The sequence below is a fragment of the Budorcas taxicolor genome, chromosome 20 (assembly GCF_023091745.1).
Source record: "Budorcas taxicolor isolate Tak-1 chromosome 20, Takin1.1, whole genome shotgun sequence".
NCBI classification, from domain to species: Eukaryota; Metazoa; Chordata; class Mammalia; order Artiodactyla; family Bovidae; genus Budorcas; species Budorcas taxicolor.
The window spans coordinates 9210661-9354839 of NC_068929.1; the positions used below are offsets into that span (position 1 = coordinate 9210661).

A 144179-nucleotide genomic window follows, 5' to 3' on the forward strand; every position below is an offset into this window, starting at 1 on the left:
TGAACACAGCGCCTGCCAGCTTTGGGCTCCCATTCTAGAGGGGCAGATGGACGAGGGTGGACAAAGGGATTTCAGACTGTGCTAGGTGCCTCACAGCCTACAAAGCGCTGCTGCGTGAGGGGTTGGTGTGGGGAAGTGGCAGAGGCCACTTTAGGGAAGGTGACGAGGGTCTCTTTGATTGTGACATTTGAGCCTGCAGCCAGCCCTGGGGAGGTCTGGGTTTGAGCGTGCGTGTGAAGTCCAGGAGAGGACCCCAGCTGGCCTTGTTCTAGGATCAGGGACGGGCTCCATGGGCTGAGGCCCAGGAGCGAGCTGGAAGGAGGCTGCAGGAGAGGAGGTTGAAGGGTATGTGGGGGCCGCCACAAGGTCCCCTGACCTGTCTGCCAGGCTGTTCATTCCCTGCACAACCACACCACAGCTCAGTCCTGCTCACTGGATCAGATTTACACCCAGCAGTATTTTTAGCCTTTTCTCTCCAGCTCGGCGAATGTGCCCCGCATGAAAGAGAAGACGCATTTATCTTTGTGGTTGAGAAATGCTCACATGGGAGAGGCAACGTGACAGCAGGAAAGAGCATGGGCTTTGGAGCACAGGAAAGCTGGTCTGAGCCTCAGCTCTGCCACTGAACTGGGTGTGGTCGTTAAGCCAGACTCCCTCACAGGTCTCCACCTTGGTGTCCCATCTGCAGGATGGAGTTAGTAACAACCAGCATTGGTACAGTGCTTGGGTGGAGCCAGGCACAGTTTTAGGTCCTTTATAAACATTATCTCAATTTGTTTTCCTAAGAACCTTCTTATGGCATTATTTCAGGCATACCTTGCTTCATTGAGCTTTGCCGATATAGTATTTTGTTTTCTTTTTACAAATTGAAGGGTTGTGGTAACCCTGAGTCAAGCAAGCTATTGGTGCCATTTTCCCAACAGCATCTCCTCACTTGTGTCTCTGTGCCACATTTTGGTAATTCTCACAAAATTTCAAAGTTTTTTTCATTATTATCATATCTGTTAGGGGGATTGACCATCAGTGATGCTACTACTATAATTGGCTGAAGTCTCAGTTGATGCTTAGCATTTTTTAGCAATAAAGTATTTTTAAAGTATGTAAATTGCTATTTTAGACAGAGAGCTATTGCATGCTTAACAGAGTATAGCATAAACAGAACTTTTATATGCTCTGAAAAAAAACAAAAAAAATTCATCTTGTTGTTCAGTAACTTAATCATGTCTGACTCTTTGAGACCCCATGGACTGCAGCATGCCAGGCTCCTCAGTCTTCCACTATCTCCTGGAATTTGCTCGAATTCATGTCCATTGAGTCAGTGCTGCTATCTAACCACACCACCCTCTGCCGACCCCTTTTCTTTTGCCTTCAATTGTTCCCAGGATCAAGGTCTTCTTCAGTGAGTCAGACCTTCACATCAAGAGGCCAAAGTATTGGAGCTTCAGTTTCAGCATGAGTCCTTCCAACGAATATTCAGTGTGGATTTCCTTTAGAATTGACTGTGCGACTTACTTATTGCAATATTTGTCTTATCATGGTAGTCTGGAAGCGAACCTTCAGTATCTCTGAGGTTTGTCTGTATTGTCAAGCCCATTTTATACTGATGAGGGAACTGAGACTCAGAGCATGGGATCTGGCATCCAAATCCCAGCAGTCCTGCATCTTCCACGTGACGTTGGTTTCAGGAGGCTTAAAAGAACTAAGTTCCCAGCCTGGGTCCTCACAGTACTTAGTCAATTGTCTTCTTCTCCCAAGGAAGCAGATGGATGGTGTTGGACTCAGATGCTCCGTGGCTGCAAATGTGAGTCAGTGGAGACGAGCAACGCAGGTTGGCTGTGTTGCTCTCTGGGACCCCTAGCCCAGCAGCTAGACGCCCAGCACATTCCTCCTGTTTTTCTGTCATGGAAAAATAAGCAGGTTCAAGTTCTTCCCACTATACTTACCAGAGGTCCTCGGGCTGTGACTTTTTCTTCTGAAATTCTACGTTACTCAAGGACCCTGTGAAGCAGACAGAGCGCCGTCCTCCTCTGGGCTTCCACTGCACTGCAGACATCCCGCATCAGCCTTTACAAAGTTTTGTGGTAATTACCTTACTTGCCCAGGGTGAGAGCACAGATAGAGACACACATATCATAGGTCTAAATATTGGAAGTTATAAATCAAGCTAACAAACTGTTAAATAAAATATGGCCCATCCACACACCTTACAACTATATCTGCCTAACAATCTGGAAGGCTAAGATGGAATTGAGAAATCTCAGATGCCTCAGAATTCTGTGACATAGGAGAGCTAGTCCCCAGCCCCAGGCCTGGTCCCTGCCCTCCTCCTGGGCCCTGTCCTGTTCTGAGATAGACCTCATACTGCACGAGGGCACCCCAGCCTCATATCTAAGCCCCACCATCTACTCCCTCTCCCCTCCAATAGCTGAACTTTGGCTTCCACTGGGCCTTCAGGTTTGCACAAGGGCAGCTCACTCAGCCTTTGGGAGGACAAACGGGAAAGTCTATGCAGGTTCTAGAATTGGGCTCTTAGCCCCTTGGGAAAGGTTTCCATGGTCCCTAGTATGTGTGCTTAGAGTGTGATCTAGAAAGGTGCTATCTAATAGAAATATAACAGGAGCTACAGGCGCCAGCCACGTGTGGAATTTAAAATTTACTCCTAGATCACATAAGGGAAAAAAAGGTTTAAAGAATCAGGTCAAATTAATTTTGGTAATCCATTTTATTTAACCCAACATATGCAAAATACTATCATTTTATCTTGTAAGCAATGTAAAAAAAATTCCTAAGAAATTGTGCATCCTTTTTTTCATACTGTCTTTGAATTCCAGACAACCCATCTCAGTTAAGTCCAGCTTCCCTTTCAGATGCCTGACAGCCCCTCAACAGCTAGTGGCTGGCTTGTTTGGCAGTGCAGGCCTAGAACTGCTACTCCAAGTGTGGTCTGGGGGCCAGCGAATTTACACCTGCAGAATCTCAGGCCCCAACCTAGACAGAATCAGCCTTTTAGCAAGATCACCAGGCAGTGGACATGTACATTGAAGTTTGAGAAGCTGGCTGCTGTGGGAGGCTCCTAGACCAACTGACTCCACTGAGAGAGGGACAGAGCCGGACGGGGAGCCAGGTGGTGGAGCCTTTTCAGAAAGATTCTGCTGTGCTATTTCTACGGATCCACACTGTGTCCCTGTGAGCCCTTTCAGCTGGGCAGGAAAGATCAGCACAGCCTGAAAAGGGAAAATGTAGAAGGCTTGGGGAATAAGAAAAGGATTCTTAGGAAGTAGGACTAGAGATGTCACTGAAAAGGAAAAAAGAAGAAAAAGCCTGGGGAGAGCAAACCAAGAGTGCCTGAGAAAGTTATGGGGAAGCTTTGAAGGGACTCCACTCTGATGGGAGATAATGGTAGATATTTACACCAGTTTCTGGGCATCATTAAGTGGGTGTCTAGTAAGTAAGCTCTGGAGAAGGCAATGGCAGCCCACTCCAGGACTCTTGCCTGGAAAATCCCGTGGATGGAGGAGCCTGGGAGGCTGCAGTCCATGGGGTCGCTAGGAGTCGGACATGACTGAGCGACTTCGCTTTCACTTTCACTTTCCTGCATTGGAGAAGGAAATGGCAACCCACTCCAGTATTCTTGCCTGGAGAATCCCAGGGATGGGGGAGCCTGGTGGGCTGCCGTCTATGGGGTTGCACAGAGTCGGACACAACTGAAGCGACTTAGCAGCAGCAGCAGCAGTAAGTCAGTTAAAGTCCCCACGTGGGAGATTGTACAGGGAAATTCTTGATCACAAGCCCTTCCACTGCAAAACCAGAGCTGTGTCTCAATCGATTACATTTGTCAAAGATTTGAGCTGACGTTTTGTACAGAAGCTATCCCATACTTCATGTTTTGAGGAGGTTCCTCAAACACGCTGGAGCTGAGGAGTAACTTCTATGGGAAGTTAAATGGTGGCAATTTCACTGTCCTTTCTGTTTGCTTAATGAATATTGTTTTGAGAACAGCACTCCAGGTATACTTTAGACTTTTAGTTCAGGCAGGACCCGTGTCAGGTTGGGCTGGCTGGACAACAGTGCCTTTTCAAATGTCTTCAGATGAAAATAAAGACAGAATGAAAGGAGCTAAGGTCTGCTTGAACACTTTGGCTCTGCTTGATACGTAAGATATCTCCGTGAAAGGGCATTGTCCTCTCTCTAATAAGTGCAGTAAGCTCACTGCTGCCCCTCCAATGCCCGACCAAAATTATTTCTTATTAGAAAGAACCAATCAGAGTGTTGGGGTAGGGAGTGACTGCTTGCAGGCAACCGACAGCCTGCAGTGCAAACGGTTATTGCACCCATCTTCCAGGTGGGAAAAATAAAGCTCAGTAAAGACCACGTACCTAGAAAACTGTGAAGCTGAGATTCAAACCCATTTATTTCTGACACCCTAAATCTTTCTGCTACGTCATTCCACCTGTGGCTTTATCGATAAACCAGACCTGGAAAGTCCCTGCTATGGCAAACATTCAGATATGGATCTTAATTTGGACACATGCTAGTAGAAAAGAGACCACCTTGCCTGTGCTTTGTTTGGCAAGAGATGTTTTAAAATTTTATCAATTCATGTTTGGTATTAAATATTGGGAGAGAGTCACATTAAAGTTCTTATTTCTGGGTATAACTGAAGAAACAAGAGAAGGTCTGGCCTCCCTGGCCTGACATTCTCTCGTGGCAAAAAAATCAGTGGGACCTGGGAAGCAGCAAATGAACCGAGATGGAGCAGGGCACCCTGATCTGCCTCATCCCCCACCTTTCTGTACCAACATACCCTTGGCCAGTTCACCTGTTTTTGTCACTGGCCTTGTCCCAGTCGGCAGTTTGCAGCCTCCCCCAGGGATCTGCTGCTTGCAGTGCTGACAGTGGGGTCCCATGGCATCTGTTCACCACTCCAGCCGCCTAAATCTGCAGCCAAGTGTCCTTGAGGAAGGGCAGGGATGGGACACTGGGAGCATTTGGAGAGAATCTGAGTTTTCCCATGGGACCAGCAGTACTGGTGCTCTAGGACTTCTCTCCAGGCCCTGCTCTGCCCCCAACACAGCCCTAGGAGAGAGGCTGGGGGCATCACCCCAGGGTGTAAGGCGGGGGTGGGGAGCCCCAGCCTGCCAGCAGTTTGAGCAAAAGGTCTGGGATCGAAGAGGTGGGGATAAGCCAGGCTGCTATAGCTCCCAGAAGCTGGTTTCTGCTGAAGCTCTCCAATTCTGTGCAATTTCACACTCCTTAGACTCTCCATCTGTCCCCTGGGACTTGTTTGAGTTGTAGAACACTACTCGGGGACTCATTGTCCTCTCGCTGAAACCACTACCACGGGAAGCTGTGTATAAACTTTGGGCCCCTTTCTTCAGTTTTTCAGCTCGGAAATGCTGTTTGTTGTTTTCTTTTAAGTACATTTATGATTTCATTTGGACAGTGTTGCCCTAAAAGGATTCCCTTACAAAAGCAGAAGCAAGAACAATAATAAAAATGCTGACGATTATAGTATAGTTAAGAAATGAGGTAATGCAGGGGAAAAGCCCTCACTCAGCTCTGCGCCAACTCTGAGGATGCAAATACTCAGGGAATTCTCAGTTCAGAGGGAGAGCCAGATGCATAAACAGGCCATTACAATGGAATCTGAGCAGGCCGGCTCCAGAAGTAAACAGAGGGTATTCTCGGATCTTGGAGGATTGACGCCTACTCTCAGATGGGAAAGCTGCTAGAGGAGGTGATGACTGGACCTTGACAAAAGATTCAGCAGAACAAAGAAGACAAGAAGGAAGATCCAGGTAAAAGGAACCGTGGGAGCAAAGGTCTGGAAACAGACAAGAGCGTGGTGCATGGTGGAACCCACATGTTCCTGGAACTTGCAGAGAAAGGTTTTGGAGGAGGCTGGAAGAGTAAGGAGCAAGTCATGGAGGACTGTGGATTCACCTTTAAAACATGGAGATGCCGTGAAAGGTCTTAAGTAGCAATATGTCATGATCAGATGTGCTTATTGGAATGATCACCCAGACTTCACATCTCCTAAGGTTGGAGGATAAATTAGAGGCTGGATTTGAAGCCAGCAACTGCTCAGCATTATCACACACTAAGGAAAGAAGGAAGCTAATATTTGCCCTTCTGTCTCCAGGGTTCTTGATCTCTGTAATCGGAACTTCCATCCATCCAGTTGATCAAGTCAGAAACTTGGGACATCTTCCTTACCCTTACCTCTGTATCACCAAGACGTGTAAAGCTACATCTTCAGTATCTTCCTTATGCACTTATTTCCTCCCTGCCACCGCCAAGTTGACATCACCATCATCCTTGGTGGCCTCCTAACTGGGCTCCCTGCCTCCCCGTGTTCTCCTTCTCCCAGATGTTCTCCAAGTTACAGCCAAAGAGATCTTTGTAAAATTCAGACATCCTGACATTGCTTAGCAAAAATGCCTTCAGTGACTCTCATCAGAAGTCCTGCCTATTTACACAGATGATAAATGTATAAAAAGGGTATAGAGCATCATATGAGATCACCAGAAATTTGTTTGTAAGCTGTCATATGGCAAAGGACATGACTTAGGTATCTCGGTCTATCCGTTGCTGTGTACCAAACCATCCCAAAACTCAGTGGCTTAAAACAACCACAACCAGAGATAATTTCTCATGACTCAGAGGGTTGACTGGGCTCTGCTGAGCAGTTCTTCTACCCCACGTGGTGTCAGCAGAGGCTGCTTTCATCTAGAAGCTCAGTTCGGCTGAGATGACTTGCTCTCGTAGTGGGTGGTCGTTGGTCCTGGCTGTCAGCTAGGAGTTCAGTTGGGGCTGTCAACCTGACTATTCTGTTCTCTATGTGGTATGTCCATGTGGCGTGGACAGCTGGACTCCAACAGGGAGCATTTCCAAGGTGGGAGCCTGGAAGCTGCAAATCTAAAGCCAAGTCTCATGAGTTTCATGGCATCACTTTTGCTGAATTCTCTTAGTCAAAGCAAGTCACAAGTCAATCCAGATTTGAAATAGACTCCCCATGAGAGAGGGCTTCCCTCGTAGTTCAATCAGTAAAGAGTCGGCATGCAATGCAGGAGGCCGGGGTTTGGTTCCTAGGTCAGAAAGATCCCCTGGAGCAGGAAATGGCAACCCACTCCAGTGTTCTTGCCTGGAGAATCACATGGACAGAGGAACCTGGCAGGCTACAGTCTATCAGGTCAAAAGAGTTGGACACGACTTACTGAGTAAACCACCACTACCTCTTCATGGGAGAAGGGGCAAAAAAAATGTGCAGCCATCTTTGAATGCACCTTACCTGAATAACCTCCTAAATCATCTATCTATACAGAGTAGGATTGGAAACTGATTGATCAGTTGATTCCATCATTTACTTTTGTATTAATCATGGAATCACTGACCTTGAAACAGATTTACAGTCTTCTTGGAATATGTGAGAAGGCAGCTCCATGTACTGAAGAGAGCTTGCCAAACCTGTGATCAGACCTTATTTCTCCTATGACCTTAGGTAAGTCACTTAGTGTTTTTGGATCTCAGTTTGCTCATCAGTCAAATGGGGACAACTATGCCGACCAGTGAGAGTAACAACACCCATATCACAAGGTATCTCCAGGTTTCATTGGTCATGTCCTAGCCTTGTTGGTTAACCTTGAGATGGTCTGACCAATTACAAGAAAACTTAGTCAGTTCTCCAAAGAAACAAGTTTATTTGGGGGGAAAAGGGGAAAATTAAAAAAACCTCTTGTGTTACTTTAAAGCAATTCCATTTGGAACAGTCAGAACACTATCAGCAAAGAAGACATTGCCTTTTTATTTTATAAAGATTGTTCATTGAAGAAAGTCCAAAATAGAGGTTGCCTCTAGGAGGACCAGGAATTAGAGGTAGGTGGAAAAATCTATGCTTTACTGTTTACTCATTGTCTAAATATTTTTTCCTGATGTACATGTGGTGTTTATCATTAAAAAAAAACTGAGAGTTTAAACGTGGGAAATTCAAATGTTGCAAGAGTTTCTTCTTGGTCGCAATTATTTTGCTGAGCACATAACTGGTCATTGATACAGCTCATAGTTAAACACAAAGAGGATCAATTTCATTTTTCTTATAACAAGAAGTCTTGAAACGAGCACACAGAGTGGGACTCCCAAGGTCCTTTTCTCTTAACCTGACTCAGCTTCCTCCCAGATCCTCTAATTCTGCAGGGCAGTGGCTCCTCTCAGTCAGAGTTCCTACTGCAATCAGAATATCAGCCTATTTATAATTCTAAAATCTAATCTATTGGCAGAAAGCATCTGAAGATATGTATATACTGAGCCAAGGATTCTGATGGTCAAACAAAAATGGCATTGAAATGACAACCACATTATCTTACTGATGACTTGGTAAGATAAGCGTTTTCAGGGATTTAACAACTTTCTATTTCAGTTCTAATATTTTGGTTAAAATTACTCAGAACCATTATTTTATGGCAATATCTTCAATGACGATCCCACTATGAATCAGTTACCCGTAAATTGCTTGATTAAAGGAAACAAGTAAATGTGATACTCCATTTGTATACATTACATGTGTAAAACCAACTATACCAAATATGAAAAATATTCACACTTAAAAAAAGAACTCCAGCCTATTTAAACAGAAAATAAAGTTATAAAAAGGGAATAACTCTTTTATAATGCCCTTGGGGAGCTTCTGCATTGTTCATTAAATGCCTGTTCAGACTCCAGACAGCTCAGGGCGTGTCCTGTCATTGCTGGAGACGCTGCATCTATACACCCACAGCTTCCTTGCCATGCAGCCTCTTCAGGAGCCCCTACTTCTGCCTGGCTAGATCCTTTAATCTGGGACTTTTGGGGGGCCTAATGCCCGACCTTATTTTTTAAAGCAAGATCATGATGTGGGATACGTGCCCTGTGCTCAGTTGTGTCCGACTCTTGTAGCCCACCAGGCTCCTCTGTCCCTGGGAATTTCCAGGCAAGAATACTGGAGTGGGTTGCCATTGCCTCCTCCAGGGGATCTTCCTGACCCAGGGATCAAACCCATGTCTCCTGCATTGCAGGCAGACTCCTTACCACTGAGCCATTGGGAAAGATGTGATGTGGGATATATTGAAAGTCAATTGAGGAGGGGAGAGGAGGCCTGGAAGAATTATGGATGGAAGAGAAGAAAGGAGGCTGGGAGAGAGGGGAAAAGGGGGCTGATGCTAGCATTTTTGCAGACTCTTCTCCAAAGCCTCTCTTCCTCCAGACCCTTGCTCCTTGCCCCAGGTTTCTCTTGCCCCTTCTCTCCTTGCAGCCCCCTGCTCTTGCACATTATACAGACTGGTGCAGATCAATACACGTTTCTCTGAAGCACAAGAAAAGGGGATGTTTTAAAAGCCTACCATCATCCCCCCACCCCACCACACATGCACACACTGGGTCTGCAGGTCCTGTTAGTTCTATGGAAATGATCTGTCTGATCACCCAGCTCTGAGAGTCTCCACCACCGCCGTCCTCGTCTTTCCAAATGGAAATTGAAATGGATGTGAGCCAAAGTATGCAAATACTGCCTACAGTCCTTTAAGAAAAAAAAAAAGTCTGCCCTTAAAAGTTTATCCTGGGGGCTTCCCTGGTGGCTCAGTGGTAAAGATATCTCCCTGCCAATGAAGGAGACATGGGTTCAATCCCTGGACTGAGAGGATCCCACCTGCCACAGAGCAACTAAGCCTGTGTGCCATAGCTATTGAGCCTGTGCTCTAGAGTCTGAGAGCCCGGGCAGCTATGGAGCCCATGGGCCACAGCCCTGAAGCTCGAGTGCCCTGGAGTCTGTGCTCTGCAACAAGAAACCCACTGCACCGCAACTAGAGAGTAGCCCCCGCAGCTAGTATTTCTCTGGTATTCTCTGCAACTAGAGAAAAAGCCTGTGCAGAAATGAAGACCCAGCATGGCCAATAAATAAAATTATTAAACAATTAAAGTTAATTGTGGCTTCTGGTCTTTTTCTGTTCTTAAACCTTTCTTTCTAAAACCACCTCCAAGTGGCAGTCAGACCCCCACGAAGTTGACCCTCAGTCTTCCATGATAGCTCTGTTATCAGTTAAACGGTGTCACTCAAAAGGATACGTTGGAAGCCAGGCTCACCCTCTCCCCCGCACAGACTTCAGAAAGTGACCGTATTTGGAAATAAGGCTGTTGAAGATGTAATTAGGTAAGATGAGGTCAATCTGGAGTCGGTTTGGGGGGGGGGGGGGCTAATCCCATAAAACTGGTGCCTTGGAAGAAGAGGAGACACAGAGACACGTGGGAGAAGGTAGAGGCTGAGTGACACAGCTGCGATCCAGGGAACACCAAAGACTGCCGAGTACCCCCAGAAGCTGGAGAGAGACCAGGACGGGTGCCCCCAGGGTCTCAGAGGGAGCACGGCCTGCTGGCACTGTGACTCAGGTCTCCCGTGCTCTGGATCTGAGAGAGAACAAATTCCTGTTGTTCTAAGCCCCCAGTGTGTGTGCTATGTTATTATGGGAAACTGGGGAATTCAACACAGCTCCCCAAAGTCACCTTTGATTCTACCTCTGAAGAGTCAAAAGGAACCAGGTGATAGATGTCAATTGGCTCAATTTGAATAGAGTTTTGGAAGCAAAACACATGGCCTTTCACCAGATTCTGAAAAGGCCTGCCTTCCTCTAAATGTCCTGCCAAAAATACAGACATTAGAAGATGTAACAGGTCTCTCTTTTTCTTATCCTCAAAAAAGAAGTTCTCAGGATAACAGGTTGGAGGGCAGAACAGTACAGAGGGTGGGCAGAGGGAGAACATGGGGTCTCAGAGTCACCCTTCATCTGTCAGCTGCATGGTCTTGGGTGGGTGGGACCAGCCAGAGCCCTGGAGGAAAGGTCATTCACAGCAAGGGGTTAGAGGACAACCCGGGATGGGGAAGCCGCAGAGGGAAGCTAGGAGCAGCCCCAGGGCTGGGGGACAAAGGGAGGAAGTCGAATTATTACAGGTTATGGAAAATTAAGTCATGGAAGGACACAGATCCTGGCGGGGCTCCCTCTTCATCCTGAACTTAGATTTTTCTCTGCCAATTGGGAGGTAAGACTACTGACCTGATAGACTTGTGAGTAGTTAGCCTGGTAATGAATTATAAGGGATGTAGTATGATGCTTGGCACAGAACTGTGTCCTGCATAAACATATCACAGATACACAGTGATGGCAGAATGAATATTTTTATAAGGCACACACATAATAATTGTCTTTTTGCAGAAAAAGGTCTCAAATGATCGACTCGGATAAATTATGCCTCCACTCTGTGTCATAAAATGCACAGAGGGAATTGTACAGCATATTAGAGATAATTAACTCCAAGTAGAATCAGGGCTGCCAGAATTCAGGAAGGATTCCTCTAGTCAATCTTGCCCTAAAAAGCACCGAGGCACATGTACGGGGAAGGAAAATAGAAGCCAATTAATTCAAAACATTTGGTACCTTGTAGCCTCAAGAGGTTTAGACGGGAGTGCTTAGTGACTGTGACTGAAATAGCAAGTGTGCTGGTGGCACGTGGTGGGCTGGACAGAGCATGTTCAGCTGCCATCCAGAGGAATCCATGGTGATGTCCATTTCCAGGCACTGTGGACTCTAGATGCAACACTAGGACCAGTGTGTTTGGAAGAGGGGGTGAGAGCAAAGGCTTTTTCTGTCTCTGGGGAATTATACCTGAATCTTTACCCAGTTGCAAGACAGAAAGGAAGCGGACTTTCTTGGGTACCTGCAAATATGTTGGGTAATGGGCTAGGAGGCTCCTAGAATCCTCATTGCACGTGGGGAGGCAGAAGAGGAAGTATGCCCAGAGAGGACAAGGGTCTTGTCCAAGGTCCTGTCACAGCTGAGTGGCCCAAGAACAATCAGACTTAGGTTGTTTCACTCCCCGCCATGTATGTTTCCTACCCCATCAGGAATCAAACATGTCAGCCCTAGATGTAAGGCCTGGCCTTAATAGTCACCCCCACAGGAACTATACCACCACAGTGGGAAACAGAATCAGATATCAGACCCTCACATAGCAGGAGAAACAGGGGACCTGGATTTAGATTCCAGTTCTACCTCTGGCCCAGAAGTTGCCACCATGATATTTCAGTGACTTGAATTTCACATATTTCTATTTCACATTTTAAGACCTGAGAAACCAGAGCATAATTTACAATTAACAGCATGTCATAGGGTGATGGTGGTGATTCTTTCTTAGTGGTTCATAAAATAATGGCATGCTTTATAATTGCCGGTGCCTTTATTTGTGAAATATATGATTATCACCTTCATTTCTCATGGGTGAGTAATGGCCTGGCTCACACATGAATCAGGGGTCTCCTGTCCATCTTCCTGACCGCCCCTCTTCCTAGGACACCTCCCTCTTGTACCATTTGCCTTCTTTTCCCGCCTCTCAATCCTAGCTCATGCCGGTTTGTATTGGGTATTCTTGGTTGTTTTGTTAATACTCCTCACCCCCCTCCAACAGAATTCTGATTTGGATAGATGTGTCCACTTGCAGGGGTGGGCGGAGGGGTTATCCAGTATCCCATTGTATTTAGATACCCAGTCTAACCATTCAGTTTAGTTCAGTTGCTCAGTCATATCCAAGTCTTTGCAGCCCCACGGACTGCAGCACGCTAGGCCTCCCTGTCCATCATCAACTCCCAGAGTTTACTCAAACTCATGTCCATTGAGTTGGTGATACCATCCACCTGTCTCATCCTCTGTCATCCCCTTCTCCTCCTGCCTTCAGTCTTTCCCAGCATCAGGGTCTTTTCACATGAGTCATTTCTTCACATCAGGTGGCCAAAGTATTGGAGTTTCAGCTTCAGCACTGGTCCTTCTAATGAATATTCAGAACTGATTTCCTTCAGAATGGACTGGTTGGATCTCCTTGAAGTCCAAGGGACTCTCAAGAGTCTTCTCCAACACCACAGTTCAAAAGCATCAATTCTTTGGTGCTCAGCTTTCTTTATGGTTCACCTCTCACATCCATACATAATTACTGGAAAAACCATAGCCTTGACTAGACAGACCTTTGTTGGCAAAGTAATGTCTCTGCTTTTTAATATGCTGTTTAGGTTGGTCATAACTTTTCGTTCCAGGAGTAAGCGTCTTTTAATTTCATGGCTGCAGTCACCATCTGCAGTGATTTTGGAGCCCCCCAAAATAAAGTCTCTCATTGTTTCCCCATCTATTTGCCATGAAGTGATGGGACCAGATGCCATGATCTTAGTTTTCTGAATGTTGAGTTTTAAGCCAACTTTTTCACTCTCCTCTTTCACTTTCATCAAGAGGCTCTTTAGTTCTTCTTCGTTTTCTGCCATAAGGGTGGTGTCATCTGCGTATCTGAGGGTATTGCTATTTCTCCCGGCAATCTTGATTCCAGCTTGTGTTTCTTCCAGCTCAGTGTTTCTCATGATGTGCTCTGCATATAAGTTAAATAAGCAGGGCAGGGTGACAATATACAGCCTTGACGTACCTCTTTCCTGATTTGGAACCAGTCTGTTGTTCCATGTCCAGTTCTAACTGTTACCTCCTGACCTGCATACAGCTTTCTCAAGAGGCAGGTTAGGTGGTCTGGTATTCCCATCTCTTGAATAATTTTCCACAGTTTATTGTGACCCACACAGTCAAAGGCTTTGGCATAGTCAATAAAGCAGAAACAGATTTATTTTTGAGCTCCCTTGCTTTTTCGATGATCCAGCGGATATTGGCAATTTGATCTCTGGTTCCTCTGCCCTTTCTAAAACCAGCTTGAACATTTGGAAGTTCATGGTTCATGTATTGCTGAAGCTTTGCTTGGAGAATTTTGATCATCACTTTACTAGCATGTAAGATGAGTGCAATTGTGTGGTAGTTTGACCATTCTTTGGCATTGCCTTTCTTTGGGATTGGAATGAAAACTAACCTTTTCCAGTCCTGTGGCCACTGCTGAGTTTTCCAAATTTGCTGGTATATTGAGTACAGCACTTTCACAGCATCATCTTTTAGGATTTGAAACAGCTCAATGGAATTCCATCACGTTCACTAGCTTTGTTCATAGTGATACTTCCTAAGGCCCACTTGACTTCGCATTCCAGGATGTCTGGCCCTAGGTGAGCAATCATACTATTGTGATTATCTGGGTCATGAAGATCTTTTTTGTATAGTTCTTCTGTGTATTCCTGCCACTTCTTCTTAATATCTTTTGCTTGTGTTAGGTCCATACCATTTCTGTCCTTTATTGTGCCCATCTATGCATGAAATATTCCCTTGGTATCTCTGATTTTCTTGAAGAGATCTCTAGTCTAACCATGGGTAGTGCCACCTCTTTCACTTGTGATTGGTTTGGGATTGGGCTTGTGAGCCAGTTCTGGTTTAAGAAGAGTGTTCTGTAGTGGTGAAGGTGTCCCAGGGAAATTGTCTTCCCTTTTCAAGATGACATATGAGAAGTTTTCTTCATTCCATCTCCTAGACACAGGTCCAGATACACCTGGAACTACTGACAGCCATCCTACAACCATAAAAGGGACCCAGCCTTGGGATGCTGGGGCTGGCAGAGAGTCACATGGAAAATCGCACATTCTAAAGACATGGTTGAGCACTGTTGTGTCCCCCACTCTTCGCCTTTGTACTTGAGAACTCCCCGTCAGCTAAGTCAGAAACTTCCTTATTATTTAAGCCACACTGAGTCAGGTTTTCTGTTATTTTCAGCTGAAAATGTGCGCACAGTCTCAAATTATTTCCTCTTGCTTGACCCTCTGCCTTGGGCTGGCTCCAGCCTATCCTTCAAGTCCACCTCTGAAGTCACTCCTTGTCACCTCCCTGTAGCAAGAGCACTTTGCTGGACGTACCTCCTGCCAATCACCCCATCTCACCCTGTCCTGTCTCCTGCAGAACCCTTGGGATTCATGAAACCTCTGGTTTAGGCACCACAATCTTTCCCCCCAAACTGGAATGCAAGTCCCATGAGGGCTATTCACCATCTCACTTTCCAGGACTTAGCCCAGTGCCTGGCATGCAGCAGGCATTCAAGAAATAATTTCTGGGTGAATGAGAAGTGGAGAGCTGGCATTCCAAACCGAGGCATCTCTCACTTGTTAGCCACCACCTTTTAGAACTCTTCCCCTCCCTCTGTTCAAATTCAGGTTCCTTCTTTCCCCAGCAGTGTGGGCCCACCAGCTCTAGGAAGGAGGCAAGCTTCAGTTGATTAATCTCATTGACATTTCGCCCTAATCATCAGCATTCTGTCATTGCACTCAAACCCTTAAAAAACAGACAACCAACACATAAGCAGCTTCCTGGTTTGCAGCTGGTTTCTCTGCCCATGATGTCCGTAATCCCTAGGCTGAGATTCCAGGCCCAGGACTGGAATGGCTTTCTCATCCTTTGGTGTATCTCCCTGCCCTCTCTAGAAGCCCCCACCTGATCTGCTGCGGAGGGACAAACACTGCGTAGGCAACGAGTCCCAGGAAGTCCATCAGAAGATGGAAATTGTAACTCCAGCTAGGAAAGTACTCTTGCTACAGGCAGTGATTGGAAGAGAACCTTGGTTTCCTTTCTGTTTGGATTCCAAGATCTTTTCAATAACCTGTTACTTCTCTTAGATGGAGACAGAGAAAACTGGGATCAGACCCCACCAAGTTGCCATTACCTCCTGGATAACCGAGAACATGTCATTTAAATTCTGTGAGCCTCTATTCATCCATCTGCCTATTGGTATGCTCAGCAGGCCTCATGGTCTCATGTGTGTATGTGTTTCTTAGAAGATCATGCAAGGACTGATATAATGTTTATATAAACACAAAAGCAGCTTCTTCTTTAAGGCCAGGTTCAATGTCCATCTACATCAGGCATTGAAAAATTTTGTGTCATATAAACATGCATTGCTGTCCTTAAAAGATGCTTAACCTGAAGCATCCGTTGTCAGCTTGCCGCATCTGATGGACCATTTCTCCCAGCTCCAGGACATCTGGTGCCAGTGCTGACCTATTAGCTTCCTTGCCTGTCCCCAGAGCAGAGGTCTGTCCTCCAGCTTGATCCAGGCCACCATGAAATATTTAAACAGCTCTGACAGCTGATAACTTATTTTGACTGGATTCTGCTAGCATTGTGGATTGGATTACAGATGAGAGGTCTGACCAGTCAAGAGAAGTCAGAGGTCTGAAGCAGGGCTGCCTGCAACCTGAAGTGTGTGCACGCATGCTCAATCGCTCAGTCATGTCTGACTCTTTGCAACACTGAGCTGTAGCCCACCAGACTCCTCTGTTCATGGGATTTTCCAGGAAATTCAGGATTTCCCAGAGTATTGTAGTGCGTTGCCATTTTCTTCTCCAGGGGAATTTTCCCCACCCAGGGATTGATCCTGCGTCTCTTGTGTCACTTGCTTTGGCAGGCAGATTCTTTACCACTGCACCACCTGGGAAGCGCATACAATATGGAGAATGAACACTAAAAAACGAATTGCAACTTAGGAAGTTACTTTTTCAAAAAATGTAGACCTTGTAAGCTCAAACTTGTTGCAGCCCCCAAAGCAGTGGCGGGGACCTGAGAGCTGATTCTGGAGAGCAGAGAACTGCAGTTCTAAGAGTCATAAAAATCTGGGTTCAAATCCAGCCTGGCCATTTTCTATCTCCATTCCCCTGGTGAGTTATTGAGTCGTACTGAGACCCAGTTTCTCTGTCTGTAAGTCGGGGAAAATAAGGCTTACCTTCCAATGTTGCCATGAGGCCTCAAAATGATAAGGTTATTTGGAGCTACCTGGTACTTCTTACTTTATGTAAATTTCCTTCTCCCATCTAATTTGGGGCTTCTTATCTAGGTCAGCTTTAGAGACAGACAGGCATTACCTGATGGATATAGGATCCCCAGGAAATGGAACCAAATTCACTCTATCCAGACACTTGGAACTTACCCCATACCCCTAGGATTTCTTTACCATTCATCTTATCCCCCACAAAGGATCTGAGACTGTTGACTACGAACTGTGTTTATATATACTCTGTTAATAAAACAGGAGTAGGAATAAGAGTAATCCGTTTACAGAGCGCTTACTATATACCAGATCCTGAGTTAAGTGCCTTACACTCATTAATGTTTTTCCAAAGATGAAAAAAAAGAAAAAAAAAAAAAAAACACTCCAGCAAGCAAGTGAACACAGATCGCTAAGCAATGGTGGCCCGTTTCTGGCTTTAATGCCAACGAAATCCTGAGTTCAGGGTCATAGTTATAAAATAAATTGTTTCGATAGCAGAAAAAAATAAGGGGGGTTAGACTAGAGAGCTTTAGAGTCACAATAACAAAAATTATTTTTCCTCCCGGAGTCCCAGCAGTAAAAGTGTTTCTGTAGCTGGGAGTTCACAGCCATAAAATCTAAATGTCAGCAGCTGCCGCAGTGCTGGGTCACATGCTACTTCTTTGACGGCCGGCCATCAGCTCTGGCATTAGGGTAAAGCATCCAAGGTATTTTTTTATCCTCTTTATCATCTATCTCAGCCAACGTTATGATGAAGTCTCTCAAGGCAAAGGTTACAACTTCAAAGCCATTCACCTATCACCCTTGTGGTTCCCTCAGGGGGCCATGTGAGACCGACTGTATACTCTAAATTAACCATCTGGTTATAGCCAGTTTGCATAATGGACACTTATGCTGTAGGAGCAAAGTCTGCGGTTGAGGGCCCAAGGTCTCTCTGAGCTCCCTAGCAGCTCATTCCCAAAGGGAAACTTGGTCAAGTCCGGAGAGTGTGGGTGCTTTGTCTTGGCTCTTTTGAAGTGGGCGCCATCTGCCAGGCTTTGGGATGGTTGGTTGCTTTTGATTTGACAGACCCTAGACTCACCTCCTATCACCCCCAGAATGTGTCAGTCTCTGTCTACCAGCCCAGATTCCACACCCACCACTTCAAGGAATCTTGACAAGTCCCCCATGAGGCAGACAGTGCCAACCCCTTGGACAGATGAAGAAAAGGAGGCTCAAAGAGATAAGGTGAGCAGTCCGATCTCACCAAGCCAGTCAATGGCAGAGCCCAGGCCAGACCTCAGGTCTCCTGACTCCGCTGCAGCTTCAGAGGGTCCAATGCAGGGCTTCACTGCACACAGGGAGCTGAGACTCAAACCCAGGGCTCTAGTCGAGTTCAGCACTCACCCCGTAACACTACATGACATCCTAGCCTCCGTGCATTCATGTGATAAATATTTGCTGCCCACTTTTCAAACATCAGGGTCTACTGGAAGTCCTGAGAATGCAGCTGTGAGCAAGATAAACAGGGTCTGTGTTTCTTAGGCTCACCTTCTAGCAGGGGAGGGAGACTCTAAATATAAAGAAGCTGATAAACTGACAATCACTGTGGTTGGGATGAGTCTCACGGTGGAAGTATGCAGGGGCTGTGGAGAGAAGAAGGGATGAGGGTGTGGAATCACTGCTTTAGACAGGAGGTCAGGGAGGGCTTCTCTAAGGAGGTGACATTATCTGAGAACTGCATGATAAGTAGGAGCAGATATGGGAGAGAGAACAGGATGGGGGAGGGACTGAAGGTGAGAAGGCTCTGTGACAGGGCGTGATAGAAGGTCGTGTGTCTAGAAGGTCATGAGTGAAGACAAGCAGGGCTTGGGGTGAAAGTTGGGCTTGAGGACACACGGAAGGGCTGGATATTGTCCTGTGAGCAGCACAGAGACACTGAAGGTTTTAGGCATGGAGGTGACATGAGCGGATTTACATTTTAGAAAGATTACTCTTAGCTGCTGCTGCTGCTGTGTGTGTGTGTGTGTGTGTGTGCGCGCGCGCGCACGCGCACGCACGTGCATGCACGTGTGTGCTGGGGGTGCAGTAGGATTGCAGGTGAGGATCAGAGAAGGCAGAGAGATGCTACTGTGGGGGCCCCAGCATGTCTGGACTAGGGTGGTGGTAATGAGACTGGAAGAAAGGGGCAGATCTGGGTCACACTTAAAATTATCAGGACTTAGGGATGGTCTGAAAGTGAGCAGTGAGGGAACAGAAGGTGTTCAGAATGACTTCCAGGCTCTGGGCTCAAGCATACTGGATACAGAATAGACCTTCTATTTTGGGGCTGTCAGGATGGGACTGTGAGGGCAGGGCCAGGGGAAGATCAAGGGCCCTGCTGGGAGGCTTGAGTTTTGAGTCCCACCCCGCCCTGGGAGCCCTTCCAGTAGCAACCAGACCCGTCCGCCCACAGAGCAGGCAGATAACCATCCCCACGGTGCCCAGAGCCTTCTGGGAGCCCCAGCCAGGCAGGCTCTGCAGCAGCCAGGGCACTGCACTCTCTAGATTGGGTTCCTGGAAAAACTGTTCAATTATTGATAAGGAGTCCTCCTGCCATCAGTGAAAGATGACGAAGCTCTCTCCTCGCTTAAGTAGTGCCTCTCTGCCCCGCAGATCTGGGTCCTCCAGCTCTGCAGTTGGAAGGTGGGGGTAGAGGGGGAAGGGTCAGTGAAACGGCCACAAGGAAACCCTCGGCACAGAATAATAACAGTGACAATACTGGAATAACTAACAGTTTCTGAACACTTGCTGTGCGCTAGGCAGGGTTCCCAGGGACACATATTTGTTAAGAACTCTAAGAAGGAAGTCCTATAATCATTCCCACTCTACAGGTGAAAAAATTGAGGCAAAGCGCGGTTAAGTAAGTTGTTCCAGGTCACTTGGCTTGTAAATGGCGAAGCCAGATTTAAATCCTGACAGTCTGGCTCCAGAGTCCCTGAAAGCCCCACTGCCCTCAGTTGTCTCCATGTGATAACCCAGGTGGGCAGCTGGAACTCACAGCAATGGGGACTATTTTATCTCTCCTCATTTAAAAGGAATTCATTAGATAGAGCAATGTGGGAAATATTTAATTAGGCTCCTGTTAGGGGCTTATATTCACTATTTAATTTGATTTACTAGCCCTCTGTGAAATGAAGAATCTTGCCACGCCTATTTTATAGATGAGAAAACGGAGGTCAAGAGACAAAAGAGGTTTTATCAAAGATTGGGCAGCTAGGAAAGAACAGATCTAGAATTTGGGCCTTGGTTATTTAGCTCCAAGGGCAGAAACCCCTAACTTCTATAGTAGATGCATATCACATCTATAAATTGGTCAGGCTCATTGAAAAGAATCTTACTGCTTGGACACAGCTAGGATATGCATTCTGACGCTGCGAGGTGGACCATAGGAGCGTGTCCATCCCCAGAGAGAGTCCACGGAAAGATCCACTCAGAAGCTCAAATTCCAGCTGCTTCGTTGTTTTTGTTTTTCTGATTTTAGGGGTTTGTCCGTCTTTTCCTGGCCTTAGAAGAAAGGAAGTTAGACCCCAGACCCATTTCTCTAACCTTCCATCAATTTACTGCTTTGAAATAGTTTGTTGTCTCTCTTTATTTTGCTCTCTTCAACTGTTTTCAATACCTTCCTTCTCCTCCTCCCTTGCCTTCTTCCTCATTCAACCAAAGACACTGATGAAGCATTTTCTCGGCGGCAGCTTCAGTGTTGAGCAAAGATCACTCACAGTGGGGTTACACGGCCAGTGCTCAACTCCCAGCTCTGCCTGTGACCTTGGGCTAGTTCTTTCCTGCTCTGTGGCCTTGTGAAAATTCTCCCCCTCCCTACCACCCTGCTCCCAGCCTCAGTAGCTTCATCTGTAAGATGGGTTCATTGTACCATTGTCTCCACATGGATTGCTGCAAACAGGAAAGCTGGTTGTGACTGTGAAAGTGTCAGATATGGAACGTGGTGTGCGACCAGTTCTCGGTGCGTGCTGATGAACGCTGAGACTGGGTGTGAGAGGAGACACAAGGGTCAGACACAGACACCATCCTGGAAGAGCTCCCTGCCTGAAGGGGAGACAGGGCAGAAATCAACAAGGCGGAGTGTGACAAGAGCCCCGGGAAGAGGCACTTAAAGTGTCCCAAGGACTAGCAGGCGTTCTCGTGGAAATGCCTCAGTTTCTAAACAGCCTAGAAACACATTTCTTCTCTCTCTCTGTGTGTGTGTCTCTCTCCCTCTCTGAGGGGTCAGGAAGATGTTTTTCTAGGCCAGATTCAAATCTGCCCTGAATCCTCTGTAAAATAGGGCAGAAGGTAATGAGCAGGAATCGAGGTGATCCTACCTGTGATTTGGGCCAGCAGGTTTAGAAGCAGCAGAAAGCTCCCTCGGGCTGGTGTCGTCCATGGGCGAGAGCCAGAAGTCCAGATCTACTCTGAGTCCCCACTCTGCTGTGTGATGTTGGACCAACAGCCCAGCCCCCGGAAGCCCCCGGCATATCACCTGTAAAGCACAGTGAACAATAGCAGCTCTGCCTACAGGGTTGGCTATGAGGATTGTGAGAGCTATATGCAAGTTCAGCACATATGGAATATGCGTAACAAGGACCACCTTTCATTCTGGTTTTGATGAGTGGGGGTGTGCCTGGGCCTCTTCTGAGACGGGTGGATATTATCGGCCGATTAGAATTTTGGCAGCTCCGTTGCAGGACAACTAAAGGGTAGACACTTGACAATTTCATATTTTTAGTATTCAACAGAGGAAACGGTCAGCAAGAGGTGTGCTCTGAATCAGTGGGAGCAAGCCAATTATGCGACAGCCAGGCTCCTGTATCCAATTTAGAGCCAAGTTCAGGGGCAGAATCCAGCATCCATCTGACCTGATCTCATGATCAGATTGCAGGGTGGGCTTGGGGAGTCTAAATAGGAGGATCCCCATGAGTGATGTAGTTGGCAGCAGCCATCCAGCTGGGATGAGCACCATGAACAGGCCAGCAGCATCAGTAATGTTCAGAGTTTAACAAAGCTCACACACACACACACACACACACACGCTCCACTGAGCTCATTCAAGCAGTCAGCTCATGCATAGGCATGAAGTTACTGTTCAGTGCCCAATCAAAGGATATCTTCTGAGCAGGAAAGGAAAGAGCATAGGCCAGGGAAGTGGAAGTCTGTTCGAATCCAGGCTCTACCTGTTTCATCTCCCTAAGCCTCAGTTTCCTCATTTGTAAAAATGGAGATAATAATGGGGGCTGTAGAGAATATTGAATTAGAGAACTGATGTGAAAATGACCTAACGCTGAGCTTGGAAAGTGGTAGAGATTTAATAAATGCCGGTTAAATTGGAACGCACTGAGGACTAGAAGGAAGACCTACAGATTTAACGAATATTTTTGAGATCCAACTGTATGCCAGTTTCGTGTCGGGTACCAGGCATATGCAGATGAATAGAACATGCCATCGTGGGGTCTATATTTTCAACAGTGGGACACACGCATACAAACATCAGGAGAGACATCACAGAAGTGAGATTTATGCCAGGTTTGAAGGACACAAATGGGTTTGTAGTCAGAGACACTCCTACGCTTTGGGCTACTTCTAGCTTTTAAGAGCTCATAGCTGTAGAGAAAAAAAAACTGAGGTTCAATAGTTGATTCAGTTTGAAGTGGTTAAGTGCTGAGGGACAGAAGGTGAGGTCAGGCCCCAGGTTTGGCCAGTGGGAGTCTAGTGATGTACCAGCCATCCACCTCCACAATCCCAGGAACAGACCGGTAAGGTCCTAAACTATTCTTTGCCTTTCAATCTCCAGTCCTGGCGTAAGGGGCAACAGCCTCTATGTAGTTCCAGTTGAGAAGTAGTGTTCCTGAAATCTTCCCTCTGCCCATCCAGACCACACTCCACGCTCTTTCACCTTGCTCTATGCCTGCTCCAGGTGGCTGACCTGGTGGATCTGAATCAATGAAGCACCTTATCATCTGGTTAGGCTCCAAAAATGGGGAGCCTGAAGAGGGGATGGGGAGGCAGGAGGAAATTGAGGTTGGGGATATTTATTCCCCTGCCTCTGCCTTGCCAGCCTGTGTGGGTTGGGGGAGTCCCTCTATCCAAGGCCACAGCTCCTCCAGGTGGGACTCTCCATGCAGTGCTCTGTCTCAGGGTTCAGGTCACCACTTTGTCCCCTCTCCCTTCAGGCTTAGGGCAGGTGACAGCACTCAGCTATTCCCAGCCTCCGGGGAGGTGACTATCTTTGTGGTTCCCCCACACCTTGGTAAATGGCTCCTTTATTAAACTCTTCTCGAGTCGCCTAATTTGAGCATGCCATCTGCTTCCTGCCAGCCCCTGACTGGCACCTCCAGGTTCTCAGCCTGGAGATCAGTTTGCTCTGCGCATATATTTTTCCAGCCCAGTGGAAAATAAGGTTGGAAATTTGGCCACGATGAAGCTGCCCTTCAAAATCTTCGCACATCCTGTTTGCTCTTTGGTTTGGACCAGCCACAGTCTCTTTTCTTCCCAGCTCTAAGGAAAAGTGGTTTTCAAGCCTCATCTGAGATTAGGAACCTCAAATGCATGTGTGGACAGAATTCACATGAACCACTGGGGCCTATTCAACTACCAGGCATGGAGGTTCTCAGAATTAATTTGCAGTTATACATTCCAAGCCCTCAGGAGAACACCCGGTAAACAGTAGGCATTCTTAACCTGATTTGGTCATATCACTGGCTTGACTTTATTCCCTAACGACTCACAGATTCACACAGATACTGTCTCAAACATCCACTGTGCTCTGTCGCCTTGTCATTTTACATCTGCAACGTGGAGAAATCACTCACTTTTATCTGAACTCCTGTGGTAGAGTGGGATTGACAGCGACCAGACAGGCTTACTCTGCCCACTCCCTGCCTCATTTACCAACTTGTGACCTGGAGCCAATTGCTTAAGGCCCCTGTTAAAGCCTGTGTCCTCATGTGTAAAGTGCATACAGTAAGGGTCCCAACCTTAGATTAGTTGTGAGGATTCAGTGAGTCAGTGTGTAGAAGAACTTACATAGGCTTATGACGATTACTCAATCCTCACAGACATGCCAGAGGTATATGCGATTGTCAGAGCTCTGCAGATCCCTCTGACTCCAAAGCCTGGTGACAGCACACTGTTTATAAGACTGTGGGGATTATCTTTGGGAACAGAGTTCTAGGAGGGATGTAATGAATATATTAACAATGGCTGCCCTACCATGCTTGCCAGGAATTATGCTAAGGACCTTACTATATATGATCCTGATTTCACCTTCCAATGATGTAACCAGGAAACCATTATTAACCTCATTTTCAGTGAGGAAACTGGGGCACCGAGGGTTAAATTACACATGTAGGGTCATGCATATTAAGCAGCTCTGGCAGGAGGATATCATGATCTCCCTTGACTTAGACATTCACGTTCTTAACCAAGAAACGACAGTGCCATTCTTCTCAACTGACACAACTCAGGGATCCTCTAGAAACCTGTCTGGGGGGATTCTGCCCTGCGAACTCTATCCTAATATAAACAAGGTTGGCATCAGCCTCTGCTGCAGCACTGAGGTGCATAGCTTAGCACTGAGGCTGGCAAACACAGCATCTGTTGTAATCTATTCCATTCCTGAATGCGCAGAAGCTCACGTTAAAAAAAAAGAAAAGAAAGGCTGTAGAAATGGTAGGAAGGCAGGAGGCCCAGAACCCAGCCAATTGTAGAGCAGCAGCTGGCATTATCCAAGCTGAGCACGATGGCCATCAAACAGGAAGCAGGGGAGGACCCTAACTGCCGAGCTCATCGCCATCCCTGCCTGCAGGACAATGAAGGATGAAGACACTTTGACAAGGCCCGGTTCAGCGGGGAGCCCGTAGGCAGGCCCAGCTGCACAGAGCGGCGCCACTGCCTCAGTGGGGACCATCTGAGAGGACAAGAGCCCCAGCAGACAGTCTGTCCTCTGCGTGTCCTGTCATCACTCCACTCTGCCTGCCTGGACCGGCTGCCTGCACCGGGGAAGGGGGAGATGACCCTGGATCCCCCTTAAAAGCCTTCACTCACAGAGGACAGATGGACAAAAAGCAACAGGAAAAAGAGATCTGGCTTCATCCAACACAAAAGAGGGACAGTGTGTGTCAATCCCAGCATGAAAGAGACCTGGGACAAGGCTGATAAGGGAAGGGCCCTCCTGAAAAGGAATGCCAATAGGACCCAGCAGCAGGCAGCTGCCACTATGGAGGGCTGGAGTTTTGCTGGAACCAGCTCCAAAGGGGATGGACATGTTGGCTTCAGGAACCGGAAGCTCTGGATTCCACAGCTACCTCGGCTTTCTGGCTGGGCTTCCAGCTATTGAGGTAGTATTCTGTGACCCTGCACCTGGGCATGTCTGGTTGGTCTAGTCGGGGAGAGTTCAGCTGACCAAGATAGACCAATCAGAATCTGACTGGAAGGCACACCCCTCCCCCAACATACACAAGGGCAGCGCCTGTTTTGGTTCTTTCCCCCCTATTTTGTGCCTTGCTAAATCCCAAGTGCCTAAGATTATGCCAGGCACAGATACTTAGTATATATTGAACTGAATCTTTCTCTGCACTTGGAATCAGGCAGCCATGATCTGCAAAAGGATTGAGGACTGTGCAGTGCAAAAAGGAGAAGCAAGAAGCAGAAAGCAGGGATGCAGGCAGAGAGCGGCGGAACAGGCTTCCAGAACACATCCCTGTATCCTTATGACAATGTTTGCCTCCCTTCGTTCTCCTTAAGCTAGCTTGAGTGGGTCTTGATATTTAAAACCAAGTCATTCTAACCCAAACAGCACATCCCCTTGAAGTCCTTCCCCAAAGGGATTGGTAAAAATTCCTGTGAACTCTTGAAGTATTTTTAGCTGCAGATACCTGGACAACTTTCGCCTTTGTCTGATCTGCCTCCTGAGACAGGGAGGTGGGAAGGCGTGATGGCACTCTAGAGCCTGACTGCCTGGCTCCCAGCCCTGGCTCCTCCCCATCCATCCTGCGACCTGCATCACATTATCTAACTTTCCTGAACCTGTTTCTTCCCCTGCAAATTGGACATTATAATCAGACCTACTTCATTGTGGGTTAGTTTGAAAACATTAAGTGTTTTGCACAGTCCTTAGCCCATGGTTAGTGCTAGCTAAGTAAAAACAACGTGTCTAATACATTGAACAAGCAGGATTCTTATAAAAGTAACTTGATTTTTGTCTCCAATTTCCCTTTAAACATATTCACGGCATGCAATCTGTTCCACACTCTAGAATCAGATTATGAGCAGTCTGATGAGTTTTCTAATCACTGTTAGGTATCAAAAAGCTCCTGTGGTCACTTCAAGTCAGGGCAACTGCCTTAATTCATTACTTCTCTCCTTTTTCCACCAGGGCCTGCTGCCAGGAGGATCTTCTGGGTTAGGTCTATCTGCTCCTCCCCTAGCTGACTAACCTGATTTCTGGTCCCTCCAAGGATCACATGGGGACAGAGAAGGAAAGTGAAGGGGATAGGAAAATTCTCAATGGTCTGGTGCTGTCGAAGACTGGTGTTCCCCTCTCTGAGTCTGACAGATGTTTGAGGTTGACAGTTTCACACCCAGGTTTTCTGGAAAGGCTTCTGCTAGACCATCTATGATGATAAGTCCAAGCTTTCCATGTGGCCAGTACCTATCTTGGTCTCAGCCTTCAAAGACTTCCTTCAGGACAAGATCTCTTTCACAAAGTCCCCAGGCTGACATTCCTACTACTGTTCTGAATGTAACAACTCCCCAGGCCCCAATACCTGGCCCCCACTTTTCTTATCTCTGACCTGCCATGGGCCATGTCCCTCCTTGCCCTTCTCTGCTGCCCCTGGAGCTTCCATGAGCACAGGTCAGGACCATGGGTGCTGCCTGATGCCTCTTCATTGCAGCACACAGCTTCCTGGGGAAGAAGGCTTGTGAGGGCTCTGTGCCTTGCCTTATGCTGCCTGGCACTTGGGCTGTGGACCTTCCATGGCCCAGGGACACTCCTGACTCAAGGGATGTTCTAAAGGCCTGCCTGGAGAGGCAGCAGCCTCCTCAATACAGAGCTAAAGCACAGACGGGAGACTTCCTTGAAGCGGCTCAAGGCAGCCAGCTCTGTGACTGGCAGCTGGGTTCAGAGAAGCAGCCAAAGAAAAGCCTTGCTTCCTTTGCACATAAAGCCTCCATTCTCAGCCACACACACTGGCACAGATACTCACGGACCAGTGCCTCAAAGGGCTGGACAATGAAACAGACACAGGCAGGAGCAAGAGACTTTTTCTCCCTTCCAAATGCAAAACTCAGAGAATACAAAACACATACACAATTTGCATGTGAGCTGACATTTTTATAGGAAAGGCAGAGATTTCTTGTGCCAGAGTTTTGGGGCAGATGGCTGGGGGAGGTGTCTATAAAGACAGCTTTATAGCCTGTGGCCACTTCCTCATAGTGATCAGCACAGGGACCAAAAATACACACCACAGCAGCTCCCTTTCTCCCCAGGTTTCTGACCTTCTATCCATCTCCCTCTCTCTTCTCCCTCTCTCTCCATTACTGGTATTTTCTAGTGGCCAGCCCTAAGCTAGCTTTAGAGATGCATGACTTTCAAACTTGCCCTGCAGGGGCTCACAGGAGGGGAGATAGGAGAGGAAGAATTGGTGATGACAATGCAAGATGATGAAGTAAGATGGAGATGCATCCAGAGTTCTGTGGGAGCTCAGAGCAGGGTAAGGAAAGGAGGGATGGGGTGGGGCAGGCTGGGGGGAGGGTTTTCATGGTATTATGAGGGCTTGGTCATTAGACAAACATACTTCATGAGTGGGGATGGAGAGAGATTGAGGAGAACTATTGAGATCTCTTTATCTCTGGTCCCTTAGAGGCCCAGAGTGGTCAGGAGACATTTGTTGAATGAATGAGTGGAGGCAGTGGGAAGGGGAGTCATAGATGACACTGAAGAGCATCACTAAGACAATAAGAATCCTAGAGTAGGTAGCCATTCCCTTTTCCAGGGGATCTTCCCAACCCAGGGATTGAACCCAGGTCTCCTGCATTGCAGGCCTATTCCATCTGAGCCACCAGGGAAGCCCAAGACAATAATGGAACTGCCGTTTATTGCCGTCTACTGTGTTCCGTCTTGCCTGTCAGAGGGTGATGAATTGCCAAGATTAGAGGAGCAAAGATACATATGAAACACCTAAAACAGTCCCTGGCACATAGTAAGTGTTATATCGGTGTTAGTTATTGTTATTCCAAAGTTACAGATACACGTGTGGAAACAGAGAAGTATGATGACCGTCTGGACAGCTGGGCCTGTCTGACGTCAGATCCCATTCTCTTAGCTCATACCCTGCAGTAGGGCTGTTTCACTTGTGTGGATTGTACTATACAAATTAAAACAACAGCAACAATGACACTTTAATTTTCCATGGCCTGCTCCCTGGAGTATCTGACTCATCTCTGTTCCTACAGGCCTCTCATGGCCAAAGCAGTTCAGTGTGATTTCCACACAACAAGCTCCTAAATGAAAACCTATATTCCATTTGGGGCTCAATCAAAGAAACCATGACTTGGCCCCCAAATGGAAGCTAAGTCATCTTACCATACCACACACAAGTGAAGGTGTTTGCTAGCGTGGTTTTTACAACCTATATTGCAGTATCAGCTGTCATGTATTGTTGAGGTGCAGTTGTGCTGTGTACAGCCTCCTGGGTTAGGAATGATCAGCTGGTATTGGGTTAAAGGCCCTTGGCTTGATGATCATCCTTACCTGTCTTGGAGTATCTGGAATCTTCTGATTCCAAGTGGCCAAAACACTTAGATTTTGTCTGAAACCCATATTGGTTTTCCCAGCTTGGAAATACAATGAAAACCTAATGAATCCCACCTGGACGCTACCTCGGGCTCTCCACTGCCAGTCTTTTTGTTATTAACCTTTGGACCTCAGAAATGAAGTCTCCTTAATAGAATTGGAAGATTCTCTCCAGGACAAGAAGGTACTTCTGGGCTGACACTCTTTCTCTTGACAATCTGAACATGAAAATTCAATCCAGGATTAAAAGCCATCACCTGGACTCATATTTCCAAAGTGACTCAGACTGACAGGCACCAAATAACATCCAAATTTTACCCTACATGGTGAGAAAGAAATAAAAATAAAATTAGGCTACTTCAACATTAGTCTCTCATGAATGTATCTTATGAATATTTTTCTTTAAAGGACTACTGTGCGGAGGACCCAGGAAGCCGTATTAGTGTGTGCATTCATTAAGTCCCCTACTCTGAAACACATTCTGGGACTAATTATTTTTTAACTAACTAATCAGCATGTTTCATTCATAAATTGGGATTTATCAGTATAGCACATGAAAGCAGACAACATATTATTCTTTTAATTTGGTTAATATGCAAAAAACACCCTGTGTTTACAATGACCTGCTTTCAGTGAATAGAGGCAGGCTGGAAATAGTAGCAGCTTCCTCTAATGAGGGTGCTGGTTCCAGGTCCCAGCTGTTCATCACCAGACTGCTCCACGTGCTCCCTGACCTATGCACGCACGTGTTCCTCTGATGAGGATGCTGGAGCCATTTCCGTGCCAGGGGAAGAACTGGACGCCTATGTTTGCTCTGCTGATGGAACCAGTTATACCTGCTTTGTTAGTGGGGGGAAAAGGCCTAGGGCATGGGGGTGGAGGGTGGTGGGAAGGAGTGTTCACACACACAGACACACACACACAGTGGGAAACAGTGTACACACACACACCGCCCTGTTCACACAGACACACACACACACAGTGGGAAGCAGTGTACACACACACACACACACACACACAGACACACACACACACACACACAACTCGCCCCTGAACCGTAACCTGTCAAGAGTTAGGTTCCAAATCTATTAATAAGAGATTCTATTGTGATCTAGTAATTCTCGTCGTCCTCGTGTGCAGCTTGTCTGCCACGCAAATAAATCCTCCGTTCTGAAGTCCCCTGATAAAGGGATTTATTTATCAACCCGACCCGAGTGTCCCATTTGTTCCTGCAAATTTGCTCCTCCTGCTCCTGCGCACTCCGATTTAGAACCCGGGATGCAGGTTCCCGCCTGTTAACGGGATAATCGTCCCACCCACTCCGGGTCTGGCTTTGAACCCGAATCTTCTTGCCTCTCTGGCCTGCGGAACTGCTCCGGCCTCACCCAGAAGAGGTGGGGAGGGCGGGGCGGGCCCGCGTCGCGCTGGCCTTCCCGTGACACCCTGGAGCAGGGTCCAGCCGCATTCTTTCTGTCCAGCCCTGGTGCCAGGCTGCCGGAGGACTCCGCCCCGGGACATCCTGAAGTGGCCCGTTCTCGAGCCAGGCACTGCTTTTGTGTTTTAAAGGAGGACACTTCCTCCTCTGTTTTTTCGTGTTTTTGTTTTTTCTCCTGTTCGTGTTTAAAATTTTAACTCTAGGAGCTTTATTATTATTATTATTAAAGTTAGTTAATTTACAATGCTGTGTTAGTTTCAAAATGTACAGCAAGATGATTCAGTTATACATATGCTTTTCATTATAGGTTATGACAAGATGTTGAGTATAGTTCCCTGGGCTGTACAGCAGGTCCTTGTTTACCTATTTTATACATGGCATATACAACATATACATATTAACATGTATATGTTAATCCCAAACTCCTAATTTACCATGCTCATTGTAGAAAATTTAGGAAAAACAGAAAATGCTGCATTAAAAAATAATCTAAATTGCACTGCCAAGAGCTTCTACACTCCCATTTAGGGGTATTTCCTTCTGATCTTTTGTGCCTGTGGCAGAACAGGTCCCTTCAGCCAGTGAGAATAGTCCGGGCTTCCTCTATTTGTGAAGCAAATGCTAAGGCAGGATGGAAAAACACTGTGCTGTATTTTAAATATTTACATGCAACAATCAGAGTCACATGATATTAGCAAGGGTATATCTGTGACTGTGTGACTATGAGAGTATCCCTGTGTTTATTTATAGAACTGTATTTAGAGATCCTGTCAAAAATCTAAGTTTGAGACCTTCAGTGAATGTGAGGCCAAGTCAAATCGCTCTCCTGGGTCCCTTACCCCAGCCCCATGGGTCTTACCTGTGTGTATTTGTGCTTATATCGTATTTAAGATCATTCTACCTTCACTTTTTATATTACTATTACTTTGGTCACATTTTTATAAATCAATAAAATTCCTCTTCAGTAAGTTTTGATGGCTACTCAGTATTCCATTATGAAAACTTACCATTTAAGCTTTTACCCATTATTGCACATTTCAGATAATTCCTTTTTTTTTTTACTATGTAAATAATACTGCATTGAACATCTCTCTATCAAAATCTTTGCAACCCTCTGGGATTATTTCCTTTGGATGGACTCCTGAAACGAAAATTACTGGGTCATAGGGTAGGAACATTTTAGTGTCTTGTTTCATGTTGCCCAATTCGATTGTAAATAAGTGGTACTGATTTATTCTGAAAGAACATTTTCATCATTTCAATTAACCTTTAATTGCAGAAGTCATTCACAGAATACAAGCTCCTTGCAAAAGGTTTTAAAAGGTAAGTCCTATATCTCTTATCACCACTTCTTCGAGTCCCTGAACTCCTCACAGGCAGCCATGGTTTTCAGTTAAAAAGCCCTCAATCAATGCATTTATATATGCATTTATAATGCATGTGCTTATATAAAATGTGTGTCTACAAACTAATACAAATTTGCATATCTCTGTAACTATGCAAAACATTGTGGTTTTGTGTGTGGATTTTTTTTATGTGAATAACATTGTGTGTATAGTATGTGACTCCTTTTCCTCAGCTTTCTCCATAGCCTTTGCTGTATATATGTTATATAAATCAACCTTATTCTTTCAAACTTTCCATACATTTCTGTGGGATAGATTCAGCCTCGTTTTGACAGTCATTCACCTATGCATAAATATTTGGGTTGATCCAATAGTTATTCATTTTGACACAAAATACTGCAATGTACACCTTTTTATACAAGAAGTGATTTGAATAGGATTTTCCTCTACTGTAGAAGTGAAGGAAGAGAATTTCTGGGTCATGTGCACACTTTTTATTTTTAATAGATATTCCCAAATTGTAGAGGACATTTTAAATTATTTTTATTAAGGATCTTCCAGAATGCCTTGGATTGGGGCTTAATTATCAGGATGTGGTTCTGAAGTGTCTCATCAGGTAGGATGTCACTGAAAGGGCTGCTGATGTATTCATTCACTAGCCTACCCATCACTATCTTCTGAGGATCCAGCGTGGCCCCTGATACATAGTGCAGAGTCCATAAGCACCAGTTAGGTCCTCTCCTCTGCATCACCACACCCTCAAGGGGCCTCAACCCAACACTCGATTCCTTTCCGCAGCTGCCAATGCCCAGCTCATCTTTCCAGACAGTGCTCAAATATCCCCTTCTTGGAAACCCTCCCTGGAGCCCAGACTGAATATGGCAGCTTCTCTCTCATGTCCCCATGGCACCCTTATTTATTGACTTGTCATGCTTATTGCAATATGGAATTTAGTCACCTCATCCCTGTTACACTAGGTAGTCTCAGGATTTCAGTGGTGCATGACATTCAGGCATCACCTGATCAGTGTTTGTGGACTGTTGACAGAACAAGCCTGTATGCCTGGTAGTCTGTTGGCTTTGAAAGAGAGGGGGCCAAGTGTATGCAGCATTTTTCATATCAAGCTTAACAGCAAAATGTTGTAAAAAATTAGATGGTGAAATTGACCCTTACCAGTGAATATGTTGATAAAAATGATGAATGGTAGGTAAGTAGGGTAAATCACAAACTCTTACACACACACAAATGTAGAACCGTGTCATTCACCTCTTGGGAAAATGTTTATAAGTCTCCTCACATCAGTATTTCTCCATGAAATCTGGAAGTTTTCTTATGCAATTTATCTTTTAAAGTACATCACAGGGAGTGACAAACAGCAGCCAGAAAGCTGTTCAAATAGTTGGAGTATGGCAGCTTATTGTCATAAATCTCTGGGTAAGATCTCTACATTGAAAAGAAACATACGAAAGAAGACTGAAATAAATACATCAACATGTTAATAATGGCTGCACCAGTAAAGTTAGGGTGATGATGTGTAATGTTATTTTCTTCATCTTTTTACTCTTTTTTAAAAGCCTTTCAGATTATGTTATCATGTACGCACATTCATTTTATGTCAGAAACACAGAAACAACCAAAACCACTTCTAGCAATTAATGAAGTTTGTAAGAAGATAATTTTAAATAATTTGTGATGTGTGGACATCTATGACAGAAGAAGATAGTTCCAAGAGGACTCACCTGAACTAACCTCTCAGGTTAGACAGTCACTCATTCAGTATGAATCGGGTACCAGAGCCGAGCACCATGCTAGGGATGAGGGGATAAGGTGCAAGTTCAGGTACACTCCCCACCCTCACGAAGCTCACAGTTCTAGTGGGAACTGTAAACTCAGGCAGGAATGGGGCCAGGCAGCAAGGAGAAAGAAGTGAAGCCCACCAGCAGACCCACTTCTAATATTTGCTAATATTTACAGGCCCTGGGGAAAAGTTTAAATGGAAGTCCATTTACCAGATAACTCAATACTTAAGTTAGAAATCAAGGTAACAAATTGAAGTAACTTCTAGCCTCCTCCTTTGACAAATGTACCTTTATAATGACCTGGAAGGCCAAGTTCAAATGTAGAATTCTCAGACTCCTCAGAGTTCCTTACCTGAAAATGATGGAGAACGCTGGTACCCATGCCAAAGGCCTCCCCAAGCCCGCTCAACACAGCGCGTCTGCTCTTCTCTTCTCAGGCCTGACTTCATGCGCCGCAGCTAGGAACTGTGTACAGGTGGATGGACCCGGGGACCTGTGCATTCACGCTTCGGTCCCTTGCCTCTACCCAACTTAGTCTTGGCCACCTCTTGCGAGAAATAACTGAGGAAGAGATCTCTGCAGGCTCTGGAAGCAGGCTTGGGTCATGTGGGCAGGGAATCCCAGGTCTAGAAGGGGTAGTGCAGGGATCCCTTGGCTACATGGGGCCAAGGGCAGGGGCCCCGTGTGTGCGAGCCTTAGGGCAGCACCACTGCCTTAGGAAGGTTGGGATTGTGTTGTGCTATAGAGCAAATGTCCCAACAGCAGCAGCTGTTCAATGCCAGCCCTAAAGTGCCATATGTGGTGAATGGATTCAGATGGCTGCCTCTTCCACTTTTTTAAAAGACAGAACACCAATCTGGGCTTTCTTATGAAACTGCCTAATTTTTACATTACCAAGTAATGATGATAATTTTAAAAAAAAACACGAAAAATCATTCTGCCGGTCAAATTAAAAATATCTGTGAGCCACTGTGACCTCCGTGAAAGGAAAGAAAATTAAAATTCCATTCACAAGTTGCTTGACCACCATTTGGTTTTGAAAATGATATTCACCAATTCATTAATGTCACTTTAGCCCATAAGTAAATGATATGCTTCCATCACCATATATATGCTTGAACTTCATGCACTTTCTGTTCCCCAGTAGAAATCTAATTTACCTGGTACCTCCTAGTACTGATGAATGTATGTCCCTTTAAGCTATCAGTAAAGGCCAGATTTTTGGATCTGTACATTGTTTTTTCCCTGACGCTGACTTTTATCATGTTATCCTCTGGCTTGCCATAATAGCCTGGGCATATACCTCTCACTGCACTTCCCTATACCACTGTCTATACACGTCTGTCACTTCAAGAGTTACCTCCATGTCCCTAGGGCCTATCACAGAGCCTGTCATATGGGACACACCTCGCACATTTGTTGGTTCTGGACTGAATTCATTGGTGGTTGGTTCTTTGTGATGACCCACATCTCCCCAATCACAAATGAATAATCATCACAGGTGACATTTCTTGGTTCCTTGCTATAGGTAGGCACCATGCTAAGAGCTTTACACGTATTATCTCATATAATCCTCTCAACTAATTAATTTTTCATCTCCTTTTTCCAGATACAGAAACTGTGGCTCAGAGAGATGAAAAAATAAACAGATTAAAAATTGAGTCCATTTACAAATGATGTTGGGTGAATAACAAATAAGATGGACATTCAGCTGACAAATGTCAGAAGTCGACTTGAACCAATCTTGCCTGATTTGAAACGAACTTTGTGCAGATGGATTGACCCTGGGACCTGCGCATTCAAGCTTTAGCCCCTACCCTTCTCCCAGCTTTGTCTTGGCCACCCCTTGGGCACAGGGTATCCTCCTTAGCAGTACTATTACTCAACCAGTAAGCCAGGCTTCCTTAAAAGTGCCACTGACCGTTCTCAAGATGTTTTTAGACAGCACAGAGGAACTCTTATTTCAATTACTAGGCATTTTTTGACTCAAATATGTATTTAGTGTGTGTTAGGAAAAAAAATAAATGACAGCATCTGTTTATGGCATGGTGTATTGATTTTTCTATTTACGTTAGTGATATAGGATTTTCCTTTTAAATTTATTAAGTTCTAAAAAAATTGAGTCCATTTACAAATGATGTTGGGTGAATAATAAGATGGATCATATAACAATAAAGCAGAAATTATATGTCTGAGTTTATATAAAGACTAAAATTTGAAAAACACTGCCTCATAAACTGGCATAAATGGATGAAACACACACACACAATGAAACTTTTAAGCTCACACCATGCACTTACAAGTTTGTAGAATGTTGCTTAAAAAACACATCCCAGAGCCTACCTAAGAGGACTCCAACTAGCCTCTAAAGTTCTAAATTTGAAGCGTGTTTATTTCTTTTTCCTCCTTCTATTTTTGGAACTTAAATAGCCAAATGGATGAAAAAAACTGCCTCTAAATAAAAAATGAGCTAGGGGCCTGGAGCTCTCCTCTGCCTCATTTCAACTCTGAGCAAATGGTGAATTACAACACCCCTGGACATAGTGGTTTCTAACTACCAAGCTGCCAGGCTTTTAAATAACAGCAGCACAGAAGCGCAGCCATAATGCTACCTATTTCCCTTGCTAAATTATTTATGCATTTATTATATTTCACATGGGCTGTTGAACCTGAAGGTACTTCTGTGGGGGCCAGGTCATTTCAAGAAACCCATTACTGAGAATCAACTCAGCTACATTAGAAACGGGCACATTCAGTTGTATGAGATATTGCTCGTTAATATTACATAATTACTGCCTCTGCTGTTGTTTTCAGGTGATAACTTTGTATATGTGTACATGTGTGTGTGTGTGCACTGTTCAATGGCTTCTAGGCAATTTGCTTCATTAAGAAGCGGTTTAACACTAAGGTATGTCAATAAAGACTAGCTTAATGCAATCACGGAACGGCACCTAAGATGACTCGGCCAAATGAAGCTGTTACCCTGTACACTGTGCTTTACATGAGACTGAAATGGTTTACTAAGTTTATGAAAACCACCTGCCAGGATTTACAGTGATGGATTTTCTGTAAGATGAGCAGCATTTTAGAAGTTTTATGTCAATAGAAACTTGATGTACATTATTAGGAAATTTCCCAAATTTTCCAAGGCTTGTTGTTAAAGTCGACCTAACATTCATTACATTGAACTTTGTTATGACTCATATCAAGAAGAAAGAAAATCGATTAATTAAACCTTAATTCAACAAGCACTCATTAAAGGCCTACTGTGTGCTGAGCATAATGCCAGGATCAGGGGATACAAAAGAGAAGTTCCTGACTTGGAAGAGCAACTCCAGTCGGTGTGATCTAGTCAATTACATAATATTCAGTTATGTGACCAAGTGTCTGTGCCAACCTAGGAGAAGATGCCCACCTCTGCTGGGGCAGGGAGGCGGGCTCAGGGAAGGAAGTGAGGCTGCTCAAGTCCAAGCTTCCCTGGTAGGTGTCTGCCTAAGGAAGTTGTGTGGTGAGCATAGGATACATTTGTTGATTCCTCCAGAAACTTTTCTACTCTTTTGCTAGGAGAATTCTGATTTTGTTTATTTCACATTGGGGTCCTTGGGTCTCAGGGAAGGTGAGCCCAGGTCTGGTCTAGATCAAAGCATGTGACCCCATCTTGAGCATAAATATATAACAGGAAGTATGCTTAGAGGGTCCTTGAGAAAGACTTTTCCTCCCTGATCAGAGGACAGCTCTTGACCAGAAATGCTCAGCTCTTCGAAGCCCTCTGTGTCTTGCTTCTGAATGCCATGGTGTGATGACTGGGGCTGTGGAAGACATCTTAAGACCCTGAAGGCAAGGGCAAGAACATCCAGAGATTCCAGCCTATAGCCTTGTCACACTTGACCAGCCAGCATCAGCAACTGCTCACCTCTAGACTTCTTCATGTGCAATGAAAATCACCTCTTCTTGCCAGTCTTACTCATACATTCTGTTACTTTCAGCAAATAGTATTCCTGACATTGTAAGTTCATGGAACCTCAGACTTTTCAGAATGGCTGGAACAGTGCTCTCAGAGTTGCAGGTGATGATGCTGAAATGTCCTGCAGGTACTAGTTCATCAGGTGCATGGGGTACCACCTTCAGGAATCTCGCAGTGCTTTTCAGACAATGGCTCCCTTCCCACCGGCGCACATGAGACGGTCGTAAACGGTACACAGACAAGACAGTATATAGTCTTGAATCACACAATGAGAAATTTAGTTCCTTTTACATTCTTTTTCAGTCCTTCACAAGTAAAGAAGACCTTTCCAGGTTGGGCTGGCGAGTCTTTAGGACCTTTTGCTAACCTTAGTAATCTTCCCTTTTAACAAAGAGAAAGTCTCAGACTTATGGCCTTTGATATATATACAGGATCTAGGAGCAATTCAATACCATTATTTTGTTTTCATTGTTTTAAATGTGATAATTTCCTTTTGATTATAGCATTTTGGGTGGCAAATCAAGTTGCCTAGACTGTATATTTCTTTGCTCTTTAAAGCCAGTTTATAAAAATGTTAAAGGAATGACAATGTAGGAACTACATCCATATGGCAACAACTGGAAGGCTGGGATGAAAAACACTGAAGTTTGAAGAACAGAATTGAATGCATCAGGAAGCTACTGAAAGTATTTAAGCAATAGAGTAAGGTCAGTAGACTATTTAGAAAAATCCAGTGAGCAAGGCCAGGTATTAAACTGGCTTCTGCAAAAAGAAAAAAGAAAAATCCTGGTGAGAAATAATCAGGTTTAAACCAAAGCAGAAGGTGGGGAGCAAAGGGAGATGTTGACGTAGCAAAATGAAGAAAACATGGGACCAATTATTAGCTGATGGAGAAGTAGAAGGAGGAGCTTAGAATGACTCCTAAGTTTGGCTGAGGCAACCCAGAGAATGAATCATGGCACCACTGAGTGAGCTAGAGAAAATAGAAGAGCACCAGGGCTGGGGCAGTGGGGTGGGGTGGGGGAATGAAGTGAAGGGTTCAGTTGGTCACATTCATGGAAGGAGCTTGTTAAATTCAAATGGAGATGGCCTGTGGACCAGTGGCTCTCAAAGTGATTTTAAGACACCAACAGCATCAGCATCACCTGAAAACTCATTAGAAAGGCAGATTTGTGGCTTTACCCCAGAAAGAATAGGTATTTTACCCCATACCTATTCAATCAGAAATTCTGATTTAACTTGTTTTCCAAGTGATTCTGATGCTTATTAAAATCTGAGGACCACTGAATAGAGGGTGGAGTTTTGAGTCAAAATACCTGGGCAAAATAACCTAGTTATTTTAGACAAGGCCCTCCCCTGGACCTGTTTCCTCAACTGCAGAATGAGGTCATTGACTTGGCTCTAAGACCAAAAGCAAGTCATGAAACCTCTCTGGGACTACATACCCAACCCCTGATATCTGCCTCCCTTGCTTCCTTGGTAATAAAATATCACTTTTTAACTTAACGCATACAGCATGAAATAAAAGACTATATTTCCCAACCTCTTTTGCCATTAGCTGTGGCCATATGCCAAATTCTGCCCAGTGAGAAGAGAACGAAAGTGATGTGTATGTCTTTTGAAAAGTTTCCTCAAAGAGAAGCATTGTGTCGTTCTTCCTTTTTCCTTTGGTCTGGAATACACATGTGATGGCGGAAGCTTATCAACTATCTTATATCCCAGGCAGAAGTTAAATTCCGAGGAGGGAAGAGCAATGAAATAAAAGGAATGCTGGTTCTGATGATTTCTTAAAACTACCTCACCAGCCCTATTATTGACTCTTGCAAACTTCTTTTATGTGAGAAAGGCACTTTTTGTGTTAATTATTCTTCATTTGGATTTTCTGTGCTCTTACATTATTATGAGAAAATCTTTTGTACTTTATAACTTTATGAGAAAATATTATGAAAAACTTAATCAGAACATTGTTGGGGCAGGACCTGAGAATCTGCATTTGATGGGCTCCTATGGGGACTGATTATACTTTAAGGTTGGATGATTACGAATCTGGCTTCCCTTCCCAGGTGGTGCAGTGGTAAAGAATCCACTTGCCAATGCAGGAGACACAAGAGATGTGGGTTCAATCCTGGAGTCAGGAAGATCCCCTGGAGAGGAAATGGCAACCTACTCCAGTGTTCTTGCCTGGAAAATTCCATGGACAGAGGAGCCTGGTGGGCTGCAGACCACAGGGTTGCAAAGAGTTGGACATGATTAAGCAGGCACAACATAGAAATATACATACATATATATACACTCCAAGAATAGAGAATCAAGAAATTTGGACATAAAAGGGCCATCTTTAGTGTTTTTTTAAAATATATATTAATAGATGACTTTCTTTGAAACTTTATTGCTTACCAGTTCCAATATGAAATTCCTCTGGTAGTAAATATTCTGGCTGAAAGGAAATCGTCAAACTGGACCACTGCCTGTGGGGTCAAGGCTATACCGGGACTAGAATTTTGGTCTCTAACTCCTAGATTTCTGACTTCTGGACTCTGCAGATTCTCTGCAAGCTCCAAAAAGCTTTTTCCAGCATTGCAGGTGAAAATCCCCTAGTCTAGCCACAGCATGTGAGATGGCAGCAGTTCGGCTGCCTGGCTGTGGTTTTAATACAGGGAAGTGAAGTGTGTCCAATCAAAACGGCCAGGGGTAATCTAGGTCAACTGCCCATCCACATAGGTGACTGGAGCCACAAAAGAATCCAAGTCATTCCACGTGATACAAGTCACAGTTTGGAAGGTCAACCTCACCTAAATCTTTGCCAGGATTTGGTGATTTCAAGTGAAGCCTGTCTCTGTCCTAGACCTTTCCAAATCTTTTATTCAGTAACAGTGCACTGGAAGAACTGGCTTCATCAGTCACCACCACAATGGGTTGTTAACTATGGACTTCATATTAATGATAATATCAGAAATGGGAAAGTAGGAAAAAAAATAGTATTTAAAACGCAGAGGGCTTGTGCAGGTTATAAAACAATAAACAAAAGGAGAAAATGTAACCTAGCAATTCACTGCAAAAAAAAAATTGGTGCTTTCCAAGTAAATATGCCCACTTTCCAATACTGAAACAAGGTGAAGATCAGAGGTGAGTTTAATAAAATCTGCTTTCAGGACCTGGTTCTATTTCTGTCCAGGCTGCATTCTGGTAGTGAGCTTCTACTCTTGGAAAAGAGGATATTCCACAAGTAATTTCATCTTTTGCTCTTCCCCTAACTTCACAGGACCTGCTTTGGAATGTATATTTTTGTTTCAGTAACATATATATTCCTCTACTATGTTAGAATGCTTATTAATGCTGCTAGGCAAAATAACTGCTAGGTATAAATCTCTTAGGGAATTGGACCATATACTTGCCTGGACTTGTCTTCTCATTACAGCTCCCCACCCAGGACAACACCAAGGACACCGTGTCCTTCAGTTCCATTACAGAACTGGGCCACCAAATCTAAAAAGATCAACTGCTTTACATATTTCTGCACGTGACGAGCACGTGTTCATGTAATATATGGTAGTATCTGTTGGCCTTGTGTACGTGTCATATTTCCATAACGTGCCTTGGTGTCTCATGGAAATAAACCAAAACAGACCGCATTGTGCAACTCCAGGGGAGTGGCATTCACATCACAGTCTGTGCTGCCTTATGGAGTTGCACAGTGTACAACCTAGGCAACCTTGGGTGGTGGCTCTGATTGCTAGTCATCAGACAGGCCCCTGAGGAGCTTGGGTGTGTGCTGTTGGGAGAAGACCATGTCTGCTTCAAGGGCAGTGGTGGAAGACATTAGCTAGCATGGGGCAGAGTTCATCACGCTGTGTGATTATGGGGTGGGGTTTATACCACTTGTCAGGTTTAAAAGAGGCTGGTGAAGGAAATATTAGGGGGGCTCTGAGTTTGGGTCTGGTTGACCTCAAACCCCAAAGGGGGCTGGGCCAGCAGAGTCCATTCACTAGCCTACAACTTCTTGGAAAGTGTGTCAGCTCTCAATGGACAGGAAGGGAGATTTTTTTTTTAAGGTTTAATAAAAAATAATCTGGTAGCTCCTTAATGTCCAGGGATAGCTCCCTTTCTCTGCAACCTGAAAGCTTCCCAGTGAGCATGTTTCATGGGAGGGGCTCTCTTCTGCTAACAGAGTTTTCAAGCCAGCGCTCATCTGCAACTGTTGATCTCTTTGGAAATCCTAAATAGAGCTGCTGAATTGTTGTCATGGTTACCTGGGGCAGTTTCTGAGCCATTATGTTCTCAAGGAAGGCAGTTCTGAGCTCGGTATCCTGGGTTTCTGAGTAGTCAACTGACTCAAGAGAATTGTTTCCCTCTTCCTTCTCCCATGCTCTTAATTGCTACCCAGAAGTCTGATGTCTCCAGAGATCATCTTAGCTTCAGCCCAGCCCAAACCCTGATTTAGCTTTAAAAGATCAGGCTGACCAACCAGCATCCTGACTATGGCGCTGGTGTGCCTCCTCCCTCTACAAAGTGACCTAAGTTTCTAGATTCACTCATGCATGCAGTTTCTGGGAAAAAGACACTAGTGAAGTAGCTCTCTATGCTTAATATGTCAATAAGGAACTGACATTTTTGAAAACCTCCTATGAACCCAGCACTTCACTGTAATTTACTACCTTCTAGCCAGGGAGGAACTATCATTCATATTTTATTGATAAGGAATCAGGGGATTGTAGAGGTGATTCCTGCCCAGAGCTCTACAATTAGGCAGTAGAAGATCTGGGATTCAAATAAACCAGTTTGGTTCTAAAGATACCCCTCTTTTCTTCAAGCATGGCAGCTATTTCAGCCACTAAGAATTGGCAGCCCCCAAAGGCTCTCAACCATCTACTGAATATTAAACATTCATTCATTCATTCAATAAACATATTCTGAGTCCACTCTGTGCCAAATCCTCTGAAGGCCACTAGCGACACACAGATAAATCAGACAAAATCTCTGCCTGTGAAAAAAAAAAAAAACCTAACTGACAACCAGAAGTAACTAAATGAGGAGAATCTACAAGATGCTACACAAAGGAGAGTCAGGGAAACCATTCTGGAGGAAAGGACACCTAATTGAACCACCTCAGTCTCAAGGCATGGCCAGTTATGGGGAATAAACAGTAGAATAAGACCCAATCCCTAACACTCAAGGAACTCAAAGCAGAGTTACAAAGACTCATGTTCAGGACATAAGACAATAAATAAATAAATAAAATCACTGATTAAGATCCCAAACAGGTGTTCTACATGGAATATGGGAGGATTGATAAACTGAGGCAGCAGAAGTTGGGGCCACTGAGGAAAGGCTAGGTAAAGGAAGTGGAAGTCATTTCCTTTCATGAGATCTTTCTTAAAAGTCTGTGATCTCTCCTTTTTACTCCCTACTTTTTGCCATAGTCATTTGTGGATCTACTCTGATTTCTTCATTTTTCATTTTCTACTAAAGGAAGATACTCACTATTCAACATCTTTAGAACCTTTGCTGAGAGCAAGGCGTTAATTTAGGTCCTGATGGTGGTCATGTACAAAGACAAGGAACCCTTGAATAGCAAATGAATAACCTAAATGATGACAGTTTGAGAGACGTTAGCCCCAAACCAAATGGCAGACCTGAAAAAAGGATTCAGGAGGAATATCACTGTAGTTGGTTTGTTCACTCTTTTTTTCAGCATCCATTCGCTAATGATTCCTATCTATCAATACAAGGTCCTCTCCTCAAAAAGCCCACAGGTGACCACAGGTCCAGGAGACATAAGCAACCATTACAATAGAGGGTGACAAGCATGAGAAATATACTGGGCCATGGACATCCATTTAAGAGGGATTTCAGAAGACAGAGTTGGTAGCTTTTGAACCGATTCCTAAAACTAAATTAGAGTTTACCAGGTGGAGGAGAGAGGAAATGGAAGGTAAAAAGGAACTGAGATTATATTTGGAGGAGCTTGTTGTGGGGCGTTTGGAGGAGATGAGATGTTAAGATATACTGCCCCCAGAGTGCAAAACCCTTGAATATGAGGATAAAAAGTTTGGTCTTTTTCAAGGAGGTGGTGGGCAGTCGTAGAGAGAGCAGAACAGGTGAGGATCCTGGTTAAGATTCTTCATTTTGGAAATGTGCCCCTAATAAGCGGGTAGGGTACATTAGAGCGGATGGGGATAAGGAGGGCTCGGCCACGGACGCCGCAGCTGTATCTTTGTGCCTGAAACACTGCACCGGACGGGAGCCTAAACCAAACAGGAGGAGTGGGGGTGGGGGGATGGAAGGTGAAGGGAGAGTCCCGTGTAAGATCCACTTTCAGGACAAGCACATACGCAATTCTAGACACCTTACAGCAGCTGGTAAAACCCGCCTCCTCTTCCAGATCCCTCCGGGGCGGAGCTCGAGCCAAAGCACGAGATGCCTGGGGAACCATGTTTACTCTGGGCAGTCCTCCCGATCATCCGCGGTTTCATGGGTAGCCAATCCGATCTCCTACTCCTGGACTCTTTTCCACAGTGCTAGGAATATCCGTTTTCTTCCGCGCGCCCCTGTACGCTCCTCCTGCAGAGCGTAGTTAAGCGAAATAAACAGCGCAGTAGTCCTTTGCCCACACTAAAGATGGCGACTCGCTGGGTTCCCTCTGGGTAGTAGAGCGAGTTCCAGGCTCCAGGCCTGACTGGGCGAGGCGCAGACGGAAGGGGCGTCTCTCGACGTAACTTTTCGACCTTCCTGGGAGGGCACCTGGGTTGTGGGCGTGGCCTTATCTGAATTCTAGCAGCTTATTGGCCTTTAGGCAGGTGGGCGGGGTGTCTGGCCTACCCCACCCCTCCCTTCTCGAACCGGAAGTGTCTCTCGGTCTTTCCAGCTGGTTGTCATTTCACTCGGCTAGGTCCTGAGGAGAAGGACTCAGCCGCGGCTGCTGGACCCGGGCACCGGGAGGCGGCGGCGGCGGCGGCGGCAGCGGCAGCAGCAGCGGCGGCGGAGGCGACAGCAGAAGAGGAAGAGGAGGAAGGAGAGAAGAAGAGCCAGGCGGAGTTCGCAACTACGACGGCGGGGACTGCGGGACCGGGGTAAAGCGGCGGCGACGACGACGGCCCAGCAACCGTGAGGAGAAACAAAAGCCTTCTAAATTATAGTTTAAACAAAATCTGGGGGCAAAAAGAGAGAGAGCAAAGGGGGGAGGCCCTTCTTTTTTAGAACAACTAAGCTAGTGGGATTTTCTTTTTTTCCCTCTCCCTCCCCCCCCCGCACCCCCCAACCCCCACCCCCCACCCCACCCCACCCCCGGCGGAGAATCGAACTGAGAGAACTGAACAAACCGCCCCTGGGTCCCATGAGGGAAAAAAACCCCGGAGCCGCAGAGAGGGGAAGAGGCCGAAACCGCAGGACCTTCCAGGTCGCCCCCTTGGTCCCCGCACCCCCGGGCCGCCAGCTCGTCCTCGTCGAGTCTCCCTAATCCATCCTGATCGCGACACCCCCACGAGGGAGAAACGGGTGTGTTTCCAAACCATTTCATGGGGGAGAGAAGGCCAGGGGGAGCCCAGGAACAGCGACCGCAGCAAGATCTGCACCCAGAGCTTCAGGAACAGCCCCAGAGGCCAAAACTGCACCCCGTGAAAGAGCAGAAACAGGATCAGGAAGAGCAGAAACCTCCCTGCAATCATCTTTCCATTAGTCAATGCTGATTTCCTCTCCCGCAACCAGGAATTTGCCCCCCACCCCAGATAACCTAATATAATCTATCTATATATAAATATATAATATATAATGTTCTTAAATTATTCCTGATTTTTTTTAACCAAGCTGCCAAGAAAAGAACCTATTCTCCTCTTAGCCCTATTCTAATTTTTATGTGAGTGAATCTAAACTGCTGAAGAAGACCATATGTGATTGTTAAATTATATATATATATATTTTTACTCCTCGCAGTGCTTATTCTTCTACATCCATAGATGCTTGAGAAGCTGTGTTTTTGTCATTCATGTACGTTTTCCTTTGGAAAAAGAAAGCGCCTATTTTACTAACCAAAGACTTGATTTTTGCCCTCTTCGTTTTTATTCCCTCCTAGAAATAAGCCTAGTTGGATTCATGTCAGTGTTTTAAGATTTTTTTTCTTCCTTTTTTTAGTTTTTTTTTCTTTCAGAGACCAGAATTCCAAATCTGAACTATTTAGGGTGATAAGCTGCATCTTTGAGCTAGCTAAAAATAAGACGTTTCAAACAAGCAACTTACATTTGGAGTAGAGGATACAAAGGCTTGAGATACCAGGTTGTTTTTTATCTTAAGATTCTGAGCCTAAAAATAATAAATGGGGGATTACGGGTTTGGAGTGCTAGTGCAAAGCAATACTGGGAATAAATCTGCTTTTCCAGTCAGATTCCATCCACATCTGCAGCCTCCACACCATCACCAAAATGCCACCCCCAGCCCTGCTGCTTTTATAAATAATAACACAGCTGCCAATGGCAGCAGTGCCGGGTCAGCTTGGCTCTTTCCTGCTCCGGCTACCCATAACATTCAGGATGAGATCTTGGGATCAGAAAAAGCAAAAAGTCAGCAACAGGAACCGCAAGATCCTTTGGAAAAGCAGCAGCTCTCCCCCAGTCCAGGTCAGGAAGCTGGAATATTGCCTGAAACTGAGAAGGCTAAATCTGAAGAAAATCAAGGGGACAATTCTTCAGAAAATGGCAATGGGAAGGAGAAAATAAGAATTGAATCACCAGTGTTGACAGGGTTTGATTATCAAGAAGCCACGGGGCTAGGTACTTCTACCCAACCCTTGACATCAAGCGCATCGTCTCTCACTGGTTTCAGTAACTGGTCAGCAGCGATAGCGCCTTCCTCCTCTACAATCATCAATGAAGATGCAAGTTTCTTTCACCAGGGAGGGGTCCCGGCTGCTTCGGCTAATAACGGTGCTCTGTTGTTTCAAAATTTCCCCCATCATGTCAGCCCTGGCTTCGGAGGCAGCTTCTCTCCTCAGATTGGGCCTCTCTCACAGCACCACCCTCATCACCCTCATTTCCAACATCATCACAGCCAGCATCAGCAGCAAAGGAGGTCTCCTGCCAGTCCCCATCCCCCACCTTTCACACATAGAAATGCTGCTTTTAACCAGCTGCCTCATTTGGCGAATAATCTTAACAAGCCCCCTTCTCCGTGGAGCAGCTACCAGAGTCCCTCTCCTACACCGTCTTCTTCCTGGAGCCCAGGAGGTGGTGGATATGGTGGCTGGGGAGGTTCACAAGGCCGAGATCACCGTAGGGGGCTGAATGGAGGAATAACGCCCCTGAACTCCATCTCGCCTTTGAAGAAAAATTTTGCAAGCAATCATATTCAGCTCCAGAAGTATGCTCGCCCCAGCTCTGCCTTTGCTCCTAAATCCTGGATGGAAGATAGCTTGAACAGGGCTGACAACATTTTTCCTTTTCCGGTAAGATTATGTTCCATTAATAGATTAAGGTGAAATAAGGAAACGGCATGGTGTAATATCTATGTAACTAAGAGAGTTTGAATTGTCTGTATTCATATCAGAGCTCTTGGAAAAAGAGTTCATTGTTAAGACATTATTTTGGCAGGAGAGCAGTGTAATTTGGAATAAAATATTCAGCTGTTCTTTTTTTGTAATTTTCTAATTGTTATCTTTCCATAGATAACCATATAAATTAGCATAATTGTGAATACCAGGTAGCTAGTGATGTCATGATTATTAACTGCAGTACCTTTCTAGCCTGACAAGAAAATCGTGGTAGGTTTTTCCCTACTTACTTAGGTGAGAATAAATAATGTAGATATAAATATATTTCATTATGGAAACTGATTAGCATTTTCTGCCCATACGCATAACTATATACCCTCCCAAATTTGTTTTTCACCACTGTAAGGTAATGATTCGCTGAAAACCAACTACTGAAATATAGTTTTCTCCCTGATCATATTTTAAACCTGAAACCTCTCTGAACCATGCAGTCTGAAGAGTTTGCAGTTATCAATTTGAAATTCCTATTAAACCTTTTTGCAAATTCTGGCTTGCCTTGTGTCAGTAAGGACTGCTAGGGAAATGATGTAGATATTTTCTTGATCCCCAATTATTTTTGAATACTATGAAACTGTTGGTCTCAGAGTGACTCTTATGATGCCTTTTCACCCATTTGTTTATTTCCCAGTGTTAACACTAGGGGTGTAGATAATTAAACCATTCCTAAAAATAGGTCCAGACAAAGATTACTTGTCTTTTTTGCCACCAGTGTATTCTTATTCTCCAACATCACATTGTTTGATGTTTTTGAATTAATGAGCAGCCAGTCTAGTTGATAGATATAATATAAAGGGAATTTCAGAGTTAATTGAGCATCAGATGCCCTACTAAATTTGTTTCCTTTGGGGGTATGATCATTTATAAGTGTTTAGGAAATTTATATGGGTTATAAGCTAACACTGAATCAGTCCTCACAGTGAACCCCACAAGGTAAGTTCTGTTATCACCCCCATTTTAGAGATGAGAAAATCATGAGCATCAGCAAGATATAATAACTTGCCCAAGAGCACACAGCTGATGTACAAACTCTAGGCTAAAAAGCAAAGATTAAAACATACTGTGCTATATCTAAAAAGTTATTTTAGAGATCTTTCTAAAGGCTAAACAGATTTCAAAATAGTGATACTATATCCAGATGTGATGTCAGCACAAGTGGAATTATTTGTTTTAATTAATAATTTGCTCAGAGGGAGGGAAGTTTGCTAAGAGAACCCTGTGTCATTCCCAGGAGTTAAATATCCATTATCTAAGGATATAATAGTTAGGATATATCAAAATCTAACAGGTATAATAGTTAGGATGTATAAAAATATTTGGTGAAATCTGGTTTTGAATTTTTTTTAATATTTTTTTCGCCCAGGTTGAAAAAAGATGTTGGCTTTTGTTTTTAGAAAGGGTTTTTACTCAAACTGAAGAGAGCAATTTTCAAGCTTTAGTGATCAGGTAAAAGGCTGTTTAATACATTGGCAATTCCATGAAGTCTGTTTTTATTTTATTTATTTATTTATTTTTAAGATAAAGCTTACAGAGGTTTTGTCTTCCTAAAATCAGGAAACAGGACAACTAGAAAAAATCTGTAACTAGACACACAATAACCTTAAATAGTTTGTTCCTCCAAATTTCTTTCAAAAACACAGTAACATAAACAACAATAAAATTATTTTTAGCATCTATTGAAGTTTTGCTATTCATGAAAAGTTGGTTTTGATAGTCTTTTGAACATAAATTTAAGGGAAGTTTAATGCAAAGGTAACTTTTGCAAATTATTCATATATTCCAAATTAAAAAAAATCCAAGATGGCATTCTCGACATTTTAACTGGGTTAAGATTAGCTCACAATTGAAAATACTTTTCTTTTTTATTTTGCTACTAATCAAGTGACAGAATGGATTTATGTGACTGCATAGTTTGTTTTCCATTCTCAGTTTACTGACTTTTGATAAAGATTTGCTTTGAGAAATTAATTTCAAAAAGTGACTAAATTACATGTATATGCACATTATTAATATTTTTATGGGGCTGATGAGATGTGTTTAACGTGAAATTTTTTCAGTCAGATAATTTCTTAAGAGATTAAGCTGATGTATGAAATAATGTAGTAGACTAAGATTGACACTAAAAGATATTGTTAGAAACCAGCTCTTCCCTTAGAGTTGTTGTCTGCTATGCTGAGGGTGGAAAAAAGGAAGAGTCAATGTACCTGGTTCAAATATGGTAGGATTAGAAACTAAGTGGTAGATTTCTGTTTACCATCCCCACCATTTTTAGGAGAATGTGTGTATTTCTGTGTGTGAGAGAAGAGAAGAGAGAGAGGTTAGGAGGTGGGGAGCTGAGAGAACAGTGATTTGAAAGTCACAATAAATATAAGTGATATGAAAAAATTCCTAATTGAGTTTTGAAAATATAAGAAATTAGTAAACTGAGTACCTTGGTGCTTACTTAAATGAGTGCAGAGGTGTGTATGTGTGTGTGTTTAAAGAACTACTCCTTAGAAAAAATTTTTGGCCAAAAAAAATGCCATTTTGAGTTGATACGGATTACTTGGTTAAATTTGATATGAAAACATTTGAAGGAACATTTATTTGACTGGGAGGTCAGATACCTAGTTTGCGGTCTTTGCCCTATCAAAGTCATAGCATCTGGGGGCCTCAATTTCTTCATAAAATTGGCATGGGGGGTGACCTAGGTGATTTCTAAGTTCCTTATGATCCTAAAGCAAGCTACTGTGAAATTTAAACTGCTGCAATCACAGTCCATACTTTTTTCTAAACACTGCTATCTTATTTAACTTTATTAACTTAAACTAATAATTTTAGGAAAGATGTTTTAGACATTAGTAATTCAATTTCAGTCGCTATTAAAAAGAATTCCTCAGTTGTTATAGAGAGATCTTAAAATTTACTGCAGAAATTACAGGATAGAATTTACATGGTTATATTATAATATTGGTATTCAAAGTCTAGCATGTTTTAATTATTATATTAATTATTATATTAAAAGGAAATAACTTACCTGAAATGTAACTAATACTGGGCAATGTTTATTTTAGTTTGAAGTGAATCAGAGTGGTTTTTACATTTGTTTAATAGAGGTTTGGGCACATAAAGTGAATTAAAATTCATTATGACATTTTAAATTAATTTTTGGGGGCCAGTCTTAATCTTCTCTTTAATCCATGTTTATGAAACCAGGAGCAAATATTGAAAATATTGAATTATCTTCTAAATAAGTGATATGACAGGCATTATATCTTAGCATTTTCTTTGTATTAGTATATGTGCCGCCGAATTCTCATTACGTGAATTCAGATAACATGCCTCAAATCCAGTTTTCAGATAACTAATGTATATTTAATAATTGCATACTTATAATGTTTTTACATGTATTAATTCATTTCACTCAATAATACTATGAAGTAAATATTATTGTTATTATTACTATTCACACATGAGATTAGGCTTTTAACCATTATACTACAGTATCTTTTCACATAGACATGATGCAGATGAGGAGTTGAGGGGTGGGGGTAAGAAATGCCTGCCAGAAGCGTGTAGGTAAGAAGAAAATTTTTACAGTGAATAATTGATATCTGATGATCAAAAGCTAATTATAAAGTTTTGAAAGTGGAAAGTAGTAGAATATATTTGTCAACTTCAAAAGATTAAACTTAGATAATGGCCCTCAAATCAACGTTTTTTTTTTTTTGTTTTGTTTTGTTTTTAGTACATGCTAGATATCAGACACTGAGGTAGGTGCTTTCACATTTGTTATCTCACTTCCTATATAGGATTTTTCAACCCTATGAGGTTTAGTTTTATTGTCTTAATTTCAAAATGAAAAAACAAGGTCCATATCTTGTGAGTAAAGGCATGATTTGACCCTTACTTCAGGAGGAAAAGAATCCTACCTGTCCTCCTGAACACATCATGTAATCCTGATGTCCAAACCAAATAATGTATTGGGGCATCTGCCAATAATTATATTTGAATATATGCACGTTTTGGGAGGGGTGCCTAGATTTTCTGTCCTTACAGGAAGTAAATGAGAATTGTGTGCTATAGATTCTAGTATTCTGTTATATTCAGCTCAGTTACGCCCCCATCTCTGTTAGCTAAGAACCAAGAAGTCGGCCAAAAAAGAAAAAGAAAACAAAACAGAAGAGGGGAGACAAAATCTGTCGCAAAGATGATCTTAAAACTGGATAGTTAGGGAAACATTTTAGGATTTAGAGTCTGTTTGCTTTGGTCACCATGGATTTGTTAAGTTGTGTTAACCAGGCAAAATAATTCATGTCACTTTAATAACTCTCCTTGTGTTGTCAGTTTATCGATCTACAAAATTCTACATGGCATCTTATATTTGAAAACAGAAAGTTACTGCATTGCTTTGTCCAAAAGTCATGGTGAATTATTAAAATTATCTAAAGTGCAACTTTATTACATTTTTTTTTCATGTAGTCCCAAGAGAGATCTTTGCATAGGAAACATTTTCTTTGACTTATTATATTTATTTATATTAGAAGAGGGGAAACTCATTATTTTTAACTGTAAAGCATCGGTTGGATGGTTCTGGCTCCAGCAGAATTGATATATTGGGGAAACTTTGGGAAAAATCTATCAGATGCAATTTTACTTCTTTTTATAGAAAGCCTTTTAACTAGGTTTAATTGCTTTTATGATGAAATCAAAACTTGGGCAGGGTAGTTTTGAAAATTTTTATTTTCTGTTGTGTCTTCAGAAAAACCATGGAATATGATCAACATACTGTTCAACATCTTTCAGGAAATGCCTGTTTATTTCAAGCCTAGTGAATGTGGTTGTGTTGCTAGTTGCAATTGGAAGGATGCTGTTAGTTTATGAGTTTATGCTTTTGAGAATAGTTTTTGTTGGTATTCATAAGAAAGAAATGGAAAAGTAGGCTTAAAGTTAACATATGCCTGTTTTGAATTTTGCAGTCTAAATTTATTTTCCGTATGACTTTTCTCTCTAGCTATGAGGAAAATAAGCTTGAAGTACCATTATCACATTTTTTTCAGCACTACATTGTACTTTAGTTTTTGGTCCCAACATAGATAATATATATAATGCATTTCTCAGGGAGCTTGTAACCTGAGCATTCATTTTCATTTTTCCTGACAGAAGTCATTTTATATTGTTCAAAGAAAATCGTTCTTGCAGAAATTAAAGTGTATTTTTGCCATGATAAATTTATAGTAATATATAATTTTTTAGAAGGAGTTTATAATATACTTTATAATATTAGAAGGAGTTCAACTTTCAAGTTTTTAGAAAATTCTTAGTATATGGAAATATATAGATATAGATCCTATTTTTAATCAGTATTTGAAAATGATACTTGGATAATTACTGAGAAAGGCCATTGTGTGAGGCCAAAAATACAGTATACTGAAGCACAGGTCCTGGATCCAAACAGACTTAAATTTGACTCTGATCTCTATTTAGCTTGACCTTGAACAAGTCACTTAAACTTGGGAAGACAGTACCTCATCAAGATATTAGTACCTATAAGTGAAGGGTTATTGTGAGGTACTTTATGTGGCCATATTAAGTGGCTTAGATTTTTTTGTTTAATTTAAAATAAAATTAAAATCTTTAATATTGAGTACAATCTTGAAATTAAAGTAATCACAAAAAGCTTTGGTATCTGTGACAGATATTTGAGCAGTTCTTAATGTTGTATCTTATCATATATTCTACATTTCTCAGAATCGTCTTTTTTTTTTTCTTTTTCTTTTTGGCCATGCCACCTGGCATGCAAGAACTTCGTTCCCTGACCAGGGATCGAACCCTGCCTCCTACAATGGAAGGGAAGAGTCCTAACTACTGAACTGTCAGGAAATTTCATCAGAATACTCATTTTAAATAAGCTAGGTGCAACCCAGGACAGATAAAACATTTAGCAGAATTATCAGTTTCCTTGAAGAATTTAAATTGTTTATATACCTAAACTTTTATTAGCAATAGCAGTCTGCATTTTTCAGTAGTCTTAAGATTTTGCCTATTTTTAAGAAATTTACAACATTTGATTGTTTTTGTATACATTAAAGGAGACTGGACTGTGATGGGGTTGGTTAAGGGACAGGAAAGGTATCAGATTTAATTGGATATGTTTAAACTTTTATCCTGGAATTAAGTTTTTTTAAATATATATTTTAATTAATTTGTATAATGGGCTTCCCTGGTGGCTCAGCTGGTGAAGAATCTGCCTGCGATGTGGGAGACCTGGGTTTAATCCCTGGGTTGGGAAAATATCCTAGAGGAGGGAAAGGCTATCCACTTCAGTATTCTGGCCTGGAAAATTCCACGGAGTGTATAGCCCATGGGGTCACAAAGTGTTGGATGCAGCTGAGCGAATATAACACATTTATTGAGAACTTTCTATGTTATGAGCTAGGCACAGGTCTGGATATCTCATAAAAATGGTTTTGATTTGATTTGTAATTATTTCTGATCTGTTCTAATCCTTCAGTTCAGTTCAGTCGCTCAGTTGTCTCTGACTCTTTGCGACCCCATGAACCGCAGCACACCAGGCCTCCCTGTCCATCACCAACTCCCGGAGTTCACCCAAACCCATGTCCATCGAGTCGGTGATGCCATCCAACTATCTCATCCTCTGTCGTCCCCTTCTCCTCCTGCCTTCAATCTCATTATAAAAATGTTAACAACTAGCCCAATAGTTATATTTCATCTTAATCCATGAGTTGTTTAAACTTTAAGGAAAACTAACAGGTTAAGCTTTAGGTATAACAGAAACAATGTATAAATGACATTTTAAAATATTTTATTAATGGTTACATTTATAAATATACACATACACATGTGCTTTTTAAAAATTCTGTGACAAAATGGTACCACAAAAGGCAAACTTTAACCTGTGAGTCACAGAATTCAGGTCTCATTATATGTCAAGGACCACTTACAGGTCCTTTCTCATGTTTGTAAACTGAATTTTTAAAGTCTTAAGCTAAACATGTATTTTTCATATTGTAGAATATTTAGATTGGGTAGTTACTGTTTGCTGAATAGTTGCCAGGTATATCCCAATCAGGCTTTCCTGGTGGCTCAGTCAGTAAAGAAACCACCTGCGATGCAGAAGACCTAGGTTTGACCCCTGGGTTGGGAGATCCCTTGGAGGAGGGCATGGCAACCCACTCCAGTATTCTTGCTTGGAGAATCCCATGGACAGAGAAACCTGGTGGGCTACAGTCCTTGGGGTTGCAAAGAGTCAGACATGACTGAATGACTAACACACACACACGTATCCCAGTCATTGTTTTCTTGCAGATCTGTAATGAGTTATAGTTAATCCCTCAGTATTATACATTTTAAAGCCATGTTTATATTTAAATATCATGCAGCATGTGCTGTGCTGTGCTTAGTCTCTCTGTCGTGTCCAACTCCTTGTGACCCATGGACTGTAGCCTGCCAGGCTCCTCTGTCCACGGGAGTTCTCCAGACAACAATACTGGAATGGGTTGCCGTGCCCTCCTCAAGGGGATCTTCCCAACCCAGGGATTGAACCCAGGTCTCCCACATTGCAGGTGGATTCTTTACTGTCTGAGCCACCAAGGTAGCCCCATTATACAACATACTTTTAATAATAGTTCTTCCAGATGTTTTCGAGGAATGCATCTGCTGCTGGTCAGTAAAATAGTTGCTGTAGCCTTACTGTCTATAAGAACTTTAAAAAGAACCAAACAAAGTTGATGTAAGAACATTGCTACTCAGAAAAAGCTATTAATTATTGTATGGAAGTCAGATCTGAGTTTCAACTATGGCTGTGCCACTTGCTAGCTCTGTGACCTAAGGTAAGCTACTCAGCTTTCCTGATCCTTCATTTTCTCATTTCTTTGTCTGATCTTTTTGAAATAAGATGAAGTATTTCTAATATTTGGCTTCCAAAAGATTCTGCTGGTATAAGAGAGAAGGTCATCAACTAGAAATATTAATTCAAAAGTTGGAAATCACACACATTCTTAAAATGTGAAAACTGTTATTTAACTGTTATATGGTAATTTGAGCTTAACTTTAAAGAATTTTATAAGCTGAACTATAATTTTGTTTAGTAAACTCAGTGCACTAGGGAATCAGCCCAGACGATGCTCTCATTTTCTTGAACACTGCTTGAAAATTTAGTGACCCACTAGTTTTTTTGTTTGTTTCTTCTTTGGGTAAAGTCTCTCCCCCCACCCCCAAGTCTTTTAAATTTCTTACTATGGAAACATTTAAACATATTCAATAATAGCATATATAGCAAAATCCCATGTACATGTCACCTGGCTTCCAACAATGATCAGCTCCTTGACAGTCCTCTTTGATCTATCTTCCTAACCCTCTCTTCCTGCTTTCATGTTGTTTTGAAACATTTCCTACATACTGTATCATTTCATCTGTAAATGGTTTAGTATGTGTTTCTAAAAGATAGTCTTTTTTTCCTTCTTAAAAACACACAAAGATATCTTCTAGTTGTTTTTTTAAAAAAAAGACAGAAACTGAGGCAAGGCCCATATTTTTATTGTACCTGCCCAGCCTGTTTTACTGCCCAACCTGATGCTAATCTCGAAAAAAGCCACTATTGGCTACATCTCCCTTCTCAGACAAGAAGAGTGCTGGTGGTCACATGTCTGTCAAAGAAAAGGGAGAAAGATCCAACGAAACACTAGAGTATCAGCTGATGACCAGATACTCGGGAGGAGAGTGTCCAGTTTTCTCTATGCCATCTCAGCTTTCTCCTGGGTTTATATTTTTGTGAATTTGTGAGAAGGCTCTCCAAAAGGAGAGAGAACAGGAAGGACTCAGAGCTTTTGGGCTGTATTTTTGTTTGTTTTTAAGGGGAATTTAAAGGTTTGGAATCTTTTGCAGGCCTTTGGACTGCATCACACTTTTTCACCTCTTGTTTTTCAACCCACAAATGTTTTATGCCTTCTGTGGACCGTATGGTGGGAGTGCATGACCATGGTAGACACTCTCCTCTTCATGAACTGAGGTGTCGGTGACATCTTGCTTTGTGCCTGAATACTGAGAAGTGCCTTCTCAGGAGACATTGGAGAGCTAAGGATGTGAGGCTGGTAGCTATGAGAGCCCAGAGGCTCACAGTGGGTGCAGGCTGCCTTTTGATGTTAGGTCAAGACTCATGGAAGAGAGAAATGTATGGATTGTATGGGTTACAGGATACAAACCTCAGTTTAGGAATAAAGATTGTGTATTTGGGTGACCATTCTCTCTGATGACTCCAGACCCTGATCACACCCAGCAGATACATAGCAGGGGAATGCTGATTGCCAGTAAGCAGCCAAAAATAGAGGTATGGCCTGAGTTTTAGTAGAACTTACTCACTTTCCTGAATTAATGATCTCTTGCCCCAAATAGTATATTAGGTAGGAAAGATCCCCCCCAACACCTTTTTTGTTTCTCTATGAAAATGAGCTATAGGAAGTAGCACGGAACAGCTGAATTATTCAGATACGAACAATACTTAATTTAATATGTTTGTTTGGGGCTCTTCTGCCATTGCACTGGAGAGAGAAGGAGCAGAGGGAATGTTTATTGAGTGGATCTCCTAATTGGTAGGTATTGTGCATGATCTATCATGGACTTTATTTCATTTCTCCTCAACCCAGTTTTATAAGGGAGATGTGTGAAGTAAGGGAGATCCTTATTTCACTGATGAAATCAAGGTTCAGAGATGATATGATATCAAGACCACTTGTCTAGTAAGTGGTGATTTAAACACAAGTCTTAGAATAGATTTTAGTTATTTTCCTCTGCTAGGTAAAGTGGAAATGAACAAATGATAAGAAGAAGGGGTCTATTGATTTAGGAACTGATTAATCAAGTCTAGAATGTCAGGTTGTTTTTTTAATACAGTCAAGTGGTGACAAGAAATAAATTTATCACTTTAAGGATTTCTAATACTGAGCATGAATGTGGTTTATTTAGTGAAGGTGGAATAAAAGCAAATTTTCTCAAGGGCTTTCCAGAGAGATCCGGTTCATCAGTTCACATGGGAGAAAAGGGAGCTATTGATTCAATCAGGGTAATATACTAAAGACATTGATCCATTTTGTTATAGTTTATTATTCTATTAGGAAGCACTTGGTAGCCTAAGATCTGTAAGACTGTTTGCCTCATTATAGTGTTCATAATGAGAAAATACTGACCAAAGAGGGACCCTGCTAAGAAATATGAGATGCTAGTAACTGTGGTTTTTTCCTACTTGATATAATTACTTCTTTCACTTTAACCTCTGACGCTTGTTCTCTGCATTCAGACCCTGTATACAAGTGAAGGATTTCATAGGTTGTGACAAAGTCCATTTAGTAGTGGACCACTTTTCTGAGCTTCTGCTATGAAGTAGACTCCACCGCTTACTTGGTGACTTTGAGTGCAAGTAGTTAACGTCTCATAGCTTCATGAGAAGCCTAAAATGGGGGCAATAATTGTACCCACTGTACATGATAGTTGTGAGGAACTAATGTACAGAAATCGTGCATCTTTTATCTGAGACACAACACAGAGCCAGAAGGGATGTTAGCCATTTTAATAATGATGGCGGCAGTGATGAGGGACTTACTATGCGCTGCACAGTTGCTGCAGTCTGTGGCTTTGGGGGTGAGTGGAGCTCACAGTCCAGGGAAGGAGGGAGTGGGTAGCCATCACAGACTTTGTTCATAAATATGGGCTGTCAGTGTGCTTGGCAGATATGGGGAAAGGGGACTTGTGCTTGCATAGGGATGGAAGGGTCATCTGAAAGTGAAATCTTCAGAGTTGACTATATTGTCAACTTTTGATGTCTGTGGCCTGAAATATTTAATCCAAGAAAATACTTACATTTTGGTGAATTTTGGATTAAAACTGTCATAGTTACCTTTGATTAATTATGGGCTCTGCTGGCATCTCAAATTTCATATTTATTTTGGCCTTTCAGACCAGAATGTTTTCCTTTTCCTTCTTCACCAAGGAGAAACTTCCAGAGTAAGCCAGAAAGAGAAACTTCCATAAGCTAGTACAGATACATAGCAATCTGAGAATGATGCTCACAATCATGTATGTTTTTATAGGAAGACAGTGAGTAAAGGGTGTAGCTGAATTTTGGCTTTGGTTCTTAAGAATGTCAGTTCAGTTCAGTTTGGTTGCTCTGTCGTGTCCGACTCTTTGGACTCCATGGACTGCAGCACGCCAGACCTCCCTGTCCAGTGCCAACTCCTGGAGTTTACGCACTCATGTCCATTGAGTCAGTGATGCCATCCAATCATCTCATCTTCTGTCGTCCCCTTCTCCTCTTGCCTTCAGTCTTTCTCAGAATCAGGGTCTTTTCCAGTGAGTCAGTTCTTCGAATCAGGTGGCCAAAGTATTGGAGTTTCAGCTTCAGCATCAGTCCTTCCAGTGAATGTTGAGGATTTCCTTTAGGATGGACTGGTTGGATCTCCTTGCAGTCCAAGGGACTCTTATGCATTAGTCAGGTCTAGTAATGCTAAAACATACTGACTCAAGTATGACAAGACAAGAACCAGTAATGGAGTGGTTATAGTGGTGGTTCTGTTGAAATTGAACTTAATTGTAATCTTTTGCCAATTTATGCATCTTAGAGCTTGGAAGAGAGGACTTTGTTTTTAATTTTGAGAATAAAACCTTTCTCTTCATAAGGAAACTGTAAAATAGTTGATATTTAAGCTGGACTGCATCATCATTGTTAAACAGGATTTAAGCTATAAATCGCATCCCAAAGTATCTAATGAAATTAACCTGTGGAATGGAATTGTTTAACTCAGTGGTTCTCAAAGTGTGGTCCCCATCTTCACTTGGAAACTTAGTAGCAATGTGAATTCTTGGACCTACTGAATGAAAACCTTTGGGTGTTGACTCAGTAGGCTGTGTTTCAATAGGACCGCCAAGTGATTCTGATATACTCTTAAATATGAGAAACACTGGATTTTATTGTTCATCTGGATATATTTTTTAAAGTCTATGAAATAGTAATTTTGGTTTGTGGCATAATTGCAATCAGATTGTTCATCCTGGTAGTAATAGACCCACAGATTCATGTGCTTCTTGTGGCTACTTCTGGGATGTTACAAAAAGCCATGTCATCAGTTACTTGCTGATGTAAATCTTCCTATTTTGCTGTGGCAGTCAGGATTATTCAGGTGTATATTAAAAGGACAGGTCTTACTCTTTGAAATGCTAATTTGTTTTGTCAGAAGGTTATTTTTATCAACTTTGATTTTCATAGTGGCTTTTGTGGTTTTTCCTTTAGAAATTGCCCTGTGAAGTAGAGATGACATAAACTGAAACCAACCAGTTACTGATGCAACTCAATGTATTAGATACAACAATTCAAGTTACCAAAAAAAAAAAAAACAAATCCCTGCATTGTAATCATGTCTGCTTTGCTGAGCCTTGAAAATAATTAGTGGTCTTTTATTTTCATTCGTGGTTGTTAAGCTCACATTTCTAAAGTCAGGCTGGTGGTTCAAATTCTGCATTCTCTGCTTAACCTGATAAAGTTAGTTAACCATGCTAAGCTATGCCTTCTTCATCTGTGAAGTGGGATAATAACTGAACACTTACTGTATAGAATTTTTGTGAGGACTAAATGAGATTATGCATGTAAAGCATTCAGTTCAGTTCAGTCGCTCAGTCGTGTCCGACTTTTTGTGACCGCATGAATCGCAGCACGCCAGGCCTCCCTGTCCATCACCAACACCCGGAGTTCACTCAAACTGCATTAGATCTTGATAAATGTTACCTGATACTATTACTGTTACTACCGTTTCTGCTCCTGTGGTTGGCTGTAGTTAACCTAGAGATGCATGTTAAGTCTCTTAATTTGTGGACCACATTGATCTGTCATCTCAACAGGAAGAAGGAAGATAAGGCTTCTCTCTCTCATGTTTTTAGTATCTGATATTATCCTATATTACCTATATAAATTTTGTTCTTTGTTTTTTATTTATTGAGTCATACTTGCGTGCCTCCTGTTTGCTAGGTACTAGCCAGCATGTTCCTCACCCCAGGACCCTTAAGGCAGGCAGAGTGTCTCATTTATTCTAATATGTATCTTAATTAGTGTGATCTTTTGACTGCCATGACCATTATTTTACCCAAGGTAGCGCCACCTGCTTTGGAGTGAAACTTGGGCTCTTAAATCCAGACTAAGCTGCTGAACTAAGCAGTAATCTATCTGTGCAATAAACTGTGTTTTTCCCTGGTCTTAGTTTTTACCATTAAATTGAGAATTGTTGTTTAAGTGCTCATTTGTGTCCGACTCATTTGTGACCCCATAGATTGTAGCCCCCCCAGACTCCTGTCTATGGGATTCTCCAGGCAAGAATACTGAAGTGGGTTGCCATTTCCTTCTCCAAAATTGAGAATAATACAATCTAAATTATAAGGAGGTTTGAAGATTACTAATGACAGTATTTAAAAACTACCTAGAATATCGTCAGATACTTTAGAGTCTTAATAAAGAATAAATCTGCTTTTCTCTGTGGGCTGCCAAGATAAACTGGCAGTGGCGGGGTGAAGCAAATAGAGCTGTCAGTGTTTTCGTTTTGTTTTGAGCTTTTATTGGAGATCAGGACATTCCTCCTTCAACAAATTTTTTTTTCTTTTTTAATAAAGCTTTTTATTTTGCATTATGTATAGCATAATGAAAACATAGTGACTGTGCTTTGAAGACTTACAAGAGTTCATTTTCTTATTAGTAAGATTAATTAACTCCCACCTTTTGTGGGCAAGAAGTTAGCAACTTTCATCAGTCATCCTCGTTCACATTTTTGATTCCTGCCAAACTCACTATAAACTGCAAAACATAAACTATATAAACTATAAAACTGCAAATCTTGAAAAAGCACAGACTGTTTTAGGATATGGGAAAGCTAAAATACAGATGTATTTTGTTGCTGGGAAAGGAACCTTAGAGGTTTAATTAGACTCTTTCCTATTTCAGATCAGGAATGAGGTCTAGAGGATGAAAGTGCACAAGCTCAGAGGACATGTCACACTTCCTAGCATCTAATGCTCTGCAGATTTAGGCTGATGTTCATATTTTGGTCATCATCTCAAGTTAAATTAAGAGCTATTACTTAACAGAATTTCTATTTTATAGTTAGCTTACTTTCTGGGAAATGAATTCTAGAAAATAAATAAATGGTTATGATGTTTGGGTTAATTAGTAAACCAAAAAAAATCGAAGGATGAAATGTAGAAATCAGAACACTGTTGATTTGACACCCTGGTTTTTGGGCAGAAAACCCAGCATTGTTTGTCTGCTCTTATTTCTTGGGTTTATTTGTATCTGTCCCCCTCCATCTACTTCTTAATGGCACAGATGTTTACACTTTAGTCCTTTTGGTAAAATTGGGTATTTAAAATAGAAAAAAATCAGTGAGAGTAATCAAAAATGATAAACTTTGGACCGTGCCTGAGAACAGAACTTTTGCTTGGCAAAATACATGGCTTGAATTACTATAGCATCATAAGAAACAAAGTGTTATACAAATGTAATGTAGTTGTAATAATTATAATTTCAAATAAGATTGAATTGTGGGGAGAGGTACATGTTAGACATATTAGGCAAGAATACTGGAATGGGTTGCCATTTTCTTCTCCAGGGGATATTCCCCACCCAGGGAATCGAACCCAGGCCTCCTGCATTGCAGGCAGATTGTTTACCCACTGAGCTACGAGGAGAGCGAACATATTAGATCAGGATTGGCAAAAATGTGGTACTTGTGCCAGTAGGACTTGTATCTTGCATTTACACATGTCTTTTGAGGCACTGTTTTCTTCTAAATCCATTCAGAGCCTGAAAATTCTTCTTAACACATTGCATCTGAGAGTCAGAGTTTGTATATTGGTGTTTATCAGATTTATATTGTGACAAATGAAAGCTAGTAAAAGTATAACAAGGATAGAGGGTTTTTTGTTTTTTAATTCTACCAAGCACTACTGATAATTTAGATATTCATTTAGGATTTCAGTTTTAATGTACTCTACCAATCATAAGTCAGTGGTTATTTTAGCAAAAACCTTTATGTTTTAGACAATAGTCTGGAGAGTCCTGGGGCGGGACAGTATGAAGTGGCTTTGCTGAATTCCACTACATTTGGAAACCTCTAGGTGAAAAGGATGCTTCTTTACTTACCAGAAGCAGCTGTCATAAAACAAACCAAACAAAAACACTGATTTTTTTTTTACCAACTGATTCTCTTGGGTGCTCTTGTCATTCAGTGCTTGGCAAAATGCAAGTCCTGAAAGTTCACAGGTTGCTCACTACTGTAGTTACATTAAAGAAAAATAGGCTCAGGTCTCCTTTTACATCACACCCACAGCCATTACAGTTTTATTTTTCTTACCTACCCCCCCCCCCCCGCCCCGCCCAGCTCTGAAAGGGGATTTAAAAAACAAACCTCAAGGAAATAAGAGAGAAAAAATGCTTTCAAAATTTAATAAAAATTACTCAAAGAAATGCATTCGTTCATCAGTTGAGGAAACTTGTGTGCTTTCTAAGCTGCCAGACCCTGTGTGAGGCACAGTGATACAGATACATGGAACAAGGCTTTTCAGCCTGTTTCACATCATGGCATACATAGAATATGAAAATACAGAAGCAGAAGTCATCTGCCAGGGAGTTCCTGCCACACTTGGCCCTCTGGGCAGTCCTGTGTGTTGAGGAGATGAACATCTCAACACACCATCACCCTTTGGGAATTGTACACATGGGGAACATTTGATGTAAGACATGCTTCCTACCCTTGGGAAACCCACAGTTAGAGGACATAGGCAAGTGAAGACTCTGAGCATTAGTGTCTCCAAGACTGGCTTTGTTGTGGAAATAGAGATAGTGGCTGGCCTGATTTTGAGTGTGGCTTATAGATTGTTGAAGGGAGGAGAGATCCAGTGACTGCAGAATGAGATAGTGGAATTTGTTCTTAACTTCTTTCTCCAGTTATGCCTCAAATCCACTTGACTTCCAAAAGAACACGCAATAAAGTTTTGATTTAATTCGGTGCTTGAGATGAGGAAGGGTAAAAACAGAAGAGTTTCTCCTTTTTGTGAACACTTATTCTTAGAAATTCTCATTCTGGCCACCTGTCCTCTTGCCTCTCTCTGTTGACCATATTGAGAAGATGAGGACAATGAGGAAAGAATCAGGAGGAAAAGTGGGAAAGGTATTCTGGAGGAGCCCCATACTAGTTTAGAGCAGAAGAGCATGTTAAGACATCTACTCCCCTTCCCATCTTTATCCCGTGCTGTCCCAGGGGAAAATACCTGTAACACTCTCTACTTAAAATATAGATGATATCCCAATATAACTACCCTTGGACCCTTCAGGTTGTGGAACTTAAAAAAAAGTTTGTGTCCCATAACAGTGGACATTTTTGGATATCTGTTTGGTGGGTGGGGTCAGGAGGAGTGGTCCCTATTTCAGGGAAGAATAATAATAGTGCAGGGTGAATGCTGTTATGGAAGGACAAAGGAGAAATGTCGGAATGATCAAAAGATGGAAAGTGAAAGAAAGTGAAAGTGAAGTCGCTCATTCGTGTCCGACTCTTTGCGACCCCATAGACTGTAGCCTTTTAGGCTCCTCCGTCCGTGGGATTTTCAAGGCAAAAGTGCTGGCGTGGATTGCCATTTCCTTCTCCAGGGGATCTTCCTGACCCAGGAATCAAACCCGGGTCTCCCACATTGCGGGCAGACGCTTTACCGTCTGAGCCACCAGGGAGGTCTGAAATGTGGAAAATGAAATCCCAGCAATTCTGAAAGAAAAGAGGGGGTGGTGGATAAAATTAGGCAAATTCTTTTAAAAAACCAAAGCTTTGAATTAAAAAGTAATGAGAGAAAAATATCATTGAAGAGAGAGTTCTGAAATCAGGCTTCTAAAATTCCTTTGGAAGCCCCCTTTTCTTTAATAACCTTGCTGTGGTCTTTGTAGGTATATATTTATTCTCAAGGTGGGTCAGAAACAGGTATTACAGGTATTGTTTTCCCTTTAGTATTTAATTTGAAAATATTTTCATCTCCTTTTCACTGTCTGAGCTAAACTTTGGTTTTAGTGATCTCTAATACTCTGAAGCATGCCACAGCATCAGCATGGTTGTGTATTTTCAGATTCCTCACCCATTCATGAAGTCCATTTTGTTAAGCCAGGGTTGAGACCAGCAGTGTTTTCCATATCCTGTCTTCCTTTTATTCTAATGGCAGAAAAATCAAGACTGCTTTGCTGCTTAGTGGTCTTGTAGACATTTGATGACTATTTTCAGATCTTGGCTTATAAGTAAATATAGCTATTCTGAATAGAACATGTAGATGTCACCTTAACTGCTGGAACAACTTTGGAAAGCTTTGCCACATTACTGAAATCTTAAGCGACAGAGAAAGGTTATGAATTCTAATTATATATATATTTAATATTCTTAACCATATGGAAATTAGTTTTTGCTTTGTTCTTGAAAGTAATGCTTTTATTGAAAATTATTATTGGAAATCAAGTCAGTCTTTGCTGAGCCCTGGGTACTTGTGATTTTGGTATTTTGCAAGTGTTAAAAATAAAATGTAGTAATAATATGCCTTACATGGAGAGGGAAGAAAATTCCTGCTTTTTGATCTGTGTCCCATCAGATGCAGCTTATTATTTTCTTTTATAATTACATGCTATTTTAAAAGTGGTTTGTGGCTGTTTGTGTTTACAGGATCGCCCCAGGACTTTTGACATGCACTCATTGGAGAGTTCACTCATTGACATAATGAGAGCTGAAAATGATTCGATTAAAGGTAATTTTCCAAATATAACTATTTGATTTTAGTAAATAGTGTAAAATGTGTATCATTATCTGTGTAACTTGATGAGCAATATGGCAAATATTATAGGTTCACATTTTGTATCCAGTTCCATCTATTTTATACATGTATCTCATTTTGCTCAAAAATCAAACTTACTTGATAGACATCCACTGTAAGCCCTTTACAATACCAGTTAAGGGAACTATAAGAGTACTGATTGCTAAGGGAGGGGCAGTTAACTGGAAAGATGGGAACCATACTTCTCATTTTTTTTAATCTTTCAGGCAAAACCTGCTTAGTGTTGCTCACCTGTATGTCTGTTCACCAATGACAATAACTATACACTGGGAAGAGTTCAAATGTTGATAGATCTTTTGGTCTAGTTTCACTTATTTTTTTTTTAATGTCCAACAGTTTCAAAGTTAAAACAAAGCTTTGTAGTTCTTGAAATCCTTTTTATATATTATGTTAAAAAAGTCGTGCTATTCCCACTTGGATTCTGGTCTCAATTCTTGTGCTGAATAAGATACTGCAGTTTGACTAGGCCTCAGTTTCTTCATCTTCAATAAAGTACTTAGAACCACTCTTATCATAAGGGACTTAATAATGGGGAACTTTAAAAGCACAGATGCCTGGGCCCCATTCCAGGTGTGGGGTGAGGCTTATGATTTTTTTTATTATCTCAGGTGATGTTCATGTGTAGCCAGAGTTGAGAATGACCAGATTAGGTTTTCTTTAAGGGCCATTCTAGCTCTGATGTTATGAAAACTACCCCACAAAATAAATATTTTTCTGCAAAAAATATCATTTTACTATACGGCAGAGTTTTCCTGTTTGTTTTTAAAAACATTTGGGTTGTTTGGTATATTTGGTCCTGTCACTTAAGTTGTTCATTCATTCAATGTTTATGAGCCTGCTTTTTGCCAAGACAGCTTTGTACTGGGATCAGAGGTGGCAAGGAGCCTGTATGACTTTAAGTGGTAACTATCTTGGCCTAGTTTTCTTTGTGTTTGGTTTACTGTATTACTGATGCAGTAAAACTGTTTTTCAGCAGACCTAATAAGTCTGAAAAGATGAAAACTAATATGTGAAAGAATATGTATCTCTCTGATGAACCAATTTTGAAATAGGATTATTTTGAATGTCTTTACTGAATTCCTCATGGACTTCTGATGGCCTCTAATGGGGTTGTATACTTTGTTTCTGAGGAAAGATGGTCTTTCAGAATTGGCTTTTTATTTTGTCACTTCTTAGCACTCTGACTTTGGCTAGTCCTTCAGCCTCTTTGACCCTTTGTTTTCCCAGCAGAAAAATGAGGAGAGTCTAAGGCTCTTTCTAGCACCAGAAAAACTGCACACTTTAAAATAAAGTAGCTAAAGGAGAAATCTGAATATAGTTTGTGGATTGTACAGTCTCACTTTCCTGGTTTTGTAGTATAGTTACATAAGATGTTCCCAACTGGGGACACTGAATAAAGGGTACACAGAATCTCTCTGTACTACTTTTTGTAACTTGCTGTGAATCTGTGGTTGTTTCCTTAATTGATTTAAATTGATTTAATCAGCAACTTCTTTTAAGAGCCTCTTCTCTTATGTAATAGATACTAGGGATAATAATTAGAACTCATTTTCATGATAAGTGCCTGTGTCTTTTATCAGAGAAAACAGTTTACAAACGGCAGCAGTCATAAACCCTTTATTATGTCATGCTTCTAAGAAGTAGGGCTTCCCTTGTGGCTCAACTGGTAAAGAATACACCTGTAATGTGGGAGACCTGAGTTTGATCCCTGGGCTGGGAAGATCCCCTAGAGAAGAGAAAGGCTCCAGTATTCCTTTCAGAATACCCACTCCAGTGTTCTGGCCTGGAGAATTCCATGGACTGTATAGTCTATGGGGTCGCAAAGAGTCAGACATGACTGAATGACCTTCACTTCACTTCTAAGAAGTAAGCCTCTAGTATTTTTATAAGAGTTTGTACACATTTTTCCAATAGGATTAACAACATTTGCTTGGTTTATCAGATACAGTCAGGACAACTCAGATTTATTTTTTTATTTTCTAGTTCACTAAGTGGCTTATTGTATAAACTTCTGCCTTTATGCTATGAAAAGAAAGTATTAGTCGCTCAGTCATGTCTGACTCTTTGCGACCTCATGGACTACAGCCCACCAGGCTTCTCTGTCCATGTGATTCTCCAGGCAAGAGTACTGGAGTGGTTAGCCATTCCCTTCTCCAGGAGATCTTCCTGATCCAGGGATTGAACATGGGTCTTCTGCATTGCAGGCAGGTAATCTTTACTATCTGAGTCACCATATTCCCTTTTTAATTTCTTCTTACCAATATTTACCTAAATAATTACCTAGACTAATTTTCTAGAGATAATTAAAAGATAAGTCTGGTGACAGAATTAAACCTGATTGTCCTAATATGGGAACACAAAGATTTTGTAAAATTGTGATTTATAAGAGGAAATATGCCAGAATGAAAGACCATGGGTTTTCGAGTCAGATAGACTGGGATTTATATTGCCATTCTGCCACTAATTTGTGGTGGTTTTGAAGATTAAATGATACGATGTGTCTGCAAAATCCAGCATACTGCCCAGTTCATTGAGAAAACACTCAATACATGGTATTGATTTTTATTACTAAACATCTATTTGTCTGTTTTCATGCTTATCAAATGAGAAAACCAGTTTCAATATAAGGTGCCAAGGTGACTTAAGCATATTAAATGAATTTGTGTATTTTTTCCTTTTAAGAGCAGTAAGGACTTCATAGATGAGTTCATGGTCCTAAAATGTCAGACAGTAGTTATGCCTTTTTTTTTTTTAACCAAGATGATGAACTTTGTACCATTGTAGTCCATTGCAATGCAGTTTTGCTCATGGGAATACTTTATTTCTTGTCAGACTCTCCTCTCTCCTTTTAAAGTAATAATGCCTATCCATTTTGAAAGTAAATAAGTGGCCTCTTCATGTGCTCTGCTTCCTTAGAAATAGAATAAACAGAAAATAGGCATTATTTCTGTGAGATTAGTATAGAACAATATGGCTTTCAGAAAACTGGTATAAAGATGCAATTAAAAGAATTAATTTGAAAATTATTTAAAAAAAACTATCATGTGGAGGCAGATTTTATATTTGGGTTCATTTTATCTTAAAATGATTTTTTAAAATGTATGTTGAATGACTTCATTTATTTTTATTTCCATTTGCAGTCCCACATAGATATGTGGTTTGTGTGTATATGTTTAAATAATAAAGCTTAAAATTGGTACAAGATCTGTCAATTGAATGAATTTGTAAGGCTGTATTATTTATTTACATTAAAAAAATTAAATTGCTTACTTTTTAGGGGGAAAAAGAAACTCCTTTAGAAACTCCTTTAGAAACTCCTTTAAAAGTGGGTTTAAAATTTTATTTTTTCCATCAACAGACAAGATGTTAGTATGTCTATGTCTCGAAACTTTCAACTTTCAAATATAATTTTTCAGTTTTTTATGAATATGCTGTTGATTCCAGTTGGCTTGTTTAGCAACCTTTAAAAAGATAAAAGAAATGTGCAAATGGAATAGCTAGCTTTCATTTCATAATTTACATTAGGTTTTTTTTTTTAATTTTATGGTTTATTTTAAAATAGTTTTTCTAAGAATTTTAAGGCTTCTTATCTTCTCCATGTACGGAGGTTTACCTCTTTGAGAGGAAATGTCTTCCCTCTGCCTTATCTATAGGTCCTTTCACTGATCAGCTGGCATGTCTGTATGTTATTTTTACCCATGAAATTATGTATTGCCTTCTCTATAACTAACACCAGTGACAGTCTGTAGCAGTTCTTCCCCAGAGACTGATTTCATTTTCCTCGTTGTACACCCAGTCTCATAAGCTAAGAGCCTGCGCTGTACACCAATTTTTGAGTTATCTCCAAGATGGCAGCTTGTGCATTGCTACAATAATTATTAGGCTTATCAAGTAATTCTTTCACCTGGACAGGAAAATCTTTTACCATTGTAGATGCGGAGATGTATACTTGGGAAATATTGTATCTTAGTGCTATTTGTGTTTTCTCTCGCCTGTGAAATTGGTACTTACTGTTTAGAAATGGAGCAGCATGAAATAGATTAAAATCATGTGCCAGTGCATCTGCTTTCAGTCTCTGAAGCATAGCTTGGACACAGTGAAATAAAGATTCATGAAGTGGTATTATTTTCAGTATACGTAGGAGAGTCCTGTAAAAATTAAGGGGCCTTTTTTTTCTTTTCTATATGTGAATGGAATAAAGGAATATAGGCATAAACCAGTTTATGGAATGGAAGCAGAGGGAGACAGCGCTGGAATAAAGAGACATTATCAGAAAGAAAATTATCAGATATCACACAGTTGAACAATCCATAGTTTCATATTAATGGTTGAGTGTTTTAAATCCTATATATTAAAACAATTTAATATCCTATTTGCTTCATTTCACTGGAAAGCCTAATGAGACAGCAAAATTATTGAGTGAACAAAGGCAATCTGTAAATTGTCAAAACATTATGTAGTTGTTCTTCAGATATTAATTAACTAAGTTATGATCAGAATACTGTTTTAATTTTCCTCAATATATTATGAAATGAGAGTCTTTTACTCTTCATGTTGTTACAGAATGCATGAATGCATCTTGCTTCCAGGTTTTGGAAGGAGGAGCTCTGTGTTATCTACACCAGTCTCTCTCAGTTTCAGGCATTTTAAAATACTTAATTTGCATGTGGGCAATGATGACTAAATTCAGAAATGCAAGTTGTTTAAAGTGCCAGTCTTTTACATATTCCCATGGTGCCCGAGAAACCAATTGCATATGTTGAGTAAGTGTGGGAGTGTGTTGTCCAGTTAAACCTTCGTGCCTTAGGTGCTTCATGTATTCATTTAATAAGAACTTATTTAAAGAGCTGGACCTATCCCCCAAATGCTATGTATTTAATTCCTGACTGCTTAAGGTATTGTGACCTTGCATTTTAAAACAACTTATGGGAATTTTTTTCTTTATCTGCACATCGAATTAGAGGGCTCTTCCCCAACTATTTTTCATATGTGTGAATTTGTTTGAAACAAATGCTTAAACGAGTGCGCAAGTGATGATTCCATCTGTGCCTCTTTTCTTTGTTGCTAAGAAAAGCCATTTATAATAATCTCTCTAGGAGAAAATCATGAAAGTCAGTTGAAAGTTTAGTACACAAAGCCAGTTTTGTTAATTTTGAGTAAGATTTTCTGTGTCACTGTGAGAGAGAGAGTGACTGTTGGAATAATTACTTAAATTCTGTATCTCTACAACAGTGGAAGGAGTAGTTAGTCTACTTTAAAAAGATATCATAAGTAATAACCAGAAAACCTTAAATTTTCCTTGGATCCACAGTTCTTTTTATATTCCTGTACGTAAAATTGTAGTCATGTAGTTCTGTATTTTCAAGAACAGGTGTTATATACTGATACAGATGTTTTGAACAGATATTGTATATGACTTTATATACACTGAGATAGCTCTAGAAACCTTTCATCAGAGTTTCTGAAAATAGGACTAAATTTTATATTTAGTTATAAATGTGAATTTCAGAGTGCATACAGTTTTAAATATGAAAGGGGCTTTTACAGAGTAATTTCTATTGCTGTACTATTAAAATGATTTATTTGAAATAGTGGTTGGGGGATATAATTTCTTATAGTATTTCATCTTTTTCTGTTTAAATCAGTGACAATTTGTGGAAAGACAGCTATGTACTACTATGCAACCCAGTCTCCAGTCACCTTTTTAAAGGATTAGATGGACATTTTTTTCCAAGGGATATTTAATGGTCCTTGATACAAAGTACCATAGAGAAGACACGGATAATGCAGAGCAACTAAATTATATTTGGATTCATAGTCAAATTTCTCTTTCCTAGCAAATTACCATTATGTGTTATCAAATGTCTTCTGGTGAATTAGAGCATCTTTAAATACTACAAGCCTTGAAGACTCAAGAGTCCTCCAGGCAGCTGCCCTGCAAACCTGGCGTGTTCTTTTCTTGCTCTGTTTGGATGATACCAAATAATTCAGAGCAGCGTAGCAGGGGAGTGAGTAGTGGGGGGCTCTAGGGAGGAGAAAACTGCCTTACTCTTAGAAGCCTCGTGAGTAATGGAGTAAGGCACACAGCAGAGAATGCAGTTTATAAACTTGGTTATGATGAACTTTGTGTGTGGCTGTTGAGAAGTGAAGTGATTTCCTCTCCTTCCACACCCTCCCTTTCCTGACTGCTGAAATGGAATATCCTAAACAGTCTTTTTCTTTTGCTTAGTTGTGCTGAAGGATGGGACCTGGGCTTCTCCGTTGAGGTAACTTCCTTTGTGAGGAAGGAGGGGACAAAGTGGTGGACCATGATTGTCTGTCTATTCCTGGTGCAGGTTGGTTTCTGAATTCAGACCCACTCCTGGTTCACTGTTGCTCAGGATTCTTTTGATTCCTCATAGCACTGTGTAGGCAGAGTTTACAAAGGTGTGGGTTTCAAACTGTGTGACTGTACTTTTCCAGGTTGGAGGATTGCTGTTGTTTCAGGTTTGTTTTGTTTTAATTTTTCAAGGGAAGGAGGGGAAAGGGAAATGCCCGGGAGAACAGAATGGGATGTCTGTGAACACGGATGTGTTGGTAGCCTAAGGCTGAAGTCTTCCTTATTCTAAGCTCTGAACTGAAACCAACCTGGTTCATACTAAATGCCCCTTGTTCCTTGGCCAGATCCTCATCTGCCGGACTTTTTATATAACATGTGCTGGTAAATACAAAGTAGTGATCCTTTGCCCTCCACGTGTTGGTAGTGAAATATTGACCCTTGTTCTTATTTGTTCTGAAAATCACATAAGTAATTGTCACAAAAGGGGAATTTGTCTTATGTCATCCATGATCGGTCCATAATTACTCAAGCAGTCTCCATATCTTAATCCTGAATATTGAACACAAAGAATCTTATTTGAGTCCAGGAACATTGAGTAGGCATCTTAAAACATTATTGTAACTCTGTTTTTACCTGGATGAGAAGTGAGGGTAAAGAGGGCCAGAGGGAAAAGTGACAGTAAACTTTTTATGTTATTTAAAAGATTAAAAGCCTTACTATTTCTAAAGATGCTTTTAACTCATACAGCTTTTCTTTTCTTTGCAGCTGTATTAAAGCTCATATATTTTATGACTGTTGTAATTTAATTTTGTTAGACTCACATTCAGGGCAGGGATTGGTAAAGAAATAAACATTGGTAGTATTTATTGGTAAAGAAATTGGTAAATTTCTTGATAAATTGGTAATATTTATTGGTAAATAAATAAATATATATGACAGTTTAAACTTAGAAATACCATACCAAAACCCAAGCAGCAATCAGGTAGCAAATTTATGAGTGCTTTTCTATAATCTTGTACATTTTCACATTAAGTATTGTGTAAGTAAGTAAAGTCGCTCAGTCATGTCTGACTCTTTGCGACCCCATGGACTGTTGCCTACCAGGCTCCTCCATCTATGTACAACTTAATAAATATAGACATTACAGTGTGGACAGATATTAATATTATTTTCCATTCAGAAGTGAAGTCTGAATAGCATTTAAGTAGTAAGGTTTTCAGACTTTGTCAGCAGGTTGTCAGTGTCAAAATATTAGGGATCTCCCTATGGTATAAAAAGTAGAAGGAGGTCCAGAACATTTATAGGGATCCATTTTGTTCATGCACCATCTCTAAATTAATAATAGTATATTGTACTTTTTGATAGTATCACCTTATTATTTTTCTGTTTTTTTCCCTCTATATGGTAAAATTCTGTAGAGAGGTGACTTGCTGTTTCATTTCCTGATAGCTACTAGAACAGCCCTATGTGCTATTAATCTGCATAATGAAAGCCCTTTTGATTATGGAGTAATACAATGGTGAGTTGTCTGTGAAGGTTTAAGACTTTCCTTAACATAATCCTAGAATATGTTACTTGCTGACGTTGAGGGAGGGGAAGCCATGCCACTTGAGTCATAGCTTTCATAAAAATATCCGAGATTCTCTTTGCATTCAATTTAACAACAGGAAGCAGAATAGTTGCACAACTGTGCCACAAATTATTTCTTCCTGACATGTATGGAATCTCAACCTAAATATTGTAGGCAGTTGATTCATTTATCAGTTGTGTATACCTGATTTATGATGTTCTTTATTTGCTACTCCTTATTGTTTCCCCTGATGTTGCCACTCTCCTTACTACCAAATTTAAAAGAGGGAAAAGAGAAAAGCGTTGATGAACTTGTTCTGCAGTAAAAATTTGCAAAAGGAGTAACTTTTAACTAGTTTTAAACTCGTTCAGTTCAGTTCTGTCACTCAGTAGCGTCCGGCTCTGCAACCCCATGGACTGCAGTACGCCTGGCCTCCCTGTCCATCACTGATTCCCAGAGTTTACTCAAACTCATGTCCACTGAGTCAGTGATGCCATCCAACCATCTCATCCTCCATTGTCCCCTTCTCCTCCTGCTTTCAACCTTTCCCAGCATCAGGGTCTTTTCAAATGAGTCATTTCTTCGCATCAGGTGGCCAAAATATTGGTGTTTCAGCTTTAGCATCAGGCCTTCCAATGAATATTCAGGACTGATCTCCTTTGGGATGGACTGCTTGGATCTCCTTGCAGTCCAAGGGACTCTCAAGAGTTTTCTCCAACACCACAGTTCAAAAGCATCAATTCTTTGGTGCTCAGCTTTCTTTATGGTCCAACTCTCACATTCATACATGACTTGGAAAAATCATAGCCTTGAGACAGACCTTTGTTGACAAAGTAATGTCTCTGCTTTTTAATTTGCTGTTTAGGTTGGTCATAGCTTTTCTTCAAAGGAGCAAGCATCTTTTAATTTCATGGCCACAGTCACCACCAGCAGTGATTTTGGAGCCCCCAAAAATAAAGTCTGTCACTGTTTCCTGTTTCCCCATCTATTTGCCATGAAGTGATGGGACCACATGCCATGATCTTAGTTTTCTGAATGCTGAGTTTTAAGCCAACTTTTTCACTCCTCTTTCACTTTCCTCTTTCGCTTTAAAACTAGTTACTACTTTTCAAGTCAGGTAAGGAGATGGCCTGGCTGCCTCTGGGCTTCATTATTTTGTCTGATTTGTCTGACAGACTTAGTCTGAACTCAGTCCCACATCAGTGCAGTCCGTTCTAAAAGCAGGGCTCTTTTTTATTCTGCTTATTACCTGGTAACCATTAAGTTAAGAACATTAGTGAAACTCTGAATGGAAAGTAGTTCCATAATCTCTTTGGTATCCAGTTGAGCTGATACCAGTTGCTGTAGTTTGGGAAAGAGAAGGAGGAATCAACCAATTAGAGGAACCTTTTTTAATTTTTGAGAACCAGCACTGATGTGCAGATCTTCTGAAGAGCAGCCATGATTAATTACTCTTAATTTGTATAAAGAATCTAAAAAAAAAGTCAACTTGTACTGGCTATAATATTCCAAATAATAAATGTCTGTCACGGTTAATTAAATGGAGATACTTAAATTGGCCACTCGATGTCTTTATTGTAAAAGATCAGAAGTTGTTGGCTTATAATAGACTTTCCCAAAATGTAATAAATAAAGAGAAGCATTGAGGAGTGTATTAAGACCTGGTTTTGCCATTAGCAGTTACATGGCTTAATTTGGTCACTTCCCTCTAGATCTTGGTGTCTTCATCTAAAAGAGGAAGTGCAGGGATTGAACTTAGTGAACTTTAAGTTACTATCAGCAATTCCACACAGTCTCTGGCATGGTATTCCTAAATGTCAAGGTTGAAGGTTTAATGACTGAAAATAGCATATGGGTTTCATGTGAGCATTTAATATTGAGTAGCTTGTAAGAAGGCAATGGCAGTCCACTCCAGTACTCTTGGCTGGAGAATCCCATGGGCAGAGGAGCCTGGTAGGCAGCAGTCCATGGGGTCGCTAAGAGTCGGACACGACTGAGCGACTTAACTTTCACTTTTTACTTTCATGCATTGGAGAAGGAAATGGCAACCCACTCCAGTGTTCTTGCCTGGAGAATCTCAGGGACGGGGGAGCCTTGTGGGCTGCTGTCTGTGGGGTCGCACAGAGTCGGACACAACTGAAGTGACTTAGCAGCAGCAGCAGCAGCAGCAGCAGCAGCTTGTAGGAAAGGATATAACCAGAAATCAGTCAGATCTGCTCAGTTGAGTTGAGGCTTTGTTTCTAGAGTGCATTTTTTCTTTTTCAGATAGGCCTAAAAATGCTATGTCTAGGAAAGAGTTGTTTAAACTTGGCTTTATGTAATGTTTCTGTTCTTAATTTGTGGATCATGGACCTCTTCAGACGTGGTCATTATTTGATGGGATCCAGCATTGGAGAAGGAAGTGGCAACCCACTCCAGTGTTCTTGCCTGGAGAATCCCAGGGACGGGGGAGCCTGGGGGGCTGCCGTCTATGGGGTCACACAGAGTCAGACACGACTGAAGTGACTTAGCAGCAGCAGCAGGAACCTATTAGAACCAAACATTCCAATTAGAGGATAGATTTGTCATCTGTGTGTTGCATGATTATCTTTTAAAGCATGCAGATGCTGATGTAATACAATGAAAATACATTTAAAGGTATTGCTGAGTTCATAGTAGCCTTTTATTATTAAAGGCTTTTCTTGTTGTTTTACTTGTAATATCCACTGGAGTGGGGCTTGAGGGCTTCAAGTATGGTGGGGAGCCTCTGTGAAATATTTTGATTAGTGTAGGTCTTAATAATTCTGAAATGTTATGAAACACTGCTGTGGAGAACTTTAATTGTTCGGCTTTAAACTCCTGCCATTAGAATGTTCCCCATTACCCAAAACAACATAACTAAAAAAGGAATTCCATAGAGGAAAATGGTGAGGATGAGGACAAAGGGGAGTAAGGAGTCACTTACTTTATCCTAGCTTATCATCTCCACCAAGTATTAATAGCATTTTGGAATGTTGTCTCTGGGGGCATCTGTAGCCATCTTTTTGCTTTTTGAAGCATAGCTAAGGGTGTGGACTGTTCAGATTACAACTGGCACAGTGCCAGGGGCACGGGGAGCCCTGTAACAACAGGGGTGCACCCTGGTGTGGGGTAACATGACAGCCCTTGTTAGGAGGGGGAGATGGCCTTCTTCAAGCCACATAGTACTTTACATTTTAGCTTCAGCTTAAATTCCAGCTCCACACACATTTGAGCATATTCTATGTATTGGGTAGTAGTAGGCCACAATGCACATTTGATGCTGGTCTGTATATTTCTTTTTTGACATGGACCTGGACATTCTGTATAGGAAACAGTGTTAACAACAAGTTTCAAGTGAAAGGGCAATTACTTCTGATACCATTTCTCTGACTTTTATGCTTTGCCCCTTCTGAAAATTATCTCTAATTTAAATCCTTATAATAACCTTCCATGTGAGTTTTGTGGTCTCCAATTTATAGTTGAAGAGACTATAGTTCCGAGAGATACAATAGCTTTGGAAGTCAGTCAACTAACTGGTGCCTGGAAAATCAGGATGGGACACAGAGCCTCCGGCTGATGGTCTGGTAGCCACACAGTAGATATTTATGTGCAGCATTTATGAGGAGACAAACATTAAAAATGTTTATTTTAGTACACTTTAGGCATTCAGGTGTCTTAATGTAGGAAACTGGGGACAGAGTTTAAAATCTGTATTTTATCATAATCTTCTGTAAAATATTCAGATTTCGCACACCTGCTGATTTCTTATTGTAGGGTACCTTTCAGAGGGTGAAGGTCTGGAATCACTGAGCGAACTTATCCAAGCTAGCTTTTTCTTTTTTCTCATTCTGATTCACCAGGTCTGTCGTGAGACTTAAGCATGTGTATTCCAGAAGTGATTCAGATAGACTGCTTTCCCTCCTCACCCCACCCTCATTCTGCTTTGAGAACCACTTTGAATATATATGTAAAGTCTAAAGTTATGGGAGGCTGTTCATAAAACAAATATGTTATCAAGCAGATAGTGCCAAGCACTATTTTAGCCTGTTGGGGTATATAAGGATATAAAAAATAAGACTCTTGACCTCATGCAGCTTATCCTCCAGATAATTTGCAGACATCTTCGAACAGCCTGTTTATTATTTAGTTTTGAAGACTAATGAATAAGAGGAAGACTAAGTGCCTTTAGTATTAATAAAGGAAAATAAGAACGGGGCCTTTTGAGAAATAACAAATGAAATTAGATATGAAATTCAAGTGAAAGTTAAGGTTCAATCAAGTCATCAGAATTTATATTAAGTAAATGATTAGTGTTGCTGATAGCTGTGTATGCAGAATGCCAATTACTGACTTTGCTGATTGCTTTTGGGGTTTGGACTTCAGTAACCAGTGAGGTGGCACTAGTGATAAAGAACCCACCTGCAAATGCAGAAGACATAAGAGGCTTGGGTTTGATCCCTGGATCGGAAAGATCCCCTGGAGGAGGGCATGAAAAGCCACTCCAGTATTCTTATCTGGAGAATCCCACGGACAGAGGAGCCTGCAGGCTACAGTCCGTAGAGTCACAGAGTCGGACACAACTGAAGTGACTTGGCATGCATGTAACTAATGTTAAGAGTGGCTTGTCTCTAAAGTTCTCAATCATTTACAAGCAACTTATTTTATAGTTCCTAGGAACTCCATAAATTTGTCTTGATCTTCATGTTAGGGCAGAGAGCCACTTCTCAAAATCTTTACCTTCAGGTCAGTTCTACAATTTTTTATTTTTATCCACTGGTTCTTTTAAAATAGGTCTCTTATAACACATGCTTGTTTTAATCAACATTTTTACAAGATAGGAGAATTTTAATTAATTAATTTAATTTTAATTTTAACTGCCTTGGCTTTGTTTCTAGATTGCTCAAAACTTTTTTACTACCCATTGGTCTGTTTTTCCACTTTTCCTTCCATTATATTATCTTTTCTTTTTTTAACGGGCTTTGGCTCGTTTACTTTGAATAAAAACTATGCCTAATATTTAAAGCTTGAAAAGTTGCCATTAATCGCTGGTATCATAACATCCTCTTAAGGCAAGTTATCTTGTTGCTCTGTCCTCTAAATGTAGCATCCAGAGTCAGAAGGCCTCTGGCAAGGATAAAAATAGCCTTCCTGCTTGCTGGTTTGTTGTTAGGTTTACTGGCAGTAGGAAATCTTTTGAATTCCTTAATTGGGTCAGCTCTTTGCTGGTGTCTCTCTAGACATTCCCATCTGCCTGAAATTCTTAGATGCTTTTAGATCTTCCACCTTTGTACCTGCCCTCAGTTATAGTTAAAGCAATCCTTATGAAACCTTCCTCAATCTGTAGAAACATAGCCCATTGACTTTACTTACCTTAAAGATAAAATGTTATTTTCTCTTCTTTTTTTTTTTTTTGCCACACTGTACTCTGATTTTCAGCTACCATATCACAATTGAAAAATTAAATCTGAGCTATTGGCCCTTAAAAAAGAAGCTCCTCTTTGGCTTTTATTGAAAAGAATATTTTTAAGTTGAAATTTCCAAAGTTTTCATTTCCTAAAATACTGATGCAACTTTGCCAGTTTGGCTATCATAAAAGAAAAGAGTTAGCTTTTTTTCTCTCATCTCCTGAAAGAAGAATTATATCCCTGTTCGTAACTTAGAACATTAGCAAACTCATTTCTCTGAAGCTGAAAAATCCCCCAGATGGCCACTCCCTTCCTCAGGGGTCCAGTTTGGGTCTTGCTTGGCAAGGAGGAATCCTTCCTCTTTCTTTCTCTCACAAGCGAGAAACTGTTGGTTGTCTCTGGCTTTTAAGTTACTGAAGGGAAAGGAATTACTATTAATTGAACACATACTCTATCCAGGGGGACTTTTCTGGGCATTCTGCAAAAATTATCTTATGAATTTCTCACATGTACATGGAAATATCTCTGTTTTTACTTCAGAGAAACTAGGTAACTTGAACCTACCTCACTAGATGAGATTAATCCAACTCTACACTTTGCACTGTGTGTTTCATGCCAGAGAGACCACTAGCTGCTAGCTTTGTTTTATTTATTCAACAGCTGTTTATTAAGTGCCTTTCTCTGCTCTGAGCTCTAGGATGTGAGACCCAAAACCTGTCCTCAAAGATTTTGTTGTCCTAGAGGAAGAGAGTTTAGAAATAGGTGATTTGAATACAGTATATAGTAAGTGTAAAGAGTGTTGTGTGGAGCCAGTAGGGCTGTCTGAACCAAGGAGCAGGTGGCTTTGGGCAGGTACTTTCCATAGGATGTGAGGCCTAAGAAAGAAGCCACCTGGATAAAAGGGAGGGGGCTTGAGTGGTGAAACACTGGAAACAGAGAGAAAGGAAGGCATTCCAGACAGAGGAAGGGACCCAGATGAGAAAGTTAATGGGCCAGTAGTTCTGAATATCTAGAGTATCTAGAAGGGAAATGGCAGTGAGTTAAGAGAATTCAAGTATTTTTTACAAGCTCCAGCCTTTAAACTGAAAGTCAGATCTATCCTGGAAAGGGGTTTTGTGTAGTGTAAATTCTGTGTGTATGCATGTGTGTGTGCGTGTGTGTAATTTAAATGGCTTTTTGGGGAGGGGGGCAAGACTCTCCATCCTGTTGATGTCAGTCCCAGCTGGTGTCTCTTTCATAATTTTGCATAGAAACATCTTTACTGGAAGTTGATTGTATCACAGAGAAGTGATGAGGTAGAATAAGGTTACTGATTATGCTTTGTGGAGTTACTTTTAGGTCAGTGGAAGAAATTATTAAAAATGATTATTTCTGGGGACTTGCCTGGGGATCTAACGGTTAAAAAGTCTGAATTTCAAATGCCGGGATCATAGTGGGTCCAATCCCTGGTCGGGGAATTAAGATTCCTACATGTCAGCAATAAAACACAAAATGATCTTTGTATCATTAAGTGATAGAACATAATGAGTACATTTTTATTAGTTCATATTTATATATATTCTGCATTTGTTTAAATGTAAAGTTAGTATTCAAACTGAATGTATCATTTCTTGGACCTTGCTTACATCGTGCAGGCCCCCACCATGCCATCTTGCTGCAAATCTGACAATATTGGTAGAAACAGCAAATATAGAAAGGCAGGAACAGCACCTCCTTTAAACAATTATTTATGGCGCTAAGAGCAGAACCAGGAGAAACATCTCTAGTTAAACAACAACACATAATGTGTATGTATATGTATGAATATATTTGTGTGAGTGTTGTGCTGTGTTCATAAACCTTTTTATTTGTCTTAGAAATGGACCTAAATCCATGCTTATCCTTTCCCTGTGAGAAATTTTTAATGATGTTCAATGAAAAGAAAGAAACTTAGAGTCACTAAGTCATGTCTGACTCTTTGCAACCCCATGGACTGTAGCCTACCAAGCTCCTCCATCCCTGGGATTTTCTAGGCAAGAGTTCTGGAGTAGATTGCCATTTCCTTCTCCAGGGGATCTTCCCAAACCAGGGATTGAACCCAGGTCTCCCACATTGCAAGCAGACGCTTTACCGTCTGAGCCACCAGGGAAGCCTGTCCACTGGAAACCTCTCCCTTTTTGTTAGTATCTAACAAAACTAACTCAGCATTCCAGGCTGCTGTCACTATTTTGGTCAGCATGGCTATATTTTACACAGCCTTGCAGAGCTGTCCCCTGTTACCATCCCTTGCCCGACCATGCCCCCAGCAGTGCTCGCATGACTGAGAAAGAGAAGGCCATAGCGTGAAATCTAATAGAAAGAGAAGGCCATAGCGTGAAATCTAATAGCACTAGAGAACATTTGATATTTTTTATTGCTTGTGTGTTTGAAATGGCAGCATTTATTATATCATTTCCTGCTGAATCATCAGTAGCAATACTATCTGAGTTAGTTTTTAGAAAATAACTTATTTTACCTAATTTTGAAAGTAAGAGATACTAATTTATTAGAGTATTTCCTTCCAGTTTTTTTTTCTCCTTTCATCTTATTAACGTGGTTACTTTAGCTAGTGTCTTAATATGATAGTTATGATAGTACATACTGTTCTTTTGAGCACCTCCTTCCCCCAGTAATTCTTAGTCATTCTAGTTGGTAAATATTGGTTCTTTCCAGCTCGCAAATGCCTACTTGGAATCTGAATCTTTTCTAGGCTGTAGAATTTGGTAGTGTAGTTCCCCAGAGTCACACTGTATCAGTTGCCTATATTTGGCTAGGTTGAGTCATGTCACCAAATATAGTCTACGCCTTCTGCATGATGCATGCCAGGCTTCTGGCTCCAAATGCCACGGCGGGCCTCCAGGGACGACTACTTTTCCTGTCATAGTGTCCCTTAAGGTTGGGACTGCTGATCTGGCAATATTTCTTTGTGTTTATAACATAATCAATACTAAGACCCTCCAAAGACTGAATGTTATCCACGAAATAGATTCACTTGCCAGAAATCCTAATGCTTTCCTTCTCCCTTGAGGAATTCAATTCTAAATGTACCAAAGCCTGGGTTATGTTTATAGATGAATGAGTTATCAAAAAGCCAGAAAGCAAAACTCACAAACACTGGGTTATATTCATATTTAGATATCTCAGTGATTTTTAGATTTTACTTCAGTGTATTCATTTGTGAAATGATGGTGTTTTAAGTTCAGTGGAGTAAACTCATTGAATACTTACTTGGTGCCCAAACAGGAAACTCAAGATACCTAGGTTCAATGACAGCAACAACAACAACAACAACAACGAAGCTCTAGTTCTTAAAGAGGGGGGCTGTTTCTTAAAAGAGATAAGATAGTTAGCGAGTAGCTGAGATGATTACCTAAGATGGTTGTCTATTGCAATATAGATAGAAATAAAATTTGGTGAGTTAATCTAAAAAGGAGGGGCTTCTTTTTTGGGAAAGGTGCCCTAGGGAAAATAATTGAAAAAAAGACAAGTAAACAAACAAAAAAGATTTGCAAATATTCTCCATTGGAAACAAAGAGGTCTTGGAGGGAGGGAGGGGGTTGCCATGGACTAGAAAATGCAAAACTGCTGGTGAAAGTTGGCATCTGTAGAGCAGAAAAGAAAGGGGCACAAGGAGAATGTGAAAGGCTTGTAGAAGACTTTAGAGTAACATGGAACTTAGAATGGGAGCTTTCAGAGGACTTCCAGAAAGAAAGGGGTCTGTGTTCTTCATAATAGATGTCATGAATGGATGACTCTAAATATTTTAATTATAGAAAGAATTTATAGGATAGGGCAGGTAGGGTAGGGAAGCATTATGAAAGTTTTTTCCAAAAGTTTTCTTATGTCACTGCTAATATTTTAAAATTGAAATAGAAAGCATTGCTATTTGTTTAACAAAATATTTAACAGGTGTATTTACTATACAGAGGGCATAACGGATTTCAGCCCAACACGACTCATCATAAGAACAGGTCAAAAAATAAAAACAAGTATCACTTTCAGAGTTAAACTGTAAATTTTGCCAGTGCCCTATTGTCTTAGCTAAAGGATAGAATTACAGTATTTAGAAGTCTGATGAACAGAAAAAGTCTCAAAGGATACCTACTTTGTGAGTGCAGGGTGGCATTTTAGGAGGTGTGTGTTGAGGCAGACTGAGAGAACTGAGTGAGGGGGTATTTTTGTGCCTGTTTTGTTGAACTGTTCTTATCTCTTTCTCCTTAAAAGTTACCCCAAAAGTCAGTTTCTGATAAGGTGGAACTTGACTAGTTAAATTGGGCCAGCTAGTTTGGGAATTTATCTTTGGATTCTCATTGTTAATTATCATTTTTTAGTATCAAATAACAGGCATTATAGTTCATATAGAACAGCCTTGGTTTCATTAATGTTACCTTTTAAAAAAATTAAGAGTATCTTCTTCGAAATACAGAAACTTAACTTCAGTTAATATCATTAAATATTTTTGTTCCTGTGTTGATTTATATCATCTTTTAAAAATGTGTTTTATGATAAAAATGGTGTGAGTGATAACTGTTAGTTCACTGACTAGAGGGTTTTACGGCTACAAAAGTAATCCAAGTGCTCCATCGCAGAGAATCAGCTGCTACTCTTAAGTGATTCAGAAACACCACTCCCTCCCTCCCTCCCTCTTTCCCTCCCTCCCTCCCTCCCAAGTTTTTGACAATTAAGGTCATGTTCTTGTTCTAGCATCTCAAGTCTATGCTTTTTAAAAGATATTCTTGTGACAGGTCATATGATCTGGGCTTGCAGTTAAGCAGTTAAGCTGGAATTCACTGGATTTGGCTACTTGGTTGTGTATATAAACATTAAGTAACAAAGCCAGTTTTTAGGAAGAAATTGAAATATCAAGGTTAGTTTTCACCTCCTCCTTGCCGGTCTCCATCCCTACCTTTCCTCCCTAAACAGGAACACACTGAAATTTTAAGTGACGCAATTTACAGTTTAAAAAAATCCTTGTATTTGGTTTTAAATTATAGAAAAATTTTCAGATTTTGTTTCATATTAGACTCCCAAGTTTCACATGTGGATTAATTAAAGCTATTAGCAACAGAGAACACTTTTCTCTTTTTATGACATGAGTTTATTTCTGTGGAGACTATTTGAAAGAGGATTTTGAGAGACTGAAGGATAGCTGTGGTCTAAAGTTCCTTTCTAAATAATTTTAAATGTGTGGCTGGTGGTGGATAGGACCACATACTAGCCCTGGCTCCCATAGTGTTCATCGGAACTAGGTGGGGTCTGGAGTCTTCCCGGCATCCTGAAAGACTTGCTCCAGTCATGGGAGAAGCTCTGCTTACCCCCTGTTTTTATTGTCTTGGAGAGTCTGTTATGGTTCTGTGGGGTCAGAGTTTAAACTGCTGTTTCCTGATTGGAATGTGTGTAATTCTGAGTCAATTTTATATTCTCACACTACTCCTGATGCATAGAGTGCTGAACTCTGGTAGGTAATTAACTGTTTAGTTCCCCTTTCCATTGCTTAGATGAACAAGACTTGAGGGTTCTCTACCATTCTTACAAAGGGCATGTGGAATATGGAGACGTAAAAATGTTGTAATAATGAGTTTTATAATTTATAGCATAGATCTAGGCTTAAGTATGTGCAGTCTGGATATCTCAACTTACATGTAGAAACTCTTCCAGAGTAGAAATGTGTTCCCCCCTTTATTGTGGAAGATGGTGCATCCTCCAAAAATTTTAGACTTTCATAAGCCCTTTTCTCGTGGGTATCTTGCATGCCCATTTTAGGTTCAAAATTCAGAGAAGATTAACCCAGCGTTTACTGAATGCTCTTCTGTCTCTGTGCATTTTGCTGTGTGCTTTGCTATTTTCTTCATGTGTAAGTATAGTGAAATGTGTTCCTTTACTTTGTGTACTTATTCCCCGAGATATGAATTGAAACCTACTGGCATGTCTGTACATGTAGGCATAAAACTGGCACCTTTGTTATGATTCATATAAAAAATACTACTGCTAGCTATGTCCTTTTAAATAGCAGTAAAGAACTACACATGAAAGAGAACTTGAACATTGATGGGGAAAAAAACATGAAGATTGTTATTAGGAGTTGATATGAGAACATAGGGGTATAAAGATTACTTTGGATGGGGATTTGGAAATTAGAAGAACTGAATAGTGAAATATAAGGGATATTTTATTTTCCCACTTTCAGGCTTTCCCTTTTTGAATGTTTGTGAACATGCTGTTTGATATGTCCTCTAACTCTTTGTGTTTATTAGCACAGCTAAGTTTTATTCCCATAATATGGTTTTTAAAATACCTATTAAGCAATTAATTCAGCTTTGTTGTTGAGTACATTTAAACCATCTATGAAAAAAATATAGTAATGGCCTTCTTCTACCCTTAGGTCGTCTAAACTATTCATATCCAGGATCCGATAGCTCTCTGCTTATTAATGGTAAGTGATAATAATTGATTCACCCTAGTGAAATTCAGAGAACTGAAACAAGTTAGTACTGGTTAGAAAATGTAGTAGCTGTGCTTCAGCAGGTGGAGAAATGACATTAGTTTGCTCTGCAGTGATAACTGCAAGTTGCTATTAATCTGTCAGATATTTTATGAATAATTACTATTCCTTCAAATTAGAGCAGAAACTTTTTTTAAACCATGAGAGCCAACTAATTTGCTGTCTTAAAACTGGTGACAATGAAAATAAATGAGGATCCCATAATGACACATAAAGAATGGCTTAATTCAGTGTTTGCTTCTGTAGCGTGACCTTTGAAATGTCAACACGAAAACCATTTCTGTGTAGTTGGAAAAGGAAAGGGAAGGTAATCAGAGATCTAAAATCAGAAAAAACAGCCTAAGACCACAGGGCTTGACTTTGCAAAGGACAAGGTCATTCACTATTTGCTATCTAATGACAACACGAAAGATGATATTAGCCTTTGCAGTGCCTTCAGTAAATTCTCCTTGCCTATTCTAAATATTACCACTGAACTGTTGTTGTCTTTTTATAAGTGTATTCTGAAGCAGACTATATTTATTAAGGAAGGAGGGACCATCTACTCACAGAAGGAATTAAAGAATTAAAGGAATTAAAGAATTTTTAAAAAGTTTTTTATAAGACGATAGTTTAAACTAATTGGGTGGGATACAGAAGTCTTGTTTACTTCTTTTTCACTCTTTTCCTATAGTATATGGATTTCAAATTTGTGTATTCATAGTGCCATCCACTATGAATGAGTTGCTAAATGAGTTGCTAAAACTCATTTTAAGTCCCACCACTTGTATGAAATATTCTTGACCAAATAACCATATTCTCCACATTCCCTAAACAAAGCAAAACCAAAAACAGTCTTCCTCCTTGTCCGTGGTCTAGTATGAATGAGGAGTTGAAACTTACTTTTTTAACTGGATTTCTTTTTCTGTAGTATTTAAAAACCAGTGTTCTGTAGACTATAGGATTATAGAGCCAAGAAAAGTTAGAAGGAGATTTGATTTATGAGAGTTGCTGCATACATTAGATCCTCTGGAGACCATGTGGCTTGTAAAAACCTCCCTTGTTCATCAGTCTTTGGTCTTTACATGCTACAGTGCCAGAAATAATGCCAAAATACAGTATTTTAGCGTAAATGTGTATAGACTGAAATCCAAAACTGGTGACAGTGGCATCAGGATAAGGGGGAGTAATATAAGGGTTGTCATTGTAGTGTGGTTTCATCTTTTCCTGTGGAATGAGTTGCAGAGTCAGGTGCTAGAAATTGCAGGCAACCAAGATCTGAGATACTGTTGTTCTGTCTTAGGCAAAGGGATCAACTCTTCATTCTCCCAATTGTTTGCTAAATTATTAATAGGTCAGTTGCCCCTGGGGTATCTTTGTTGAGTTGAGAAAAAGAAACATTCTCTGGTGGGTTTTCCTTAAAGCCAAATTCACTTAATTTTTTAGAGTCTACTATAAGATTTTTTTCCTTTTATACCCCCCACCCTCCTTAATATCCTTTCTTTCAAGATCAGATTATTTTTTAATGACCCTCACTTGGCAAAGGAAAAATAAAGGTAACTTCCCCCACTAAATGTTTATATTTTGAAATTTTACTGCCCACACCCTCTAGAAGTAGACTAGATGGTTTTCTTTTCACTGTTGTATACATGGAAATTTTATTCTAGAAGTAAACTGACTGAGGTTAACACTATCTCAAACGGAAAGATAGGAAGATAAAGAACAAAGAGATGTCAAAGAGGGGAAACTTGCTGCCCTCCTCAGGCAAGACCCAGAGTATGGGGTTATGGCTGCCATGGTCTCAGATTCAGTATTCAGCTTTGCAGAGTTCCAGAACTTGATTTTGTTAGAATGAACAAGTTTTAGTTCTTAGTAACAAGCTGACTCGTACCAATTTATACATTCATAATGAGGCGATGCTTCCAGTATCTCTAGATACTGGAGTTTACTGATAGACCCATTCGCTCTCTGACAGCAGAGTCCAGATTATAGAAGAAGGTTACTTAAAAATCTTGAAATTAACGCAAGGTGAAGGTGGAGGGATGTTAAGACAGTTCTTTAGTCACCTTGATTTAGGCATGCAGGAGACTCGAGTTTGATCCCTGGGTCGGGAAGATCCCCTGGAGAAGGAAGTGGCAACCCACTCCAGTATTCTTGCTTGGGAAGTCCCATGGTCAGAGGAACCGGGCAGGGTTGGAGAAGAGTTGGATATGACTGGGCAACTAAACAACAATAATAAATTGCCCATTCTTTTCAGTCAAATTTTTGAAACATCTTCCATGGTGGATTGCTTCTATAGATAAATTGGTCGCATTCGTATGATAATTTGTAGTAGCACTTTGTTCTCACTATAGCTCAGGTTTTGGGGGCTCCTGTATTGCAGAGCTAGTTTAATGCATTACGTGTGTTTAATGAAGATAAACTCAAAAATCACAAATGATACCCATCTTGTAGGATTGTGGTGGAGATTAAGTACATATAAAATCATTTAGAATAGCACCTGGCATGTAGTCAAACTAAATTAATTAGAACATCATTTTGGGAATATTAGTGCTTTAAGATTTGTAAGGGGAAAAGAACCACAAACCAAGAGATTATGATGAGTTGAAAAAATTATCTAATATTGAACATGCTTTCTTTGTCTCTTATTAAGATAGCATGAAAATTTATTTACTTTTAAATGCAGTCTCTTTACATCTTACATCCATTCAGCCTTTTCTTAAAGCTGAAAATAAGCCTAATATGTTGTGTCGTTTTGTATTCATCATTCAACCTTGAGACTTAAATGAACCAGCGGGAGCTGTTCTTTTCTTTCCATCACAAGTAGTCTATTCAGGCTTTTAAAAACCTTTAGAAAGGTGATTGTTTAGCTACTTTGCTTCAGTTAATAACTTTCAGAGCTTTTTCTTCCAAACCTCTATTGAATTGAGAACCGTTTCTTGCTTTATTTGAATAAAAATATGAAAGAATTGTTTCCTCTCTTAAATGTACTTTTGAATTTCAGTGTGACTTTTATTGTATAACTTGTTTTGAAATTTTCAAGCAATCAGAGGTTTGGGGGAAGAAGTGCAGTTTAAATTCTAAATAAATAAAAAGGAAAAGATTCAAAATACTTAGTCTACTAGCTTCAGCAGTTATATTGGGATAATATCAGCATTTACATGTACAGAGATAAAAAAGGTCTCGCTTACCCAGCGGATCAGATTGCTTTTTTTTTTCCCCCGTGGCTATACTCAATCATCAGTTTTCAGACTACGCAATTACCCTTCATATCACCACTCATGACTTTTAAAAGACATTGCCAGTATAATTCAACAAATATTAATTGTGTATTCTAGGGAATTATTATTGTTGTATTACTAGTTGTAGATATTTTTTTGAGGGGAATCCTTAGAGGGAGATTCTTGGATTTTAAATGTACTAAAAAAACAAAGCAACCTTCTGGCTACGTTTTGGATATTGTAATTAGTTCTCTAGGACTGCCATAACAGGTGCCACTGACGGGATGGCTTAAACTGAAATTTGTTTCTCGTCTTGGAAGCTCGCAGTCTGCCATCAAAGGGTGAGCATGGTTGGTTTCTTCTGTGGCTCCCTCCTTGGCTTGCAGCGAGCTGTCTTTACACGGTTTCCCTCTGTGAAAGTCTGTGCCCTAATCTCCGATAAGGACACCAGTCATACTGGATCAGGGCCAGCCCGGAGACCGCTTTTAACTTTAACCACCTCTTTAAAGCCCCTGTTTCAAATAGTCACATTCTGAGCTTCTGAGGGTCAGGACTTTAGCATATAGAGTTTGAGGAGGGAACGCTATTCATCCCGTAACAGATAACCATTTCCTAGTTAATCTTATGTAGTAGGAATATAGTTAGAATATCCATTTTATAATTATGAACAGCAACCCTGAAACAGTTTCTCAGCTAAGTCAGAAAGCAGTGCTAAGCATAGGCCGATTCATCTCATATTTCTCTGGTGTGTTTTGGTTTAGCTCTGAGCTAGATATCAGATTGAATGATTAGTTTTCCTTTTACCCAACTTGAAACTTTATTTTATCCAAGAAAACTAACATTTAACCACTACCACCACCTCTGTATAAAAGTGCTTGTGTGTGGTACTTTTTTCTTCAACCTTCCACTTTACAGCTTTAGTATTTAAGATTAGCTACTTCAAAAATGAAGCTTCTGGCAGGGGAAGTTAGAGAGTAGCAAAAAATACTAGTTTTGAACAGATGCATGTATGTATTTTCTTTCCTCTGCGGATATCTCTCACTTAGAAGCATCAGCTAAAGTACTTGTTTGTCCCAGAAGAGGTTAGTAAGAAATCATTTAAAAGTTAGTATAGAAAAATATCTCTTAATTATACCAAAAGAGGAACTCCCCAGGTCATTAGGTGCCCAATATGCTAGTGGAGATCAGTGGAGAAATAACTCCAGAAAGAATGAAGGGATGGAGCCAAGGCAAAAACAGTACCAGTTGTGGATGGGACTGGTGATAGAAGCAAGATCCGATGCTGTAAAGAGCAATATTGCATAGGAACCTGGAATGTCAGGTCCATGAATCAAGGCAAATTGGAAGTGGTCAAACAAGAGATGGCAAGGGTGAACATCGACATTTTAGGAATCAGCGAACTCAAATGGACTGGAATGGGTGAATTTAACTCAGATGACCATTATATCTACTACTGCGGGCAGGAATCCCTCAGAAGAAATGGAGTAGCCATCATGGTCAACAAAAGAGTCCGAAATGCAGTACTTGGAGGCAATCTCAAAAACAACAGAATGATCTCTGTTCGTCTCCAAGGCAAACCATTCAATATCACAGTAATCCAAGTCTATGCCCCAACCAGTAACGCTGAAGAAACTGAAGTTGAACGGTTTTATGAAGACCTACAAGACCTTTTAGAACTAACACCCAAAAAAGATGTCCTTTTCATTATAGGGGACTGGAATGCAAAAGTAGGAAGTCAAGAAACACCTGGAGTAACAGGCAAATTTGGCCTTGGAATGCGGAATGAGGCAGGGCAAAGACTAATAGACTTTTGCCAAGAAAATGCACTAGTCATAGCAAACACCCTCTTCCAGCAACACAAGAGAAGACTCTACACATGGACGTCACCAGATGGTCAACACCGAAATCCGATTGATTATATTCTGTGTAGCCAAAGATGGAGAAGCTCTATACAGTCAACAAAAACAAGACCAGGAGCTGACTGTGGCTCCGATCATGAACTCCTTATTACCAAATTCAGACTCAAATTGAAGAAAGTAGGGAAAACTGCTAGACCATTCAGGTATGACCTAAATCAAATCCCTTATGATTATACAGTGGAAGTGAGAAATAGATTTAAGGGACTAGATCTGATAGATAGAGTGCCTGATGAACTATGGAATGAGTTTCGTGACAGTGTACAGGAGACAGGGATCAAGACCATCCCCATGGAAAAGAAATGCAAAAAAGCAAAATGGCTGTCTGTGGAGGCCTTACAAATAGCTGTGAAAAGAAGAGAGGCAAAAAGCAAAGGAGAAAAGGAAAGATATAAGCATCTGAATGCAGAGTTCCAAAGAATAGCAAGAAGAGATAAGAAAGCCTTCTTCAGCGATCAATGCAAAGAAATAGAGGAAAACAACAGAATGGGAAAGACTAGAGATCTCTTCAAGAAAATTAGAGATACCAAGGGATCATTGCATGCAAAGATGGGCTCGATAAAGGACAGAAATGGTCTGGACCTAACAGAAGCAGAAGATATTAAGAAGAGGTGGCAAGAATACACGGAAGAACTGTACAAAAAAGATCTTCACTACCCGGATAATCATGATGATGTGATCACTAATCTAGAGACAGACATCTTCGAAAGTGAAGTCAAGTGGGCCTTAGAAAGCATCACTACGAACAAAGCTAGTGGAGGTGATGGAATTCCAGCTGAGCTGTTTCAAATCCTGAAAGATGATGCTGTGAAAGTGCTGCACTCAATATGCCAGCAAGTTTGGAAAACTCAGCAGTGGCCACAGGACTGGAAAAGGTCAGTTTTCATTCCAATTCCAAAGAAAGGCAATGCCAAAGAATGCTCAAACTACTGCACAGTTGCACTCACCTCACATGCTAGCAAAGTAATGCTCAAAATTCTCCAAGCCAGGCTTTAGCAATACGTGAACTGTGAACTCCCTGATGTTCAAGCTGGTTTTAGAAAAGGCAGAGGAACCAGAGATCAAATTGCCAACATCTGCTGGATCATGGAAAAAGCAAGAGAGTTCTAGAAAAACATCTATTTCTGCTTTATTGACTATGCCAAAGCCTTTGACTGTGTGGATCACAATCAACTGTGGAATATTCTGAAAGAGATGGGAATACCAGACCCCCTGACCTGCCTCTTGAGAAATGTGTGTGCAGGTGAGGAAGCAACAGTTAGAACTGGACATGGAACAACAGACTGTTTCCAAATAGGAAAAGGAGTATGTCAAGGCTGTATATTGTCACCCTGCTTATTTAACTTATATGCAGAGTACATCATGAGAAATGATGGACTGGAAGAAACACAAGCTGGAATCAAGATTGCCGGGAGAAATATCAATAACCTCAAATATGCAGATGATACCGATACCACCCTTATGGCAGAAAGTGAAGAGGAGCTAAAGAGCCTCTTGATGAAAGTGAAAGAGGAGAGTGAAAAATTTGGCTTAAAGCTCAACATTCAGAAAACGAAGATCATGGCATCCGGTCCCATCACTTCATGGGAAATGGATGGGGAAACAGTGTCAGACTTTATTTTTTGGGGGCTCCAAAATCACTGCAGATGGTGACTGCAGCCATGAAATTAAAAGACGGTTACTCCTTGGAAGAAAAGTTATGACCAACCTAGATAATATATTCAAAAGCAGAGACATTACTTTGCCGAGTAAGGTCCGTTTAGTCAAGGCTATGGTTTTTCCTGTGGTCATGTATGGATGTGAGAGTTGGACTGTGAGGAAGGCTGAGCTCCGAAGAATTGATGCTTTTGAACTGTGGTGTTTGAGAAGACTCTAGAGAGTCCCTTGGACTGCAAGGAGATCCAACCAGTCCATTCTGAAGGAGATCAGCCCTGGGATGTCTTTGGAAGGAATGATGCTAAAGCTGAAACTCCAGTACTTTGGGCACCTCATGCAAAGAGTTGACTCATTGGAAAAGACTCTGATGCTAGGAAGGATTGGGGGCAGGAGGAGAAGGGGATAATAGAGGATGAGATGGCTGGCTGGCATCACGGACTCGATGGACGTGAGTCTGAGTGAACTCCGGGAGATGGTGATGGACAGAGAGGCCTGGTGTGCTGCGATTCATGAGGTCGCAAAGAGTTGGACACGACTGAGCGACTGAACTAAAGGGAGAAGATTGTTTGCGTAAGGAGGGTAGGGGATAGAAATCTGTGAAAAGGGAGGACATAATTTACCCAGGAGAAATGTAGATTATAGTCACTTGGTGAAAATGTATGTAATATGGTTCATAGTTGCTACAGGAAGGAGCATGTTGAAAGATCCTTTCATGAAAAAGACAATATGAAAACCTATTGTAAACTCTATAAAGTGGTCTACAGTTGTTAGCCTGGAAATAGTAATGAAGAGCTGAAAGTAACTGTTAAAGATGAGCCTAAGAATGTATACATATGAGGTTACTTTTGAGGAAGGAAAAATTATTATTTACTGAGCCTCTGTCAGACCATCATATATATATGTGTTATCTTTTGTTATTAATTTTTGCATTTTTATAAATAATAAACTGAGGGTTTGGGAAATACAGAATCTGAATTACATTCAATCTCTGCCCTTCTGTAAGGCAATTTAAATAATCCTCTCATATGTTTATTATATCTTGTCAACATTCTTTGAATTAGTATAGCAAGCTAGTATAAACACAAGCCAATGTGACATGGAAAATTCTATAAATCATATGAAAGTGAAAGTTGCTCACTTGTGTCTGACTCTTTGCGACCCCAGGGACTGTATAGTCCATGGAATTCTCCAGGCCAGAATACTGGAGTGGGTAGCCGTTCCCTTCTCCAGGGGATTGTCCCAACCCAGGAATCGAACCCAGGTCTCCTGCATTGCAGGTGGATTCGTTACCGGCTGAGCCAGTACTGAAGCCCCAGAATGCTGGAGTGGGTAGCCTATCCCTTCTCCAGGGGATCTTCCCGACCCAGGAATCGAACTGGGGTCTCTTGAATTGCAGGCGGATTCTTTACCAGCTGAGCTACCAGGGAAGCCCATAAAGCATATATCTAAAATAATTTTGTGACAGTGAACCCATTAAGAAATTAGGGAATGATTTATAAAATCATCTGAAATGATTCTTTGCATCTTTGTTGGATTATATACTTTGCCTTTGTGATGATTGTCTGCTTTTTGGTTCTGCCAACTTATTCTTTTATTTACAGATTAACTCAGCGTCCAGTCTTTGATTTCTGTCTTTTTAACTGGTTTACCAATTTGACTGATTCTCCCACATACTTTTTTCTTTCCTGGTCCTACTGGAAAAACAAGTTACTTCATAACAGCTTCTAATCTGACCCACCTCCCCTTGTTTTTCCAAGTAGCACTGCTACCTTCTCACAGCGGGCAGAGAGAGGTAAAGGGAGGTAGACCAGCCTGAGGCAGCATAAGTAGTGCAGGTCTTTCATTGCCCGCTAAAAGCTAGTCATATTTTATTCTTTATAGCCTAAAGCCCCATTCTTTGTTTAAATTTATTTTTAATTGGAGGAGAATTGCCTTACAATGCTGTGTTGGTTTCTGCCATATAACAACGTCAGTCAGCTGTAAGTATTCACCTATCCCCTCCGTCTGGAGCCTCCCTCCCGCCAGCATTCCGTCTGGCCACCTAGGTCATCACAGCACTGAGCTGAGCTCCCTGCACTGCACAGCAACTCCCCACCAGCTCTCTGGTTTACACATGGTAATGTGTACCTTTTCAGGGCTACTCTCTCAGTTCGTCCTGCCCTCTCCTTCTCCTGCTGTGTCCGCAAGTCTGTTCTCTACATCTGTGTCTCTGTCCTGCCCTGCAAATAGATGCATCAGAAATATATTTGTAGACTCCATAAATGTGCATTAATATACGGTATTTGTTTTTCTCTTTCTGATTTAACTTCACTCTGTGTAACAGGCTCTAGGTTCATTCACCTCAGTTCAACTGGCTCAAATTCTTTCCTTTTTATTAAAGTCCTATTAGAATTAGATGTAGGAAAGGATGCTTTTAATATATCATTTGTTTTTTTAAATTATTTATTGTTACTTGATTGATGTTTGGTTGCAATATTGGTTTGGTTTCTGTCCTGTATCAACATGAATCAACCATAGGTGTACATATGTGCCCTCCCTCTTGAATCTCCCTCCCAGTTTCCACCTGTTCCGACGCCTCTAGGTTGCTGCAGAGCCCCCGTTTGAATCCCTGAGTCACACAGCAAATTCCCACCGGCTGTGTGTTTGCATCTGTTGGTGTACATGCATCCTCTCTATTTTGTACCTCTCTATGGTGGTCATGCTCTCTCTATTCACCTCACCCTCTCCCTCTTCTCTCCCTCCCTTGTCCATAAGTTTGTTCACTGTGTCTGTGTCTCCATTGCTGCTCTGCGAACGATTCATTAGTACCATCCTTCTAGATTCCGTGTATGTGTTAATAGACAATATTTGTTTTTCTCTTTCTGACTACTTTACTCTGTATGATAGGCTCTGGGTTCATCTACTTCATTAGAACTGACTCAAATATATTCGTTTTTATGGCTAAGCAGTATTATATTGTATATATGTTCCACAATTTCTTTATCCATTCATCTGTTGATGGACATCTAGGTTGCTTCTATGTCTTGGCTATTGTAAATAGTGCTGCAGTGAACATTGGGGTACATGTGTCTTTTTCAGTTTTGATTTCTTCAGTGCATATACCTAGAAGTGGTATTGCTGAGTGATATGGTGGTTTTATTCCTAGTTTCTTAAGGAGTTTCCATACTGTTTTCCATAGTGGCTGTATCAATTTACCTTTCCACCAGTAGTGTAGGAGGGTTCCCTTTTCTTCATACCCTCTCTGGCACTTGTTGTTTGTAGATTTTTTGATTATGGCCATCCTGTCTGGGGCCAACCTCACTGTAGTTTTGATTTGCATTGAAGTAGTGATGTTGACCATCTCTTCATGTTTATTAGCCATCTGTAATGTCTTATTTGGAGAAATGTCTGTTTAAGTCTTGCTTTTAATATAAGTACCAAGAAGAAAACTCAAAAGGATCCATCAATAAATATGGGAATATAGTGCACATAAAAGTGTAAATTTGAATACAACAGAAAAGGATAAAACAAGAAGTGGAGTTTTTCTTTCGTCATTCCAGTTCCTGTCCCCAAAGGTTCATGTGGTTGTTTTCTAGAAAAAATATTTGAGTACATTCCCATGTATCTATTTCTATTTCCTTTATTGTTAAGTTCACACAATAAGAATCATACAATATACACTTAGGTACCTCATGCAAGCTACATTTTAGAGATGTTTAATATCAGCACATGAATATGTACCATATTTTTAAAATAACTATTTTTTGTGACATATTTTGTGAATATACCACTATTATGTCTAATTTGTTCCTTTTCTAACAAATGTTACAAGCAAATAAGAAAAAGATACTTTTTAAGAGATAAATATTTTCATTTTTATAATATATATGTATATAAAAATGTGTTTTGAAAAACACCTGATAAGAGTCTTTCTGTACATTTTTGCAAGTCTGGAATGCCAGACCACTGAAATATTTTACTAGAGGAAATTTACTGATGAATATAGGGCATTTGTAAGCAATCTTGTAAAGATATTTTGGAAATAATGTATTTATCAATACATCTAATAACAGTATTCACCCAAAGTTATAAAAATTTATAGCCATAATGTTTCCAGCCCATTTAGAACATTCTTGAATTATTTTAGTACTGAACACCAAATCATATAGATCAAACCAAGTAATGTAAATGATAAACATAGAAGTAGTATTCACCTTAACTCTGATGGGAACCAGAGGGTTTTTATTCAGTACTAAGATGGTGACTGCAGCCATGAAATTAAAAGACACTCCTTGGAAGAAAAGTTATGACCAACCTAGATAGCATATTCAAAAGCAGAGACATTACTTTGCCAACTAAGGTCCGTCTAGTCAAGGCTATGGTTTTTCCAGTGGTCATGTATGGATGTGAGAGTTGGACTGTGAAGAAGGCTGAGCGCCAAAGAATTGATGCTTTTGAACTGTGGTGTTGGAGAAGACTCTTGAGAGTCCCTTGAACTGCAGGGAGATCCAACCAGTCCATTCTGAAGGAGATCAGCCCTGGGATTTCTTTGGAAGGAATGATGCTGAAGCTGAAACTCCAGTACTTTGGCCACCCCATGCAAAGAGTTGACTCATTGGAAAAGACTCTGATCCTGGGAGGGATTGGGGGCAGGAGGAGAAGGGGACGACCGAGGATGAGATGGCTGGCTGGCATCACGGACTCGATGGACGTGAATCTGAGTGAACTCTGGGAGTTGGTAATGGACAGGGAGGCCTGGTGTGCTGTGATTCATGGGGTCACAAAGAGTCGGACACGACTGAGTGACTGAACTGAACTGAACGTACATCTTTTAAAAACTAACAGTGTATGTGTTGTGCTGTGCCTGGTCACTCAGTTGTGTCCAGCTCTTTGGGACCCCGTGGATTGTAGCCTGCCAGGCTCCTCTTTCCATGGGATTCTTCAGACCAGAATACTGGAGTGGGTAGCCTTTCTCTTCTCCAGGAGATCTTCCAAACGCAGGGATCGAACCCGGGTCTCCTGCATTGCCGGTGGAGTTTACTAGCTGAACTATCAGGGAAGTCTTAACAGTGTATGTTCTTTGGTAATTACAGGAAAATTCTAAGCAGCGTTTATTTCTGCTGACTTAGCTAGAAATTTTCCAAAATACAGACTTCTTTAAACATTAAGTGATTTTTTTAAACTGTCACTACCTCTAGTGTTTGTAAAATGTCAAATAATGTGTAACGCTTGATAATCTGGAGATTGGAAATCTGTCTGACATTTTCCTCAGGAAACGGATGAAGATCTGTGTTATACTCATTTCATCCTAATACGGTTTGCACCAAGTGTAATTTGAAACTAGTGAGGGAGCAATGCTTTAGTACCTCTTTCATATATAGATGAAGTGGCATCACTTACTGTTCATTTCATACCTGAGTTCTGGTTACATAGGTGTGTTCATGTTATGGAAAGTTCATTGAAGTATACACTTATGATTTCATATATATATATATATATATATATATATATATGGAAGTACACAAGGTATATATATTCATCCAAATCTACATTAAAATAATGTATATCATTATAATAAGTGGAAATAAAAAATTTAAGCACTCTTATTTTCTTTGCTCCAGAATGTCATTGTTTTTATTTTTTGGTACTAGTTTATGTTGATTTGCCTATTTAATTGGGCAGTTTTTGTTGCTTTAAGCATTATACGCCTATAACCTAAATGTGGGAAAATGTTTCTAAATAGTTTTTGGCATTTAATCTCTGAATTTAATAGTGAATTCTTTTGCATTAACCAGCTTAATTTTGTGGTATAGAATGAAAGTTTTAAAGTACACATTTGAAGACTGAGAGTCTTCAATTTTTGCTTTTGATGTATAGGCTTTACTGTTCTTGAAACTTGCTTTTGAAATAGTGAAACTTACTTTTAAAATAGTGAAGCTTACTTTTAAAATAGGGAAAACTATTTGGACTTCCCAGGTGGGGCTAGTGGTAAGGAACCCGCCTGTCAATGCAGGAGATGTAAGAGACGTGGGTTCGGTCCCTGGGTCAGGAAGATCCCCTGGAGAAGGAAATGGCAACCCACTCCAGTATTCCTGCCTGGAAAATCCCATGGAGAGAGGAGTCTGGAGGGCTACAGTCCATTGGGTTGCAAAATGTTGGATTCAACTGAAACAGCTTAGCACGCAGCATGTACATGAGAGTTTTTAATGTTAATTTTGTAGCTTCTAAATGCCTACTCTTTTTCAAATAACTGTTTTCTCGGAAATCCAAGCAGCATCAATCAACTTTTTAAGATTGACAGAACCAAGATTTTCAAATCATTCGTTTCCCCAAACTCCATTGTCTTTGAAGCAGTCATTTGAATAGAATATTCTTAAACAAACATCTACTTCTGTGATATCTTTCTCTTCCTAACCTCTGTCAAGTTCACTAAGGAAGAAAATACCTCCACCCTCAACCCTAATTTAAGAATTACTAAAGTGAAAAACCTAACTGCAGAGGGAGATTTTATTGGTTTTAATCCATTTGCCCAAGTACTTTGGTGAAATTCAATATTATCTAATAATGTTAGAAATTATTTTAGTATGAGACATGATTTCATTTTGGAAAATAGGCACATGGTACTTCTAAGTTATGTTTGTAACTCAGTTATAACTGAGTTGTACTTAGCATTTATCTAGAGAGCTAAGAGTGAAAACCTTGACCAGTTTATATAATGATCTCTTAAAAGGTTACAGTTTCTAACTGGAAAACCTATCCCAGCTTCCTGTTTAAATTTTCTCTCTAGCCAAGACCTCCCTTGTTCCGTATGCTTCTGTTCTGGGCATCTTTCCCTGAGTATTATGGCACCCCTATTTGTGCCATTGCCAGGTCTGCAGTGCCCTTTCTCTATTTTACCTTTAAGATCTCATCTCTGACTCTTTAATCAGAACCAGCTTCTCCTCCTCCTCTGCTCCCGTTGCACCTAACACTTAACAGGCTTATTGCTGTAATAGTCACATTATCATTATTTGCTTATGTGGCTGAATAGCCTATAAGTTCCCTGCAGTCAGAGGAGTGTATTGTAGTACTTAGCAAGGTCACGCATTCAGGAAGTATATGTTGAATAGAATTAGAGTAACTACGCATACAAGTTCCAGTTCATTGGAGGAAAACATTTTCTCAAAAGTTTCCTGATTTGAAATTTATGCTACCATTTCCCAAGTATTCAGATATATACTTCTCTTCTTAGTTGGAATCTACTTCATGATAAAATGCCAAACTTTTTAATACTTTTCAACTTCTGGGCCATAGTGGAAGATTTAATTAGGGAGAAGAAACTGGCTAAAAGGAAGTTTGTAAATTGCCTAAATATTTCATTTGTTATGAGTTTCATTAGGGAATAATTGACAAATAGTACAGAATTGCTGTTTATTCCATTGTGGTAAAAGAAAAAGTCATGAATTAAATGGCTAGTTAGCAGGAAATTCTGAGAGAAATTAAGATCAATATGGTGGAACTTGATTTAGACCGTGTTACATACTCCCTTAGTTTCATACTAGTTTGGACCTTGGGTGACAGTTACAGCAGAAAGCTTCCCCTTAATACAAGTAAGGCTCGATAGATTTTTACAGTGTCCTTGAAGAACTTAAAAAATAAAAAAGAATGCATTGACCTCTCGGCATCAAAATTCCATTATTTTTTTGAGATATTTACCAGGAAACAAGGAATATAGCCAGTTTTTTTGTTTTGTTTTGTTTTTTCAGTTTCTTAAGCTGGTAGATGAAATCACAGTTGATTCTTTTGACAATGTTTGAAAGGTTTTTTTTTTGTTTTTTTGTTTTCTCATTTGACATGCAGCAAGGACATATGGGCGGAGGAGAGGTAACATTATTATTTCTAACTTTTGAATGTATCAGTTGTATTTGGAGAGGACCCAAGTTTGCTCAATTTCTAACCCTTATTGGGAAGTGGGGAGGGGCACTGAAATGCAGCTGTGATCGATATATCCTTTATGTGTTATAGTTAGCATCATAAATATTCTAATTTGAGGGAGTTGGAATGGTAGGATTTGGATTTGAATTGAAATAATTTCAAACTCATTTATATCTGAGATTTCTCTGTTTTCCTTTCTGAAAGGAATATCTTAGAATTAAATTAAGAATATTTGAAAAGGAAAATATGGTATGACTAGTCTTAAAATACCTGATTGGAGGTATAAATTATGCTTGAATACCTTATATCTACTTTCAAATTTATTTATTTATTTATCTATTTATGACTAAGCATAGTTCTGTGTTTTGTTTAAAATTAGATAAACTAAGTAGACACCTAATCCTATAAATTTCAAACATTGGGGGGGAAAGCTCTAGACATTTTAGAGAATTTTTTGAAGAATCATTTCCTAGAGGTACATGAATAAACTTTATTTTTGCCTCCTGTATTAGTTGTGCCTTTTTATAAGAAAGTCAGTTTAATAAGGTAGCTTTAAAATAAAAGTGACTTTTGAAAATCCAGAAATAAACTCCAATTTCAGAGTCATTTTTTATCTTTATTATATAACTTTTGAACTGTGATTTTATAGGGTAAATTTGTAATAAATATACTGTTAAGGAAGGCAAGTGTGACAGAAAGACATTGGAATGTTTCAGTGAAGGAAGAGCACTTAAGATATATTTCTGCAGGATCCATTAACAGATTCCTTATGCAGAACCTAGAAGTAAATTGGCAGCCTGAAAAGTGACAAAACAGTTTTTGAGAGAGTCTGCAGTTCTTTGTAGCTCTTTGTTTTGCTTATGATTTATAAGTTTGTATTTTGCTGGCAGGTAAGTATGGCAAGAGTATTAACCACAACTGGCATCTCTGATCTTTTCTGCTTTTATGTTCTATATAATCGGATTTTCTAACAGCAAATTTAATGACTAGTTTTTAGAATTGGATACTATCTGTACCAGCTGATGTTTACTCAGCTAAAAGAAAATTTATCTTCAGCATACCTAAAAATCTTAAATTTTGTCAGAGTAGCCAGTGAAGTTAGGAAACAGCATAAATGGGTTTTCATGACCTTGCATTAGTTAAGGTAAACTAAGATGAGTGCTTACTTTAAAAATCAACTTGTTCATTTTAGGGGCGGTCTTAAAGGAAATTGGGCAGGCTATATTGTATGATGTTTTAAAGAAATTTAAGTGATCTAGCATCTGATGGTCAAATTTAATACTTAGTGTATATATCTAGATTGCCAGTGGCCATGGGGCCCTGCCAAGGCAGTGCAGTCTCTGCCAACGACATTCAAAAGACTGCTCTCTCCTACTGTACTTCCATTTCACCTCTCTCAAGTTTCTGGATCCCAGTGGGATGGTTGAGCAGCCCTCTATTTAACCATGTACTTTCTCTCTGACTCAGTTGGGACCTTAAGGTGATGGAAATATAAGAGCATATCTAAGTGATTTATTATTCAGTGGGAAAGATAAAAGCAGCAGCGTTACTGGATCTGCTGTTTTCCTTGTTTCTTGTGTAAGATAATCAATGGCAAGGAGCGTTTTCTGTTAGCTTTTTTTTTTTTCTTCCTGCTTTCTCTTCCAGGTCAGTCCTCGCTATTTCCAATGGAAGATGGATTCTTGGATGATGGCCGTGGGGATCAGCCTCTTCACAGCGGTCTGGGTTCACCTCACTGCTTCACTCACCAGAATGGAGAAAGAGTGGAGCGATACTCTCGCAAGGTGTTTGTGGGTGGCTTGCCTCCTGACATCGATGAAGGTATGTTTAGAAAGAGCTGTTCATAGCACAGTGCCCAGACTGTGGCACATAGTAGGTAACGCATGGGTAATAGTTGCTGTTAGTATAATAATAATAATATCATCTGGCTCCAGGTGTTGAGTTGTGATTGCACTGTTCCCTTGTGCTGTCTTCCTAGTACAGCGTATAAAATTAGTTCTCGAAAGGAAAGGGAGTAGGACTTTGAAAACTACCTGAAGCAAGTGGTTAGACTAAATCAAAAAGCATAAACCTCATTTGGAAAACTCTAGGATTCTGTTGTGGGCAAACAGCTGCTAACTGCACTGTTGTCTGTGTGTCCTGCCTTGGCTGACTTCAGTTATGCATTTTCCGATTTCCTACCTTTTATGACTGCTGCTTCCCTCATAGCTCAGTTGGTAAAGAATCTGCCTGCAACATAGGAGACCCCAGTTCAATTTTTGGGTCAGGAAGATCCGCTGGAGAAAGGATAGGCTACCCACTCCAGTATTCTTGGGTTTTCCTTGTGGCTCAGCTAGTAAAGAATCCATCTGCAATGCAGGAGACCTGGGTTTGATCCCTGGGTTGGGAAGAGCCCCTGGAGAAGGGAAAAGGCTACCTACTCCAGTAGTTTGGCCTGGAGAATTCCATGGACTATATAGCGTATAGTTAATTGTTTAAAAGTTTAAAATCTTAGATTAAGTCTGAATTTTTGAAAAATATAACTAGAGTTGTAGGGAATCTTAAGAGTTATATCATTTTCTGAATATTTTTTTCACTCATCAAATGCTTTCTGAATGCTGTGCACTGTTCTTAGGATTATTTAGTAAATAAGATTGTGAAAGAAACCCCTGCTCACACAGAGTTGATATTCTAGTGGGCGAAGGGAGATGAGTGTGAAAATATTAGTGAAGAAGTCCTGAAAAGAAAGCAGGTTGATGTGATATGCAGAATCTCAGAAGAGAGACTTGTGAGATTTGTTGGTTAAATAAATCCTCTTTGCAGATGTGATACTTGAGTTCTGATGGCTGAATAAGAAGCCAGTCATGCAAAAAGACAGAGAACTAGTTATCCAGAAGTATTTCATTTAACTGTGGGTCTGAGTGACCCTGACAGAAGTCAAAGTAGCAGACCATATAGCAGCCATATATCTTCGCTTCCTTTTTTCCCGTATCTGTTTTGTTTTGGTTTCCTGAATGGAAATAGAAACATTATGGAGGATATGAAAGTTTTCTCTAAAAACCTATAAGGTCTAATAATGAGGTTTAATAATGTCCCATTTAGATTGAGATATTAATTAATTGACTGTGCCACTACATTTTCCTTAAAATGCTCAGTCTTTTGGAAGGTTGAGGCAAAATGGCTTCCAAACAGCCAAAGATTGAAATAAACACCGGAATTATTTTTTTTTAATCTTTGATAAAATGTCCTGGAGGAAGCTGTGCTGAGATTTCAGGCCAGGCTGACTCAGTCTCCATTCTCTCCTCAGAAGGCATATCTTCTGTTCAGAGTGTTCATCTGGGGCTAAACAGTTCATCACGATGTTGTCCAGTAAGCTCCCAGATGCAGCCTCCGCATTCTCTAGCTGGAATCCTCACTTTCCCTAGTATAATGGATTCTAGGTTTTATGACCCTTTAGAGGTCAAATCCTTAACACTCTTGAGCCCTGGATGGACTTCAGTGAGGAAACTATATACTTTATACAAAAAAAGAAGACTGAATTTTATCTGACCTTGCTTAGGATAAACTCCTCTTCTTGCCCAGATAGCCTATATCTTTTTGGAAAATTACCAAGAGATCATAAATGTATCATTCCTAAAATTCTTGGCAGCCCAGGTAAATTTGACCACTTTGGCACAGGAAGTGGTTTAAACTGAGCAGAATTAATGGGGATTGTGTTAGTCATCCTCTTTTAGCCTCATAACACATATGTCGATAAGTCAGTAGCAGTTTAGGTGGACAGGCCTTTCTTTTAAAATGTGAAATATGTATTTATGAAAAATACTGTGTTCTGTAGAATTGTATGCTAAGAATCGCAGAGTTTATGGGGCAGATGGGGCTAGAGGCAGATCACTTAGAACCTAATGAATTTTGTACCAGAAGCACTAACAAAAAGAGAATTAATACTTTGAAAAATAACTTGGACAGTTAGGCAAGTAGCTCACAATATGACCTACTAGAGGCTGCCTCAAAGAATATTGAAAAGCGCAAAACCAGTAGAGCAGAAATTCTGGCTTGCAAGCTTGGAGACAACACAGATGAAAGTGGACCTCTGGGCCCCTGAGGAGTGCAGATTCTCAGGAAGTAGCCCTGAAAGCTTACAGGGACACCTCTTTGACTAGAGAGCCTTGCTTGCTGTGCCCGTTTTAATTTTCTTGTAATAGTGCTGAGGGGGTTCCTGCCTGCACATCACACAGGCTGGAGGCTTTTTCCCTTCCTGCTGAAGATTATCGTTCTCCTACTAGGCTGGCTCACCTTGCTTACGAAGAGTCATTTGTGAACCAATCTGTCTAGGTTACACTGATATCAGTCCCTTATTTAGTGATCTCACAGGGGCTGAATGTAGAAACAGGCATTGTAGCAGTTCATACAGACTACTTCTTCACAATCTGGAGGAGGTGAGAACAGTCCTAGCAGACTGGAATTTCAAAATGTTTCTCATCTCTCTTCTCTGTTCCCCTGTCCCGCCCTACTCCCAGATCTTCTCTGCACAGCTCACCTACTCTTTCTTAGAAGTTCCTTGGAAATTTATTTTCTGAAAGTCTGTTTATTAATTGTCCAAATATATAGTACAGCATGACTGGTGTCATTTACATTAATAGTAAAATATGATTAAGTCTTCCTTGTCCATCCCTTGTCCCCTTCCTTTTCCTTCCTTGTAAGACTCAGAGGTGTTGATGTCCAAGGAGGATGGTTGGTAAGCAGGAAGAGGGTGCCAAGTGGAGGTGTGTCATAGACATACATGTGGAGGGGCCTGTGCCGAAGCCACGGCACCAGTGTGTGGGGGACCAGTAGATCAGGGCAGCACGGGCTATGTGCAGAGGTGGAGGGCAGAGGAGGCTGCCAGGGCAGCTTGCTGAAAGATGGGCTACACTGAGCAAGGAAGCAAAAAATTAAGGATGGTGAGAGCTTGGTTTCTCATAGTGAGAAGGGAATTTACAAACAGGAGAAGGGGAAAGGCTAGAAGATGACATGAGATGTTGGAATGGACTTACAAGTACCAATATGAACTAATTTTTATAAATGTACACAGATACAGAAACAATTATAAATATGTCTGTGTATGTTTATGTATTTCCTAGCTTTGTCCTCTGAGAAGACTTAGAAATAATAAATACTAACAATGACTATAGGGAATACCCAAATCTGAGTTTCTAAGTATCTTTTGTCACTGAAAGGAACCAGGATATCTTGGAGGGGGAATAAGGCTGATTCTAGGGCTAGGGCAGAGAAAGAATAAGATGAAATCCTGGGTTATCTTCTTGGGTCAGATAGTATGGAAGTACTTGAAGAATGATGTGGGGAGGGGGTAAGTCGGAGAACATAGGAACCCCCACTGGCCGAATCAGGAGCAGTTTGGAGGACAAACTGAATACATGAAAGAGAATCAAGTTCTGCTGCTGCTGCTGCTGAGCCGCTTTAGTCGTGTCCGACTCTGTGTGACCCCATAGACGACAGCCCACCAGGCTCCCCCGTCCCTGGGATTCTGCAGGCAAGAACACTGGAGTGGGTTGCCATTTCCTTCTCCAGTGTATGAAAGTGAAACGGGAAGTGAAGTCGCTCAGTCATGTCTGACTCTTCGCGACCGCATGGACTGTAGCCCACCAGGCTCCTCTGTCCGTGGGGTTTTTCAGGCAAGAATACTGGAGTGGGTTGCCACTTCCTTCTCCAGAATCAGGTTATAGTCCGTTGAATAAAATAGGTCCACACTGATATAAATAAATGCATGACTAAATAAATGGAGGAGAGGGGAACACTCTTCCTTATTGAATTATACGAACTAGTAAATGTAGAAGGATTGATAGAAATAGATAACCAGCATTTGGTAGTTATCATTGTGGTAGCTGATATAGGCAGGAATCTTCAGTAAATGCCAGCTAATGAGGGAACAGGATATTGATGGTTAACACAGTGTTCCCCCACAAAATATTGATCATATCCAAAGGGAAATGGTTTCCTTTTGGTGGAGAAATACAGACACTTATCAACTCGACTAGCAGATCAAGATTAACATACCTTGTGAAAGGACAGGATGACATAGCATCATTATGGTAGTTTTCTGGTTGGAATACATAGGTCATGAGGAAACAGGTACAGACCTAGGTTGAGAGCCATCCTACAGAAGGAATGACCTGTATATTTTGAAGCGATCAATTATAGAAAAGACAGGAAAGAATGAGGAACTATTGTAAACTGAAAAAAATAGATACCCTCAGAACATGACATCTAAATGTAGCATGGTTCTAGATAGGATTCTCTATCAGAAAGGAAAAGACAAATATTACTGTGACAGTTAAAAATTTGGATGGAGTCTGTGAATTGGGAGAATGTTGTATCACTGTTGATTTCCTTATTGGAGGGGAGTTGTATGTTGGTGCATAAGGGAGTGACCTTGCTTTGAGCAGGTACCAGTAGTTGTATTTTGTGGTACTAGAGCATCACATCAGAGAAAGATGGTAGATCAGTCGGTAGCTTCGTGCATCAGTAGAAGGAGAAAAGGGAAGAGGGGAAGGCAAGTGCACAAGTGCTAACAGTGGGGGAATCCAGATGAAGAGACGCAGAGGGGTTGGTGTACTGTTCTTGCAAATAGTAGGTTTGAGACTCTTTTTTCTAAACTATTTCCCAAAATGCTCATAAGAATTTTTACGTCTACTTTTTTGGTTTGTTGTTCGTTAGATGAGATCACAGCCAGTTTTCGTCGCTTTGGCCCTTTGATTGTGGATTGGCCTCATAAAGCAGAGAGCAAATCCTATTTTCCTCCTAAAGGTAATTTCTCAAGATTCAAATACATGTGTAGTTTATCCTTATATTTTCCTCATAAGTGTTTGCCTTCAGTGTACAGCTGTTTGTTGCTAAACTAACATTTTCCCAAATGTGTTTTTAAAATTTCTACTTAGTATATACTTTTAATTCAAATTTGATTTTACTCTAAAGGAGGTTTCAAGATAATACCAAATTGAACTTAATGTTGATATTGTCAGACTTTGGGTGAGATTAAGTTTTAGGAGTTTTTATTTGTTTCCTTTTTTTTTTTCTGTTTCCTTACTTTTATGCTTCCTTTCACTTGAAGAATTATGAAAAAAGTGGGAAAAACAAAAGTCTTTCAAAATTGTTTTTATTAGGCTATGCATTCCTGCTATTTCAAGATGAAAGCTCTGTTCAGGCTCTCATTGATGCGTGTATTGAAGAAGATGGCAAACTCTACCTGTGTGTATCAAGTCCCACTATCAAGGACAAGCCAGTAAGTGCTGTCTAGTATGAAAATAGCTTCCCATTTTTGCCTCTGTTCATTTTTCCTGAAAAATACACAGACATCCTAATGTATCTGTTAATTGAAACATTTGTAAGTAGAATCAAAATGAAAAAGCTTTGTTGTTGTCATTTTCCTAACCTTGACATTCTGTATATTTGTGCACATTATTTTGACATTGAATTTTTGGTTAACTAAAGTATTGGTGAATCTTTCTATTAAAAGATGTCACCTAGTATGCATTTGATAAATATAAAGTAGCTGAATTTCCTCTGAATGATAGAACTCAGAATCACAAATATACCTGTCTTTCTCCTTCTCTTTGGTCAAGATTTTACCCAATACCATATGCAGCAAGTTATGTTATACAAATAACTTGCTGCCTATGGTACTCTTGCCAAGTATTAATAAAATAAATTATGTATATACATAAATGTACATTACATATTGTTTCTTTTTGAAAGAGTTTTTATTATAAAATTTAGTCTTTTGGGAAGATCCCCTGGAGGAGGAAATGGCAACCCACTCCAGTACTCTTGCCTAGAAAATGCCATGGACAGGGGAGTCTGGCAGGCCAGTGTCCATGGGGTCGCAGAGTCGGACACAACTTGAGCACATGCTCACACAGTGTTTAGGAATAGTAGCAATAGCAACTGGCCTATTTTGACAAATCTGACAAACCACAATCTTTTATCCCTTGACCGGTACCTAGTGGTGGGGTCCCTTTCGGGATGGAGGCTCCAGTAGGCTTGGCTCAAGCAGTAATTTGTGGAGCTCCTCTTAGTGTCTTGGGGTTGTCCCCAGTTTTCTGTGTGGCTAGACTCTTTCTATTTGACTTTTTTGTCCCCTGCTGGTCTCCATAGGTATTTAATTTTGAGAACTTTGGGCCTTGGGACTTGGTTGGTATACCTGTTGGGAATACCCTGCTGTTAACCCCTTAGCCTTTGGTGTGGGCATTTGTAACAGTTATATAAATGCAAACAGTTAAACAGAGGTACTTGATTCTTAGTGTTGGAAAAGGCAAAAGATTTATGTGACCTGAAGAGAAACCAGAGTATTGGTTAGTTTTAATGGACACACTGAAGTGTTTTATCATAAAACATTTACTGTAGGTATCAATATTTTTATTTTGAAATGCTTTACAATGCAATAGATTTGTTAATATCAGGAGTAGTTTGCATTTCCTGGACATAGGTTTGGACACACAATCCTAGTTTCTTAGCACTGTATACTAATCAACATCAAATACCATGCTAAATTTAAATTATATGGCTGCTGAGGGGTTGGGTAGGATAGAAGCCCAAATAAACTGTAAAATAGTTAATTAACTTATAATTAAGGTCATGTTACTGTTAAGCAGTTTGGTTTATAATAGGCAATTAAATTGAACTTTCCAGGCTTGGTTAGATTACTTTTAAAAATTAAATGAAGTGTTGGGATATGCTTTAAAATCTTTTTTGGTTTTCCGGTTTTATTGATTTTTAACTATATAAATTACAGCTTTGTAAAGTAAAGTATTCTGTAATAATTATAAACTTAATTTCCACATAAATTGCCTGTGTTGAGACTGAGACACTTTGGTTTGCACACTCCCCTAGGTACAGATTCGACCTTGGAATCTCAGTGACAGTGACTTCGTGATGGATGGTTCACAGCCTCTTGACCCACGAAAAACTATATTTGTTGGTGGTGTTCCCCGACCATTGCGAGCTGGTATGATGCAACAGAGAAACAAAAACTCTGTTTATCCTTTAGTATAAGAAATAGCTTATAAAGATATTTTTAGGATAAGTTTTCCATAAACATTTGAGTTAATGTCTTAATAGTGCGAGTCCTGGACTCCAAGTGTCTTAGCTTGAATTCATGTGCTCTGTTCCAGTTAATAGCTGAGTAACTTTGGACAAATTGATTTCTCTAATTCTCAGTTTCCTCATCTGTCAAATGGAATTATAAGTATGTCCTTTATGTAGAGTTGTTCTGAGGATTAAATGAGGTAGCAGATGCTTGGTGCTTAGTGCAGGGTCCCGTCATGCTCATGCTCATCACTCTAATTATCATCCAAGAGAGAAAGCGCTTCCGGGACGGGTTAGGTATCGAGATGTTCACGGTTTGTTCCCATGACCCCATGTGCTCAACAGCTACTTACTGAGCACTGAAATTCACAACAAGGTTCTCAGCAGTGCATCGTGTTTTTAGAGCAGTACTCACAGAAGAAATTTCATCCTTAACTTCAAATAATATGAGTTTTAATATTATAGGTGAGATGAAGAACATAAAATAAACAAGAATGCCATTTTAAAATTGCAACATTTTGTGGAGAATAAGATTCATTTATTATTTCAAATTTAAATTTGGCAAATAGCTAGACTATAGGGAAAGGTAAAAGGGTTTTAATGGAAATCTTCTCAAAGGACTCCCAGAGAGTCTACCAGTTAGCTTTCTAGTGTTAAATGATAATTAAGCATTACATTGTTAACTGGTAAATTTATGGTAGCATCATGATATGGAGCAGATAGACCAGGGTACCAAGTCCAGCACAACCACTTTACTTTCCGTGACCTTGCGTAGGTTGATCATTCTCTCTGTGCCTCAGTTTCCCCAGGAGATCACTACTTACATCATAGGGTTGTTTAGATTATATGTGAGACACTCAGCAGAGTCCCTGTCCTTAGTCACAGTAGATTAAAATCAACACAACGGACAACTGATTATAATAACTAGTTTCATTTTAATAATTACTATAATGATGGACAGATAAGCTTCTTTCAATGAAACCTTTGGTGAGCCAGATGATGTTTCCTGGTCTCGAATGTCCTCTCTACTCCTTCCATATGTAGTGGAGCTCGCCATGATAATGGACCGGCTGTACGGAGGCGTGTGCTATGCTGGGATTGATACCGACCCTGAGCTGAAATACCCCAAAGGAGCTGGGCGAGTCGCATTCTCTAATCAACAGAGTTACATAGCTGCTATCAGTGCCCGCTTCGTGCAGCTGCAGCATGGAGAGATAGATAAACGGGTAAGTCCTGGACTGCATTCTGGGGAGTTCTCAGAATGGCCCTCTGTGTCATTACCAAGCTCAGAATGGGTGAATTTTATATGACAGTAAAGTGACAGCTGATTTATGCCCATTGGATCCACTAAATGCAAGTTCTAGAGCATATCTAAGAATTTCCTGTGGATTTTTTTCTGTCTCTTAGTGTTCTGAGTAGCCTAACAAAATACTCAAGTCACTTTGCTTGAGTCCACTTAATCTTTCCTAAGCTATCACCTCCATCCATTCATTTTCTCAGTCATTCAATAAATATTTACCAAATCCTTTGTACTTCATTATATTAAGTATATAGACTTGAATGGCTTTGAGATCTCCTCACCTTTTTTTTTTTAACCTGGGATATCAAGAATACCTCAGCAAGTCCTATTTTCCTATGCATTGTGTAACAAATGATTGAATAATTCACTTCAAGGACTGTGTCTAAGAAATAATATTTCATTATAACAGATTAAGTAGAAGAACTCAGAATCCTTCCATTTGTAATCTCTTTTACCACCTGAAATTTGGTGGTAGTTCATTAGAATTATTTTCACACTTTAAATTCCTCTTTGTTGTGTTTATCCTCTGCATCAGAAGGCTGGAGAAAACCTCAGAGATAACTCTTCTGTTTTTTAATGTATTGTATTTGAGACTCTGTGTTCACTTATATGTCTTCTTTGCATTCACAAATTTCTTAGCTTTGTGTTTCAGACATTCAACAAATACTTTAGTGCCTAGGGCAAGAAGTCTCTGTACTCATGGGTTTATGTTCTTGTGGATGGAGTGTGGCCTGTGAATCGACTGCTAGTTGGTAAATGGTTTGCTATGAGTTTGTGTTGAGATAGGAATTCACCCTAGAATCCACTGGTACTTTGGTTAGGGCTGACTGAGATACCAGCACTCCAAAGCCCTATGCTCAAAAGTCTTTACTGATTGACTGTATTGTGACTTTGTCAATTTAGTACGTAAAAACTGTCAGTCACTAGTGGTTTACATGGGAGAAGGAAATGGCAGCCTACTCCAGTATTCTTTCCTGGAGAATCCTTTGGACAGAGGAGCCTGGAGGGCTGCTGTCGATAGGGTCGCACAGAGTCGGACAAGACTGAACCTGCAGGAGCAGCAGCAGCAGTGGTTTACATTTACTGCTTATGTTCCATTTCATGTATATTCCACACAAGTGGTAGCTGAGATATTCTCATCCTAGTGGTCATCGTACTGTGAATATGTTAAAGAGAAAGGTATAGATCTGTTAATAAACATGGAGGAAGGGGGCAGGATTAGTTGCTGTATGTATTACCATACCTCCTGGATTTTTATTTGCACTAAAAAATATGTACATTTGAGTAAACAGTCTCTTCCACCTCATTGCTTCATTCCGTCATCGGTTTGGGAGTTGTAAGGTTAGCCATGAGAAATTCAGACTTAATTTGTATCCCGCTAGGATCTCCAGTCCTTTGGCCAGTCTTCTTGCCACACTGTAGGTGTTATGGAATGGCCTCGGGGGCAGAAGCCTAATCTGCTTGTTACATCTGCTCTGCTGGCCTTCTGTGTCACTCCTCTTTTTGTTCATGGTCTGCCTTCCTCAGGATCCCTTGTCAGAAGTGGATGGCAGCAGTGGTAGTGATAGCCTGGTGTAAGGGAGTTTCAATTGTGAGTCTCTCCAAGTCTAAAAATAACCATCTCTTCTCACTGGAGAATCAAGAGCCAGGTTATTTTTAATGCTTGAGAGGCTTAAATGACAGATCGGCCTATTGAACACTGGAACAGACCCAGTTTTATAAATTTACCTCTGACTTTTAGATGGAGGTAAACCGTTCTTCCTGACAAAGAACAAAGCAAGGTTTTAGATTATGAGTACTATGGCTGTGTCTTGTTTTCCTGGAGTTTGGGGTTTGTGATTATAACCCAAGATGTGTACACTGTAAATAGAAACCATGACCTTCTTACAGCTCAGAGGCTTACGGTGTAGAAGTCAGGCAGCTTCCCTCTGATTTGTGCATGGAAGTGCTGTTTTGTGGCTCTGGGAATCTCTTAGTTGGTCTTGTGCAAATTATAATTCCACATATGACAAGACTCCAGATCCACTAATTAAAGTGATGGTTTGTGCCTATGAAGACTCTCCCGTGGGTTTAACCTTGTAATGTTCTTAAACGTTAAGTTGGCTTCACTTTTAAATTTATGCTGGAACCTTGTCTTTTATTTGAAAACTCTTTAATTAATAAGACAAAAATGTAAAATAATGGGCATAAAAACCTTACTAGTTCCTTAAAAGATGATAATTTAATTTCAGTAAAGGAGTTATTGACCCTTCCTTTTGGACACCTTGGCACAGATTCATTCAGACAGTGGATGGAAATGTACACACACAGTCTGAGTTGCTAGGTCCATTCACTGAGAAGTGTTCAACACCTTTCTTTTATTTTTGATTGCAGGTGGAAGTTAAGCCATATGTCTTGGATGATCAGCTGTGTGATGAATGTCAGGGGGCCCGTTGTGGGGGAAAATTTGCTCCATTTTTCTGTGCTAATGTTACCTGTCTGCAGTATTACTGTGAATATTGCTGGGCTGCTATTCATTCTCGTGCTGGCAGGGAATTCCACAAGCCCCTGGTGAAGGAAGGTGGTGACCGTCCTCGACATATTTCATTCCGCTGGAACTAAAGGATAACTACAGTGCTCATTTTCAGGCCTCAGAATAAGTGCACTCTTCTGTTAATTCTGCCCCCTTCCTCAACCTCTTCACGCTGGCATGTCCTTTTGTGCAGTCTGTAACTTAACAGTAGTCTAACAGAGAGAATGACCTATAATACAGGTGTTTTGTAGATTCCCGTGTCACTGAAAACAAGATGTATGAACTCCTTTTTTGTATTGCCATCATGTTGCATGGAAGTTTCATTCTCTTGTTTTGCTGGAGACTAAGAGGATCCAAACTTCCTGCAGCATTTTCTTAGAGGAGAGAGAGAAATATTAAAAGAAAAATGAAACAATAGAGTATTTTGGGTTTTTAATTAAATTATTGTTGATAATATAACAGATAAGAATACTTTTATTAAAATAACCACGTAACAATAACACTATCAGTCTCTCCTGATGCGGGGTTTCCCCCAGGGAAGTGCTTTTGCCTTTCTCTTTCTTTTCTTTCATCTTTTTTGCCTCTCTTTTTTTCCCATCCCTTTTCTGTTCTTTCAACAGCAGTGGAGGAAGTTAACAATTATTAACAGGAAAGAGCATGTTAAAGCAAACACAAATGCATGAGCAAGATTGAAGCAGCATTATAACTAATTTTAAGGGTTTAGAGGCAGAATATCATTTCGTTATGCCTCAAAGTTACTACCACATCAGAAAAAAAAAAGTAGGCAGAGCTAGATTTATTTTCTTTTAAACAGGTTTTTAAATTCAGAATGTAAAAGTTGGGTACATTTATTTCTGAGGGGAGTGCACTTATTTATTTTTAAACTTTTACTTATCCAGTCACAGCCCCAGGAAACCTACCAAAGCTAGACTTAATGACAACTGGTGGGAAAACTAGCATTTCCTCTCCTAAAGAACAAATGTATAAATTTTATTTTTGATGTTATATATAAACTCTATATCCTAATTTCCTAACACTCATCAGGTGTCAGCCTTTGCTCTCCATTTTGACATTAAAAAAAAAGCAAGCAAACAGATCAAGAGATACCTCAAGGATATCATTTTTGATTTTGTGTTAGACTACCATGTATAGCCAAAACTGGAAGACAAAACCAATATTCAAATTGGCTGCTGATTGGCTTACTTTTAGATTTAAAGTTACTTTGGATATCCTGTAATTTAGTTGTAACATAGAAAATGAAAACAAAAAGTAGTTGCAAAGTGTTTTGCACTGTTGAACTAAGTAACTGTGTAAATCTGTGCAAAGGTACGTATGTTTATCTTACTCTTCCTATAAAATAAAATAACATTACAGTTTCAGAATTTAGCATGGGACATAGTCAGTGTTTGAAGTGCCAACTTCATCAAGTAATGCATGCTTTATTATAAATAAAACTCTAGCTTTTGAAAGGCGTTATTATGTGTTGAACAGTATGCTTCAGGGGTAAATTGAAAAATAGTCTCTTGAAGCCCTGGTCATTGGAAGTCACTTTTATTCTAATGGACATTTTCTCATGAAATGCCCTATCCACCATGAAAAGGGTTATTATCATCAGTGTGCAAAACGTAAAAACAAGAATCTAATGGCAGTCTTGCTAGTTGTGCTGCCTAACAGTACCGTCTTAGATCCTTCAAAACCAAAGACTTGCCCTAGCACTGCGGTGAAACCACCTGACTGATGGCCCCTGCTGATCATGTTTAGGAAAAGCAATCCTTTATTTTTAATCCAGGCTTTAATGAACCGTATACCTGTTAAATTCCAAAGGTCAAAATGGAGGCATTTGCTGTCTAACAGTCAGACACAAGAAAGGGAGCTGCTTATTAAAGAATCCCCTGCAAATATTGAAAGCGGTCATGTGAGCGGAGGGTGCTCTTGTGTAGCTGGTCAGGGACTTTTTCTTTTCTCCTGAATGACATAATTCTAATGGGAATGTTCATTTGCCTCTTTTTATTCTTTTCAACGCTTGTAGGTGGCTTGGGGTGTGCTGTCGTGCTGTTCCTACTCAGTAAACAGGTGTGATGAGCTAACAAGAAATAACACTGTTTGAGAACTAGCTTTGAATAATAATTTTTCCCTTTGTACATGACCTGCTGAATTTCGGTACAGTGTTTTTGTAGCTAACTTATTTTGTCATGCACATAATGTATATTTGTTATGCACTACTTTTGTATATCTTGTTTTTCCAACAGTGAACATTTTTAGGCACACTTTTCACTGACGGGATATCTCTTTATGCAATACCTCAATTTTTCATATTGCAAAGAGTAGCTTTTTGTACTTTTATTACTGAGAGATCTTCATATACTTCATTTTTTAATATAAATAATTTTAATAAATTTTATTTTCTTATATTCTGCTTTTTATACATTTCAGTGCTCTGCATACATTTTAAATTATGAATGTTGTGCACTGGCAATGCTATTTTAGAGTCTGCAGAGAAGAGAAAGCATGTTGCTTAAACATCCTTCCCCAGCACCAGCTATTGGTGTACCTATAATTTAAGAGATAGTCTATGTAAAGTAACAAATTAATGAAAAAAATTCGCATGAAAATGACAGATAACACTGTAGTTCCTAAAAAAAAAAATTAAATGCATAAGCATAGGGTAGAAATTTAAAATAACAAAATTGTCTACAGCTTCTTACTAAGTTTTTAAAATTATTCATAATGCAGACATTTTTGGTGAATGTTTAGCCATTTTTAATATTAATAAATTGATGTTAAGTGTTTGATTCAGAGATGTCTGCTCTTTTAAATTATATATAAAGAGAAAAAATAGCCTGCCGTGGGACAGGTGTGTAATGTTAGTATGCATGACTAATGTAAGAAATTGTTATTCTACTAATATTTACTTGTGATTGTGTGACAAGCGTGTTTACAGATTATTTGGTTACACTTCAATTTACAGGGCATAAACAATTATTATCTATTACTCTGAACTTTATTGATTACATGTCCTTCAGATTACATGGGATTGTAGTTGGGAGTTACCATGTAACTCAAAACATAATTAACATGTAATTAGTTTACAGATTTTAGGGTATCACTTCAATTTACCAAGCATGTAGTTCTAGCGCACTAGCATGGCACCAGCCATGTACTTACAATGTAGTTACAGAGTAATTACATGGTTATTTTTGCAATGTAAAATAAAGTGTTTCTGATTATTTTCTATGTAAAGGAACCCTCTCCCTTCCCCTTCTGGTCCCCACGCTTTGGTATAATATATATACTTCTCCATACACAGACCTCTGCAGAATGCAAAATAAAACTTGCAGTGAATGAATTTAGCATTTTATGAGAGTGCTGTTGGAAAGACTTGATAATTCACCCTTTTTGTTTTGAAGAGTTGAATCTTCTGTTAAAAGGTGATTTAAAACTTGAATGTGATGAATTGTGGCAAGTTAACTTCAAGTTATGTGCAATACTTATTTCAAACTTTTGAAAGATCTTTGCAGTGTAATTCTTTGTTTTTAATTGCAGACATTTAAAAATGTCATTTTCTACTGTTAAGAGTAATCCTCTTTCTTGCTGGTGTTTCTAAAGAAAAGAATCAGAAATCAATCTTTCTACTAATGTAAATTTGAGATTATTTTTAAAAATGGAATAAAAGAGGTTTTGGTCATTTGCTTTATTTTATTATCTTATTTTAAAGCTACTGTGATTGATAGCATTGTAAGAATTGGGACAATATTGTATTCAACTGTTTTATTTTTTATATTTTTAAAATTTAAAGTATAATTAGTTTTTATAATTTTCATCAGATTTTTGTTATATTTTTTGGAAGTGAAACTTTTAGCAAGTGGGTGTCTAGTTTTTACTAATCCCTAATGTTTTTTTTTTCCAGTGTATTGCTCATATTATCAGAAGGAAAAGTTATTTAAGTATGTCAGTTAATTGTACTACTTGGCTGAATTTCCATATAGTTTTTACTGTGTATGGGGAGGTTGTAGTATTTATTATAGCATTTTAAATAAGGGTAATTCATTTTTTATTAAAGTCATTTTCACGTTAAGTTCCTATTTTTGTATGTTCTACTCTTAAGTTATATAACACAGTTCCTTTTTTAAAAGAGTTCATTTGTTGAAGTGCTAGTGGAAAATTAATGTTATTAAATAGTTTGCAAATGACTATTTATACCAGTATGCGTATAATTTTTAAATATTTGTAATGTGAGATGTTGAATGAATAAAACTTTTAACTCAGCTTTCTTTTAATATACTTATTTATTTTCAACATAAGTAAATTGTGCTTCCAGGGCTGGGAATATAACATTTAAAAAATATTAGGAACATATTCTTTGGCCAAAGCAGAAGAAGCTGAAATGAAAAGATGTTGGTCATATAAGTGCTCCTGGCAGAGGTGCCTTGCTTATGCAAACACCTAAATGTCAGTGGTGGTTCTCTTTGGCCTGCAGTTACTTCACACGCTGCCCTGCAGAGGTCGTTTTGTCTGTAGTCTTCAGCATGTGTGTGAGGCCTGAGCCCGCGATCCCAGCGTTCAGTCGTCTGCTTAAGGCCAACTGTCTGATGAAAGTAGGGGAACACATGTTTACTCAACAGGGAAAGTCAGTATCTGAGAGGGTCAGTTTTGAGTCTTTGTCAGTGAAGAGCCTTGATTTCTGGCCATGCCAGCCAGAGGATCTGGGTTAACGAGTCTCTCTTGAATTTTAACCCTCCAGTTCCTCCCTATATCCTCACACCACAGGATGTGGCCTCTGGGATTACATTCTCTACAGCATGTGAATTGAAAGTATTATCTTTGGGTTGGTCCATAAATCATGTGGACCACTGAGTACTGTGGTGTGTTAGTCATTTATATGTAGACTGCATTTTCAGGCTTTTAAGGGTTTTGTTTTTGTTGTTTAGTCACTGACTCTTAGTGACCCCATGGTCAGTAGCCCACCAGGCTCCTCTGACCATGGGATTTCCCAGGCTAGAATACTTGAGTGGGTTGCCATTTCCTTCTCCAGGGGACCTTCCCGACCAAGGGATTGAACCCACATACCTAGAACCTAGTGTATGTGTGTATATATATATATATATATATATATCTCCAACTGTGTAAAATTTAATTTCTACTCCTTCTTACTTTGAGCATAGTAGTCTTAAGACTGGAAGAAGCAGTTCTTGTCCTTAGACAAATGGACTCGGGAGGTCTTTGGCTTCTAAGTTGCCTAAATATTCCCAGTATGCAACTCTTTCAACTATAGGGGTTTCTGATAGTAGTAAACAAACCCAGCAGTGTGTAGGACCCCCCAAGAATACTGAGTCCTAGAAGCTTTGGGGGACAGTATGTTTAGAGTTCAGTGACATGCCCTTGAGACAGCCCCAGGGACGTAGGAGAATGTGGGTGACATTTGGTTGCCACCTCTGCAATATCCCTGGACTTTCTAGCATGGTTCCAGCACTGTAGGGGTAGGGGGGAGACATAGGTAGATTTAGCTTCTTTATTTCAGGAAATACTTAACTTGGGCAAGTGCTATATCAACTATAAGTGATGTAACAACTATATCTTGAGATAATATATAGGTGAAATACTTTTGGTATTCTAAGTCTCAGAATGGTGAATCTGGAAAGGGCAAGGTTATAAGGGTTGCATTTTCTTATTTTATTCACTGGTCACTTACCTAAATCCAACCAACAAGGAAAGCTCTATTCCATTCTTAACTGTCCTTAACAATGAAGTTATTTTATAACTTCTTTGTTAATAGGTTTGTATTCATACCCAGTTCAGAAGGAAAATAAGTCATTTTGTTAGGATTTTTTTTTTTCAAGTTTGAGAAATACTTAAAAGTTGGCTCAAAAGTCTGCAAAAGTAAATCCCTGATTTTAAAAATTAAGGAGCATTGAAGACCTCAATGAAGTGAGTCAAACACATTTCAGGGATTATTTTTCTAAAGTATATACTGATAGAAAAATAAAAATCCTTTAATATTTGTTTCCAAATTCTGATCTTTGGAGCACTAAGATAGTCCTTACCATGAGAAAAGGACACACAAAAAAAGAAAAGTTCTGTCATTAAATTAGCTTAGAAAGTAAAGCATTCTGTTTCTTAGGAAATAGGCAGTTGGGTTGGCTTTGAGTTCTGCAGTGAAGAAAACCTGTTTGCTTTGTTTCAAATGTTTTTCCCCCAAAATTGCTCAGACTGTGGAGCACTGTCTCCAGGTAATACAGGATCCCAAGGCACTGGGGTATTTGGGGGTACCCTGCTTTACGTGTTAGTGTGTTTGCTGGCGTCAGCCTTAGAACCCCACTTTGGATGGCATTCTACAAGGGCTCCTGTTCCTGCCCTGGCCGAGTCTTATCCTCACCTGTTACCACGTTCTGCACTGAACTGGGACTCGACGTACTTGCCTAACCTCTAACCCCTGTCCCATTTCCAGCTGATCTCCTTCTCCCCTCCTCCCTCTGTTCCCACCCCAGGAGAAAAAGAGGAGATTAGTCTGCAGCATGAACTATCAGCTTGCAAAGCTGTTTTGATTATGCTCCTCTGTGGCTCAGATCAAGCCTTATGTCTCATGAGTGCCACAAATACCACGTCACCCACAAAAGCTGTGCTCTGAATCGGCCTTCTGTGGGATGCTGTTTGCCTTTCTGGGAATGCCTATCACTTCTCTCCTTTAAAAATGCCCTTTGCCAACTTCTCTCAGCACACACTCACACCCCATGCTCAGAATAGGGACCACAAGCTTCAGATAAGTGAGAAATCAGAACACGCACATTTGTGCCCCACTATGAACTCCTTATCTGGCAGCACTCATCCAGCCTCTTTTATTAGAGAACATTTTGTTTTGGCATGCCTGAGTTTTTTTTGGTGTTTTTTAACTTTGAATCTTTTTCTAGTCAAATCAGGTGGTGTTGGCTGGCTGGGGGAAAAAAAAGTGTCACTGTGATTCATTATGGTGACCAGAGTTGGAAAAGTACAGTTTGTCTCAAAGAAGTTAAAAATGAACAGCAGCATCGAAATCCAGTGTGGGCCCAAACACACAGTATTTTCTATTGCATACAATCTGAATAAGTGTCAGTAAAAACCTGCTTGTGGGTAGGTGGGAGGTAGAGTGTGGTGAGTCAGTGAATACAGTGCCAGGAATTCAGCCTCCGCCTGCTTCATCCTTTTCATTGGCGTTCTATTTCAGTGAGCAGGCCCTTAACACCATCAAAATGTCAATGCAGTCAAGCAGATCTCACCATTTTTAAAGGGACTATTTTCAACATTTCTCTAACCCCACCCCCAACACCAAAAGATACAAGAAAAGAACCAAACATATCCACGAAGGATCCCCACTAAACTCAAGCATCTTTAACTTGTTACCATGAAGAGAACTGGCAGTGATATGTCAGTGAAGCAGTTTAAGGTTTTAGATAGAATCCAGGAAAGACCTGAGCCCTCTTATTTGACCAAATCGAGGCATAATTCACCTCTCATTGGAGGGAAAAGCCAAGTGGCCCCTTGTGTGTCTAACTGCACAGGTGGGGAATGGATGTGGGATGGTTTCATGACTACAACAATGACGGTTGGTTCTGGGAAGAGGAAACTAGCAATTGCTCATCAATTATGATGGGTCAGGCACTTACCTACGTTGGCAGGTTACACACTTCCACTCCTCGCCCATGAGGTACTGAACAAAATACTGAAAACTCTGTCCCGTAACGGTTGGGTGACCTAGAAGCTTACACAGCTAGTGCATGCTAAAGCCTGGACTCCAATTCCCACCTACCACATCCCCAATTCTTCCCCTGTAACCCTCATCTGGTCCCATCATTTCATGGCAAATAGATGGGGAAACAATGGAAACAGTGACAGACTTTATTTTTGGGGGCTCCAAAATCACTGCAGATGGTGACTACAGCCATGAAGTTAAAGACGCTTGCTTCTTGGAAGAAAAGCTATGGACCAACCTAGACAGCTTATTAAAAAAGCAGAGACATTACTTTGCTAACAAAGGTCTGGCTAGTCAAAGCTATGGTTTTTCCAGTGGTCATGTATGGATGTGAGAGTTGGACTATAAAGAAAGCTGAGCGCCAAAAAATTGATGTTTTTGAACTGTGGCGTTGGAGAAGACTCTTGAGAGTCCCTTGGACTGCAAAGAGATCAAATTAGTCAACCTTAAAGGAAATCAGTCTTTAAATATTCATTGGAAGGACTGATGCTAAAGCTGAAGCTCCAATATTTTGGCCACCTGATGTGGGAAGAACTAACTCCTTAGAAAAGACTCTGATGCTGGGAAAGATTGAAGGCGGGAGGAGAAGGGGACAACAGAGGATGATGAGATGGTTGGATGGTGTCACCGACTCAATGGACATGAGTTTGAGCAAGCTCTGAGAGTTAGTGATGGACAGGGAAGCCTGGTGTGCTGCAGTCCATGGGGTCACAAAGAGTCGGACGTGACTGAACGACTGAACTGAACTGGATGCTCATTGCTCCTAGAATAGCGATGGACAGAATTTTTTGTTGTTGTTGTTAGGTTTGTTTTTAAGACAAAAAAATTCATTCCTAAACATAATCTGAGTGCAAGCACTCATATTTGAAAGTATAGAGAGAGGATGATGAAGCAGTTCTCTAGAGAGAAGGTGAGTTTTGATTGTGAATCCAGACATGAGGCCACTTGCCCCTCAAGAACTAGTTCTTGGTTAAAGGATCTGCTTAAGGTCATAAGGTGAGTAGCAGAGGCCAGGGAAGTAAGCCAAATCTCTTCTGTCAAGCATGGGTGACTCCATGTACAATTCTTGCCTGCCCCACTGGCCTTCCTTAAAAGTGTGTCTGTGATTCAGCAGTCAGACTGGGTTTTACATTTCCAGGAGTAGGGGCAAAGGAATTGAAATCTTGTTATTTCTTTTATGTCAAAGAACTCCAGATTCCTTAGTGTCTATCTTTTCTCTTTGACTTCATTACCAAAGAAAAGACACATATCAGTTTGAGGGCAGGAAACAAGGAAAAAGGAAGGACCTTTTCTCTAGCACAGTGAACTCCCCATCCCAGAAACACAAGCAATCCGTAGGTGTGAGAATAATAGTCATGATACCAATAACAACATCTACTAACACAGATGGAGTGCTCACCAGGTGCAGGCATCCTGCCTCTCTGCTTGCCCACAGCCCAGTGAGGCAACTGCTGTTTGCATGCTCATTTTAAAGGTGGTCAACATTCAAAAAGGGTTATCAGTTTGCAGAGGTAGGGTTCACACACAGGTGCTGTTTCACTTCACTCTCTAAGTTTCTAACAAGAAAAATTTTATTAAAACTTTATCCTCCACCCTCCCCACTGAATTGACTAAGAAGTCACCAAGAAGTTAGACTAAGAGGATACATCAGTTCAGTCACTCAGTCACGTCCAGCTCTGCAGCCCCATGGACTGCCGCACACCAGGCTTCCCTGTCCATCACCAACTCCTGGAGCTTGCTCAAATTCATGTCTGTTGAGTCGGTGATGCCATCCAACCATCTCATCCTCTGTCATCCCCTTCTCCTGTCCTCAGTCTTTCCCAGAATCAGGATCTTTTCCAATGAGTCAGTTCTTCCACCTCAGGGTAGCCAAAGTATTGGAGCTTCAGCTTCAGCATCGGTCCTTCCTATCAAAAAATTTTTATTTTGTTTGACAGGGATGTCTTTAGCAATAAGGTGATGGCTATTTGTGGTTGTTACACTGTCTGCTAAATTGTCATGGGCCTAAGAAGTGGTCCAACCAATTATAATCACATGGGTGCTAAGGAAGGATCTCCAGTTAGCTGGCTGGATGGATGGATTCAATGGGTAGATGGATGGAGGGGCACATGGATGAATGGATGAAGGATGAATGGATAGGTAAGTACGCAGACAGACAAACACAGATAAGATATACTAGTATATATTTATAAATCATTTTTTCAAATTCAAAGAAAATCCCACCAAAATGAAAGGGTTTTACTTCTTTCTATAGAGCTATAATTGAACACATTCTATATAGAAATCAAGCCTCCTTGTGAATCTTTTCCTTTGAGACTCTGCACCATCTCTGTCATCAGAACCAAAATAGTCTTGAAAATCCAAAGGAGAGAGGGAGAGGCTTTCTTACTGCTGTGTCCTGTCAAATTTCAAAACAGCACTTGAATATTTTGCTTCTGGGCTGGGCCGAGATGTCACAATCATTAAAATAGATTTCTACTGAGAATTTGTGTTCCATATATATATATATATAGAAAGAAAGAAAGAAGTGTTGGCCATTTTTAGAGCACCAGAGCTCTGGAATGCAGAGCTTTGATCATTACTGCAGCCTAAACAGCTGTTCCTGAACAGATGTGATACTGTGGAGCCTGGAAGAATCAACTTAGAATTCTGGAACATAGGTTTGCGGCAAAAAGGTCCTTCTGAGGGAGACATTAAGGCAATAGTCAAATATAGTCATCAGCAACTTCCTTTTTACTTGCCATCCAAAGTCTTCAAATCTAACAAAGACCAAAGCAAAATTCTGCAATTGGAAGGGATGTAAATGGGGACTCAAATTTAGTGCCCTGGAGTGTCCTACTTAAAACAGGATCAACAGCCCCCTACAAGGGGCAGCAGAAGGTGGTGGGGAAGTGGGTACGTGAAGGGGCACATACAGGGAATGGAAGGAAAGGACAGGAAGAGAAGGACAGTGGAATTCAGCTGTCAAGTGCAATGTAGTGTCCAGAAGCCAATGGCACCTCCCTCAACACACACCACACCCTAACCAGGATTCAGAAATTCTCATCTCTCTTTCTCCTAGGGTGAGGCAATTTTGTAGTGTAGTCACCCATAAACGGGGGAAATTAGAATCTTGTTTGGCTTTCCTTATACTTGTTTTCCTCGATGGCTCAGCGAGTAAAGAATCTGCTTGCAATGCAGGAGACACAGGAGGCCTGGGTTTAATCCCTGGGTTGGGAAGATCCCCTGGAGGAGACCTCCCTGTAGCTAAAACAGTAAAGAACCTGCCCGTGAGGCAGGAGACTAGGGTTTGATCCCTGGGTTGGGGAGTTCCTCTGGAGAAGGGAATAGCAATCCACTACAGTATCCTTGCCTGGAGGATTCTATGGACAGAGAAGCCTGGTGGGCTACAGTCTGTGGGGTCGCAAAAGGACACGACTGAGCAGCTAACACAATCCACACAGTCCTGGAGAGGGAAACAGCAACCCACTCCAGTATTCTTGCCTGAAAAATTCCATAGACAGAGGAGCCTGGCAGACGACAGCCCTGAGGGTCACAGAAAGTCAGACACGACTGAGTGACTAAGAGTGCACACATACTTGCTTTATATCATTATATTTTCTTCTTTAAATTATTAATACATATGGAGAGTGGAGCGCCATAATTCTCAAAAGTTGGGGTTATACGTGTCTGTTTCTGATAAGAGTTACTGCTGTGTTATTACAGAGTAAACACTCAGTGCATTTAACCTGTTATTAGTAGCAACATAATGACGTCTGATAAGTAGCATCATAATAATGACTACCGTCTTACTTGGGTTTCTGTTAACTTGGACTTGGGGTATCTCTTCACGCCTGCTCCAGCAAAGCGCAGCTGCTGCTCCTTACCTTGGACGAGGGGATCTTCTCACCACCGCCCCTCCTGACCTTGAACATGGAATAGCTCCTCTAGGCCCTCCTGCACCCGCCCAGCCACTGCTCCTTGGACGTGGGGTTGCTCCTCCTGGCCACAGCCCCTGGCCTCGGGCAGGGGATAGCTCCTCCTGCGCCATCACAGCCTGGCACTCTTGGCTATTGCCCCTGACCTTGGACATGGGGTAACTCCTCTCGGCCACCGTCCCTCGGGCATGGGGTCCTCCCGGCTTCTGCCCCTGACCTCAGATGTGGGGTAGCTCCTCTCGGCTGCCCTCTGTATGCTGTCGCAGCTGCCCGCATGAACTTCCAGATGGTCAAGCTGGTTTTAGAAAAGACAGAGGAACCAGAGATCAAATTGCCAACATCCATTAGATCATTGAAAAAGCAAGAGAGTTCCAGAAAAACATCTATTTCTGCTTTATTGACTATGCCAAAGCCTTTGACTGTGTGGATCACAATCAACTGTGGAATATTCTGAAAGAGATGGGAATACCAGACCACCTAACCTGCCTCTTGAGAAACCTGTATGCAGGTCAGGAGGCAACAGTTAGAAGTGGACATGGAACAACAGACTGGTTCCAAATAGGAAAAGGAATATGTCAAGGCTGTATATTGTCACCCTGCTTATTTAACTTATATGCAGAAAAACGCTGGGCTGGAAGAAGCACAAGCTGGAATCAAGATTGTCGGGAGAAATCTCAATAACCTCAGATGCAGATGACATCACCTTTATGGCAGAAAGTGAAGAGGAACTAAAAAGCCTCATGATGAAAGTAAAAGAGGAGAGTGAAAAGTTGGCTTAAAGCTCAACATTCAGAAAATGAAGATCATGGCATCTGGTCCCATCACTTCATGGGAAATAGATGGGGAAACAGTGGAAACAGTGTCAGGCTTTATTTTTTTGGGCTCCAAAATCACTGCAGATGGTGACTGCAGCCATGAAATTAAAAGACGCTTACTCCTTAGAAGAAAAGTTATGACCAACCTAGATAGCATGTTGAAAAGCAGAGACATTACTTTGCCAACAAAGGTCCGTCTAGTCAAGGCTATGGTTTTTCCTGTGGTCATGTATGGATGTAAGAGTCGGACTGTGAAGAAAGCTGAGTGCTGAAGAATTGATGCTTTTGAACTGTGGTGTTGGAGAAGACTCTTGAGAGTCCCCTGGACTGCAAGGAGATCCAACCAGTCCATTCTGAAGGAGATCAGCCCTGGGATTTCTTTGGAAGGAATGATGCTAAAGCTGAAACTCCAGTACTTTGACCACCTCATGCGAAGAGTTGACTCATTGGAAAAGACTCTGATCCTGGGAGGGATTGGGGGCAGGAGGAGAAGGGGACGACCGAGGATGAGGTGGCTGGATGACATCATTGACTCGATGGACGTGAGTCTGAGTGAACTCCGGGCGTTGGTGATGGACAGGGAGGCCTGGCGTGCTGTGATTCATGGGATCGCAAAGAGTCGGACACGACTGAGCGACTCGACTGAACTGAACTGAACTGAATACTGACTATCTACACTGTTGCAGAGTGCAGGTCCCTGTGCTGGGTGGGAGGCAGGAGTGGGCGGCAGGGTCACTGGCAGCAGGGGGAACCCTCTGATGCTGCCTTCCCACCTCCTGCTTATTCTCACATTTCCACAGGATCTAGCCTGGCAGAGTTGCCATGGTGACGGAGAAAGCAGAGACTCCAGGCCCAGCACCGCATCGCCTAGTTGCTGCTTTCTTCTTCCTACTGGGTGGGGGTTGGGGAGTCCATACTGTGTAGCAGGGGCGCTGAGCCTATGCTACCAACGGGAGCAAAACTCCAAGGGGCCATGTGCTGCGACTTGTTTTCTGGAATCTTTCAGGTTAGGGAAAGAAGCAGGAAAAGAGGAGTGGGAGCTAGAAAGTAGGCCTTTTGTCTCCCAGCTGGCCGCTCCATTATCCTGCCTTTGAGGAAATATGGTTTTCAGTTCCTCAGTTATTTCCCTTTTGCCCTCACGAATAGCAAATCTCAGGCACTGTGACCCAGGCACTGTGTGGGATAGTAGAGGCCTCTTGGGATCCGTAGGGTTAAGGGTATGGCTCTGGGGCGAGAATCCCTCCCCCTGGCCCAGGATTTCTGTCCCTTTGCCACACCTGGCTGAGTAATTTCAGCCACACTAGGTAACCTCTGAATATTGGTCATCTCATCCATCGGAAGGGGCAAATAATGTCTCCATTATTAGGTTGCAGTGAGGATTAAATGAGGCAATCATGAAAAAAAAAAAGAAACCCACAAACTATAAACATTAGTGACTCTTATTATCGTGACCGTTATTGTCCTAGATATTGACGTTGTGGCCGGTAACTATCTTGGGGAAGTCCATTCCCCTCTGTGACATCATACCCAGCCCCACCCAAGCTCTGTACAGAGGGGACAGTGATCCTCAGCTACGACGGCTGGATCAAGTGAAAGCCTAGTGCTCTGCCCGACGCAGCTGGAGTACCACAGAAATCTGGCTTCGGCAAGCCTTGATATAAAGCCCTCCAACAGCTTCCCAAGGCCCTGGAAGTAAAATCAGCACATTTCCCCAGGTGTGGGTGACCTGAAAGATCTAGCCTCACTCCCACCCCAACTTCCTCTCCTAACCCTTCTCCATCGCACCTTCCTGCCACAAGACAGGCCTCTCTCTTTCCTCCAGTGCAAGCCACCTTTCATGGGGCGGGGTCTTCCCACTCCTTTTTACCTCCAGTAAGAAATTATCTGCCTGCCCTGCTCCACCCTCTCCCTGTCTTCAGCTCAACTCAGAACAGAACTGGTTCCTCCTTCACCCTTTGGGGCTTAGATTAAACATCACCTCCTCTGAGATAAATTCCTGAATCACTCTTTCTAAACGCCCTCTGTTCCTGCACTCACCGTCATCACACTTGGTTTGTTATCAGAAGATCTCCTTCTGACTCGCTTTATTACAGTGTCTAATTATCTCGATATATAATTTGCGTACCTGCTTTTTTAGGCGAGGCAGACAAGTGCTGCCTGAATCCTATTTGCGTCCTCAGGACTTGTCTGTGCCTTGCACACCATAAGTGCTTGTTAAATGTTTGCCAAGTGGGTGACTCACAGGATCCTGACGTCCGTTCTCTTTCCAAGGCCAGCTCTCAAAACTGCCACTAAGAGGATGGCTGGGCTGCAGTGGGGCCTCAAGGCTCAGGTATTTCCCAAGCAGGATAGAGATGGGAATGCTTGATAAAGGCAGCTCAGAGTCCTCAAATGCCAGTGGGTGCCAGGTTCAACTGGGGATATTGTTCAAATACGGGTTTTAGTTCTGCCCCGAGAGAGCCCGAGACCACATTTCTAACAAGCTTCTCTGAACATGCTGGAGAAGCCAACACCGAGTCTCTGCAGAAACCTGGGAGACACAAGGACTGGGAGAATGTGGGTGCTGGATGAAGAGAGTCTGACTGGGTTGTGGGTGCAGCTCCTGGATTGGAAGTGGGGGCACCCAGGACCTGAAAGGGAGGCTGGAGGACGAGAAAGACCTGGCCTCCTCTGATGCCGGAGCAGACCAATCAGATACAGTGAGAGGAGGGGAGTTGCTGTGTCTCAGAATCTGCCTTAGCCTCAGAGAGAGAGTGCTAGCCATGAGTTTGTTCATTCATTTATTTCTTCAACGATTATTTTCATATTATTTATTCTAAGGATAATGTGGGGATGTGTGTGTGTGTGTGTGTGTGCGCTCAGTCGTGTCCGACTCCTTGCGACGCCATGGACTGTAACCTGCCAGGCTCCTCTGTCCATGGGATTCTCCAGGCAAGAATACTGGAGGGGGTTGCCATGCCCTCCTCCAGGGGATCTTCCCAACCCAGAGATGGAACCCAAGTCTCCTGCATTGGCAGGCGGATTCTTTACCACTGCGCCACCTGGGGATAAGACACAAAATCTCTGTCCTCTTGGCATTTACATCCTAGAGACAAAGACCTACATTTTGAGCCCTCAGCTGTTTGTGTGTGTGTCTGTCTGTGTGATTTTGGTGATTCATTTCAGCAATCTGAGCCCTAGTGAAATGTGATGCCCACACCTAGTGTTGGAAGTTGTTGGGTGGATCTTAGGAGATAATGCCTTACAAAGATAAGGGATTATTATTGTTCACAGAATCACTAACCTGAATTTTGAACTTGCATTCTGTTAACCAAAGGTAGCAATTTGCAAAGGAGATCATATCAAGGAATTTTCTTATTCATTCAATCATTTATACAAGTGTTTGCCCTGTTCTAGGCTCTAAAAATATTGGAGAGACAAAGCCAGCAAAGTCCCTGTCTGTTGGCAGTTATCGTTCAGAAGATGAAATCAGACAATCCACAAGCAGACGTGTACATAAACCAGAAAAAAATAGTGCTGTTAGTGTTATGAGAAAAACAAAATGATAATATGGTGGAGACTGAGAATGGGGCTCTTGAACTGGGAGATTAGAGAAGGTATCTCTGACAGGTGAGATTTAAGCTGAGATGTGAATAGTAAAAGAAAAAACAAACCATGCCAAAATCTAAGGGAAACATACTCTAGCCAAAGGAAACAGCATATGCGAAGGTCCAGAGGCATTACTGGGTTTGATATATCTAAGGCAGAGTAGTGCAGCTGGGCTTAGTGACAAGAGAAAAAGGGGCAGGAGATGAGTTCAGAGATGCCAACGGGCCAGATAAGGAAAGGCATTCCTAGCAAGGGTACAGACTTTGGATTTTATCTTTAAGTTAGATGGAGAGCCACTGAAGAGTAGCTGAAGAAGAGGGACAGTAACTAGTTTGTGACCATCTGTGTCTCGTCAAGGCTGTGGTTTCTCCAGTGCTCATGTATGGATGTGAGAGCTGGACCATAAAGAAAGCTGAGCGCCGAAGCACTGATGCTTTTGAACTGTGGTGCTGGAGAAGACTCTTGAGAGTCCCTTGGACTGCAAAGAGATCCAACCAGTCCATTCTGAAGGAGATCAGTCCTGGGCATTCATTGGGAGGACTGATGTTGAAGCTGAAACTCCAATCCTTTCGCCACCTGATGCTAAGAGCTGACTCCTTTGAAAAGACCCTGATCCTGGGAAAGATTGAGGGGAGGAGGAGAAGGGGACGACGGAGGATGAGTTGGCTGGATGGCATCACCGACTCAATGGACATGGGTTTGGGTGGACTCTGGCAGTTGGTGATGGACAGGGAGGCCTGGCGTGCCGCAGTTCATGGGGTTGCAGAGTTGGACACAACTGAGCGAATGAACTGAACTGAACTGGCAATTTCATGGAGAATAGATTGTAGGGGAAGAAGCATGGGAGCAGAAGAGCCATTTAGGAAGGGATGGTAGTGGGTCTGTGAATGATGTTAGTGGGTGACAGAGCCTTTGAGACAGGACAGTGATAGGGCACAACCTTTAAAAGAATGACAACCATCAAGAACACTACACAAACTGGTTAGCACCAACTTGCTGCAAGAGGGCAAACAGCTGACTTCCACTAGACCTTGAGCCTCAATATGCTGTTTGTAACATATTAGCAAGCTAAGTGACACACCCACAGGTGCCTTGACAGTCCCGAGGCTGACCATAAAAGGCCAAATAGTGGGCGCTGCCCCAGTTCCTGAAAGTGTCCATCCCTTCCCCAAAATAGTTGGGATAATCCTCTAGTCTTTAGCCTATGAAATTACCCACCCTATGAAAGATGACAAGCCCATACCCTGGCGCCTCTCACCTTCTGAGGTGGCCCCCACTCTGTGGAGTGTGTACCTCCCTAAATAAACCTTTCACATTACTCTGGCTCACTTCTGAATTCTTTCCTGTGCGAAGCCAAGAACCCACGCTCAGTCGCCATTCCAGGGACTCGCTGGAGACTTGGGGTGTGACCATCCTCCCTGGCTCCACTTTCTTTCCTGCAACAGCTTGAGCTAGGATGAGGGCAGGAGAAGGGACAGAGTGGGCATGTTAGGGCTGTGTAGGGGAGGAAACGTGGGGAGGGAGGAAGATAGACGAGGACCTGGGCTTTGGCAAAACCCCACATGCTGCACTCTTTTGGGAGGAGACACAATTTACCCTGCGGTGCTAACCCCATTTCTTTGGGCCACACAGCAGCAAAGATAAAACCTTCATGAAAGGAGAGGGAAGCAAGGCCTGTCCTAATCCTACCGGGAGACACAGAAGCTTCAGAAAGAGGGTATCGATTACAAAGGATGATCTTTACCCCAGTCCCCTCCTTGTCCTCTGAAGTCTCATTGAAATGCTTGGCTTGTTCAAAATGGCACAGAGATCCTGCTTTAACACGTACCGAGTGGCACTTAGCAGCATTGAACAGGCTCTAATTCTGATTAAGTGTTATTTTGATTCGGAGAGGGTATATGAAAGGAAGATGAGATAGATGGAGGACATAGACAATTCAATTAATCTTAGGGATTGGGCTCAAAAACCAGGAGCTGAGGTGTGTGTATGTGTGTATTGGGTTAGTGTGTTGAGGTGGCAAGAGAAGGGGAAAAGGTTCAATTTCCCTACTATCAAGTCTAGAGTTTCTCTCTCCGCTCCCCATGGGGTGAGGTCCTCCCATCCATTCTGTCCCAACAAACTCAATGTTAGTCTAGGCCCCCAGGGATCCAAGTCCTTTCAGACACAGAAGGCCCCAAATGGAGATAGTTGACATTAAACAGTGGCCGCAGAGATCCAGCGACAGGTATGGGAACAGGTCAAGCCATCACACACCTTTAAGCTTGAGTGCCATTATCACACCCGCTGCTTACAACACACAAAGAATTCAGTCTTAAAAATAATTCCTGGAATTTCCTGGAGAAAAGGATAATTCTGTTACATTGTATTTTGGGGGTTAATGCCATTTATTGGTTTAATGTAAACATTTTAAATATATCACAATTTCTCCATTAAAAAACAACAACAACAAAAACTTTTCTCTTGCATCCCTCCTCCTGCCATAGCTTTGGCCTGGGTTTCTATGTTCCTTGAAGTCCTGGGGTTAGCTTTTCGAAAGTCAGGGCGGGCTTGGCACCAAGGACCGTTCCGGCCCCCAAGCCCATCCCACTCTTAGGAACACAGTGGAAGCTGCCGAAAGCACGAGGCAGAGCCTGGAGAGCAAAGGAACATTTCAGGCACAGACGAGGTGGAAAGGCCCTTTTCTGACAGTCATCTGCGGCTCTCTCCTCAGGGGACCATATTTCCCCGTGCCTGCTGCTGGCCAAATGAAAGTCATGACTAGGAATATGCATCCTTTGGTTTGCTGCTCCTGCAGCTGTTTGATGAGAGGTGGTGGAGGGAGGAGCAAATTGTCTCTTTTTCTTACTGAAACATCTTGCACCGTTGCTCCCGGTTCCCCTATGCAGGGCACCCCCCGCCCAGCAGGTGCTGAACTTCTCCACCTGCCCTGGCTGAGCAGCCCTGGCCACACACCCTAGGCTGTCTAGGGATGGGAAACACACTTTCTCCAAGTGCCGTTTTCAAAAAGCTCAACTGAAAAGAGTCGAGGTTTGAATTCAGACTACTCATTCCTTGGCAAAAAATAAAAATAGAGCTCTTTATATTTCTCAAAGTGGAGGGAAGTGAAGGGAGAGACGATTTTATCTGGGAGGTGCGACTGCCACCTGGTGGATAACGTTAGCTGAGCAGCTAAAAAGGCTGCTTACTTTTAAAAGTCAGCCCTTCTTGCATTTGGTCCCTCTTCTGCTGTTGTCTTCATGGGAAGAAGCTCTGGGGATGTGGGGGGCGGGGGGCGGGTGTTGGAGTGGAGGAGAGGCCAGCCATCACACAGACAGAAGTCGTGATAGGGAGAGTCCTGAGTAGGGGTTAAGGGCGTGGGTGCTGGAGCCACATGGCCCAGGTTTGATCTCTGCTCTAGGACTTTAATGGGATGCCCTGGTGGTTCAGATGGTAAAGAGTCTGCCTGCAATGTGGGAGACCTGGGTTCCATCCCTGGGTTGGGAAGATCCCCTGGAGAAGGAAATGGCAACTCATTCCAGTATTCTTGCCTGGAAAATCCCATGGTCAGAGGAGCCTGGCGGGCTGTAGTCCATGGGGGTTGCAAAGAGTCGGACATAACTGAGCTACTTCACTCACTCACTCACTCACTCACTAGGACTTCAATATTGTCAGTGTGGCTGAGTTGTTAAACCTCTCCTGTGCCTACATTTCCTCCACCGTGAAGTGGGGCTGATAATCCTATCTTACAGAGGGATTGCGAGAAATAAACTATTACCCCACGCAAATGTTTACCAGAAGTCTGGTACATAGAAAACATTCAGTGAAAGTTAGTAGCTGGTGTGGAGGAAAACATGGGGCTGTGGGCACCTTTGGACCTACCACACCTACTACATGCCGGGCATGCGGCGGTGCAGGAAGGTGAGCAGAAACACTGCCTTAGTCTCATCAAGTTCATTGTCTGGAAGGAGACAGGCATGAGCCAACTCATAGCTGTTCGAAGAGCAAATAGATATGGTCCCTGTCCAGGGTCTAGCTAGGGAGTTAGACCTGTAAACGGGTGGTTATAATTTGTAATAAGCTTATTCCACAATGGTCCTCAGTGCCTTAGGAGAACATAAGGGGCAACTACGTCACCTGCTGAGGGGGATGTTTTGTGAAGAAGGAACCTATAAGATGAGTTCTGAAGGATGAGAAAGAGTAGCCAACTGAGGCAAGAAGAAGAGAATTTGAACAGTTCAAACGCTGCTTGCAATGACTCATAGAGAAATCAGACTCAATGCCTCTGAGGAACTGACAGATGTTGGGCAGGGCTGGTGGCCAAGGGAGAGCTGAGCTGAGGATGAAAATGCAAGCAGGAGTCGGCTCCCCAAGGACCCATGAAAGGGACTGTGCTTTGTAAGGTGCCTTCATGGCAGTGGAATGGCAGAGGCAGAACACCCTGGTACAGAGGGCCGACTACTAGCTCTATGTAGGAGGATATGTGGCTATGTAATCAGTGGGATAAGTCAGCACACCCTCCCGACCTGCTATCAGAAGACTAAAGTCAAAGAAAGCCAGTGGAACTGATAGGGGAAAACTGGGGCCAGCCCTCGGAAACACAGTGGATAACATCAGGGTGGCTTCTTTTGAAATGGCACCAACAAGGTGAGATGGGGAACAGGAGAGAATTAGAGGTCTGGCTTCTAAGGCTAGCAGGAGAAACATCCAGCTTTTCCTCCACTGAGTTTTGTCTTGTTTTCTGGCCATGAGGCACTTGGGATCTTAGTTTCCCTGCCAGAGATTGAACCCACATTCCCTGCACTGAAGTGCAGAGTCTTAACCACTATACTGCCAGAGAAGTACCTCCTCCATCGAGTTTTGACCTGTATGTAGCCACAGCAAATAAAGGTTTATCTTCACCAAGTAACTTAGTAAAGAGAAACTGCTGTGCTGACAGAGACCGAACCAGGATTGGGACAGTCCCAATCCCAGGAAGGAAGGAATCCACCTTCCTTCTTAGGACTCAAGTCCCACCAGCACCATCTCTATCAGTTGGACAGAGCAGAGAAGGCCATCACCTACCTGGTGGACATCAAAGACACAAGAAGAGAAAGAGGGATGACCCCTTCTCGGGCAGGGTGAGGTTTTCTGAGGGAGGTGAGTTCCGGGAGAAACAGAGGAGGCTGCATGCAAGTAGGGTGGGGCTGGGAAAGAGCAAAAGCCAAGAAAGGAGGAAATGTGCTCTTTGCAAAGGTCTTTTGTGAAAGAGATGGTTCTCATGGGACTTTTTGCCTTTCATTCCTTCTGCTCTTGTCGTTTTATAATTTGTCTGGCCATTCATTTGGTTATAGAAACACCTCATTTTATTCCAATTCATTTCATTGCACTTCACAGACATTGCATTTTTTAACAAATTGAAGGTCTGTGGCAACCCTGCTCAGATAAGTCTATCTATGCCCTTTTTGCCAACACCATTAGCTCACTTCCGGTCTCTGTGTCACACTTGGATAATTTTTGTCATATTTAAAACTTTTTCATGATTACTGTGTTTGTTATGGTGATCTGTGATCTTTGATATTACTACTAAAACTTGTTGAGATTGGATGATTAGAAAATTTCAGACAGTATTTTTAATGTACTTTTTTTCAGACACAAGACTATTGCATACTTAATAAGCCACAGTATAGTGTAAACATAACTTTCATATACACTGGGAAACTCATGTGATTCACTTTATTGCTGTATTTGCTTTATTGTGGTGGTCTGGTCTGGAACTGAAGCCACAGTATCTCCAAGGTCTGCCTGAGTTCTTTACTAATACAACCAATGAATGTGGAATGCCTGTGCGCATCAGGCACTGTGTTACACACCTGAGAACATGATGCAGGAAAAAAGGGGCCAAGGTTCTCATTGTCGTGTAGCAATTTTGGGTATGGTACTCAATAAACAAGTAAACCACTATATGAAAAAGATAATTTCAGGTCATGGTGGAGACCTTGTACAAGGCAGAGACTGGGGAAAGGGGCTTCTTTGGAGAGAGGGTCCCAGGGTGGGTTCTTTCAGAATGGGCCTGTAGGCGGGGAGCTGAATGGTGAGAGCTGAATCTGACTGTATAAGCCCCTTTCACCCGCCAGGCACTCCTGTCATCCTGCTGGTCATCTCATCAGTATCCATCCATGCTGAGCTCTAGTGGGTCACTGGGAAGGCCTCGGGTGGCAGGGACAGTGACCGTGAGCTCTGTGGCTGTTTCACGTGGTTAGCTTCACAAGGCACCGTGACTTCAGACTTCCCTATAGTTGTCCCACCCCTGTTCTGGCCAAGGGGAAATGATTTGTGTTAGATTTGTTGTCTCTTCCACCAAGAAAAAGATCAAACACTGCATGAAAAAAGGAAACAAATCTGTTCAAAAGAACTGGGTCGCCAATGAGGTGCTGACTTTGAGGACCCAAGGTTCCAGGGACACAAAAGCACTGCAATGACTCAATATTCAGCAGAGCTTTCCCGCAACAGATGTTGCTGGTTTATGAGTGGCAGCCTAGAGGCTAAGACACTGAGCAGAACTACAGGCAGTCTAATGGACTAAAGGAGTAAAACCTGGAGTCCAGGGCCAGTCAGCTCTAGGGTCCTAGTGAATGCACTAGATTTTAAGTTGGGACACCTGAAGAGCTTTATTCTAGAGTAAGACCAAATAAGATACACATGTGGGGCTTCCCTGGTGGCTCAGATGGCAAAGAATCCGCCTGCAACGCAGGAGACCCAGGTTTGATCCGTGGGTTGTGAGATCCCCTGGAGAAGGAAATGGCAACCCACTCCAGTATTCTTGCCTGGAGAATTCCATAGACAGAGGAGCCTGGCAGGCTATCGTCCATGAGGTCACGAAGAGTCAGACACGACTGAGCACTAACACTTCCACTTTCAAGACCTGCATAAAGACTGAAGCCAAGCTATAGAAAACTCAATTCCTGATAGGATTAAGATGAACTCCCCCTACCTTAACTGCATGCCAGAAACAAGTAAATTCTCTATGGAAGAAAATAATATAAAGAGAATAAAAAGGTGAACCACAGAGGAGAAGGAAATTTGCAATACATACAACTAACAAATAGCAAATATATGGAATATATAAGGAACTCCTCTTAATGAATGAGAATGAGAACCCCATATAGAAATAGACAAGAGATTAAAATGCAAAAGATAATATCCAAAGGGCCAATGAACTCAGCTTCATATGTCATTAAGGAAATGCAAATTACAAGAAAGCAATATCACACTGTAATGGTTAATTTTATGTCTCAACTTGCCTAGTCCACAGTACCCAGATATTTGGTCAAATATTCTGGATGTGTCTGTGAAGGTATTTTTTTAGATGAGATCAACATTTAAACCAGTGCATGATAAGTTGCTTCAGTTGTGTCTGACTCTTTGTGACCTGTGGACTGAAGCCCTTCAGGCTCCTCTGTCCATGGGATTCTCTAGGCAAGAATACTGGAGTGCAAGGTTGCCATGCCCTCCTCCAGGGGATCTTCGTGACCCAAGGATCCAACCCACATCTCTTAATGTCTTCTGCATTGGCAGGCAGGTTCTTTACCACTAGCACCATCTGGGAAGTTCTTTAAACCTGTAGATTTGGAGTAAAACAGATTACTCCCCATAATATGGATGGTACTCATTATTGCCTCAGTTGAAAGCCTTAATAGAAAAAACAGAAAAGGAATGAATTTTCTTGAAGAAAGGAGGATTCTGTTAGCAGATGGCCTTCAGGCTTGAACTACAGCATCAACTATTCCCTGGGTCTCCAGCCTGCTGAACTGTTGTGAACTTGTCTATAGACATACACACATGTACATGCACACCCGCTTGGTTCTGCCTCTGCAGAGTCCTAATATACACATCCATCAGAATGGCTAAAATGAAATAGACAACCCCCAGGGATGATGAACACGTGGAGCAATTGGAATTCTCAGACTTGGCTGGTGGGAGTGAAAACTGGTACAACCACTTTAGATTCCTCTCTGTCAGTAGCTGATAAAGCTGAACATATGAATACACTAAGCAATTCCACACTAAGATATATCCTATAACATATATTCTTTTATATATATATATATATATATATATAATATTCCCAGCAGCACATTCCTAAATTGGAAACAACCAAATGTCCATCAACAGTGGAATGAATGAATCAATGATAGTATATTCAAATGACGTATAAACTTATGCAATAACTTGTATCTCATAAACATAACGAGTGAAAGAAGTCAAACACAATGGGCAAACCTAATTGATGCTGTTTGAAGTCAAGAAAGAAGTCCTTACTGGGACTGGCTAAGGACAAGAAGTGTTTCTGCTGTGCATCATTTCTGAACCTCAGTGGATATTATGTAGGTATATTCAATATGTGAAAATCTATCTATAGTTTATAGATCTATCTATTTTATCGACTGATGACTGGTGATTTTTTCTGCACATATTAATAAATCAGTTTTTAAAAGTTAAAGTGTACATGTCTCTGTCACTGTCTCTTACTTTGGGGAAGTCACTCTACATTTTGGACCTCCCTGTTCCTCTGCTGTAGAATGCTGCATGGATTTAAAGAGATGATTCATGGTGAAGCTATCTGTAAAGTATAAATTAATTATCATCATGTATATATCAGATGATTTGATTTAGGTCACACCTGAATGGTCTAGTGGTTTTACCTACTTTCTTCAACTTAAGTCTGAATTTGGCAATAAGGAGGTCATGATCTGAGCCACAGTCAGCTCCAGGTCTTGTTTTTGTTGACTGTATAGAGCTTCTCCATCTTTGGCTGCAAAGAACATAATCAATCTGATTTCAGTGTTGACCACTGGGTGATGTCCATGTGTAGAGTCTTCTCTTGTGTTGTTGGAAGAGGGTGTTTGCCATGACCAGTCTGTTCTCTTGGCAAAACTCTATGAGCCTTTGACCTGCTTCATTCTGTACTCCAAGGCCAAATCTGCCTGTTACTCCAGGTGTTTCTTGACTTCCTACTTTAGCATTCCAGTCCCCTATAATGAAAAGGACATCTTTTCTTGGGTGTTAGTTCTAGAAGGTCTTGTAGGTCTTCATAGAACCTACAAGTTCAACTTCAGCTTCTTCAGCATTGCTGGCTGGGGCATAGACTTGGATTACTGTGATACTGAATGGTTTGCCTTGGAAATGAACAGAGATTGTTTTGTTGTTTTTGAGATTGCATCCAAGTACTGCATTTTGGACTCTTGTTGACTATGATGGCTACTCCATTTCTTCTAAGGGATTCTTGCCCACAGTAGTAGATATAATGGTCATCTGAGTTAAATTCACCCATTCCAGTCCATTTTAGTTCACTGATTTCTAAAATGTCAATGTTCACTCTTGCCATCTCCTGTTTGACCACTTCCAATTTGCCTTAATTCATAGAACTAACATTCCTGGTTCTTATGCAGTATAGCTCTTTACAGCATTGGATTTTACTTCCATCACCAGTCCCATCCACAACTGGGTGTTGTTTTTTCTTTGGCTCCGTCTCTTCATTCTTTCTGGAGTTACTGCTCCACTGATCTGCAGTAGCATATTGGGCACCTACTGACCTGGGGAGTTCATCTTTCAGTGTCCTATCTTTTTGCCTTTTCATATTGCTCACGGGGTTCTCAAGGCAAGAGTACTGAAGTGATTTGCCATTCCCTTCTCCAATAGACCATTTTCTTCTTAAACTGAAGAAAGTAGGGAAACCCACTAGACCATTCAGGTATGACCTAAATCAAATTTCTGATTATACAGTGGAAGTGACAAATAGTTTCAAAGGATTAGATCTGATAGGCAGAGTGCCTGAAGAACTATGGATGGAGGTTTGTGGCATTGTACAGGAGGCAAGGATCAAGACCATCCCCAAGAAAAAGAAATGCAAAAAGGCAAAGTGGTGTCTGAGGAGGCCTTACAAATAGCTTGAAAAGAAGAGAAGTGAAAAGCAAAGGAGAAAAGGAAAGATATACCCAATTGAATGCAGAGTTCCAAAGAATAGCAAGGAGAGATAAGAAAGACTTCCTCAGTGATCAATGCAAAGAAATAGAGGAAAACAATAGAATGAGAAAGACTAGAGCTCTCTTCAAGAAAATAAGAGATACCAAGAGAATTTTTCATGCAAAGATGGGCACAATAAAGGACATAAATGGTATGGACTCAACAGAAGCAGAAGATATTAAGAAGAGGTGGCAAGACTACTCAGAAGAACTATACAAAAAAGATCTTCATGACCCAGATAACCACGATGGTGTGATCACTCACCTAGAGACAGACAACCTGGAATGCAAAGTCAAGTGGGCCTTAGGGAGCATTACTATGAACAAAGCTAGTGGAGGTGATGGAATTCCAGTTGAGCTATTTCAAATCCTAAAAGATGATGCTGTGAAAGTGCTGCAGTCAATATGCCAGCAAGTTTGGAAAACTCAGCAGTGGCCACAGGACTGGAAAGGGTCAGTTTTCATTCCAATTCCAGAAAGGCAATGCCAGAATGTTCAAACTACTGCACAACTGCACTCATCTCACACGCTAGCAAAGTAATGCCCAAAGTTCTCCAAGCCAGGCTTCAACAGTATGTGAACCGTGAACTTCCAGATTCAAGCTGAATTTAGAAAAGGCAGAGGAACCAGAGACCAAATTGCCAACATCCATTAGATCATGGAAAAAGCAAGGGAGTTCCAGAAAAACATCTATTTCTGCTTTATTGACTATGTCAAAACCTTTGACTGTGTGGATCACAACAAACTGTGGAAAGTTCTGAAAGAGATGGGAATACCAGACCACCTGACTTGCCTCCTGAGAAATCTGTATGCAGGTCAGGAAGCAACAGTTAGAACTGGACATGAAACAATAGACTGGTTCCAAATCATGAAAGGAGTACGTCAAGGCTGTATACTGTCACCCTGCTTATTTAACTTATATGCAGGGTACATCATGAGAAATGCTGGGCTGGATGAAGCACAAGCTGGAGTCAAGATTGCCTGGAGAAATATCAATAACCTAAGATATGCATATGACACCACGTTTATGGCAGAAAGCAAAGAACTAAACAGCCTCTTGATGAAAGTCAAAGAGGAGAGTGAAAAAGTTGGCTTAAAACGCAACATTCAGAAAACTAAGATCATGGCATCTGGTCTCATGACTTCATGGCAAATAGATGGGGAAACAATGGATACAGTAACAGACTTTATTTTCTTGGGCTCCAAAATCACTGCAGATGGTGACTGCATCCATGAAATTAAAATTTGCTTGCTCCTTGTGACCAACCTAGACAGCACATTAAAAGCGGAGATGTTACTTTGCCAACAAAGGTCCATCTAGTCAAAGGTATGGTTTTTCCAGTAGTCATGTATGGATATGAGAATTGGACTATAAAGAAAGCTGAGCACCAAAGAATTGATGCTTTTGAATTGCAGTGTTAGAGAAGACTCTTGAGAGTCCCTTGGACTGCAAGGAGATCCAACCAGTCCATCCTAAAGGAAATCAGTCCCAAATATTCATTGGAAGGACTGATGCTAAAGCTGAAACTCCAATACTGTGGCCACTTGATGTGAAGAACTGACTCACTGGAAAAGACTCTGATGCTGGGAAAGATTGAAGGCAGGAGGAGAAGGGGACAACAGAGGATGAGATGGTAGGATGGCATCACCGACTCAATGGACATGGGTTTGGGTAGACTCCGGCAGTTGGTGATGGACAGGGAGGCCTGGTGTGCTGCAGTCCATACGGTCGCAAAGATTGGACACAACTGAGCGACTGAACTGAACTGATACTTCAGAGGGTATGTACTCAATAAATGTGAAAGAAAGAAAGAAAGCGAAGTTGCTCAGTTGTGTCCGACTCTTTGTGACCCTGTGGACTGTAGCCCACCAGGCTCCTCCATCCATGGGGTTCTCCAGGCAAGAATACTGGAGTGGGTTGCCATTTCCTTCTCCAGGGGATCTTCCCGACCCAGGGATCGAACCCAGGTCTCCCGCATTGCAGGCAGACGCTTTAACCTCTGAGCCACCAGGGAAGCCCAATAAATGTGAACTGAACGTTAAATCTAAAGGAATTACCTCTTACTATATGCCAGGTGCTTAGTATGCCTTATTTTGGTATATCTTTACCAGATTATCCAGAGTTACATCTGAGGAAACCAGAAGCTCAGACAGGGAAAGTGGCTTGACTAATAACCCAGCTAGTCAGCAGCTAAACCCTAATGGGCCTCAGGACTACCTGAGTTGAGATGCTGGCCTCAGGCCCGTCAGCTCTCCGCACAGTGTCTCTTGAAGCTCATGGCCCAGTAGAAAAGAGGCCAGACCCAGGTCACACTAAAATCCTTTGGCATCAAAGAGTACTGTCTCCCTGCTCCACCTTTCCCCGAAGACTCCCATCTTCATCTGGCTGACAGTTCATACCAGTTAAGTCCAGGGCTAGCTCCTCACTCTGAAATGTGCCCAACACTGGACCATGGGGAGGGGTGCCCCATTGATTTAGTATCTTTCCTTTCCCCAACCCTGCTTTTGATTCAGTTCTTTGTCTCAGAGAAGTTCGCTCTGCATGGTCTGCTCCCCATTCCCAACTGATGCGGTCTCCAAACTCTTAACACCACTTTTCAGATGAGTGGTATACCATCACCCCCCAACCAAAGACCCTCCTGTGCCCCCGTCCCAGCAAAGTGGTCCAAATGTCCCTTTTCCTGCTGCCCATCCAGTGATGGGGCTGTCTGGTCTCTCTTCACTCCGTTCCTCTTCCTTGATCCCTCCCCAGCCCACCTGCCCTCACTCAACAGGGTCCTACTCAACAGGGTCCTGCTCCAAAGCTCACCTCTCCTCTCCTGTGCGGTGCACAGTGATCTAGCGCTTCACAGGCCCCGCCCCGCCCCGCCCCGCCCCAGCACAACTGCCAATCGAGTCCCTCGGCTCTGCCTCCCCACCCCCGCACACACAGTGGTCCGTTCCGACAGGTCCGCTCCCCCCGCTTCACACACCCAGTGGTCCGGCCCCCAGACTCGCAGAGCTGGTCGCTGAGGACCGTGAGGCGAGACGAAGGCAGAGATGGCAGTGGCAGGCCGGGAGCTGGCGCGGGACCGGGCGCGCTTCGTCTACGTGACCCGCTTCGGCTCGCACCAGTGTGGCGGCGTCCTTCCGCTGGGCGGCCGCAGGGCTCAGGGCTCGAGGAACGCCGGGCTCACGCACGGCCACAGCCAGGAGAAGCCGCGGGCGGCAGCGCCGGGGAATCCAGGTGCTGGGGAGCTGCGCCTTGGCTTCCGGCCGGGGCCCTCGCGGCCTCCTCCCCCGCGCCGGCGTCGAGTGAGCCCGAGCAGGCGCAGGCCCGCGGCGCGTGCCGGCGGCGCGGCGGGCTGGGCGGGCGGGGCCTGCGGGCCAGCTGACCTCTCCGTCCGTTTTAGCAGCCGTCTTGCCAGGGGCTCGAGTCGTTTGAACGGTCGGCTTCTCAGCCTCTCCCTCGCCGCCACACCCCCGCCGCCCTCGCCACACCCCCCCGCCCCTCCGTGGGCGGCTCCGCGTTCGCCGCTTTGCTTAGCGGCCGTTAGGCCACAGGCAGTGGGCCACTCACCGTGGACGGCCCTCCTGTCGGTCTGGGGACGGAGAGCCGAGTCCGAACTGCGCTTCGCGGTTGCCCCGAGAAGCCGCAGAAGTGCAATGAAGGTCATTTGAGATAACCCTGAGATCCGAATCCGAGAGGGGAGGCTGTTGGAAGGAGCCTTTCAGGATGATGGGGACTTTGGCCTGAGTGTCCGTATTCCTTTTAGGACTCATTGAATTTAGGAATTAGCCGAAGGAGAACCGACATCTTTAAAATGCTGTCTCTTCCTCCTTGAAAGCAGAGGAGAGGATGGATGTCTATGTTTTCATTCTACCTGACTTCCCTCATAGCTCAGTTGGTAAAGAATCCGCCTGCAGAGCAGGAGACCCGGGTTGGATTCCTGGTTCGGGGAGATCCCCCGGAGAAGGAAAAGGCTACCCACTCCAGTATTCTTGGGCTTCCCTTGTGGTTCAGCTGGTAAAGAATCCGGCTGCAATGCAGGAGACCTGGATTTGATCCCTGGGTTGGGAAGATCCCCTGGAGAAGGGAAAGGCTACCCTCTCCAGTGTGCTGGCCTGGAGAATTCTATGGCCTATAGTCCATGGGGTTACAAAGAATTAGACGTGATTGGGCAACTTACTCTTCACTTTGTGTCCTTCAGGAAATGTTTTATATTCAAACGTTTTTTCTTCTTTAGGTTTTTCATATATCTTGTTATATTTATTCCTAGGCTTTTGGCCTTATATTCGGTCGTGAATGTGATTTCCTCTTCCGTGATGTCCTCTGAATGTTCATTATTTGTGTATATAAGGCCTCTTGATTAAAAAACTTTTGAGGAGAGTTGAGAGTTATACACTGGGTAGTATACCACCATAGTCAGAATCTAGAACATGCACATCCCCTCAGAAAGTCCTGCCTCTCTTTTGAGAGCCCATCCCTCTACCTGTACTTAAAAAAATCAATAGTTTATTGAGATATAACTCACAATCGACTGAGTTTGCTCAAAGTCTGTAATTCAATGATTTTTAAATCACAGTCGACTGAGTTTGCTGAAAGTCTGTAATTCAATGATTTTTTAGAATGGTGTGCTACCATCATCACAATCAATTTAGAACATTTTTATTACCTCCCCCAAACAAACCCTGTACCCTTTAGCAGTCACTCACCATTTCCTCTCACTGCACCTAACCCCAGCCCCAAGCGAGCACTCAACTATTTACTGCCTCCGCAGATTTACCCATTCCGGGCATTTTGAATATATGAAATCATGCAGTACGGGCACTTTTGTGATTTGTTTCTTTCAAGTAATCTATTGATTTTAATTGATTTTTAATGTTTTGGTTGGACCGTGTCTGTTGCTACACCCAGGCTTTCACTGGTTGCACAGAGTGGAGACGACTATTCTTTGCAGTGTGCGGGCTTCTCGTTGTGGTACCTTCTCTTGAAAGCACAGGCTCTAGGCACTCAGGCTTCAGGAGCTGTGGTGCAGGGGCTTAGTTGCTCCTTAGCATGTGGAACCTTCCCGGATCAGGGGTCAAATCCCTGCACTGGCAGGTGGATTCCTATCCACTGTAACACCAAGGAATTCCCTAGCCTGTTGATTTTTGTATGTTAATTTTTGATCCAAGTACTTCACTTTTATTATCTGTATTAGTTTTGTCATTAATGCTCATGATTTTCTGGGTATGCTCTTATATTATTTGTAAATAGATATAACTTTATTTATTTTTAATCTATTTTTATACCTGCAGTTGATTATTAAATTATTGTTTAATTGCTCTGGCTGATACCATGAATAGAATGTTGAATAGTAGTAGGGATAGTGAGTATCCTTGTCTTGTTCCTGGTCTTAGGAGGAATGCTTCTAGTTTTTCCCCATTAAATGAAACATTGTCTTTAAGACTAAGACCTGTATGTTTAAAACATTAAAATGTATTCTTCAGTTTTTATTTTCTTTATTGTTTTTACCAGGAATGAATGTTGAATTTTGGCGAAGACTTTCTTAGATTTTTGGAGATAATATTTTTTCCTTTGACTTATTAATATGATATGTGATTTCCTAAGATTGAACCAACTTTGTCTTCCTGAAATAAATCCCACTTGGTTATAATGTATTTTTTTTTCTTAATATGATGTTGGATTCTGTTTGCTAGTAATTTGTTTAGGATTTTTGGTTTGGAATTTGAGATAGTTTCTCTTTCTTGATTTCATTTGGTTTAGTTAGATATCATAGTTAAAGTTAGTTCGTAAAAGGAATTAGGAAGTTTCCCTTTCTTTCCAGTGCTCTGAAATAGTTTATAGAGCACTGAGATTATTTGGTATTTGAAGATTTGGTAGAATTGTTTTGTGAAAACATCTAGGTCTAGTTTTTATGGGATAATTCCTTAATAATTTTCTCTGTATCTTCTATGGAAATCGATCTCTTTACATTTTCTAATTGGATTTATTTAGATTTATATTTCTAATTGGCCATTTCTAATTGGCCAGTTTTGCTAATCTGTATTTTTCTAAGAAATTGTTGATTTCGTTGTTTTATTTCTTTGCATAGAGGTCTGCTCAGTAGCGTCTTTTTGATTTTTAAAAATTCTTTGTGTTTCAGTGGTTAGTTCCCTCTTTTCATTTTTTGATGTATATGGTTTTTTTTTTCTTGATCAAGTTCACCAGTGTTTTGTTTATTTTGTTAATTTTTTAAAACAGAATTTTGATTTGTTAATTAGGTATTTTATTTTTCTAATTTCTTTCTCAATAATGAATAAAGATTA

At 41.5% G+C, this 144179-nt stretch overlaps 2 protein-coding genes across 3 annotated transcripts in view; both read left to right on the top strand.

The window, feature by feature from the left end:
* The first annotated feature begins 44948 nt into the window (after positions 1-44948).
* Positions 44949-115595, top strand: CPEB4 (cytoplasmic polyadenylation element binding protein 4). Of its 2 annotated transcripts, XM_052659121.1 has the most exons (9): positions 44949-46523; positions 64346-64427; positions 84209-84259; positions 100641-100814; positions 105687-105776; positions 106133-106251; positions 107859-107973; positions 109098-109279; positions 111727-115595. In XM_052659121.1, the coding sequence occupies exons 1-9, from the start codon at positions 45399-45401 to the stop codon at positions 111952-111954; spliced, it is 2166 nt and encodes a 721-aa protein (XP_052515081.1). In that variant the 5' UTR covers positions 44949-45398; the 3' UTR covers positions 111955-115595. The 2 variants fall into 2 exon arrangements, with proteins under 2 accessions (XP_052515081.1, XP_052515083.1); XM_052659123.1 differs by lacking the exon at positions 84209-84259.
* A 25332-nt stretch (positions 115596-140927) lies between these two features.
* The window catches only part of C20H5orf47 (chromosome 20 C5orf47 homolog), a 20133-nt gene continuing 16881 nt past the window's right edge, over positions 140928-144179 (top strand). The window contains exons 1-2 of the mRNA XM_052659365.1: positions 140928-141315; positions 141432-141539. Coding sequence (XP_052515325.1) covers positions 140928-141315; positions 141432-141539 — 496 coding nt within the window. The remainder of the gene's footprint in view (positions 141316-141431; positions 141540-144179) is intronic.

Bases quoted from the DNA above. Each gene is read 5' to 3' on its own strand.
- CPEB4 (XM_052659121.1), top strand. From the start codon at position 45,399: ATGGGGGATTACGGGTTTGGAGTGCTAGTGCAAAGCAATACTGGGAAT. The intron at 64,428-84,208 runs GTAATTTTCCAA...TTCTACCCTTAG, and splicing joins TGAAAATGATTCGATTAAAG to GTCGTCTAAACTATTCATAT. The intron at 107,974-109,097 runs GTATGATGCAAC...TTCCATATGTAG, and splicing joins TCCCCGACCATTGCGAGCTG to TGGAGCTCGCCATGATAATG.